Genomic DNA, 122,891 nt, shown 5'->3' on the forward strand with positions numbered 1-122,891 from the left:
TTAAACCCCTCCTTGAACTGTCACCTTATCGTGGTGGAGGGGTTTGATAATCAGAATAATCCTGGGAGCTATGTTGACCTGAGGAAGCTGACGAGTATCGGCAGGCCGGACTGCAGTATGCTCCTCAGGGGCAAGGCACCGGGGGTGGACGAGATCCGTTCTTAGTATCTCAAGTCTTTGGATGTTGTGGGGCTTTCGTGGTTGACATGCCTCTGCAGCATCATGGTGGTCGGGGACAGTACCTCTGGGGTGGTCCCTCTTTTCAAGAAGGGGGACCGGACGGTGTGTTCCAAAACAGGTGGATCACACAAAGTCTAACAGTGTGGTTTTCGTCCCCACCGTGGAACACTGGACCAGTTCTATACCCTCTCCAGGCAGCTGGAGGGTTCATGGGAGTTTGCCCAACCAATCCACATGTGCTTTATGGATTTGGAGAAGGTATTTGACTGTGTGTGCTGGGTGCTCTGGGAGTACGGGTCTGGGGCCCTCTGGCTTGCCCGCTTCAGGTTGGTGGAGAGTTCCTGTCTCAAGTGGAGGAGTTCAAGTATCTTGGGGTCTTGTTCACGAGTGAGGGGAGGATAGAACGGAACGGGAGATTGACAGACGGATTGAAGCAGCATCTGCAGTAATGCGGTCGAGGTACAGGTCTGTCTTGGTGAATAAGGAGCTGAGCTGGATGCTTTTGATTTACTGGTCAATCTATGTTTCTTACTCACACCTATGGTCATGAGCTGTACGACCCGAAACCTACATTGAGGTCCCCATGAAAAATCAAGCTTATAAATCATACATAATATTTTTTTATTTATTTGAAAGTGTAAAAATGCATAGTTTTCTGTGATGGGTTTGATGTGATACAGTTTGTACAGTATAGAATCCGTTACGCCTATGGGGAGTCCCTATAGTAAACCTGAGTATGTGTGTCACAGTGTGTGTGTGTGTGTGTTTACTGTACATCACGTTCTGATCTTTACTTCTTACATTAAATTTTGTTTCCACAAACCAATCCACCAGGAAAAGTATGTGCGCTCCAGTGCAGTGCCATCCATCCCTGCTAATTTTCACAATCCGCTGCGACACTGTGATGCTTACTGGTTTTCCTGTGTGCAGCTTTGAAGAAGGCAGAACTCCTCCCGGCTCTTCCTCGGTTTGCTCTCTACTGCCACTGTAATGTTCAAGAGGAGGGCAGTGCGAACAGGGTTCTGCATGCACTGACAAGTGCGTTTAACTCCCTTAAAATTCCTCTCGTAGAGATGCACGTTTATCCAGCGCCTAATCGGCGACATTTCTCAAATGTTGCACTCTACATTGTCTAGTTTTTCAGATCGGAATTTTCATTTTGACCCACCCTTCGTCTAAGACATGCAACTTTGGGAGAGCTTGGCAACCAGGTAGTGAACAGCTGTACAGCAGCATGCTGTTTCTGGCTAACAAAATTCCCTGGATCTTCGCCGAGTCAATCCACGGATACTTCGTTTGTGGATGTATATTCAGATGGTTTGATTGACGCATAAGTGGAAGGAATACGCAGAAAGGCGAGTGAGAATGGCTTCGAAAGAGCGACTGTACGAGCTGTGGATGTTATATTACACTAAGGTGAGTCATGGGCAGGCGAACGCGCCTGCCGCTCGACACCTGTTGCCCTCTGAGTTTAATGTTGACACAAACTTGGCAATGTCATTTAATATTGTGTCTCATCGTGCAGTAGTTATATGGCAAACATATTCGCCATAATTCATTGCGCCTTTGTGTTGGAACAGTTTCAGGAAGTGCGCCTGTGGTTATTTTTTGGGAAGGTTGCGCGTGCACGTACACAGTGAAAACATTTGAAGCTCACTTAATATTTCATTAGCTAGGCTATGTTGGTATGAAGCGATTGACAGTTGTGATGACAAGGACTGGTGATATTTTAGCAAAGCACGACAGTTCATCACTGATCAGTTTGATGTTACCAGTTATCCTGTACAGTTCTAGTGTTTACCTGTGTGAGCCAGGTAATGTCATTCTTCTTTCTCCAGGTAAGTTACGACAATGTAACCTAGTCTACTAAACACGTTTGTTTTTTTGTTTGTTTGTTTGCGGACAGACGACATGCGTTATAAAAAACGATCCCGGTCACACGGATCCGCAAAAACGTTTAAATCGCTGTATTATTCATGACAGGAGGCCAGTAGTCACGTTAAGCATGTAATACGCATGCGCGTGACGCCCCCTTTTTCACAAATTCGCGGTTTTGTAGTTTTCACGGTGATAATAACTTTGTAATAAAGTCAATAAAATAATAATTAAATCAACAGCAGTAATAAAAACAGTAATATATTAATTCATATTTTCATTTTAATTTTACATTGCCGCGGGAAGCCAACTTCAACTAAACTTGAATTATTTATTTATTGTTTAATTTATTTGGTAACGCTCTAGATTACAGCCCGGAAAGTACTTAAAGCGATTTTACAGTGTAACTTTTGATGTACCCTGTAATTAAAACAAAAAAGCCTATACTATTTGCAGTGTTGCGTGTAACTAATTACTAAGTAATTAGTTACTGTAATTTAATTACATTTCCCTTGAAAATGTAAAGTAAGGGATTACTCTTCATTTATCTGTAATTTAATTACAGTTACTTCTGATGTAATTGAGGTAAATACTGTGTATAGATCAATCCGATCTCACAGCGATTCGTATGCATTTTATGAGGTGTCTAAATATTACGATTGCACTCGTACAAATTCGTATGAATTATTGTAAAATATGTATGAAAAAAGTGTGAAATGTCATGAGATCAGACGTAAAACAATAGTAGGTTTAACATCAAAATGTATTGTCTGATGTTAAAAAGTATGTTTTTAAAATGTAATCTTCTCCTCCTTGGTAAGTTTAAGGATAATTCATGCAATTTTATAGTATTTATTTGAAAGAATTAAAAGAGATTCATGTCTATCCTTGTATTATTCAGATGGTTAAGATTGATATGAGATTTTAAAAGTAATTAGTAATTAAAAGTAATTAAATACTTTTTAGAGAGAGTAATTAGTACAGTAATCTAATTACACTGTTGAAGAGGTAATTAGTAACTAGTATTTTTTTTTGTCTTATAATAGTTACATGTTTGTATGTCTTTTTTTTAACACCAAGGACCATGTTGGAAATAAGTGTTTACACTTTATCATGTTATCCTTTGGATTATGGTTGTCTGTCCAATCCATAATAAATCAAATCAAATCAAAACTAGTAATTAATTACTTTTTTAGAGTAACTTACCCAACACTGACTATTTGGCAGTGTTCTTGCCAAATTGCACCCAAATGTCATATTGCTATATCATAATAGTAGAATAAGTACCCCTTAGTTCTATAGTACTTACAGTATAAATATGTTTTTTTTTTATTCTTTGTTGCCCTTTTATTCCGCAAACTTTACATATTGTTCTCTTATACATGCAGGCACTATAATTGCTGAAAGACAAGTTACGTTGTAAATTCATCACCCAGTACTTTTCCGGGCTGTAATCTAAAGCGTTAGCGTTTATTTAAATAAATAATTTTCTATGTTATTGCTGGGATGTTTTAGATTTATTTTTCAATTAGCTTTGTATGATTCGTTAACAGATCAAGTCGAATCTTTTCAGTGAATCAGTCAAACCGGGTTCTAACGATTTGTTCACAAACGATTGGGTCTTAACAATAGTTCACAAATCAGTTTTATCTTTAAGTATCTTTAAGTGGGCTCTGTACGAAGTTGCATACTCTTGAGTAGGCTAGTTACTTATTTTGATTAAGTAATTACTTTACGACCGCTGAAAAAAGGATGTTCTAGTATAGTTGCGACTCACTCCACCTCAGGTTCACTACTGCGCACTCTGGCACCAAATGACGTAACCGCTGCAAGATGTCAACTGTTATTTCATGGATAAAGATATCTGCCTATGGCTGGTCGATGTCTCTGCGATGTTAGGCTGACGTTCGGTGTTGGGCCAATGTCTGACAGACGTACAATAGTGTCTATAGTCTATAGGACTGAGCAGTATACTTTTTTACGGTTTAAAAAAGACGGTTTACAGACTCGTTGAATCTAAAATTGAATGTTTACGGTTTTGAGAGTTTACAGTTTTATCAGCAGTTCTATGACTTTGTTTTTCTAAATCATGGTTGCAACAAACTGAACTCGGGGGCCATGAAATTACTATGCAAACTATTAATAATAAAAGTTAATCAACAAAAAATAGATTTTCAACAGATAAAGTCCTACCATAAAAAAAATGTTATAGTTTAATCAACATCAATATTTGCACCCATGACTTATTTTCTGTGATATTTAGAATATGTAATAAAACAGGCCAGCATATCAGGGCATAAAAGAATCGCTGAATCATTTTTTAACTGGTTTATTGAACTTTTCTGGAAGGGCCCTTCTCTTCACTATGAATAAGAAATGGACATGCCCCAAAGAAGAATGGTTGGCAACACCCTCTGGCGGTATATACAAAGACCAAATTGCACCTCTGCATATGAGAGAGAGAGAGAGAGAGAGAGAGAGAGAGAGAGACAGAGAGAGAGAGAGAGCGAGAGAGAGAGAGAGAGAGAGAGAGAGAGAGAGAGAGAGAGAGAGAGAGAGAGAGAGAGAGAGAGAGAGAGAGAGAGAGAGAGAGAGAGAGAGAGAGAGAGAGAGAGAGAGAGAGAGAGAGAGAGAGAGAGGGATTATTTTATATTGTTAAAACAAGTTAGACATCCATGTATTCCATCTGCAACATGATCACTTTTTAGGGTCAGCAGCTGAAGTCAGCTGTAATGGCTCACTATTTGAAGTATTCTTTTTATGAATGGATACCATGGTAACCAAAACAGCAGGTGCAGGATACAAGAAGCACAGGGTCACTATAGTGAAATGTTGAGTAGTAGATCACTGTTTTAATTTGGTGCTTGCACTCTAAAATATTGTATTAGCAGATTGTATGGAATAGCTGCTGTATGAATTATGTATTAGTGTTCTAGTCTGGTCTTGCCATTGGCACAAAGTTGTCTAGATAGCTTGGAATGTTTCTTTAGAATCTCATTCATGGTATAATTCAAAAAAGGAACCCTTTGTCATTACATTCCCATTTATTAATAACTGCACAGCTTACAGAAATCCACACAAACCAGACATGCAAAGCAGTTGACATAAATGTGATTTACAATGGTAAAAGGTGAAGTGTATGTGATTTTTGTACACTGATGTTTATGGGTTGGTTCCCCCCGCATGATTCATATTCTATTTGAAACACCCATTTTAATGGCACTGCTTGAGACTGTCTGCTGAGATTCTATCTGGATAAGGGCGACTGGATAGTTGAAATCGGACATGTTTTTATCTGGGCTCATGAGGCTGTGCTCTATTTAAAATCCATTTAAACCTCTCCTCACCTCTTATGCAAGTCATTTGGCCATAGAATAAGTCCTGTGTCCTGTCCTCCCAGTTTAATGAGGTCTCATGGGAAGCTAGTAAATTTGGACTGACACAACAATGTTTGCCTCCTTTAAGATTTGTATCATTTGCAATTACAGGTTATATCAAAGTCTGGTTGTTAGTTTAAAATCATCATGACATGAATATTTACCCAATCTATTTTCTAAAAAAAAAATGTTTCAAAAGTTTTTTTTATTTTTTTTTTATTTTTTTTTTTATCAAAATAGCATACCTGGATCTTCTGATGAAAACCCCATCCCAGCAAGCTTGCTTTCTTCTGGCTTTAATTAGTGCAACAAACACATCTCAAGAGCCAATCAATAATTGATGTGTAGATCAAGTCGCCACCCTACTTTTTCCTCAATAATTTATTACTTTCAGATGTACATCACAATATGGAAGAAAAGATCTACTGTAACTATTGTATCGGATGTATTTAGTAATATCTTAATTCTGGCTCTGATCAATATGTCACTCATAACTGCCACCTAGTGCTGTGGATGTAGCATTACATGAAATCAAATGTTTGCTGCTATAGATATGTGCCATTTGCAGTCAGACATGAATGATTGATGCATTTAGTGAGGAAGTACAAAATTACAAAAAGGGTACCAAGATAGAGTGAGTCATGTGATCTTAAGATGGCTGCCCCCATGAGGTGACCCACTCCATGTAGAATAACACAGCTTTTATAGGCTGTTATGATGTGAGTCTTCACATGTGAGTCAGTGATTTCATAATACGAATGCATGTGGCTGCCTGACTTGACTTTAGAACTGAATACTCCTTCCCTATCAGAGACAGTTAATGTCATGTCATTCTGATGATCTTGCTGTATTGTAATGTGGTGGCAGCCTTTTTTTTAATTTGGCTTTTAGAGCAATGCTGCCTCTCTGTCAGACCACTTCCTCTTGAGAGTGCTGTTCAGAGGACAACACTGATGTGATAACCACTTCCCGTCATGGTTGCTGCTGCCATTTGTAACCTCCCAGAACAACCTGTTTTTGAGTTGACAAATTACATGGTACACATCATCACACCAGTTCAGTTCAGTTCAGCTGAAGCCCAATTGAGGAAGAGGTTTTGGAAAATAACACGCTTGTGTTTGTTTGTTGTGATTTTTGAGGGTTAACACTTTTCTATGAGCGTCTGATATTTGGAAGACCTTCATGGAGATGATGTACAAATGAGCTTGAGTTGGTTATCTGGATCAGTATTAGAAATAGTTTTCTAATTTCTACGATGGAAGAAACAGTCCCACAAAATTAACAAACATATTGTCATTTATAGCTTCCTTCCAATGTCTAACTTTGTGTGTTTGTGCGTGTGTGTGTGGAAACAAAAGGAGATTCTGGAGCTTCTGATTTCCACACAAGGAAAGTGAATGACAATTTATTTGCAAAGGTCAAAAATCTAAAACAAAACTGAAATTTTTCTGCATTGGTTGTTGCATGTCACATGACATAACCAATTTAGTTTTGCGTCAATGATTTCAAACATGGTGCGCATCTTAAGGGACGCATTTGTATCTGTTATAAAGAAGTTTGATGTTAATTGGCACTGGTTCTTTCCTGACAAGTTTTCATACAAGTGCAAAAAAAAATTCAGAAGAGTAGATTATCATAGATGAACAGTTTAAATCACCATCTTTGTGTGAAAAACAGAAGCGTCAAACAAAATATCATGTTGTTTTTCACAGAAGAAAAAAAAATTATACAGGGTTGAGATGAGGATGAGTAAATGATGATGAACATCACTGAATTTTCCAATTCTATGTTACCATCTGGATTCCCTCACAGTAACATCAATCAAATTCATATTACGTTATATTACAAAAAAAATGTCAATTTATTGGTTGCTTCTCACACATGTTCCTTCTAGGAGGAGTCTGACTTGACAGGTGTCTATGTTTTTACAGACTTGTTCTACCTGCTTGTTAATCTGAATAGATTTTAGTATATTGTCACAATAGGTTGAGAGTCCTTGTGTAGGCAGCGGTGAAAATACATCACCCACCTCAATTCTTTCAACTGCCGTTGTGTACCATTGTCAAGTACCAGTAAGTCAAGTTTTTGAGATTTACGTCACGTTTAAGACAAATGTTTGTGTACAGGTGGCACTATTTGATCTTACTCCTGTGTGAATGTCAGCGTTGTGCACGTGAGGCACTAAAAAGCATTTCCAGCTCTCGTTTTATCTATTCCTCACATTCCTGCAAGCAATGAGAAACGGCCCTCGGATTCCCCAGTGTGGTGGAGCCAACAAAGAGCGCAACTTCTTAAAAAAAATCTTAAAATGTTGTGCTGGATAGTTCAATACTTTAATAGACTTAAAATGATTCAACAGGGCTTTTCCTTTCCAGAGCAAAACGCCCAGAGAATTTAACATTCACTCTTAAAAATAAAAGTTCTTTATTGGCATCTATGGCTCCAAATCCATAACCCTAACCTTCTTTTAAAGAGTGTTGTGTAATCCAGGCCATATTGGATTGCCAGTTTTTTTCATCCAATATCATCAAAAAGGCACAGAAGCTGTCACTGGGGCAGTACCCTTTCAAAGGTACTCCTTTCTACCTAAATAGTGCATAATAATACCTCAAAGGTACATTGGGATCCAAAATTGTACATATTAGAACCTTTTTAAAGGGTAATTAATTTAATTTTCTTTTTAAAAAATGTTTTATCGTCACTTGACTAACCTTCCAAACAGTTTAAATGGTTTTAGCGTTCACAAAGTGCAGGCACATCACTTTGTTAAGGCCTAAGATCATAAAGACTGTACATTGCAGTTCACACTGCGTGCTTACTGTAAATTGCAGCAGTATTAGTAGCATATTAGATCTTTCTACAGATATGTTCATATATTCGGGCCGAGTATAACTGCCAATGTCCACTCTTGCTCACTAATATTTTTATCAACAGAAACAAGATCTTAGATGTGCTTCATCCCACAGCACCAAAATGATTTCCATCAGGGTCTGAGTATGTAACATTAAGCAGACATGAGAATGACTCTGCGCTGTCAAACCCAAACCCAATTTTACAACATGTACTTTGAACAACAGATTAATCAAAAAGATACTGAAAAAAGTTTGCTACTTCCTGATTTTGTAATGCGTTGTATGACCTTCACACATATTTTGTTTGAGTCATTGATACAGCCACTGGATGTGTACACAAGCAGACTGTCTGGATGAACCAGAAAGCTGTGATCTAAGCCTTGACTTCAGCCTTTTTGCATTGATGTGTCATAGTTTTTGTACAGTGGATTTGTTTTAATGTTTCAAGGCGTTCTTTATTACTCAACTGCCTGGTGTTTTATTGGGAGTCTATATGTACCTGCTTGTATTGCTCCAGACAGTAGTTTTTCCTGTGAACAATATTAAACAGGAGAGCAGGATTTGTAGTTCCCTTTCGAACGGTCACTTCGTATTTCGTTTCATTTCATTATTGCGTACTGGCTGAAACCCTGTGTGCCAACCCATGCATGATAGTCAAGCTGCCTGCACATTATGGTAAATCAGGGGTGTTTAAAAGCACTGATTCCCTGGCGGGCTCAGGACTGGTACCACAATTGACAAAACTTTCATAAAATCATGCAACATACTTGTCTGTGGACATCGTTCATTCCAAAACCGGTGCTGGATAAACGGCAAGCGGACATGCGACACTAGGCTGCGGTTGGATCAAAATTATTTACCACCGCTGTAATGGACAATTCCGCTTCCAACCTGTAGGGCGACCGCAGAGGAAACTTTACTTGGTGTTGCTTTTAAAATGTCGCCGCCACTGCATGGAAATAGCTTTTGCGCCACATTCTGCTTCGTAACTTTGCGAAACATTAGTATACCATAGTAAATTGCACATCTTTATTTAAAAAAGAAGGTTATATCGATTTAAACAGAACATGATGCTCAGATCTTGGGAATTATTATGGAGTGACATCATGGCATGCTGCTTTGGTAAAGATAGGACTTCAAACTCATCCAAACTCATCGCGATCATGATGCAGTGTTTTCTAACGTCATTTAAAAAACTTATACCAATGGAATCTGGATCTCAGGTATGGTCGGTTGTGTAGGGACGATGTGTGGATTGGACTGTCACTGGATCGATCGCTCAGATTGACAGTTCTTGATTTAACCTACCGTGTGTGCGCCATAGAATAGAAGCGCACAAGATAGAAGATCATCACTCATCAATCAGGATCTTATTACTTGTAACTTATGATATTATAAATGTTTTATGCTTCGAGGCATATACACTTGTGGTTTTTATGTTCACTAAAACATTTGATCATTTGTTTGGAGAGTGTTTTGGACTTTTGATAAAAAGGTTACCATGGTTCCAAATGTCATAACACAAAATTTGTCTCAGTTGACTTGATTGTGAACAAGCCCAAACATGATTTTATTACATATATACTTGTCATATACTTTTTTAATCATGTCAAGCATGAATAATAACAAAATAAATCAATAAATTGTATAACTTTTCTGAGGTTTTGGCAGCAGTAACAAGATCCTCCAAACCTGATCAAAATCTTTTCTTTCAAATTTGAAAGGTTTTATGTCAAATGAACCATGTACTTGATGATGCCTTGTTTTATTGATTGATTGATTGTAGAGTTATAAGCATAGACTGTAAGCCATTACATTTAAAGGGGTCATGAACTGGCATTTTACATTTTTTTATATTATTGTCTGAGGTCAACTTATGACTTTCGCTTGGTTTTTACATTCAAAAACATCAAAATGAATTAGTAATAGGCTATTTTCTATTTTCATTTTCATTCATTCATTCATTCATTCTACCATAGTTTTGAGTCTAGCTCAAAAACCCTCGGTATTTATGGGCGTCTCGCATTGAAGACGTAAACGCCCACTGCTGTGAGTGGATAACAGTTTTGCATATTATAATGAGTTTCAACTCATTCGCTTGAAGCGACTGTCTTCTTCCACAACCAGGCACTGCACAATATTTTGTAAATGGCATGTTTATTGCTCGGTAGCTGGACCGGTTTGTCATCAGGAGGTAGGCATCTATGTTATTTAGCTGCGTGTAGTGCGCAAATCGGTAGGTGGGGCTAACGGCCGTGTTGAAGTAGGTGTTGATCTTCTTCTGTGGGGGTGGTGTTTTATCCTCTTTGTCATCATAGTTCCCCACTTTGAAAAAGTCGTTTGCTGAGGCTGGTGTCAATAAAAGCTTTTATTGGACTAACAAGGACGTTTTCAGTTCTGAAACTTATAGGATATTCTTATAATATGATGACCTCTTAGATGACCTCTGTCAACCCAGATAGCAAACTGACATTGAATCAACGTGGAAATATGACATCGAAACAACGTTGATCTGACATTGTTTTGCTCATCGAATTAACGTTGAACCAACGTCAGATGCGTCATTCTTTCAAAACTAAGGGAAAATCAACTTGAAATCAACGCGTTGTTTCAACGTTATGAAAGCAAACCAATTTTCGATTTCATTTAGCTTTGAAGAATGCCGCGTCTGACGTTGGTTCAACGTTAATTCGATGAGCAAATCAACTTTGTTTCAATGTCATGAGAGACGTCGTTTCCACGTTGATTCAATGTCAGTTTGCTGTCTGGGAAATGCTTGAGGAAAATTTGATTTCTCAGTTCATCACCTGAGAGAGAGACAGTCAACAGAGAGGTTACATCACTTATATAATGTTTGGTATAATCGGTATCGGCCAATCATGATGACAAGAAATCAGTAGTCGGTATATCTGCTATGACTATTACAGCTATATAGTAGATATGCATACTTGTGAATGAATAACTATGGTTGGAGACAAACACTCTCGTCTCAAGTGTTTACAGACTTGAGTATAGTGGCCCTTAAGGCCTCATTATGCTTCTGCGTCAACTCCACGGCGTAGCTACGTCGTCACCACTACGGCGTCGTGGCCGTTTTATGCTTTTCCGTGAGGTTGTGGTGCATCGCGGTGCATTTCGCCGCCAGAACGCTAGGGGGGTTCGCGAATCTCTTTGGTTCCGTGCGCCGCGAGCGAAAGAGACAATGTTGTTGCAGCTGCCAGCTGGAGAGCTAATCGACGTTGAATAACAAGACGACACAAACTTTATCCCCACAGAATCAACACGGATGTCCAGGGCCCGTTCCACCCATAGACAGTAAAATAAAGGTTCCACCCGAGCTGCCATAACGATACCTGTTCGAAAAGTCTCCACATGGAACTGTGCTATGGCAGGATATAGTGTCCCGTGGCAGACTTGGTTAGTACTGTATTATCAATGATGTAACCGTGAACATTGTATTGAAAATAAACAACAAACTGTGTTTCAAAACGAACGTCGATTTATTGATTGATTGAAGTTTATTGCGAGCAAAAAAGAAAGAAAAGAATATAGACATATATTAACAATGAAATAAAAAACTGTTTATTTTTCGTTTAATTCTTTATTTACTTTCTTTATAAGAGTATTATAATTATCAGAACGAGGGTGCAAATGTTAAAAATAGCGCTAATAGCGGGAGGGGGAAATCGGAAAAGCTACACTCCTGAATTGATGTATAATCTGACCAATCAAAGCCCTTGTTGTCTGCGTCGCCTCGACGCGTAGTTACAAATTTTTGGAGGTGCACGTCGAGCTACGGCGGAGGGGTCGGAGAGGGGTTCGCGTCGACGGATAGGGGTCTGCGGGGGTACGCCGTCGATTCGACGCAGAAGCATAAAACAGGCTTTAGAAACAGCCGCTAATGATGAGGAATCTACATGGCTAAAACATGATAGCAATTATCATGATATATGCTAAACATGCTTGGAAAATAGCAATGTGATAATACATGTTAGCAATGTGTTAAAAACAATTGACACAAGTTACAACATTAAACACATACTTGTTCATTAAACACATTTGATTAAACATATTATACTGTGTGCAGAAGACACATTTTTGAATATGACTTTGGTTTTGTAAGTGATACTACATTTATTATATTATACCTAACTGAAACTAAGATCTCTAGGTGGTTAAAGAGATGTAGCAGGGAATTGAGAGCTGAGTGCATTTGTTGCTTTTAAAGTCTGGCCTTGATGCGTATACATGTTGAGACAATGTAACATTTAGCAAAAAGTTGACTTCTTAGTTTTATTATCTTATTTTTGTTTGGTACAATTTTTTCCACAAAACCAAAATCGTCAGGCCAGTTCAATAGAGGTGCAGTAACATGTTCAATGCTGCAGGGCAATCCACACTGCTTTCAAAAAACCCCAGGTGGAGGGATAAGTCCAGGCCGCTGCTGTCAAGGAGCTCCAGTACTTTCCGAGACTTCCCCATGGGACTGTTCAACTATATTTAACTCTCTTTGACTCATTTAACAGCTTCAATCAACTGGAAGAAGGCTAATCAGGAACAGTAATTCACTTTGTTCAATGGTATGTCATGAAGCAACTATTTACTCATTTTGATCCCCTATAACCTAATTAAGAGGAAGCGATTGTTTCCTTCTTTTAGGGTTATTTGTACATTAGTGGGTGAGGCTTGTGGCAGTTGGTGGTGGTTTGGAAGCCACATAGTAGCCGAGCCTACATGGTGCGACTGGTTGAGCCTTTTTAATTGGTCTACGTGTGCATTGAGTTAATTTGTCTTAAATAATCATGAAAACGGTTTGAATGTTAAAGTTTTTTTTAATGTTTTGCCTTATGAAAAGTCTTTTTCACATGTGTCCTGGGGCATGTGTTTACTGACATTGAGAATAATTAATAGAAACCGGGTGAAAAACTCTCTTTGTGTCCGCTGAGCAGCTGCAGGCGCCGAGAGCCGCAAGGAATCTCAAACAGAATGGCTCATCTGTGATTTGCCATCTTCAGAGAATACCACTGAACTCATTGTTCATACAGTGAATACCACTGAAAATATACCATTCAGGAACTGACCTGAATTAAACTAACTCTCCTTAAATCATCACAAGACAATTATCATATTTATGGAAAAGGGAAATGGATTAGTTTAGTTTCCATGAATAATGTACTCATTAAAGAGACCAATTTGATACAATAATGTCTTAACATGGAATTAATCTCGCATGAAAACCATTTCATTTTAAACTCATCAACTGTCTCCATCTTCCCCTTGAAATGGGGATTTTGGTCTGTTCCACCTCAGTGGTTTTGACTTTCTTGACTATATGAAAAAATCAAAATCACACAACGTCAAAGTTTCAACATCAAATGTGTTTTTATTACCAAAAATTCACCCTATAATATTAACTGCCATTGGCATATAACATACATTTAAATATAATGTTGTTGTTGTTGTTTTTTTACTATTAAGTGCCAAAAATAATAATCACACATCATCTAAAATGTATTTCTGCCAAATTTTTGTTTCCATATGCTGACTTTGTTGATTTGTTGTGTACCTTATTCATGAAACGTCAGAATTAGTTGAAGTTTCATGTAGAAAGCATTAAGTGTAGCTCATTTTTGTTGGCTGGTATGCCTTGTGTAGTAAGAGTGTCTTCCACATATGGATGTGAATATGAATTTACAATGGTTTCACAATAGTTTCAGTTCTGAGATCTGCATGAAACATTTTCATTTCCCATTATCAATTAAAATGATTTAGTATGTTGGATGTTGTTGTTATTTTTTGACGGTTAGTTTGAGAAAGTGCAATTTTAATTCTGTTGAAATGAAGCAACCCTGACGGATTATCTAGTCGAGTAACAGCAGACCACCAAACCTCTGTACATAAAAATAGTTATTCTCACATATTTTATCTGCCAGTGGAAAATAATATTAGGAACACTGCAAAACATTTTTCCCATTTTTTTATTTTATTTTATAACTGTTTATATTGAAATTGGATAAATTATTTGAGAATTAATGACTTATTGATATTATTGACTTATTGATCTAGCCTATATATATATATATATATATATATATATATCATAACACAGTTTAATGGGTTAATCCACAGACATACACAAATGCCAGGCAAAGGGACCTATATATTAAACTCTACTAGTTTTCTTCTTTTTTTTCATAAAAGTGTTCAAAATGGTCTTGCAAATTTGGTATTCTCAATAAATGAAATCTGTGTCAAGAACTAACTTCAAAAACTAATTTACTGGATATAATTGTGCCAGAGCTTAAAATGGAAAACTCATTAAGAGTGATGATATAAACAGTAGGCAACACTGGATCCACAGGGACAGACTGGCTATTCCCCCTGTTAAGTTCAGCACTTAGTTAGGATCAAGTGATCAATCGGCAGAGCGAGTCAATACCAGCTCAACTGCAGTTCCGTGTCATTGCTTTAAGAGTTTAATGTTAGGGTTCTCTTTCCATGCAGATGTCAATGTGTTGGTTTATGCATCAAGTCAAGGCATGCCATTTCCCCCTGACTATTGATTCATACCGATGACAGAATCAGTGATATATCATCACTCAATCTTCAGGTTTCCCTTCAGCTATTACTTGAAAGCCACACTAAATCTTTTTGACTTTTGTGGGATGAATGCATGCTATTACAGCAGTCAACCAGAGTCTGTGTTAGTCTTTGCCGAAATAAGAGATTTCTCTGTTGCACAACTGGGCTATCAACTCTGTCATATGGTTTGAGCGATTGTTCTGAAGAGACAGGATCATTTTATATGATGCACCGATTTAATTTAGGCTTTTATCACATGTAAACAATGGTCAACTGTGCAACAAGCAAGCTCCTGTTGAGTTTCCATTTACCTTTTTTGTTGTTACACGCGCTGATCAATGTTTATACAGTATGTTGATAATAAAACCCTAAATTAAATATGTTCAGTATATACATTGTTTATAAACGGCTTTAGAATGTCATGAGTGTTGAGTAAATGATTACAGAATAACCCTTTAAGTTGTTATTCACTGAAAATCTTGAAATCTGCCGTAATTATATGAATCAGATGTCTTTCAGTAACTCAATTGATCCAGTTTACTAAACCAATGTTTACCAAATCATTCAGATTTGCTCAAGAATCAGAGTGATCTTTTCTCAAGTTCAACTCTCATAGCAGTAGGGCTGGGTATCGTTTAAAACATTTTCGTTTAAAAAATTAAATGAAAATACCGATACCGATACCTTGATTTCGATACCGGTTCCTGAATGATACTTTTTTCGATACCAATTTTATGAAATCCATTTTAACAAGATTACATACACATTGCCTCAGAAAACCTTCGGTTTTATTTTTTGTTCTAATGCTCCTCCTTAGCCAGTGCATAAAGGAACATATATATTTTTTTTGATTTTGTGTTGTTGTACATTTCATATTTATCTCTTTGAGTACTGATTTAACGAGTTAACCCCTTAGGTATCGAAATCTGGTACCGAACAACAAGTCATTTTTCGATACTTTCGATAGTATCAAGGCAATTCGGTCGGTACCTAAAAAGTATCAAACTCGGTACCCAGCCCTACATAGCGGTTTGGTCGTAGCAACTAACGCCTCACTGGAGAGGAAGATTATCAGTGAATAACAACGTACATTTCAAACTGTTTTCAACCCAAAGCTGTAGTATGTTTACAGAAGACTTGGACTTTGGGGCATTAGTTTAATACATCACTATTATGAGACTTTTATGCTGAATCTGTTTTCGAAACTCTAAAAAGTTTCCCCATCCATAATTTCTCATTGTGTTCCTCTAATGAACGAAAGTCATCCAGGTTTTGAATAACATGAAAGAGAATAAATAAAGACAGAATTTCCCCTAAAAATGTTGTGAAAGGTTGCATCAGATACACCGTAGCTTACCGGTTGTCGTTCGTGGCAAGGTGATGCACGCTCTTCCAATATAGCTGTGGTAGCGGCAAAGAAGGAAGCGAACATGGTGACGATAAGACCAGCTGAGAGAAGACAGGAAATGTGGCTCAGTTAAAGTGACTTACCATTTCCTGGTTGCTTGACAGAAGTACAGACAGCAAGAGAGCAGAAAAGAGCAGAGAAGTGAGCCAGCGCGTCTAAACTGAGGCGTCATGATGGATTCTGATTGATACTGAGGATTACAAGTGGACACATTCTGGACGTTTTAGAAGCAACTTGGTGGGGGCTCAGCAGAGACTGGGGTAACAAGAGCCCCTCCACCGCACATCACCTGCCATGAGACATGGACTGGCCCCTAAATGAACAGCAATTGGTAAAGTTTCATTTTTTCCACCTTGAGCAGGTTTAATGTTATTTTACAGTTGCATTCTGCTGTAGTGCACATTGGTTTAGTATACCAGAAGCCCCTTGTGTTTTGTTATCAGAGTGTTTTATGAAGCTGTTTCATGAAACTTCCCCTATATGAGTGGGCGGATCAAGCCGCATCATTTAAGCTAAGCATAGCTCCTCGCTCTTTGACATTTTTTTTTCCACCAGACGCTTTCAAGTGACAGTCACATGTAATACTAAAATACTAATTGTTAGAGTTACGATTCTACTGCATTTGCCTATATTGCATTCAAGGTCTACATTCGATCAGTTCATGCATTCATTTGGAATTGAACCCAATGCTAGTGCCATGCTAGAGAAGTGATCTACAAAGACTGTCTTCAAAGCTGAGAAAAAGGGAATTCTAACAACAAAAAGATTTGGCAGACAATGAGAATTTCTTGGAGAGTAGGTTGCAATGGTGGCGACAATGAGATATATTTGTCAAGGAACTCAATAAAACTACATATAAATGTTTGCATATGGCAAATGTTGTGATGTTTTTAAATGATACCCTTTGGAGTACAACAGCTTGTCACTATGGCAGTACAACTTTGGGACAACGCTGTACCATCTACCCCTTAAAGGTGCTTTCATAGGCTACTATTAAAGTTTTAATGTGTATGTTTAATGTACTACTATGTACCTTTCATGGATAAATAAGGCACAAAGATGTCCCGTTGAGAGTGTAAAGACTTCAATCTTTTTATCAAACCATATTTAATCAGATTTACTCTTTTATATTTGCACAAATAGTCTAATGGGAGACATTACAAGTGCTACTTATTATGGTAAAAAACAAAACAAACAAAAAACATAGAAAGCATGCACATCCAAAAATATCTGAAATGCAGGTGCTTGACCTAAAAATGTATTTAAACAAATACAAAAACTCAGCACACTGTTGCTCTGAAAAAAATAAATAAATAAATGTATGTATTTATGTATATATATATATATATATTGGGCTCACCAAAATACATAATGTAACATTTCGAGCAACACAGTTCTTCATCTGACTAAAATGGCACTAACGAACACTACTTATTTTTTTTTGTCCTATTTACAAAAGCATGGGTGTCACTGCATTGATTGCATTAAGAATTCACAGTATCCACTGTTACATTGCAAAACTTTGCATACTTTGTAGTTTCCTGTTGTGTTAACACAAGGGTGTGCATGCTCTGATTTTGGAGATAGCGCCCAGTCATGCTTTAGTGAGACCTTGTGGTGCAAAGACTTATTACGCATGTGCAAAAGCAAAACTACATAATTTTGCCTATTTGGCGGTTTGCCTGAGAGAATATTGATTGATTTAGATCTTATCGAAACGCCAAATAAGCTGGTTGCGGGTTCACCTGACCCTGATGGGAGTTTTCACAAAGTATGAATTCAAAAACAGCTGGATGGAGCATAATGGACTGGAGAAGTGATTTTAAAAGTGCAACTTTTCAGTTTGGATTTGCAAAAGTGTGTGTTTCTTCGTAACCCATTCCTCTCACAATGGGACTGTCTTGTCAAAAGATGTCTCTCTTACTCTTTCCCTTTTTCTTTCTCTGTCTTTCAGAAAGATGTTGTTTACCTGCAGCAGTGGTTGGAGGCATTTGTGGCTTCTTTTGAGAAGATCATTGATGTGCAGTCGACGGAGCCTCGTCGGTGAGTCAGTTACACGCTGACCTATCAAAATGTCATAGACACAGGGAGTTGATCTGTAGGTGGTCAGGTCCAGATGGAACTCTGACTATGATGGTATTTAGCGCTCTATATTTGTTAAATTGCATTTAACGGTTGCTGAGTTTGAAAAAATCCATCTTTTGAAAACGTACCCATACACACCAGATCTGTGATCTAAAGATTAGCCCAGTGATGTAGTTCAGCAAGGGCTAGTAATTTAGAAAAAAAAAAATTGAGGCTGTCTGGATATATGTTAATGGATTGTGATGCAACGGCCTAAGAAACTTGCCGACTTTTTTAAAAAAGAGCAGATAAAACAAGGATGACCAAGGCTCATGTTCAATGACTTAATTAAAACAAACAGTACTTTGACTTTTTTGATATCCATCTATCAATCCTTCATCAAGAAGACAAAACAAAAAGCAAAATGAAATAAACAAAAAGCAAAAGCAACATTTTTTTTTTGTCTGCAGGCTGGAGGAATGGAGCGCCGATGTTCCGCTCCTGCCCAAGGAGGTACTGGTGTTCCTCAGCACCCAGCTGTGGCACAGTGCCCTCCACATGTCAGGGCAGGACAAGAACAGCACTGCTCCACACCCACTGCTCCTCATCAAGTTCTTCATCATCATCTGCAGGTCAGTTCCCACGGAGCAGATAGTGAACGCCATCATTCTCTTTGTGATAATGCCCCAGTGGCTCAAACCTCTGTCGATAAGCTTCTATCTTCGTACAGCAGGAATAACGCAAGGTAGCGGTTTATGCTAAATAGCTAAATATGCTAAATGCACGCATAAGTTCCGCATTTGATGCAAGGCTGCTCTTCAGTTTCTGGTTGGGGAGATTTAAAGCGGAGGAAAACCGAGGAAACAGGATTATGGCAGAGTCCCATCTGAAATGAAACTTTAAAGGTGTAGTTCACTTTAAAAAAAAAAACGTTTGCTGATAATTTACTCACCCCCGTGTCATCCAAGATGTCCACGTCTTTCTTTCTTCAGTCGAAAAGAAATTAAGATTTTTGATGAAAACAGTCTAGGATGTTCTGCATATAATGGACTTAAATGGGAACCAAATGGTTCAAGAGAGTTTCAGTGCAGCTTCAAAGGGCTTTAAACGACACCAGACGATGAACAACGGTCTTATCTAGGACCCTTTGAGTCATGACTCGAAAAAAGATTTGTTCATTTTGATGAACGAGTTTGAACAGGAGAGTCACGAACGCTCATAACAGAACAGAGCAAGGCGAGCATTTGTGCTTATAAAACTTAAACTTTTTTATTTATTGTTGAAATGACCGATCTTTCCGCTAGAGAAGACCCTTATTCATCGTCTGGTGTCGTTTAAAGCCCTTTGAAGCTGCACTGAAACTCTCATTTGGATCTTGAACCATTTGGTTCCCAATGAAGTCCATTATTTGGAGAAAATACTGGAATGTTTTCATCAAAAACCTTAATTTCTTTTCGACTGAAGAAAGAAAGACATGGAGATCTTGGATGACATGGAGGTGAGTCAATTATCAGCAAAAGTTTTTTTTTTTAAAAGTGAACTACTCCTTTAATATGTTTAGATGTATTTTATATATAGTAATGTTTATTTAATATAATAAACAAAGAAGCATAAACAAAATGAGGGGTGTCTGTTTTGTCTGTTTTTGTGACTAATGTTTCTTTAGTATAGCCATAGAGTATAAAAACCAATATAAATTCTCGGGATAGTACGATCGGCGGAAGTAATCCAGCATCCTTAAACCTTCACCCGAAATACCGCCGTGCATAGAGCCCATTGCAAATATTGTGTGGATCTTCCTTGAGTGTACAATAATACCAGTACTGATGTGAATCCTTGTGAAATCTCTTCCTGCAGGAATATGGAGAATATAGACTCTGAAAAGACCCCTGGCTTTGTGTTTGAGACAATCAAGCTCCTAAACTTCTGTTTGTCTCAGGTAAGAAGTCAAAAAGTCTGTGAAGTCTATTTCACTGTGGTTTACACCACTGCTGATAAATTATCTTTTTGTTTATTCTAAACATACCAGTGAAACTTTTGTCCACTTAATTGTATATTATGCAGCTATTGTTATTACTATACATGTGTTTACTGTGCTTGTATAGGTTTCTGAACTAACAGGTTGAATCAGAAAGCTTTGGGTGGAAGATCTCTTCTTTACTCAAAGGAGTGTTTGTGTGATAACAAGCTAGGTTTGTGTATTCACAAGACTCAGTCAAGCACGTGTATGTATGTTACAGCTGAAGAAGCAGCCAGATGATCAGAGCACTTTACAGTCGGTGGTACAACACGGCCTGCTGCTGTGCGAAAATCTCTTCGACCCTTATCAGACGTGGAGGAGACGGCAGGCAGGGTGAGTGTGTATGCTGTGTGTCTGTGAGCTAAGCAGGGTGTTAAACCACAATAGGAATGCGTAGGAGCCGTTGTGAGTGGCAAGCTCTGTTTCAGCTCCACTTGAACAGTTAATAACACACCCAGACCTCACCTCTCAGCTTCTTATGCTCAACTGTCTGAATTACACAAAGCATAAATTCCTCACAGCACCGATGCATCTCTTCAAACATCACTGTTCTAGCCATCCACTAAAGTGAAGTTCATGGAAATGTATAGTTTCAGCTCTACAAATGGATTGGATGTTAAAAGCTGACTGAACATAAATTGGATTTCATAAACAGTCACTGTTTTGGCCTCCATCAACAGTATAATTTGGTAATTGGCAGAAGAATTGTGTAGTCCCTTGTACTGTAGTAAATATTACAGTGTTACCACATTTTTATGGAAACAGCCATTATGGCAATAACATTCTGTAAAGTACCGTGGAATATGGAATTTATAAAATACCATGGTATTACAGCCTGAAAACATAATTGTACTGCTATTATTATTATTGAATAGTTTATTATTATTTAAAATAAACATAATTCATGTCAATTCCATGGTGTATAAGTAGATTAATGTACTTATACCACCAAAATACCATGGTATTACAACATTATTGTACTGCCATTTATTATTATTATTAAATAATGCATTCTTTTTTTGGTAGATTTATGCTTAAAACTAGAAAAAAGCCAGTTTTAATATTCTATGCTTCTGTAGATGATGTATCGCAGTGTCCTATAACTTATTGCTTGAGTAATAAGTAAGAATGTGTCAAGTTTTTCCACAAAAAGCTTTGATATGTGTTTTTCAGGGAGGAGGTCAGTATGCTGGAGAGAAGCAAGTATAAGTTCTCCCCTCTTGTTCTGCCAGAGGAGCTTCCTTTGCTCTTCCACGGTACGTCACCCACTCCTGCCTTTTGACACACTCTTTACCCCCATTTACTCGCTTCGTCACATCCTGAGAGATATCACACATACTGCCTCACAGGAGACAAAATGGCTTGCTGTTTGTAAAGAACTATTGAGTAATTAAGTCTATTGATGTAATGTACATGACAGATGAGACAGGGAAGAGAGAGAGGAATGGGATCAAGACGGTAGATTTAAATCAACACATATGAGAAGCAGGATTGTGTTGCAGCCTGCAGGCAATGGCCAAAACAAATAACATGATCCTGACAGTGTTACAAGCTTTGTCCAAGTGATTAAAAGCTCTGTGAAGCAACTTCCACACCTATATTGGTTTAGTAGGGTAGGCCAGCGACAGTGGGTCCAAGTGGCCTGTGCTCATGAGGTGAGGTAAACTAGCTTCTTGTGCTGAAAAGGTGTTTTTCACCAAAAGGCTTATCATCATTGTGGAATTGGTGTAATTTATTATATGAGGTCTGTTTGATTTTCTATTGGTCATTTGAACTCGCATATCAGTTTTTTGGTCCGCACTGTGGTACAATTCACTTAAAATTTTAAAAAAAAAACTCTAGGTTCACATTTTGGGGTTTTGTTTATTATTTTTTTTGCTTTTTGTTTGTTTTAGTTTTTTTTTGCTTTTTGTCTTTTCTTTGTTTTGTTTTGTTTTGTTTTGTTTTGCTTTGCTTTTCTTTGTTTTTTGTTCTTTTTTTGCTAACCAGTGTTGGTAGGTGGTTCCCATTATATGACATTTTTTTAAAGAAGAATTTTTTATTTTTATTTTAATTTTTCTTCCTTTTTTAAAGGAATAGTTCACAAAGAAATTAAAATTCTGTCAAACAATATTGACTTTAATCATGTGGACAAAATTTACACTGACATTTTTCTAAATATCTTTTGTGTTCCAGCAAAAAAAAAAAATGAATAGAGGTTTTGAAAGACATAAATCATAAGTCATAAATGATGACATAATTATTTTTTTTATTAACTTTCTCCATAACAAAATATGTTTTTGTGCCATACATTAAAATACTGACAATTGCACGAAAGATGCTCAGTTTTAAAGGTTTCATGACATGACTTTCAAGATCAAAGAAAATGTGATTGCATGTCTGTCAGTCACATTTGACGTTATGTTGAAAAGACTGACAAACGGGGTCTCACTTGGGAGCCCCAATCAACCCTCTTAGCCCCAATCAGAGAAGTGGGAGAAGAATAGAGTAAGTTTTATAGTTACCTAATACCTATACAATGTGTATCTTATAAGAATAAAACAAGTTGCCAATTTAAATAGTCTGTATGATGCACTGAACGTTCTAATCACACTGGTGTGATCGTACTCATCAAAGGGTTAAAGATGCCTTTCTGTCTACGTGTTTCTGGATGCAGTTGTTTCCTGTCTTCATCTGACAGCCACGATCACTGTGTCATACCTGGGGCAAGATACCCCTAGCAGTGAAAGCATGACCACGTTGACAGTGCGTTCCCAACTGTCCTTCCTCGCGAAGGCTGGAGTCCCATCTGATGTTACCCAGCACACTGCCTCTGCACAATGCACGCTATGGGCATAGTTAACACTCTGTGAGATCTGAGGGTTACAGTGGAAGCGGTTCCAGAGGGCCAGTCCCCACGGACGTCCCGCTCCTCTGCTGTGTCTTGTGCCGTCAAGCTGCCGAGTGATGGCGCAGATTTTTTCACAGGGGTTAGAGGGCGTGGTCTGGCAGTGAGCGACGCTATGCTTCTTCATCCCCAGGCCCCCCTTCCACATTTGCCACGAGCCAAGACATTGCGATTCAAGGATACATTGCCTCCGAGACCCTTGGAGTCAGGTAAGTGTCATACCACACTCGCAGTGGGATGCTGTGCTTCCCGGGTTCGGCCCCAGAACTCCCCCTCGCTGCCCCTCCGCCGATACATAGGTTGTCCCCTTGGCGCTGTTTGCACAGAGCCTGGTTAGTGTTTCCTAGCCTGTCCTTGGCTGGCTTTTGCGAACAATCAGACTCAGCTATGTGATTCAGTTCGCCAGGCGTCACCCCAGGTTCCATGGATCCCTGTCCTGTGTATGTTAATTCAGAAAGTTGCCTCCTCCTGGGCTTTGGCACGTGGCACTTCTTTGCCAGAGCATCTGCAGAGCTATCTTTACGAGATTCTACAATCTCCAGGTAGAGCTGGTTTATTCCGGTGTGTTGGGTACAAACAGCTAATGTGTGGGAAGGTTGGCTCTGTGTCTCGCTTACAGCACCATTCCCCTCTAAGCGGGAATACGAGGGCTTTCTTGGCCCTCTAGGTGAGTTCCCCTCTTGGCGAACCCTGGATTGAGTTTCCTCCGTTCATCCTCCGGGAGTCAGACTCCATGGAGTTGTCCGACACCAGGCTCAGTACTCGAGTGCATGCCCGCTCAGTCAGCCCCTGTACAGGGCTAGATGCCCCATATGTTGTGCTTCCCCCTTGGTAATCCCATATGTGTATACCTCAATGGTACAGTTTCCCAGTTGGTAAACCCGTGTCTTTCCCTGGGCAGATTTTGCTAGTTGTAGTAGTTCCATTCCTTTCTACGCAGGACCTACCTGGAGGTATTTCCACATTTTTCACTGCCCCACGAGTCAGTCTATATATGTTCCTCCCTACGGGTAGCAGGTGGCCTCCGTAGCGTCCCTCTCCATTGTACTAGGTACGCTTACCCAGCATTAATGAAACTCGTCATGGCTGAAAAAAAGCAAATGGGAATTAAAGACCAAAACACTCTTTCCGTGAAATAATATGTAAAAGGAACAGTCTCCATGGTAAGCCCTGTCCCTTCCATCCCATTGGCATTGATGACTAAAATTATAGGCTTACATGGGGCACTAATAATGTTACGACTTAATGGGATCAGTTGCCAAAAGGGCACAATACATCTTGCCAGCATCTGCATCTCCATCACTCATAACACAGTTCAGTGGTTGTGGGGCTTTCCATTTGGCCCCATTTGCCAATCTTTTCATCATAATGTTGAATGTGACTAAAAGATAGGGAACGTCTTATTCCCTGATGGAGAATGTTCCTCCTGCCACAACTCTGAATCACAGCTGAATGGCCGGGTTCTTCGTCTCAACTCCTCAGTTGATGCGTGCCGCCATCTCATATACCCAAATGTACAGGGAGTGGCTCAGCATGCAAATTCCATTCGCCATTTTCATTGGCCTTATTTCTAATACTCCCAAGTGAGACCTCATTTGTCAGTCTTTTTGACCGGACATGTGTCTTTGTAACGAGAGTTGTATCAGTAACCAAGATGTTCCTCATGTCATAACCTATTTAAGATTCTTCTTACTAAATGACTGGTTACACCCACAGACTACCTACAAGAGAGTGAACTAATCCCAGAGCCCCTCGTGGTGAGGCTGGTGCACCTACAGGGAGCCGTTATCAGTGGCTGCAAGGTAAATTCGACGATTTTGCCCTGTTTACATGATTTATCTTCTGAGGGGTTTCATAGGGACCTCTGATTTTGTGACCACATACCTTACTATATGAGTCTGTTACGTGCTGTGATTTGTGTGGTGTGTGTGTGTTTCAGAGGAACGGCCTTCTCTCCATCACCCCCCAGGCTGTGAAGGACCTCATGTCTGTGCTGCGTTCCTGGTGCCTCTGTCCTGCTTCATCCCCGCAAGAGCCCAGGGACCCTCGGCTGCTTAGAATGTCCCTGCGGTGCCTGACCACAATGATCCACCTTCTGCACTCCAGCAACCCATGCGATAGGCAGGTTGAGATCCGGACTGTACTGGAGAATTACTTCCAGCTGCTCAACTGGAACCGGCTACCAGAGAGCCAGCAGGGAGATATCCTGGCCTGGGAGGATAACCTCATTATCCTTCTCGAACATATGCTGAGTAAGAGAATATTTGCCATCACTCTTTTACTTTAAACATTTTTCATCATTTACTCACCCTAATGTCATTCCAAACCTGTGTGATTTTCTTCTGTGGAACACAAAGGAAGATAAAGATAAAGAATTGAACCCCATTGACTGCTTCTTTTGTGTTCTGCAGAATAGGGCTGTGCGATTAGTCGTAATTGATTTTCAATTTTCGATTTTGGCTTCCAACGATTATGAAAACAAGATAATTGTGGTAAAATGATTATTGTGCTGCTGCCGCATTCCGTACAGCGCACCTTTCTTTCCATCACATGAGTGTGCTTTCGCTCCTCCCTTAAAGCCCTAAAACTTAAAGTCCCCGTGAAATCAAAATTGAACCTATTTACTTTGTTAGCGCATATTACTAGTCTTGTGGTGAACAATTAATCCGTGCAAGTAAAAATATATTTAAAAAAATATTTTACCTTGGTAATCTTTAATCAAAATCTGAAAAGTTACTTCCGGTCTGGAACGGTTTCTCTTTCTGATGACGTAGGTTTCACAGCTTGGGTGGGGAAACGCTTAACCACTCCCCTCAAACCGTTAGTTTGCTATGAGCGAGAGATGGAGAGGAGGAGCGCTAGAGTAAAACCCTGCCCTCTGTTCAATTTTCCGTTTCGGTTGGAAATACGTCACAGCACTGGAGAAAAATCGTTTGCAACTTCCGTTTCACGGGGACTTCAACATACAAATTAGCAAAATATGTGTAGTCCACTGTTGCTAAACTGCGAGACGTGCTTGATATTAAAAAGTGTAATTAAAAGTGCATTAAGCCACAAAAGAGACACTTTTCTGTGTGCTCACTCTGCTTATCTGCGTTTGACTCCGATTCAAAGTATAATTTGAGCTTTAGGTGTGGGCCTAAACGGTCAAATACACACAAAAATGCCATTTTTAGCAAGTTTTCTCGTAAACCCAGTTGTTAATGTGTTAATTGAATGTGAACAGTTGGAATAAAACAGGATGTGTATCAATATATTGATTCCATGCAGCTCTTAAAGTGACAGCAGCCTAATAAACCTGCTGCTGTTTGTGTCGTTAATGATAATCAAACAACACAAGACATAGAAAATCACCAATGGATCTTGCTTGAATAACTTTAAGGGATACTCCACTTTTTTTTGGAAATCTGCTCATCCTCAGAGTTAAACTGTTCAGTTTTAGCTTTTTTTGAATCCATTCAGCCGATCTCCGGTTCTGGCGGTACCACTTTTAGCATAGCTTAGCATACATCATTGAAGTGCACAAGACCATTAGCATTTCTCCCAAAAAAATTACCAAAGTGTTTTTATATTTTTCCTATTTAAAACTTGACTCTTCTATAGTTACATCGTGCACTAAGACAGACAGAAAATGTAAAGTTGCGATTTTCTAGGCTGATATGACTAGGAACTATACTCTCATTCCTGCATAATAATCAGGAAACTTCACTGTCGTACCATGAGGGCCCCGTTTTAAAGGTATAATTCATCTATAAATGATTTCTGGCTTCTTTTACTCACCCTCATGAACGGCCTTCCAGGAAAAGATATTTTAAACACACCCCTTTCATTAAACAAATCTTTATATGTAATGCATTGGCTTGTTTGCTTTGTAAATGAGTTGTGTGTGTGTTTTATTTGCATTTATTAGGTTCTCAAGGTCTGTTTATGTTTTTAGTTTAGTTTATTCTGTGCAGCTTTCATGTTGCCTCTAGAACTTAATATCCTCTAGGTTTCTGTTGAAATTGTGGGTTAATTTATATTATTATTAATAAAATGTGAAAATAAAACTTTTCACTCTTTTTAAACACCTTCTCTTTCTTCACTAGTTCAATTATAATTAACATACATTTTTAAAACACAAATTATCAATTAATATAAGGTCATGAAACTGCATGCATTATAATTTAGAATAGTTTTATGTGGAGTATATGTAGTATGTATATATAGTGTTCAGCATGTAATGTGATATTACATCATGATGAAACATTTTGCATCGAGAAAAAAATCGTTGAGATTGTGTGTCAACTCAACAAAATTGTATCATACATGGCAAATTATATAGTGCTTCTGATTCTAAATATTTAACCCAGATCACAGATCTTTAACCCAGAACATTTATATTATGTTTGTGGTGAACTTCCCTCTCTTTTGGAGAAGTTCAGAGTAATTGTAGACAGTTCTCTGGAAACAATTTGAATAGAGAAGTTGAACCAATCAGAACAGCTGTTTGGCTACATTTAGTCTCTTTTCCACGAGTAATGCAGACGTCCGAGTGCTTGAACTGGCATAGTTTTATCTGTCTAGAGGGCAGAGGTCAAGAAGTCTGAATGTTCTTGTGTTTTTGCCCTGCAGATGCTATCCCAGAGATCCTGCAGTGTTCAGACCGGCCGGTGTTGCAGGCCATCTTTCTAACTAACAACTGTTTTGAGCACATCCTCCGCCTCATCCAGAACAGCAAGGTCAGAACGCTACCTACTTAAACCCTCTGAGATATCTGCAGCAGTGTTTCACAATACCAGCCCTGAGGATTCAAACCATTCTCATGGCTGACAATGGAAATGTGCCAACCTGCTGGTGTTTTTTCTGAAAGATAACAAGCAGACACCTGTCCTCGAATAAACTAATCTGAACCACAGATTTGCCATGGTTCCATACAGAGGTTGCTTTAACTGAAAGGTTTTCATCATTTATCCATTTTTAGAAATGGTTTATATAATTTTTATATAAGGTATTTCTAAGGTATGTTTTCCCTGCTTTGGAAAGTTTCCCACCAAAGGATGTCAGTAGGGATTTGAAGCTGTTCTTTCACATTTTGTGAGCAGAATAAAAACTGCAACACAGTTCTTGATAAGACAAACATGTCTCAGAAATACCATGATCAATGGCATTTCTTTTAGTCTATATCTATTAATTGATTCAAAAATACAATAAAGGTTTCATTTATGCGTATATTAGTTTGTACATTTGAACATGTTTTAGTTTCTGAATTAAAATTCACGGTTACACTTTATTTTAAGGTGTCTGTGTTACAGTGTAATTATACATTTAAGAACTGTGTAATAATAATAAAAAAATATATTGTTGGTTTAACTTAAAAAAAAAATAAGTAACTGGGTTGCCTTAATTTTAAGTTGATTCAAATGGAAAAAGTGAGTTAATACAATGATTTAATCATCAAAAACTCAAAATAATATGTTATCTGAACTAAATAAATTATTTAAGTTGATTTGACAAAAGAAAAAATGTTGTGATAACAAATCTCGAAAATATTTTTTTTACAGTGTACATGTAAATGGTAAATGGTATTAGTTACTACATGGACACTGTAAAATAAAGTGTTACCAAATAATGTCAAACTGTCCCAATATTAAAAGCCTCACATTTTTTTAAATTATTTTAATAAATACATATTTGAAAAATATGTCTGCCAAATCAAAGTCAGTTGATGCAATCATTATGCAAACATAACATATAGAGGAAATTATATCATAGAGTGAATCCCTGCAAACCCTAATGACTGTGTCAAGGTCAGTAGTCAATAGCTGAGGTACAGTAGTTATAACAGTCATGTGGTACAACTCACGAAAATATAATGATATTTATAATATAAAAACACACACAAAATCATGATATTTGCACAAAAATACTTTTCACTGTAAACTTTATTTAAAAATGTTTTTGCAATAAGGATTAAGATCATTTTACCACATTATCATTTTAAGTCATAAAATCGATATTTTTCTTAAATTGATATACGAAAATGGTATAGGTTTTTCAAACCAAAATTAATACAAATGTTGCAATTCTAGGAACTTGGAACAGGCATTTAAGCTAGATTTGTCATTGACCCATCAAGCTTTTCAAGCCATCACCACTATTTTACAGACAGATCAAAACTGACAGCATGACAAACCATTTTTATCCCAGTGCGTCAAAGTGACGAATACAAATTATTTGCAGTGCAGCCTCTGTTTCCGTCAGGTGATGAAATATAGGTGCTGGGTCACTGGTTTGAATGTGATCACAGTTGGTTTGGCTAAGCTGGGTGGTTTTTGAGTGTGTTGTAACTAGGCATTATATTGTGTAATGAGGATTGCAAAAAGCTTCTCTTTTTCATCTTTTTGAAAAATCTTTTTTCATAACCTTTTTTGGTTCTTTTTGCTTTATGTATCAGTAAGTTTCATTTCTGCTTGCTTATTGATCTCTGACTCACTTGTGTTCATGTGTTTGTTTGTGACGGTGCGTGTGTGAATGTGCGTCCGTCCTGCAGCTCTATCAGAGTAACAGGTTTATGGTGGAGTGTGAGGGCCAATGTGACCTCACTACACGTTTGCTCACAGAGGCTGAAGTGGAGCAGGTACTTTCCCTTCACCGCTGATCAGTGTGGCGTTCGTCAGCAGGAAACCCACCCTTCACTCGACTGACACAAACGCAGACAAACGCACAAATACACTGACAGAAAAACTGCTGATTGAGCAACCTTAGATTCTGCGTAACCTACCGTTCCACAAACAACGCAATACACATCTGTATGCATGCACACGTGTCTTTGCATTTGTCCGTTAGTTCACAGTTGACTTAAACGCAACAAAAGAAATGTGGAAAATTACATTATGCGCTTCTCATACATGGTACATTTGGTATTTGGATAAAATTACCAAACGAAATTTAAATTATTTAAATGTTTAGTTTAGATTTTAGTACTTTTGTCATTTTGATTAGCTTTTTTATATTTTTAAAAAGTTGTCATTTATTGATGAATTAGTTTTTGTATTTGAGTTTTAGTTTAGTTTATTTCAGTTAATTGTATTCAATTTAAACTCAATACAGTTTTTTTCACCTTTTGCATAGTTTTTTTCCCTAATATTTGTATTTTATTTTTAATAGTTTTAGTTTTAGTTAACAATAGTAACACTGTCGTATATAGATATGGTAATAATAGTAACATGAAATTGTAGCATTTGATACCATGGTACCATCTGAGTACTTTTTTAACGGTTAGTGGCATGTCAGTACACAGAGGGTGAGGATCCTGCTGATGGTGGTTTTGTGTGTGTGTGTGTGTGTGTGTGTGAGAGAGAGAGAGTATGTGTGAAGTTCTTTGGATGTATTATTGCAAGGCTGTGTCATGTTGTTTTGCAGTTTGCAGAGTGTTTCTAGATTTTTAGCATGTCTAGTCTGGCTGTGGTGCTGTGGGTGTAACATTTGGTGTGTGTTTCATTTGGTGGTCTTTGGTGGGATATTTGTGGTTAAGTGGTGGTAAATATTTCAAGGTTAAAGTGAGAAATCTGTTGCATGTTTTCAGAATTTATGAATTTATCCACCTTGCATACTTCTCTCTGAAACTTAAAAGAAACACAAAATGCCATTATGCTCATCAAGGATGCTGTTAAAACAGTCAAATTGGGACATAGTTATTCATTTAAAATAACTGTTTTTTATTTTAATATATTTTAAAATGTAATTTATTCCTATGATTACTCCAGTCTTCAGTATCACATTATCCTTCAGAAATAATTATAACATGCTTAGGGATGCACCGATATGAAAATTTTGGCCGATACCGATAACCGATAATTCTTTATATTTAAAAGCCGATAACCGATATATCGGCCGATAAACTTAAATCCAAATTTGTATCTAATTTTGAGAGCCTGATTACAAAAACAAAAGTCTCATAATTAAATCCACGTCCCAAGCACACAATTATAATGATGTTTTCATTATAGTGTTGTTTAGCCGATATGACAGATTTGCGTTGCACATGTTGTCCCGAACCAGATTTTCATTTTTTGAAGAGATTTCAATCATATTTGAAGAAATTCAAAAACATAAACAGTTCTCAACAAGTGTCTCAGCTGAAAAAAAAGAATACATTATTTATCGGTTTTAATATATCGGCCACATTTTCTTACCAGGCCGATACCGATATGCTGGCCGATATATCGTGCATCCCTATATGCTGATTTGGAGCTCAAGAAATATCTATTCTTATTGTTATCAATGTAAAAAACAGTTGTGCTGCTTCAATGTAATGCATCCTTGCTGAATAAAAGTATTAATTTCTTTTTTTATATAATCCTACTAATTCCATATTTTCGAACGGTAGTGTATGTCATTATTTACATTACTTAAATGTCATTCCAAACCCATATTCTGTTGTTTTTGTCCATGGAAACAAAAGGAGAAATTCTGAAGTATCTTTATGAAGTAAATCTGAAGTATCACGGCCTTGGTTTCTATAAATGGGGTTGGAAATACATTAGTATGCTTAAATAATGACAGAATATTTATTCTGAACTAATCATTTAACATAAGAGATTATAAGAAGATTGTGAACTAAATGGTGTGTGTATTTTGCGTGTGTGTTTGTGTAGGTCTGGGAAAAGGGCTCTGACTGCATCACAGTACACGCCATTCGAGTCCTCACCGCCATTATGAGCAACTCGCCCTCTGCCAAGGTATGACATGTCTCCATAGACTCATTTCTCACACCTCCTCTCCTCTCGTTCCTTATGTATGTTTCTCCTAAAGTCTCTGAAAGGTCATTTTAGAGACGCCGCTCATCTTATCAGCATGATAAGTCAAAGTGCTTGCGTGTGATAAATGTGCCCCTTATGCGCGTGGGTTTAATCTTATCAGCACATTTGATGTTGTGGTGCAGAACCAGGTCACCCGTGGTGACGTCATAACCTCCTATTTTTTTTTATGGTACTTCCAGGTCAAAAAGTGTCATAATCCCATGACCTATTTTTTGTTTATTTTTTCTCTTTAAATGTAATATATATATATGTGTGTGTGTGTGTATAACACCATCTTTGGAATACAAACATTATACTGCAGCACAATGAAGATTTATAACTTTTTGTTTTCTTAGTTTTTTCCGCATAGTTTAAATAAATAATCTTGGTGGCCTTGCATTGTGAAAGAAATTTACAGTGGACTGGACTTTTAAAGTAACATTCTATTGTTTTTATGATATTCTCACTTGGAAAACATTTTTACTTTATATAATACCTTTTGTGCTTTGGTTTATTTTGGGTAAATGGGTGAAAAAAACTCCCATTGTATATCTGTGCGTGTTCAATTGTAATGCAACTGGTTTTGTTTGGTTTGTCTTCCCAGGAGGTATTTAAGGAACGAATTGGCTACTCACAGTTGTTCGATGTGTTGAAAAGTCAAGGACAGCCCACCAAAAGACTCCTGCAGGAGCTGATGAACATGGTAAGTGAGAAGAGACAATATGATACAATATGCAATATGTTCAAATGAAACACCCTAAGCCCTTGATCACTTGGAATCCGCAATTATTATTTACATTGAGAATCTCTTTTATGCTCCATTCTATACGCCTGTGCGTATGCTTGGGCTGTTATATATATATATATATATATATATATATATATATATATATATATATATATATAATTTTTTATTTTTTTATTTTTTTTGAAAATATAAAGATTTACACAAATGAAAATAACAGTACAATAAACTATAACAGTCAGCTTAAGGTAGCTACAAGTGCTATTATGTGGTTAAAAAGTTCAAATTAACTCCAATATGATGCACTTAAGTTGTGTAGGGTAGGGGTAAATTAAGTGTGATCTGCTGTGACGTGTTGCATTGTGGTCTGTGGATCTGCCTGAAGTTTGCATATTGAGTAGACTCGTAGACTGAGTAGACTACTATCAAAGAGGGTGTGACATCAATTTCCTTACCTTTTCTCATTTTTTTACACATAATGTAAGAAAAAGTGCTTTTTAACCATATAATCAAAATAATGTACACTCACATGATATGAAGACTCCTATTAAAAGCAGTTTTAGTTTATAGATAGGGTCACCTCATGGGGATCTTGAGATCATGTGACTTGCCAAATTCCTTAAAGGTATAGCGGAGGATTTTCTTTTTCCGGGTGGGTAGTCTATACTATTGGTCCACCTAAGTGTCAATCATTCTGGTGATATGTTTACGTAAGGCCGTCGTAGGCTACGTGCTCATCCCTATGTAGTTTTCACTTTCATGTGTATTATGTCGGAGTTACGGTTTCAGCCATTCCTTTGAAAATGGCTGAGGGTCGAAAGAGAAAAAATGTTTACTAAGTGTATGATAAGAAGAGAAAGGCCGCAGAATATAGAAACAAGACCAGAGAGATTTTGGGTGAATATCACACGCTGGCGTGCGCTAAAAGCACAGGTTGGGCTTCTCACTGATGCCGCAGTCACGAAGATTCTACCAGACAGGTAAAGTTTGTCACGCTATTTGGAGAAATCCATTTAAAATCACTAGTAAAAGTTAATGCAAGCTACAATGCTAGCCCTGGCACGAGTCATGCACCGCATAGAAACGGTAAACATCTCAATTTGTCTAAAGTAGCCTTTTGTCCAAAATGGTAAATGGTATCACGCTGAAATATTCTAAAACCTTGTGTGTTTATTATTACACAAATGCAACAAGCTACTTCTCCATATGCAACTATGTATAAAAATAACGTATTAACAATGAGAGATATTAGGTTAAGGACCAACGTAATAGCACTGCTTATATGTTGCTATGTAACGTAATTGCGATTTGCAAAATAGTTTCCTCAGAACGTATTTCGTGTGATACAGGGTTGCACATATCATGTCTTGAGTCCTCGGTCACTCAATCGATCAGTATAATAAGTAAATAAAACACGGAAGGGCATTTGACATGTTGTCTTTTTTATGAATGTTTTTTAGTTAGTTTAGACTTTGCAACATAATTGTGCAAGGCGTATAGACGTTCCCTCTCGGGAGCAAGAGTGTTGTGTTTGTGCATGTGCATTTTTTTTTTAAAATTGGAGAGGGCGGGTCTTCTCTAAAATTCGGAAAGATCCTCCGCTATACCTTTAATATATGAATTGTCTAATTTTTTTGTAATAATTTATTAACTAATAATTATATTAAAAGCCTTCTGAAGAAATACAGTAGCAATTGTGTGAAGAACTGCACGAAAGTTGTCTCTGTAAAAGGTAATTTGATGTATGATGCGTGTTAGTGTTTAGGCTTCTTGTTATTTTACCTATATTTTACCTGTTAAGCGCATTGGTCAACTTCTGTTGTTGTTAAATGTTCTATATTAGGGTTTCTCAATCCCGGTCCTAGAGGACTCCCAACACTGCACATTTTGGATGGCTTTGACTCACATTTCAAAGAATGTTTCATATTCAAATATAACTGCTTCCATGCTATATAGTATGCGAAAAGCAATGTCAAATGAGTAGCATGTCTGCATACAAAGTATTCAAAAAATAGTAGATGAAAAATCTCATGTTTCTAACAAGATTCTGAAGTGTGCATCCAATGGACACTTTACTATCCCACTAGGCCACAAGAGAAGAGTCTTAGTTAGTATTCGAAGTAATTGTGGAGAACATGACGGATATTGAAGGTCACCAATCGTTTTTATAAGTACTATAATACTCTGTAAAATAACACTGAATTCATACTACACACATGCATACTTATAAAACGTCAAACAAGTTCTTCATCAGATGCAGTTTTTGAGATTATTTGGATTATTGGAGACACTGTGCTATAAAAAAAAAAACTTGTATCCTTACATAATGTTTTGCTTTTTCCTTCTTCTTTCTCTCAGGCTGTTGAAGGAGAGTATTCCCTGGCCATGCAGTTGGGCATCAGTAACGAACAGCCTTTGCTCCTGCTTCTACAGTGGTTGCCTGATCTGGGCTCTCGCTCTCTGCAGCTGCTGGTGTCCCAGTGGCTGGCGGCCGTGTGTCGAGGAACTCTGTCCTGCCGCACTGTAGCCGTCGAGGCAGGCTTAGTGGGCGCTCTGCTGGAGGTGCTTTCCGAACCCCCGGAGCGGCTTGACCGGCAGTGTGCGGACGCCCTCATGGGCTTGCTGCAAGACTTGGGATCTCTTTCTTTACGGCCCTGTGAACTGAAGAGTCTGCTGAAGCTCTTGCGGACTGAGCCCGGTGCACCTCCTCACCCGTACTGCGGGCGCGTTGTAAGAGTGCTCTCCGCCATGGCAGCCCGTGGAGAGGGTGGGTGCAGCGCCTTGCAGTATTTTGACCTTATGCCCCCTATGGCGGGTATTATGGTGCCAGCTATACAACGCTGGTCAGGGAGTGCGTTTGCTTTCCACGCCTGGCTGTGCCTCAACACAGACTTTCCTCCACCCCAGCACTACTACTCAGAATCCCACCTGACTAACCCGGATAATGCAGTTCGCATGGCCAAGGGACCGCGCAGGAAACAGCTTTACAGGTTTAAATTAAAATTATCTTTATAATGTTTTTTTTTGTTGTCTTTTTGATATATATATATATATATATGTATATGTGTGTGTGTTTAAACACTTCTTTTAAATTGTAATAATATTTCACAATATTTACTTTTTTTTACTGTATTTTTGATCAGATAATTATGTGAAAAAATTTGAAATATTATTTCAATTTAAAAAAAACTGTTTTCTATCTTAATAGATTTTAAAATGTTATTTATTACTGTGATGGAAAAGCTGAATTTGCAGTATTGCAATTCAGTCTTCAGTCCATCAGAAATCATTCTAATATGCTGATTTGCTGCTCAAGAAACATTTATTATTATCACAGTTGAAAATGGTTGGCTAATACAATTACGCAAATAGTTATTGAAATTGATTTAATTGCTAATTATGATAAATTATTTTAAAATAAATTCCGTTTTTAGGCATCACAACATTATTATGTACAACAATACATATTACTGTACCTTTGTCAATGTGTGTGTACACATGTATATCATGCATTTGCAGTATTTGATCATTTCAATTTGTCTGCATCAGTTATTTACAACTTAGGAATTTAACTATGACAACAATTTTACTTCTGAGGTTTGACATTGAAAAAGCACTCTTAGCACTCTCATGACCATAATTTGTTCACAATTATATGTTGCAAACAAAATCATAGCGAGTAAGCAGTGAATATTCAATATATTTCCCACAAAATGTTTTTACATATTGTGTTCCTGTATGAGTCTAGTACAATTGTACTAATCTATAGCAAGATTCTATACTAATCTGTGTATTTATACATTTTAAAGCTGCAATGTGTCCTGTGTGTAGTTTCTTCACAGCAAGTGGAACTGGCTTCGAAGCTTTTTTTACCACAGAAGAAGTTTTGGTGGTTGCAGTATGTACCAAAAAAGAATACATGGCCGTTTCCCTGCCAGAACACCCATTCAATGACTGTGCCTGGGTTAGTATAACTCACACACAGATTTACAATATATATGAAGAGAACACTGAGAACTTGTGTGAAACTATAAAAAATATTGCTCAAAATGGTTGCGGAAAGACAGTACCTTTGAGTTGTAAAAAAAAATATCTGTCACCTATTTGATAGAGCCATCACATGTATTGATGCTGCAGTATTAGCTTATTAGCTTTAGCTAACTTTATGATACCAATATCAAATTTTATTACTGAATCAATTGTCATAATATTGTTGAAAAACTGTTTTTCCCCATTTAAGTAGATAGGAGATTTGACTTGTATCCTACATAGATAACGTATCGGTTACCTAACGTAACCTCGGTTCTCTCTAGAAGAGGAAACGAGTATTGCGTAAATTAGCTTACGCTATGGGAAAGATTAATCTTTTCGAGATATTGAAGCCCAAAAATTATCCTTAATTTTTGTATTCATTGTCAACGCAGTGCAGCAGCTAGCAGACCTAGAGCAGGCTGTCTAGTGAGCTCATAGGCTGCTCTGCGGCAACTGCAGCAGCCTACCACTGAGCCCGGCGTGACGTCACGTCCAATGAAGGGACCTCCCCTTATCCAACAGCTATTGAAGGAAACTAAGCAACCGCGAGACCCCACACAATCGTGGGTCCAGATTTTTGACGGTGCAGATTTTTGACGGTGAAAACAGACCATTTAGACGTGTAAAGCTTTCTTGTAGAGGGAGCTCTAGACTTCGTAATCGTGTTCATCACTCCTTCTGTCAGGACAATGGGTATCCGCTGATCAACCATGTGTCCAGAGACCAGCACTCTGGATAAGGGATGCCAGATCGAGCCGCAAGCTTGAGAGAGGAGATCTGTCCTCACCAGAACCAGAATCGGCCGCGAGGAATCAGTTTGGTTCTCCCATCGCAGGGCTATAAGGACTACCGTGTGGTGCATTTCCCAAATTCGGGGCAGCGCGTCCTTATTCTTTGAAAAGAAAATTTGGCAGTGAGCATTCTCTTTTGACGCAAAGAGGTCGACTTCTGCTTTGCCGAAAAGGCGCCATAGTGACTGGACTGTGGAGCGGACTAGAACATGGTGGTCCTGTATGAACGGGAGGAAGCACTTCAGCGCATTCTCGACCGCTATCATTTCCAGATAGTTTATGTGAAGGAGCTTCTCTTTGTCTGACCACAGGTCAAGGACCGGTCTCCCCTCGAAGAGCCCCAACGCATCTGTCGAGATGACCTTTCGATACGAGACAGTCCCATCATCACGCCCGGGTGATACCTGTCGGCCGCTAACCAGAGCCGTAATGGAGCTCTGAGTCACTCTGATTCGTTCGCAGCCGGGGGCCCAAGCTCGGCAAGACGCTCGAGCGTTCAGCCAGCTTTGTAGTGGGCGCATGCGCAGTAAGCCCAGCTGGAGCACTGCAGCAGCTGAGGTCATACAGCCCAGCATCCTGTCTTCAGAGGAGCGATGCTGCCCTTCTGGAAAGACGCGGCCAGGCGTAGAACACGGGGCGCACGCTGTGTCGATTATCGAGCCGTCATAGCCACAGAGTCCAGTTCTATTCCTAGAAAGGAAATTGACTGGCTGGACAGTAATGAGCTCTTGGTTCAGTTGACCGTGAGACCCAGGCTTTCCAGATGATTGCACTTCGTGAATGTACGGGGTGCTAAAGACAGACCGAACGGCAGGACGGTGTATTGATATACCTGGCCATCGAATGCAAATCTCAAGAATGGCCTGTGACTTATCTGAATGAAGTATTATCAGAATCTGAAAACATTCAGATATTTTCAGGCATCTTTAAGATCGAGAGAGATAAACCAGGATTTTTCTGGTCATACGCATTTGAACGGTCTTTTCACAAGAACTTTGTTCAAATGTCTCCGATCTAAAATAGGTCTGAGTGCCCCGTCCTTCTTGGGTACGAGAAAATAACGGCTGTAAAAGCCTGACTCATTCGGAGAAGGAGGTACAGCACACCCATTTGCACAGCAGCTTCGCTATTTCTGCACGGAGTAGATATGCTACTTCTACATTCACTTTCGTCGTGGTCCGTGCTCGAAAGCGCGGAGGACCGCAATCCAACTGTAGCGAATAGTCCTGCCTTTTTGTGCTTAGCACCCATTCTGATACCCCTGGGATCGCTTCCCACGCCTTTATACGTGTAGCTAAGGGCAGAATGGCCTCTGGGTTCTGATCGCTGCACTGTGTGGGCTTGAGAAACTGAACAGGAGGTATGGGTGTGGCGCACACTGACAGCGGTGGCAGGCTGTTTCATATGTGACGTCCCAATTGCTATGAATGGGGAGCGTTTTGTCATCACTTTGTGATGCGCGAGCAGCGCCTTGGGCTGAGTGTTTATTAGTAAGCGTGAACGCTCGTGAGCGGACATGGGACTTACATTGACGCCACCTATTGCTTAGGATGGGGAACGTTTTGTAACAACTCCGAGATGCGTGAGCGGCGCCTGGGGTGAGGTGTTTTTTAGTAAGTGTGAGCGTTCATCAGCAGGTACGGGATTTACACTCATGTGACGCCCCTACCGCTTTGGATGGGGAGCGTTTTGTGACAACTCTGAGATGCGCGAGCAGCACCCGAGGCGAGGTGTGTCAGTAAGCGTGAGCGTTCATGAGCAGGCACATGATTTACATTCAAATGTGACGTCCTGGTCGCTTTGGATTGGGAACGTTTTGTGATAACTCGTGTGACGCGCGAGTGGCGTGTGTTAGTAAGCGTGAGCGCTTGTGAGCGGGCACGTACAGTAACTTACATTCATAACCAGACCGATATGAGGCTGTTATGGCCGTGTGACAGAGTGGGCAGAGAGTAGGCGTGAGCACAGAATTGTAGGCACATTTCCTACATTGAATACTCGAGCGGAATTTGCCCGCTTTATGAGAGTGGGCTCTGTGAGTGTGAGAGACACAGGGGGTATCATGCTTGTGTGTAGGGGTGAACACTGAGATGTGGGCACATTCTCTACACTTAGGACACCAGCGGCGTGAGCCAGATAACCAGACGTTATACCCTTTAGATTTCTCTGAGTCGCCGTAGAAGCGGCGGTTGTGTGCAGGCGAGCGGGTAGCATTACCGGCTCGCTGGCTGCCGAATATACCGCTGCAGTAACCTATTTCTAAGGGGACTGACAGGGCGAAACATTTCGACGGTTGAGTCCTGCCGTGGCTGAGCTGGATGCTGGGTAGCGCTTTGCGCAAGAGGCTGATTAGAGGGCGGAGTGACAGCTTTGTCGTTAAACACCTTGAGTCGAGCCTGCAGGGTCGACATCGGGAGTTCTTCGCAATGGACGCAGCTTCCCGACGAAGACTGAGGGCTGCGTGGTCTGGGCCCAGGCAGAGAACGCAGATCACATGGCGGTCTCCGGCGCTGGGCGGGGCTCGGCACGAGCCACAGGAAGTGCGAGACATTTTTAGAAAAACGTCTCGTGCTCTTTTAGAAAGGGTGGTGTCGCAGCGGCGAACACGCATAGAATAAAGCTCAGTAAAAAGGATACGTCGCCGGATAGCGTATCAGCGGATGGCTGGAGGCGGTGCAGATGGCCGGCTTCTTCAGGCACTGTCCTACGCCGGCTGTTCGCTCCTCAGACGGGGGCAGCGGCTTCTCTCAGAATCCAACGATGTGGAGAGCTTCGCTGAAGAGAGGAAAATCAGGGAGATAGCCTTCGAGCGCCGCTTATATACGCTAAGCCACACCCATTCTGGCGGGCTAAGACGTGATGAGGGCACGAGCGCCCTTCATTGGACACGACGTCAGGCCGGGCTCAGTGGTAGGAGTGCTGCAGTTGCCGCAGGGCAGCCAATGATCACCCTGCTCTAGGTCTGCTAGCTGCTGCACTGCGTTGACAATGAATACAAATATTATAATATTTTTTTTACTTCAATATCTCAAAGCTGAATCTCTCCCGTAGTGTAAGCTAACTTACGCAATACGAGAGAACCTCTCGTAAGAGAATAGCAGTTTTAGTTATTTTAGTATTTAAACTTAGAAAATATATTTTCAGTCATTTGCTAAGGCAACATTTATTTCAATTACAGAAAATTATTTTTCATAGTTTTAGTTAACAATAACAACACTGTAAAGTTCTCATTCTCAACCTTCTTTTCTCACCCTAGCACTCAGTCGCCATAGTTCACGTTCCTGGCCGTCGACCTTTTGGACAGAATGTGGTCACTGTTTATGTGGATGGAGAGCTCTGTAAAACAGCACCCTTGCGCTTTCCTTCTCTTAATGAGGTAAGTTTTATTGTTTGTGGTAGTTTTTTTTTTGTTTTTAATCACCAAGTTTTATTTTATTGGTCTTTTTGACTTTCAACGTTTTAGCCTTTCACTTCCTGCTGCATTGGGTCAGCTGGACACCGGACTACTACCACTATGACTACCTCTCCAACCTTGACCAACCCTTCCCACTCGCCCTCCGAGATGGCATTTGCAGCTCACACTGGGCCGCCTACCCTTGCACGCTCCCAGTCCTTCCCAGCATCCTTTGCAGCAGCCACAGGGGGGAGGCCAGGTTTGAGTCGTGACAGTTCCGTCCACACCATCCCTGCAGGGCTTCAGGACACGGCATGGGGTTCTCCTACATCACTGGGTGGTCTTTTAGCCACGGCGTTCATCTGCCATGAAGCTCTGCAGCCTGCTCAGGCACGAGCCTTGTTCACTGCAGGTATGAATGAGACATTCCTACCTATAAAGCGTTAATTCACAGCTCCAACCACAAAGAAACGAGTGTCAAATATGTCTGTCTCTGTTTCTCTCATTCTACTTTTCAGGACCCAATAACGTATCTCTTTTCAAAGCTGATGGTGAGCCGTCAGAAGTCAACAGTAAACTAGTGCTATACTATACCCCACAGGTAATTATCTTCTCATTGATACATACACCTGATTTGTATATTAAAAATGATAGTAATATAAAATAAATATAATATAAAGTTAGGTTCAAAAGTCTTAATTTATAAGATATATAACTAGCCTTATGTCTAAGAATTTCCCACATTCTTTTATCCTGTAGGCCTTTAAGAGTCAGATCTGCTTGGATCTGTCCCCGAATCATCTGTACGATGGCAGGTTGACTGGTCACAGAGTGGTCAACTGGGATGTCAAAGTATGTGTCTGTCAATGAGCTTTATTGTCTTTTAAGATCAGAATGATTTATCTTTTCCCAACACCAGTACGGCCTTTTGTGTGTACCAGAGTTTATGTGTATTCAACACCTTATGCTCACAGATCCCTGCAGGACAAGTAATTGCTAATTAGGTTGTATTAACTTGTATAATGTGTAGGATGTGCTGAGCTCAGTTGGTGGGATGGGGGCTCTCTTGCCCCTGTTGGAGCAGGTATGTTTACTGGATCAGGGCGAGACCGGTGGTCAGGAGACTTCAGATCTTATCGGGCCAGAGCTCACGTCCTCCAGGGGTCCTGCCGGCATGCTGCTGCCACTGGGGAAGTCATCTGGTCAGTTCTTTCTATCTATCTATCTATCTATCTATCTATCTATCTATCTATCTATCTATCTATCTATCTATCTATCTATCTATCTATCTATCTATCTGTCTGTCTGTCTGTCTGTCTGTCTGTCTGTCTGTCTGTCTGTCTGTCTGTCTGTCTGTCTGTCTGTCTGTCTGTCTGTCTGTCTGTCTGTCTGTCTGTCTGTCTGTCTGTCTGTCTGTCTGTCTGTCTGTCTGTCTGTCTGTCTGTCTGTCTGTCTGTCTGTCTGTCTGTCTGTCTGTCTATCTATCTATCTATCTGTCTATCTATCTATCTATCTATCTATCTATCTATCTATCTATCTATCTCTGTCTATCTGTCTGTCTGTCTGTGAAAACAAAAATTCTCATTGAAAAGAAAAAAATTAATACAGACTTAAGAGTTTTTTTTGCATCTGAAGTCTTCATATATATACATACTTACACATGTATGTATACTTACACATACATACTCACACACACTTCTCGAAAAATTAGAATATCATGCAAAATTTCATTCAACTTAAATGGTGAAACTAATATATTATATAGACTTGTTACATGCAAAGTGAGATACTTCAAGCCTTTATTTGTTATAATTTTGATGATTATGGCTTACAGCATATGAAAATCCCAAATTCAAAATTAGAATATTGTGAAAAGGGTTTCATAAGCTGTAAGCCATAATCATCAAAATTATAACAAATAAAGGCTTGAAGTATCTCACTTTGCATGCAAGGAGTCTATATAATATATTACTTTCAGCTTTTTAAGTTGAATTAATGAAATAAATGAACTTTTGCACAATATTTTAATTTTTCGAGTTTCATCTGTACATATGTGTGCGTATGTAGTATATGTATGTATGTATATATAGAACTTGGTAGTATTTTGTTGGAAAATAAACAAGTCATTGTTTTACAGTAATTGTAGAGGTAAATAAATTTTATTTTTTGTAATGCATATAAAAAATACATTTTATTACAGGAATTAGAACCTAGATGGGAATCACCATTGAGAATTACAAACAGTGAAAAGTTTTAATTCTCATTTAAATAATGTCACATTGAAAAAATATATTAAGGGTCCTTGTTTTACTTGTTTTAATGGAAGTCTGCAGCATGTCAGAATGAACCATTAACAGCTTGTTATGTTGCTCTTTAAGCTGCTTGGCACATTGATGATGTAAATTGTCTGTATTTGCAGTATGAGTCACCATTGATATTTTCTGAGCATGCTGTTTTTGATCTGCGTTAGTGATTCCTGTAGTTGTGTTTTCCGTGTGTATATGCCTGCGTAAGAGGCTGAAGGCAACATTGTTCTGTTATTAAACTTTATATTTCCTTTGGCTGTTAATTTCTCATGTAATGCGGCTGTTGCAGTTATTTGTCAATGTTGCACTTCACTGATATAAAATCAATTGCTGATGTTTTTTGTGTGTGTGTGTGTGTGTGTGTGTTAGAGGGCCGTTTAGAGAAGAACAGTGTGGCAGCGTTTTTGCTGATGATTAAGAACATGCTGCGCAACCACCCGGCCAATCAGGAGAGTCTGCTCCAGTGCCACGGGCCGCCCATCATCGGAGCCATGCTCGGCAAGGTACACACACACATACACGCTGGTCAATAGAGAGGGTGTCTGGAGGTCTAAGAGTGTCTTCAAGGCGTAGCATCCTGTTAGGAAACACTTGTGCTAACAATCTCATGATATTGCACAATACACACACAACCACAGTTTCACACGCTTTAAGGTTTTATCTGATGCCAGGAATCTTTCAAGAAATTACGAAGCAGTGTTTGAACGTCTGCCGTAAATGCATTCAAATCAAGAGTTCATGTGTGTAGCAAAACAGCACAATACAACTACTGTGTGACATTCAACATAATCATTATAAAGAAAAGCAGCATAGTTGATATTAGTATGTTAGTTTGATTAGAAGTTGATACTGTAAGTGAAAATGATACAGCATGCAATTAAACAGCAGCTGAAGTTGATAGAAACAGATGCTGATCTGCTGCAGAACATTAGGCTCAGCTGTGGCTTATATTGTTCCACAGAATTAAAAGTCGTATCTAATCGACATCGGATGTACTGTGACTTGACAGGCCTGTGAAGTCCTTTGAAGAGAGTTTCTTGAGTTTTCACTATCATTCAAAAGTTTGTGGTTTTAAATGTTTTTAACCAAGGTTGCATTTATTTGATCAAATATACAGTAAACGATTTAATATTGTAAAATATCATTACAATATTATTACCAAAAAAAACCTATTTTTTATATTTAATATATTTAAAATGCTAATTTATCCCTGTGATACTGTAGCTATGCTACATTTTCAACATCATTATTCTAGTTTTCAGTATCACGTGATTCTTAAGTAATCATTTCTAACATGCTGATTTTGTATTTAAGGAAAATGTATTATCATTATCAATAGCTATGTTTCCATCCAAAGTTCCGAATTTAACTTGGAATATTGCTTAAAATATTTGTGAATAAAGCACTGTTTCCTTCCCACGTGTTTAAGAGAAAAAAAATGGTAAATTCCTGGGAAATTGGTTCAAAATATCTGTAATAAAAGTGGAAGTTGCTGCAATCAGGGATAAATGACTTCGAGAGCACAGGCAAAATCCAATAAAGGCTGTCATGTTACGTATCTTGCATTCGGATGCTTGGTGTTTGGGAACACAATCATGCGAGGCAGTTTTGGGAGGCCGTTATGCCATTCTGACACTTTTTTGTCATTTGAGCTTATATGTTTTTTTTTTAATAAACATTTTTAGAATTTGTGAGCATCTTGGTGTTTCCATCCAGCATTTTTTCATGCTATATACCAAAATGTGCATTAAAAATAGGTGGATGTAAGCATAACTAAAGTTCAAAACAGTTGTGCTATATCATTTAAGTAAAAAAAAAAAAGTATAATGCAAAAAAAAAACATCTTAGCAAGCCTCCTCATACATATGTTAAGTAGGTAAAAAATAGTTTTCCTACCATCAGAGCACTCAATCAGCATATTAGAAATGATTTCTTAAGGATCATGTGACACTGAAGACTAATTATGTTGAAAATACAGCATAGCTATCACAGGAATAAATTAGCATTTTAAATATATTAAAATAATTTTTTTTAAGATTGAATTTAGACTCTATGCAACATATGTTTCTCGTGTTTCATTGAACCATAAACCAGATATTTTTAAATATTTGGATGCTTTTCTCTGCAAATATTGATATATGTAATGTGATACAGTAAATCATCATATCATTTAAAAGTGCCGCAAGCGATTTCTGAAAAACAATGTTGATATTTGAAATTGACGGCAAAACAAACACACCCCTCCCTTCATTGCTCAGCCCTAAAGCTCTTGCCTGATTGTTACCATTCTTCTTCCAGTTTTATTCCTCTGACCTCCTCTTTTGTAATGTCTCTCAGCCATCTCTCTTTCTACAGTCTTTCTACAAATCTCCCCCTTGCTCACTCTTTCTCCTCCCCCATCATAAGAGTACACGCCCCCTATTGATGATTGGCTATAAGAATGTTTTGGTGTTCTGCAGATCGGTCCAATCCACATTGGGGTTTTTTTCCCTCCCATTTAGGGACTGTTTACACCTGGCCACTTCATGCATTTTCTGTGATCGGATGGCTATCCGATCATGAAAAGACCAGGTGTAAATGCCCCCCGAAACGCATTCGAGACGGATTTGAATCCGATCTCTCAAACCACTTCAGAAGGTGGTCTGGGCCGAATTCCAGACGAAACTTGACAAGTGTAAATGCATCTGGTTCTTGAAACCACATATGTAAATGTTACTACTCCCAAAAATGCTAAAAATAAACGCGTGAGAGCGTGTTACAGGCTATATGTCATGTTATAGTCAGATATGACGACGCTACTGCGCTACTGCATCACCTCAGATGAGCAAGTGAAAGCCTATCAAGCCAACGTGCCGCATTCTATCGCAAATCAAAGTGAAAGTAAGTCGCAGACGATTAACACTACCATCTTCATTAAAAGTGACCTTACCAGTTCTGTTGCCGCTCTCTCCGTCTTTGCTGATTTTGAAATTAGTGAAGCTCATATCTGTTGCTTTCGGTGATGTGCACTTCATTAAATCCACATATAGCGTGGGAATCGAAGATCGGATTTATATCCGTTTTGCAAAAACACATTTATGTGACCAGGTGTAAATGGAATCGTTTTGATAAATTAGATAGCTGTCCGATCTGAGAAAACGCATGAAGTGGCCAGGTGTAAACAGATATAGAAACACACCAAACACACATCTAGCAAATATTCACAAAATTGTTTGTTAAGGTGTTGATTTCAATTTCTCAGAAATCACTTTAGTTCATTTGAATACAAATTGATGGATGGCTACGAACACTTTCTAATCGTATTTGTCTTTTCCAGGTCCCCAGCAGTATGATGGACATGAGTGTTCTGATGGCCTGTCAGTTCCTGCTCAAGCAGGTGTCCAACGAGGGCAACAACGCCCTCCTATCACAACTGTACCAGTACCTGCTCTTTGACTTCAGGATCTGGAGCCACAGCCACTTTGCTGTCTGTCTGGGTAAAAAAAAAACACATCAACAAACCACGACACATCACAATAGCATAAACCATTGTTTTTTAACTGTTTGGCATTAAATGCAAATAACAATCAGGTCCTAAAGGTATAGTTTACTTCTGTTATTATTTACCCGATTATGTCATTCCAAACCCCTTTCTCTGAATTTATGTTGCTTTGTAGGTCATGTGCAGTACCTAACCACTGTCATCAATGAAGGCAAGCTAAAAACGCGCAAGAGGTACGGTGTTCAATACATCCTGGACTCGATTCGGTCACACTACAGGTGCGTTCATATTTAAATTGTACTATTATGATTTTGGTGATAGATCCAAGTAAAAATGAAACATGTGATGCTGATGTAAGATGTTTATACTTTTTGGGGGGTCGACAGTGCGGAGAAGGACGGCAGTCCTCTGTCTGAAGAGAGGCGGACGGTGCAGATCTCTCTTTTCTCTCTGCTGAAGGACCTTCTGAAATCTCCCACTGCTGAGGAGCTGCACAGTGTACTAGCCTACGCTGCTATAGTGCAGGACGAACAACAGGTGAACCACACTAGCTCTGTTTTAAAGTGTACTGATCTGTTGCTGCCTTCAAAAGCAGTATATTAACTCCCATGGAAACTCATAAGAGACCGAAAAATAGCTGTTAGTAGTCAGACACTGGTAGGTTGACTCCCTGAAAAGAGTAAATGGTGTCTGTTTGTGTCAGATCATTGTTTATTTGAGTATCTCAACCAGCCTGACACATTAAATCGACCAATGGTGCTATTTTTGGGGCGGGACTATATTTGCTCAACCAATGGAATATATTTAACCCTAGAATGCATAATAATAATATATTGTTTGTAGATTTATTCAATAAAAAATAATAATAATTCTGTATTATTCAAGTATAAAAGTATTTCTCAGAAATGTCAATTTCATAGGATCAGGAAAATATAAAAATTTTGAACGACCACCACAGGTTTTTATAAAGAGGGTCAAACTGACCCATAAATAATTGCTTGGCATTCCATGGATTGCACATTTATCATTAATTAAAACTTAAACCATAGAAAACATTTCCATTATTTGAAATAAGTTAATATTAAATTAAATATGGAATATTTCAGCTAGTTGCCAAGGCAACATTTCTTATTTAAAGTTAAAGTACTAAAATTAATAACTAAAACTAAATAAACAAAAAAATATACATACCTATTTTTAAAAAAAACTTTTAAAAACTTTAATTAAAATTACAATAGAAAATATATAAAATAAAATCAAATTGAATATATTGAGGAAAACTGTCAATGTTACTATAATAACTCTGACACAACATTTAGCTTTGTCACTGTGAGTTTAATATTTTACTTTGGAAAAAGACATTACTGAACTTTACTGAACATTATAAGACAAATTCTTAAACTGTTATTACAGTGAAAAATACAAATAAAGATTTTTTTTCTTCATTTATTATTATAAAAAATATTCAGGTAGGAATAGAGCTTGCTTGACTGAAAATTCTCTCTCTCTGTCTATCTGTAGTTGATCAGTATTCTGGATGTGTTATACACTGTGTTGAGGAGTTCTCCTCATCCACGTGAGCAGACTGTGACGGTTCTTCTGGATCGAGGGGTGGAGCAGCTCTACTGTCAGATGCTCAAACACAACTATGGCGACGAGGCTCGTGAGAGATTATTCCGGGTGAAAACAAAATCATTTAAATCATCAAGATGAGATCAGTTTCTTTCATTGTGATATTAACACATCTCCTCTGCTATTCTGCAGGTCATGTATAAAGTCCTGAAGAGTGAGCGTGTACCTGAGCGCAATAAACTGCGCATCAAACTTAAGGACTCCAGTTACCTTGGGCTGGTCTGCTCCTTTGGAGACGTCCCCATCACCATGGCAACTGTGCGCTGTCTGTATGAGCAAGTGCTCGCCACAGGTAAACTGAAGAAAAGGTGGGCAGTAGTTTTCATCTTATGCTTCAGGTGTTGATTGGTCTGTTTTGTTGTCTGTTTTGTGCAGATCCCAATCCTAATTTTAGAGACCTGTTGGCAGTGGTGTATCTGTCCCATCGCGCCGACCTTAGTGTCCGACTAGATATTTGTCGCAAGGTGAGTGAATGCTGAAAATGAAAATTTAACTTTGGTTTTATTTGTAGTATCCATTGTTTGCCACAAATTAACCATGGTTTTGCTACACAAACGATGGTTTAACCATACTGTAGGAGTATTTGTTGTAAAACTGTGGTTATACAAATATTAATCAATCCACCGAAAGAAAAAAAAAATCCATGGAAACTACACTATTACAATAATATAAAACCATTGTTAATTTTTTTTAAGGGTATTCTAAGATGTAGATTTTTTTTTCTTTGTGTTTGTCAGTTAACCTTTGGTTAGCAAACTTGCTAGCCCTACCACCTTAGCATAGCGATAACTGGTTAAGAAAAGCTATTTTGATCATTTAGAACAATCTATCATAATAATAAGTACGTTCATGATCATGCATTACAAACCAAAATTGGATTGTGCTTTCAGTTAGCCTTTGTGGTTAACAAGCTTGCTAGCAGTTTTGCTTGTTTCCTTACCTTAATTGTTTAAGAAAGGTTATTTTGTTTAGCTAGAACAAAAAATCGCAATAAAAAGAAAAAAGCATAGTTACCATTTCAAAATTTGACTCACTCGGCAATTCATCTCATCAAGTTCACGCCGCCGAAGTAACTCAGGTATTTCACACGTTTTAATGGAAGATACATTCCATCTAACAATATAGATTTCCTTGCAAAATATAACACTGTGACAGGCTTAGTTTTGCAGTTTTAAATATGCACTATTTCTAAACTTACTCATCTAAATGCCTAATTACTATATGAATGAATGAACATTTCTGCCTTCATCTTTCATTCCCGTAGCTCTTCCACTTGATCTACTCTAATGAAGAGTATGTGAAGCAGCTCGCTCGTCAATCAGGCTGGCAGGATGTTCTCACCAAACTCTACGTCAAAGAATCGTACGAGTCTCGCGTTCGCAGTCAATCCAATCCTTTATCCAGCCCCACCACCTCGCTGGACCCTGTTCTTTCCAGACCCGTCTTCCATCGCGAGGACAGCGTAACGGAGGACAATCGGCAGAACGTCTACATCTCCCTCAATGCCCACCATGAAGAGGAGTATGAGGAGGAAGAAGGAGAAACTCAGGATGTGTCCGAGGGCTACTCTGACCTCTCCCAGTCTCCCCCGTCAACCAAACAACTCAGGAACGGTTCCCTCCACTTCAAGCCATTTGACTCTGGAGAACAAAGCAGTCGCTCGTCCTCCCTTTCCAACACCGTGGACATTCCATCATCGTCCCGCCTGCTAGAGGAAGAGGAAAGTGTGTATCAGCCTCTCTCGCCCTTCAGCTCGCCCTTTGAGTTGGAAATCCAAAAGGGACCTCAGACCCCTGTGGGTAGCCAGCCAGAGACCCCTTCTCCTCTGGAGCACAATAAGACCTTCCCAGGCATGAGACCACGCAAGAGCTCCAGTCTGTCCAACATTCTGGATGACACAAGCTATAGCACTGATCCACCTACAGACACCATCTCCAACACATCCAACCCACAGGTACATGCTGAACACCCTGGCGGTGTCCGAAATCACCCCCATACACTATTTAAAGGGATAGTTCACTTTGACATTAATATGTTTAGATATGTTTTAGCTTACCTCAAGGGCATCCAAGATGTATGTGTCTTTGTTTCCACAGTATTTTCAGTTTTGATATTTTTAGGTCAAACCGTTGTTGTCTGTAAGTCATATAATGCAGGTATATAAGGTCCACCTCAAAGAGCATGCACAGAGAAGTCCAAATTAAACATGATTTAATGACTCGTAAATGTATGTACACATTGACGGCCTAAGACACGAAACGAGCGGTTTGTGTGAGAAAATGAAGAGTATTTTTATTGTTTTTAGCTCATGAAACCACAGCCATGTCCAAGTTATCTGAGGGCGTGGACGCTTCGGTCTGTGCAAGTGCCGGAAGTGAAATCTTGCACGTGTACGGCACTTATTGTTTACACAGAGATTTCGGAAGCGTGACCTTTCACTGTGAAGATCTAAACATATTTAGATATACAGGAAATCGCTATGGAAGACGATATTGATAGATCAACAGACAACGATGAATTTTTTTTTCAAACGTTGAGATCATGGCGCTTCTGCAGACCGAAGTGCCCGCGGCCACGGTTGGACGTTGTTGTGGTTACAAGAGGTAAAAACGATATAAATACTGTTGGTTTTCTCACACAAACCGCTCGTTTCGTGTCTTAGGCCATCAGTGTGTACTTACATTTACGAGTCATTAAATCATGTTTAATTTGGACTTCGCTGTGCATGCTCTTCGAGGTGGACCCCATATACCTGCATTACTGTATATGACTGACAGACAAGAACGGTTTGACCCAAAAAATAACAAAATTGAAAATACTGTGGAAACAAAGACACCCACATCTCGGATGCCCTTGAGGTAAGCTAAAACATATCAAAAATTAATTTCAAAGTGAACTATCCCTTTAAGGGGAAAGCCATTTGTGCTGAAGTCCAAAATCATAGCGGACATTATCGAGGACACACATTCAATCCCACAGCTTCACACTGAATGAATATGGTATCTACAGCACATCCACTACACAAGTTGTCTTATTTGTCTTTTCAGTGGACTATATTAGTAAAATAATGTAAGAAATACAGGTTAACGGGGTAAATTTGGGATTTACACGCTGAAACAGGATAACAGACAATAAAGCAGGGCATAATTATAGACCAGATAAAAAGCAAAGTAAAAAGCATGATATAAGTAAACCTAGTTACTTTTTCAGTGTTTAAAATGTGCAAATAATAAAATAAAATACTTGGACTGAAACCCAATAATTAAAGGATGTACCAGAGTGTAGGGAGCAGGATATCATGGACACTTGACCATGCTGGAAAAAACAAGACTGGCCAGGCTTCAAGATCAGCTTAAACAAGCTAAGACCAGCACACAACCTAGGCTGGTGTAACCTGTTTTTTTAAGCCCTTTTGAAATGGGCAAATTGGTAACCATCTTGCATCCACCCAGAACTCCTCCAGCAACCTCATTATAATGTGCTAATATCCATTCAGAACACACATGAGTCAAACTATGTGATAATTTGATTACTCTGATAGCTAAAAACGTGCCTCTTTATCCCCCCATTAGGCTCCAGAGGAGGAGTTGTGTAATTTGCTGACAAACATCGTATTCTCTGTGCTGTGGAGTGGCACTGAGGGGTCTGAGGATGTGATGTGGAGAGAAAGGGGTCAGGTGTTCTCGGTCCTTACCAAACTTGGCTCGTCCTGCCAACTGGTGCGGCCACCTGACGACATCAAACGCAGGTCAGAAACATAGAACTTAAATGTTGCATTAACTGTAATGTCCCAGACTGATTGATGTTCAGACTGATTGCATTTTGAAGATTTAACCTTTTGAAACTGAATGAACTTTGAACAAAAAAACAAAGTATTTAAATTTTGCATCTGATACCTCAAGTTGTGTAGCTTGATGAGAGATGCGCCAAAGACGTTAAAGTTGCGATAAAACAGAAATAGATGTACATCACAATACAGATGAAATGATCTGTCACTAGTACAACAGATTAACAGAAATATAGAAGACAGACTTTTACAGTCCTGTTACCCATGTACATACTATGTACTTGTTGTAGTAATTACAATTACTGGGTAATAACTAGGTACTAACCGTGAACCTACCCCTAACCCTAACCCATGTACTTACCTTATATTAGCCACTGCTTTCTAGGTAACTTCTGTACTGTAAAAGGAAGCGGCACTCAAAATTCTGCCAGTATTTACTCACCCTCATGTTGTTCCAACCCCATAAGACTTTTGTTCACCTTCGGAACACAAATTAAGATATTTTTGATGAAATCTGATAATAAAATACTATGTATACTACTGGTTGCACAGAGATGGGTGTTTTTTTCGTTTTATACATTGTAAATCTTGTTTTAAAGAGGACCTGTTGTGCTTTTTTTACATTTTCACCTTTCTTTAGTGTGTAATGATGCTGTTTGAGCATCCAAAGCAAGTTGTTTTCTTTAGCAGTTAGCTCGATTGTAGTTTTTTTAGGAACGAATGTCACAATATTCCTCTTTATAATTATTACACAAAGAAGGGGATGAGGTTGCGTTAGTAGTGTGATAAAACTCATTGGCATTTCTGAAACAAGCTCGAAGCGGTTGACCAATCACAACACAATGGTCTACCCAGCCAATCAGAGCATATTGCTCTTTTTATGAGGAGTTTCATAGACACAAGAACTAAACTGGGAAGAGGCACAATACTGACCGAAGAAAGAGAAGAGAGAGAAGATTGGTGCTTGAAAAAACATGTTTTCAAGCATGAAAACCTGTTCTAGCTGACCTCAGAAACAAAATCAAGGCATATTATTGCCTCTTGCAAATGGCCCCTATTATAAGAATTGAAATCCAGGAGAGTTCAGAAGCTGAAGGGAGGTACCGTACATTAAAGCGTTTTCTAGATTCCTTTGGTTCATGTGAGGGCAGGGCGGGGATCTCTGGAGGGCAGAAGTTCTTTGCGCTACTGGGCTGTTGCTTTTTGTGGTGTGGCTTCAGCATTGCATCAGCATAGAGCTTGTTTTTACTTTAAGTCTTAGGGCGTGCCTGTCTGATGACTTATTCGAGAGAAATGATATTGTCTTTGTTTTGTGGCTGTGAATAACAAACATTATAAGCTGGTGGGGGTGGTACAGATGCCTCATGTGTGTTATGTGTGTTGTAGTCTGTTGGAGATGATGCTGGAGTCGTCTCTGTCAGATTTGAGGGACTCTCAGGGCGTGTCTCTGCACCATGTGCCTTCTTTGCTCCGCCTCCTCAGACTGCTCCAGGACTTCCTATTCGCCGAGGGCACTGACAATCAAACACTATGGAGTGAGAAGGTTAGAATTGATTTTATAACTCACAGACTCTCATACTCACAGTATGTTCACACTACACACATCCAATTTGGAAAATACAATAAAAACAATAATATAGTGAAATATTATTACAATGTATTATAACTTTTTATATATGTTAAAATTTATTCATTTGGCAAAGCTGAATTTTCAGCATCATTACTCCACTTTTCAGTGTCGCATGATCCACAATTTTGAAAATAGTTGGGCTGTTTAATATTTTTATGGAAACTGTGATTTTTTTTTTTTTTTTTTTGATTTTTGAATAGAAAGTTCAAAAGAACAGCATTTATTTGAAATATAAATAACATTGTAAATATAATTAAAAAAACAATGTCACTTTCAATCAATTTATTGCATCATCAGTGCTGATTAAAAGTATGAATTGCTTATATATATATATTAAAAATTTGATCCCAAAACTTTTGAACGTATAACACACAACTTGTAAGGATCTGGGTAGTGAGACAATATGAGCACATCATGCCACTCACATATAATCTCATATGTACTGTATAATCATATATGTGATATAAATAATTCATTTTAAGGAAACTTTCTTCTGGTGTTGCTTTTTTACTGTAAAGAATATGTTGATTTTTGAATGACCATAAGAGTGTGTCTGTATTCGTGGCAGATCTTTGAAGGGGTGGTAAATCTGCTGGACAGGCTGCAGGCGTGGCACACGACCCCAGGGTCAGCCGGGTCTGCTGAGCTCAAAGAGATGTCTCTGATTGGCCTGCGTATCATCACTGGATACATTCAGCAGCAGCAGAACCCACAGGTACACACATCTTACTAGATAAACCAGGGATTCCAGGGTTGTTTTATAAAATTCTTGTTCTTTGACATTTACATATGTGTTTTTATTAGCGGATTACGTGGGACGAACTGAATGATTATTATGACAGTGTCAAACAAAACTAAATAAAATAAATGATGGTGTTGAAATTTGTTATACTCCCTTTCTCAGGTGGAGTGTTAAAACTTACACACATTTTCCATGGTTATGTTCAGAATTATTAGAAATGCTTTTGGGCTTTAGAGCTTTTTTTTTCTTTTCTTTTTCTTTTTTTGTAAGTAGCTTTAGTTCATTCCAATGGAGAGCAGATGTCCGTATATGGAGATGTGCGGGGGTTTTTTATCGTTTTTCTCCAGACTTACTCAAACCCATCCCACACTCAAATTAGATCATATCAACTGACTGAGGATCTGAATTGCTGTGGGGCAGTTCAGGAAAACATGTGCTTCTTTCAGTCTGCTGTTCATGAACATGTTTGTTCCTTTCAGGTTGTCTTTTTATACAGCACTAAGCCTGTAAATATTTCCTTTAGTATAATGTTTCTTAATTTCAAAAAATTGGTTGTTTGTGAAAAGGTAAAAGGTATGATTTTAAAAAAAGCATAATAGGGACACTTTATTTTTGACCATAAGGCATTCATAGAATCAATCAATAATTGCATCGAAAAAAATAAATGAACAAGCATAGATGCATCCTTAAAATGGCTCAGCATATGAGCTCAGAGCTGCTGTGCTCACAGGAACTCTATAATAAGTATAGTCAACCAAGTGCCACTCACCGTGAAAGCTGTATTTCAGAAATAAACCTTTAGACAAACATAAGAGGCAAACGTGAGTAGATAAACAAGACTGACACAGGTGTGCACATTCATTTGGAGATTCATGCAGTTAAAATGTGATTTTAGATGCTGTGCATGTTCAGAAAGGAGTAATAGCTTATTGTGAACGGCATCTTGTGTACTATAAACTCCCTGTTGTTGTTTTAATATAAGATGGGATGCATTTTGCAGTGATAAGCACTTCAACTCGTAGTATGCTACATTGTCACTTTACTTTTTCGCATCGCTTGTTTTGTTTAAAGTGAATGGCATCCATGTCTTGGAAATAAAACCATAGTTGTGTCATCAATAATCAATTTGTATGAGTTTCTAAATTGCTGGAAGCCGATCAAATGATCAAGGCTGGCATTCTCTTGTTAACTCGTCAAACTTGACAAGTCAAATGCAAGGCATTGTGGGAAACAGTACCCTGCGCAGTAATACCTGTTAACAAAGGTCATCTCAGTATTTTATAAAAGTGCATTGTCACAACTTAGCTGTATACAAACGCACAAAGCTGACGGAATCAGGTTCAAAATGCTTTAATAATCCACACTGAAGATAATAAAAATGCAAACGAAACAACCGTAACAAAGACAAGACCGGACAACAAAAAAGAACAGAAACGCATAAACTTAGGGGCAATTTACATTACACTGTTTTCAACTAAAAATTGAAGATTTTGTATGCGTTTTGGTCATTCGTTTGGATGCCTGAAAACGCAAACTTTTGAAAACGGTCTCCATAAACAAAACCTGTGAAAACGATGACGCCATGCACATGCGTATTACATGTTTTCATGGCCACAGGTTAAAATAGTATAAAAAAAAATCAGTTGCCATAAAAAAACACTATTTCAGTAAAAAATGATTTCAGTCCAAATGATCTTTGGTATACTTCCCTTATGTAGGCCAGCTTTGCAGGTCATGCGTTCACACGGATCTCAACGAGACGAAATGGAGATTTTCTCTGTAAATCATCTGTGAATTTACATCTGGGCTTTTTTTTTATGCTGTGTAGGAGCCATGTGCCACTGTTAACAAGCAAGCACTGCTCTGTCTCTTGGCTGTTTTCATGGGGCTGAGGCCAATGATTGAGATGCAGTTTGACCAATGTCTGCATTACGTAAATGACTGACACACCAGTGGTGGCGTGCAAAAATGCACACAATGAATGGCGACTGTAGAACGCACTGAAACCCGGACATTTTTGGCAATCTAGAAATCCCGCCCAGACGCATTTTTTTTAGGTCCAAAAAGAGGACATGTTCGGGAAAAGAGGACGTATGGTCACCCTATGTATATAGCATAATATACTGTAGTATAGAATAGTATACAGAGCATAACATTAACAAATTATATTCTGTTGCAGTGTGTAATACGTTATTTTTCCATTGTAGTGTATATAGTAGATTTCACGCAGGTGCCATTTTGAAATCGAAAGCGAGGCTCTCGGTGGGAAGAATCCCGGAAGTACAGATAGACAACAATGTCTTGGACTACCAACCTGAAGCTGCTGCCACGATTTAAACTATTAGATGTTAATATCCAATATAGGATATGCATATAGTTCGTTCCTGCTTCTTTTTTTTATGTTCTGAATATATATTTAAAAAATGTATTTATAAATGTATAAATTTCACTGTATATAGTCTAAAGTATGAAAAAAATGTATGTACATTTTTAGAATAACAAATTTCTACATTAAACACAACAATTCGCCATCACATTCGCGACTCTCCTATGATTTAAAGCGACACTTCCGGTTTTCTTCCCACCGCAGCCATTTCAAAATGACGGCTGCATGAAATCAGCGTGTAGTGTAGTATAGAATATAGTGCAGGAATAATGCGTAATATGATTGTATGCCATTCTGATCATATTCAAAATACTTTCACAATACACATGTCAAAATAAAAGCCTAATGTTGACAGGAAAAAGGCAATTAACACAGACAACCCCAAAATCATGACAGTAACATGTAACATCTACAATTTTGTCTCCTTAGGTGTGTGAGATGGCACGTTTAAAGCTTCATAGCCTGCTGCAAACTGTGCTATGTCTGTCCTGGGAGGAGGTGTGTTTTCTGCTGGGTCGTCTTGGTGCACCACTTTGGCCAGCAAACTCTGGTTCAGACCCAGGCACCGAGATTTTGCTGAGCCCGCTGGTGCCCATCGTCCGAACGCTTTTGGACCAGCATGCGGAACGCACCACCCTTCAGAATCTGCTCCCCAACCTCCCCGCCACCAACGGCAGCCCCTCCTTCGCCCAGGACCTCCAGAACTACTGCAGCACTGCTGAGTGGCAGCAGTTCTTCCAGAACCACGTCAGTACAGCCACATCTTCCTCACACACACACACACACACACAGCCTAGCAGACACCCAGTTAGACTGTTTACCTTATGATAAGCTGGCAGCTTCTCTGTGTCAGTATATGTTACCACAAAACTTTTTTGTTTGACCTTTTTTGGATGCAGAACGACAAGAATAAGTCTCTCAGCCCTCATTCTCAGTCAAACACGAGATAAGCTCAGTTGTGAAGGATTAAAGCACTTTTTTAGGTTGATATAACCCATACCCTCTTTCACATTCATTACATTATATAATCACCTTTGATTCACCTAAAGCTGTTCGAGCTGTAGACTCCTCTCTCTAAAACAGTGAATAACTTACTCAGTGGACGTGTGTTTGTTTTAGCATGAGGGCACTTTGCCCTTAATCCGCTTCCATTGTAGTGATGAACTCTTTATTTAGACCCTTTTGTTCATCCAGTGCCAAAAAAAGATAGAAAAATTCAGATTTATTCGCCTCATCTCAGAAATCCAAAACAAACCATGCGTTTAAATGAAACAGACATCACGGCAGAGTGACCTAAAGGAGATTTATGAAGGCTGGAGTGTGACTGTGTGTGCTTATAAATCTACCCTGTTTGGACTGTTCATGTATACAAATCACACGGTATATTACTATGCCTTAAATCGGGACGTAAACCAGGTTTTACACTATTCCCAAATATATATATTATATATAGAGGTGAGGGGAGGTGAAGCGAGAGAGTAAAATGTTTGTTTTGATTGTCACATAAAACACATAAAAAAAACATAAAACACATAAAAATGTGTTGTGTTCATTAACTTTGTTTTTTGAAGGTCGATACAGTACAATACATTTTCAGTATGAATGAAGGAATCAAAATATCAACAACAGTAATATGATTGAAGATAATCAGTAGTCCTTATTATTATAATTATATTATTAATGTTTAAAATTTATTTTAAATATTTAGGTATTTTAATATTTGTAAATAAATTGTCTACATTTATAATAAATAAAATAAATAATAAATAAAATAATATTTTATTCATTTTATTGTATGCATTTTTATGTAATTATATGCAATTATATATATATATATATATATATATATATATATATATATATATATATATATATATTACGAATTTCTATTATTATTTAAAGTTATTTTATGCATTAATTTATTAATTTATTTATTAAATTAAATGTATTAATTTATTAAATGTATTAATTTATTAAATCATTTTAAATGAATTGTAAGCATTTATAATAAAATTAATTTTGATTTGAAGGATTAATTTGTACTATTATTATATTATGTTATATTATATTTTTTACCAAGCAATTCTACAAAAAATGAGATTTACACATTAATATATATTTCTGATGTGTGGTCACAGATGTGCCAGTATTACGTAGCTGCTTAACAGTAACTTCAAACATGGCTCATTCGATCAAATTTTAGTGCAGAAAATATCCATTTCAACTATGTGACGTGTTTTTCAAAATGTGTGCCTGTAGGTGGAGCCCACAATGCAGCAGTATGAGCTCGACACTTTTGGAAAGAGTCACGACCTGATGTCCAACTTTTGGAATTCCTGCTTTGATGACCTCATGAGCACTGCGCAGAAAAGAGACAAGGACCGTTCTGACTGCAAAGCAAAGTTTCAGGTGTCTGCTAACTCCAGTTATTCCAATACAGAGGGAATATGTTAGGCTGGTAAAGAGAGGATTGCTGGTTTGATCCATACATGGAGCAACCCTTCAGTGCTACTGCTTGGGATTGTTTATTACACATCCCAAAACACAAGTGGTTATTATAGATGCGTTAATAACATGGACTGTTTGTGCTCTTCTCTTTCCAGGAGCTCATCGTTGACCCGTACCTAAAACGAGTGCGCACCGAGAACAGCCGCTACCACGTTGTGCAGAAGATGATTAACGGCCAGCAGGGGATGGTGTGGAGGCACTGGAAATCACTGCGTAGATTACTGAGCAGTGAGAGAGGAGCATGGGCCCTCAGGTCTGCATGCGTCAAGCCTTTCTGATGCTTAGTGAATATGATGCATTGAAGTATTGTGTTATTTTATAGATATTTATGTATATATGTAGTATACACAGCAGTTCAGTCACTTCGCAGGCTGATCGGTCGATATCTTGTCCTTGTAACTGTTTTGGGGGGTTTCCCGTGCCGTCAGTCTTTCTTCTCCGTGTTCATAACAAGTTTAAGTCCTTTTGATTTAAAACTCTTCTCTACTGACTGACTCACTCACTGCTTCATGAAAGTTGCAGCGACTTTTTAAAATTTTGGTCGGGAAGTGTATACATTATACTTGGCTACTTTTTATATATATATGTGTGTGTGTGAAAGTAAAAGTGACATGCGAAGGGCAAGTATGGTTAACGTTACTCGGAATTTGTCCTCTGCATTTAACCCATCCAAGTTAGGAGCCGTTAGTAGTGAACACACACACACGGGCAGCCATTTTTACTGTGGCGCCCAGGGAGCGATTGTGGGTTAGGTGTCTTGCATAAAGGCACCTCAGTCATTTCCTGCCGGCATTGAGAATCGAACCCACAACCTTCGGGTTACCAGTCCCCACCGTACCGTAAACTGAGTTGAAGTGAGGTTCAGTTGTATACACTGATGCTGTATATCTACTGTAAGTATTATATTGTGGTGCGCGTGATGGACTGAGTGGAAGTGTTTGTGTTTCAGGGTTCAGCCAGAGGTGAGATGGAAACTGTCGAGTGCAGAGACGTACTCTAAAATGCGTCTGAAGCTGGTGCCAAACTACAACTTTGATTCTCACAGTGATGCCAGTGCACTGAGAGATAACATGGGTTAGTATCCCCGTAATCTGCTAAATGAGTTTTAATAAATGAATAAATGATACTGAATAAAACAGTAGGGAGTAATAGATCTCACAATGACTTTGATGTCATTGTACATGGCTATTGTGATTATTCTGTTGTTGTTGTTTTTTTGCCTTACTTACAAATACTTTAAAATCATCTTGAACTCTTTGTTATTTCAGTGATCATGTTTTTCTATGTTGAATTTCTGGGTTACACTTTATTTCGATAGCCACTTTAGACATTCTACTAATTATAAGTAACTTTTCAACTACATGTCAACTAACTCTCATTAGAGTATTAGTATATTGTAGTAAACTGTCTGTAGACTGTTAGGTGTTAGGGTTCGGTTTAGTAGAATATGTTTACTTGTAGTCACCAAGTTACTTATACTCAGTTGAATGTCTGTTGGGGGACCAACAAAATAAAGTGTTAGCAGATATTAAGCAGACAGTCTACTTATACTCTAATGACAGTTAGTTGACATGTAGTTGAAAAGTTACTTATAGTTAGTAGAATGTCTGAAGTGGACTGTGTTACCAATTTCTGGGCTGTTTTTCTTCTGCAGGAGCCGACAGCCCTCGCAGCTCGACCGAACCCCTCCCTCTTGCTGTTGCCAAGGAAGCCAAAGTTAGTGACATGGAGGACGACAAACTAGAAGATGAGGATTTTGTCTTCCTTGAAGAGTGAGTCTCCTAGAGTGTCCACTCTTTTGCTTTAAGGAAGTTATCTAAACCAAGAGATCTAATTAAACTGGTTGATGCCAAAGAACCACCAAATATGATGAACCCCTTGTAAGGAATTATCTTATAATATTTGAGGAACATATTTTTATCTATTAAAAAATTGGTATGTGAATAGCTTGTTTTCACGTGACGTCACGCAACTGCGTTGCCATGGCGCGAAACGCAGATGGAGGGCAGGAAGTGATTTCTATATTTAGGAAGCACTATAACACACTCAAAATGCCTATGTTTTGCGTCGTTTACGGTCGCTCAAATCGATCAAACCACGAGGAGTTTTTATCGTGTGCCAAAAGTTGTTGTTCATAAGGGGGGAAAATACAAGAAATTGACAGAAAACCACCGGGAAAAATGCCTTGCAAACCTACGTCTGCGGTCGGGAGGAGCCGAATGGGAAATGCCTGTGTGTGTGTGTGTGTGTGTGTGTGTGTGTGTGTGTGTGTGCAGTGATCACTTCGTCAAATGTGAGTTAATACATTATTTATGTGGCTTATAATTACATTATTCAGGTGTTTAAATACACTTATGTGGCTATTTGTGTAAACGTACCAGTTTCCGAACTTTGTAAAGTCAAAGTATGTCTGTAAGACGAGTTAGTTGCTGATATCTGCCTCGATGGCAGGCAAATCTCTCAATTCAGTTGAAAATCGGTCCTCTTCATAACGTAAGGATCACGTCCAACATATGTTTCGATTTTCTGTTTATATATTTCTCTTGTAATAGCGTCTAAAGTAGTACAGTACGGATTTTCCTCCATCTCGTCCATTGCGCTCTTCACTCCTTGCCCTCCATCTGCGTTCCGCGCGTCAACACAATCACGTGACTGCAAACCACCTATACAAATATAATAATAGCAATTGAATGAAAATAATATTTTAATAATTGAATTAATATCTTTTAGCATGTTACTTAACATTTTTAAAAATCAAATATTCCTTGAGTGGCTTAGAAACATCAGCAGCAATATGACACCCAGTTTTCCAAATATAGTTTATTCATGATGATAATGAGAATAAAAATCGTCTTCCACCGAGTTATAGTGTTATGCAGGGTGAACTCAAAAACAAGGGAGAGCTGGAACCAAATGCATTGAGTTTAATAATAGAATAAGCATAACAAATCCAACATGGAGAACAGAGTACCCAGGAACAGAGTTAGTCCAGCAAACATAACATCCATGTAGGACAAGACTCGACAAGGAACAATGGGGTTTTAAATGCACAAGAGGTAATTGGCAAACAAAACACTCCTGGGAACAATAAAAAAAACAAAACAAATAAAGTCCACACAACAGCAGTGGGAAATACAGGCTGGGATCACGATAAAGACGTTCCATCCATATTATGTGTACTTATCTGCGAATTATAATGTCTTCAGATGTGGCTCATCAAATCATGTTCCAGAACTAGTGCTTTTTTAGTATTTATAATCTTATAGGATTTATTAATATATACTTTATTTTTATGTATTTTCAGACTTTTTTTTTTTTTTTTTTTTACATTTTTCTATTTTCCTTATGTTCTTTTGTAATGTTTATTAGGTTTTTTTGTGTGTGTCTTTTTTTTTGTACATCATATTTACTACTACTGGTTATTTTAGTTTCAAATTTTCGTTGTCCAAAACAAAGCAGAATCAACTGTTGCACGTCTTGGTGTAGTTGTGTTTAGTTCCTGAACGAATCGGTGTCTTTGAATGAATCAATTGAGTAACGATTCAGCCTTTCTGGTACCTGGAAACAGCTTGGGGTTTTGTGACGGAGCGCATGTTAAGCAGGGTGTGTGTCATCATTCCTCAGGGCGGAGGAGGGTGAGGAGGAGAGCCAGAAGGAAAAGCTGGTGCTCTCAGAGGAGTGTGAGCTCATCACTATTGTTGCCGTGGTACCAGGTCGCCTGGAGGTCACAACACACCACCTGTACTTCTACGATGGCAGCAGTGAGAAAGAGGAGACAGAGGAAGGTGAGTTGCAGCTTGTGTCGGACCAGTTGATCAGTTTAATAGACGATTGCTGAATATAAGAAATCATTTATTTATTTTTATTACAATTCAAAAGTTTGGGGTATCACGGTTTCCGCAAGAATATTAAGCAGCATAAACTGAAATATAAATATCTTGAGCACCAAATCAACTATTGGAATAATTTCCGAATTAATCATGTGACACTGAAGACTGGAGTATTGATGTTAAAAAAAAACTATTTGCAGTATTTCTATTTTTACTGTATTTTAGATTAAATAAATGCAGTCTTGGTGAACATAAGAGACATCATTCAAAAAAAAAAATAATATTTATTATTTCAAACATTTGACCAGTAGTGTATTGGATAAGATATGATTCATGATTATAAATGCGTATGCTTTTGACGGTCCATCCAGGTATTGGGTTTGATTTCAAGAGGTCATTGTCACAGCTAAGGGAGGTTCACCTGAGGCGATACAACCTGCGGAGATCAGCACTAGAGCTGTTTTTCATTGACCAGGCACACTACTTCATCAACTTCAGGAAGGGGGTGAGGACACCTAGTAGATGGCAGCAAGCATTGGTGGCATTTGAGGTCTCTGTGTTTTTATATTTGTTTGGGTTTTCCCACAGGTGCGGAACAAAGTCTACTCCAGGATCCTGGGTCTCAGGCCGCCCAATCTGTTCTACTTTGGTTCTCGCTCTCCTCAGGAGCTCTTGAAAGCCTCCAACCTGACTCACGTACGCCTTATATAAAAGAATGCGCATAGCACAATTTTTTTCCATTTATGTGGGGAATCAAAAACTTTACACAAAGTTAAACACATTTTATTCTGATTAACACAAACTCCAGACACAATTGAGCCTTGGTGCTTATATGGGAGATAATGATTGGAAACGGTTCTGCATTGCGTTATAATCCCATCCCTCATAATCAACTGCCAATAAAAACCTGTTAAAAGGACCACACAAAAAAAAAGCTTCTAAATCAAACTGTTTATTTTCATTTTTGTTCCTTCTGCAGAGATGGATTTACAGAGAGATCTCCAATTTTGAATATCTGATGCAGCTCAACACCATTGCTGGTCGCACATACAATGATCTGTCCCAGTATCCAGTGGTGAGTTCTTACAGAGCCTAGCCTTTGTTTTGCTGTTTTCGTTTAGTCGAAATATTTGTTTTTGTTTCTTTTCATTTTGTTTCAATTTATTTTTTTGTTTTGTTGGTTTCGTTTAGTTTCATTTCAATGTGTTTTGTTTCTTTTCAATTGCTGTTGTTTTGTTTTTGTTTCATTTCAATTTGTTTTGTTTTATTTTGTCATTTTTGTTTAGTTTTTATTTGTATAGTTTTATTTGTTTAGTTTTCATTAATTTCTGCGTTGTTTTGTTATTTTCATTTAGTTTTTTTAAATTTTCTGTTTGATTTGTTCTATTTCTATTTTCTATTTATTTTCTTTTTTTTTTTTTTAGTTGTTTTTGTTAAATTTTTTGTTTTTGTTTTGTTTTCCAAACCGCTTGTCCTATGTTGTGTCGTGGATAAGTTGGAGCTTACCTACTTCTCAAGCTTAATTTTATTTATGCATTTTATTTATTTTTTAAAATATTTTATTTATTTTTTTCAATGTTTTTTTCACAATTTTACAAAATTTTAAATTAATTTTATTAACCCTAGATTTAATTTAAAACATTTAAATGGGTGGTAAATATGCATTTAAAATAATTTTGCGGAAAAATCTAAATGCTCAGGATTCTCGTGTCACTTTTCTTCATGTGCATGTGTGTATTCTCAGTTCCCCTGGGTGTTGTGTGACTACACATCTGCTGAATTGGATCTGGAAGACCAAGCGGTTTTCAGAGATCTGTCCAAACCCATTGGTGTTGTCAACTCTCGCCATGCACAGAACGTCAGGGAGAAGTGAGACAGTCTTGCAGTCCTTTTTGCATTATCAAACAATATGTGTATCACAAAACCAGTAGGATGGATAACAATACTTCTATAGCTACTATAACTATAGCTATAACATGATTTATAAATAGATTTCAATAAGGAAATAGTTTGATCTTTCATGAGGCAAAGCAATGTAATGTAGACTATTTTGTCTGTCAGCAGACTTGCTAACTGTCTTGTTGTTGTTTGAATAGGTATGAGAGTTTTGAGGACCCAACAGGCACTATCGATAAGTTCCATTATGGCACACACTACTCTAATGCTGCCGGCGTCATGCACTACATGATCCGCACAGAGCCCTTCACCTCATTACATATACAGCTCCAGAGCGGCAAGTAAGACACACACTCTCACACCCACACACACACACAAGTGCAGTCATACTACTGGGCAAAAGCTGCAAGCCAAGGGCAGAGGAGTCCAATCCTTTACCTGGACGACCAACATCCTGCAGAGTTTAACTCAAACACACCTGAACCAGCTAATCAAGGTCTTCAGGATTATTAGAAACTTCCAGGAAGGCCTGTTGGGGCAGGGTGGAGCTAAACTCTTCAGGACGTTGGCCCTTCAAGCAGTATTGGACACCCCTGCTCAAGGTTGTGCTTAATTTTGCTTCGGGCCGCATTTTAATTATTATTGTTTTATAGCTAAAGACATGTTCTCGAATGTATGCATTTAATCATTCTAAGTATTGTTACCTGAGGTACAAATTGAACTAAAATCTTAATAATATCATTAAAGAGGCCATATAATGACCTTGATTTTGTTTTTGGGTTATGATAGAATTCATCCTTGAATGTAAATATATATATATATATATATATATATATTCACATATGCTGCATTTTTTGCAGCATGTCTCTTATAGGTATGTCTGAAACGCTCCGTTTAGTTCAGATCTCTATGAAGCCCCTCCTTCCGGAAAAGTGCAATGAGCTCAGATTGGTCGGCTGGACCCAGAGGGATTGGTCAATGCCACAATGTCACGCCCTTACCATAACCACGCGTTTCAACACAGTACTAATGCCTAACTAATTAAACCAGGCCTCGCACCTTGTTAGTGCATGTACCAGGAGGAGATCATTTAAAGGCACACTATGCAGGAATTGTGTTTTTGTCAAACAGCGGCCCCTAGAGTACTTGTATTTAACGTTACTGTCGTAAATACCACTCACGTAGAGTTTGACTTGACGTGACATGTTACATAGTATACAATTTGTACAAATTCAATACAATTTTGTCGTTTAATGAGATTTAATATATGCTGTTAGTGGTGAGAATTTTCACTTGAATAAATACAAAGATCCATTCAACCCGAAAAAAGTCATATAGCCATTCAAAGAACTCCGAAGCTGTTCAGTTAAGTTAAAAAAAAACTGTATAGTTCCCTTTTAAATGAGGAATATTGTGACATGTATGTTCCCGGAAGAAAACTCAAGACATTTGTGGCATTTCAGGGATTTCAGAAAAAGTGCTTACATATATAGAGAGAGCAACTCCTTTTGGAGTGGACTTTGTAACTTTGCAGGGCTAAAGAAAGTTGAAAATGTAAAAAAAAAAAAAGAAAAAAAGAAAAAAGAAAAGAAACAAAAAGCATAATATCTCCTCTTTAAATGTTATTGATTATTTAAATTAGTTTGATGGTTTTGACACTCCAAAAATTATAAAACTATATATATATACAGGAATGTAGATCACCAACATCAAATTGTAAATGTTATAAATATTGTAAAAAAAAAAAAAATCCTGTTTGTTTGCACATCCTTGTACAACCACCACTAGGTTGCAGTATTGTTTACCTGATGGTTTTTTAAATAATCATGCACATTGTCATTTGTTTGGGCTGCTCTTATTTAAGTGATTCCGTGTGTGTGTGTGTGTGTGTGTGTGTGTTTAGGTTTGATTGTGCCGATAGGCAGTTTCATTCAGTAGCAGCAGCATGGCAGGCACGAATGGAGAGTCCAGCGGATGTGAAGGAGCTCATCCCAGAGTTCTTCTACTTCCCAGAGTTCCTGCAGAACTTGAACAGTAAGTGAGTCACTGATGAAAAGCACACTGCCACAGATATATGGTAAATGGACTTTAAATTGTATTATATCTTGTGTGCAGATTTTGATCTGGGATGCTTGCAAATGAATCAGGAAATGGTCAATGATGTGTTGCTTCCCCCGTGGGCATCTTCACGTGAAGACTTCATCAGGAAACACAGAAAAGCCTTGGTGTGGGAACTGACACAATGCACAACACACTCATTTCAAAGCACACACATATACCGTATATATGAAGAGTTCAGATGCAAAAGCCTCTAAATGCCATTTGAAATTTTCTTCTTTAATGATGATTTTTATCAAACTTGTATATTTAAGTTCAGTATTTTTACTTAAATTGCATTGAGGATTACCTATTAATTGTCATTTAAGTGAAATTACTGAACTTGAACATATAAGCTTTATAAAAATGATCATTTTAGAAGAAAATTTCAAATGGCACTTAGAGGCTTTTGCATCTGAACTCTTCATATGTATGTGTGTGCATGTATATGTGTGTTTATATTGTGTGTTTTTGAATATAATAAACATGTATTTGTATGTAATCACATCCAATTTAGACTGGAATTAACAATGGCAAAAATATATTTCTGCCGTGACGCTGCAGGATCAATGTCTCATTGGCTTTTAAAACATTTGTTCTTGATCTGACACACACTCTCCTTGTGTATATCTGTGTGTTTAAAGGAGTGTGAGTATGTGTCTGCTCACCTACATGAGTGGATAGATCTCATATTCGGGTTTAAACAGCGAGGACCTGAAGCAGTGGAGGCTCTTAATGTCTTCTACTACTGCACTTATGAGGGTAAGAGGCCTCTTATGAGTTTGTATTAGTTTGAACATGTTCCTGCATGGAAAATATGACCGATCGTTGTGTGTGTTTTGGCTGTCAGGTGCAGTAGATCTGGACGCCATAGCTAATGAGACCGAGCGCAAGGCCCTGGAAGGCATCATCAGCAACTTTGGTCAAACACCCTGTCAGCTTCTCAAGGTGGGATATATATATATATTACTATTTAATGCATTGAATTCACTTTAATTTCAGTTTTAGATGCTGTGCATTTCCATTTAGTATGTTCAGTGCTTTGACTTATTTCAGTTAGTTTTTCATCCAATATTGGTAACGCTTTACATTAAGGTTTCATTTATTAACTTTAGTTAATTGCATTAGTTAACATGAACTAACAATGAAAAATACTTCTAAACATTTATTAACCTCAATGTTCACATATTGTTTAGCATTGACTAATACATTATTAAACTCAAAAGTTGTATCTGTTAATACCTTGGGTCTAAAGGCATTTGTGTAATGTATTGTGGGTAAAAGTGAACCCTCTCTGTGTCATTCAGGAGCCTCATCCTCCCCGTTTGTCAGCAGAGAACGCATTCAGGCGGCAGGCCCGTCTGGACTTACTTCCCCCCAACCTTTTTGATCAGCTCAGTAAACTCCGATCTTTCAAGGAGGTAAGTCCAAATTTATCAGTGTTTTATTTCAACTGAATAATGTGCTGAAATGTCACATTTGAGTTTGATTTAAGGAGATTCTTTTGTGAAACTGATGTGATTGTTTTTGATGTTGTTTTCGTGGAGGTGGTGAGTGATGGGCTGCCATTAGTGCAAGCTTTGGTGCCCCGAAATCAAACCCGCTCCATTATCATCCCAGGTTCTGACATACTGGTAAGATTAGTTCACAGTTACTGTATGTTCACTTGTTGTACACTAATATTGAATTAGGAAGAACCAATTACTTAAAACAGGAATTTTTGGGTGCAAGTGGGTAGTGGTTCTCAAGCAAAGGGCCTGGGTCCATTAGGGGGCCTCGACAGACTTTCAGACGACTGAAAATGATGTAAAATAAGACAAAACAAGTGTGAATAGAAATGTATAATTCTCTGTAAAACCGCTTTGGAATGATTTGTACAAACAATTTGGAAATCAATTAGAAATGTTACAATAGAAACATTGCTCAATGACTTAACACAAAATACGTACTTTACAGATCATTTTGAAAACAATTTGTCTTTCTCACTCTTTATATTGTGTACATGGATTTTTATCACTTATCTATATATATAACATATGTATTTATAGATCAGTGGTCTATATACACTACCGTTTAAAATTTGGGGTTGGTACGATTTTTTGAAAAATCGTTTTTTGAGAGATTAAAAATACCATAAAAACAGTCATTTTGAGAAATTATTACTATTTAAAATAACGGTTTTCTATTTAAATGTAGATTAAAAACGTAATTTATTCCTGTGATGGCAAATCTGACTTCAGTCTTCACTGTCACATGATCCTTCAGAAATCATTCTAATATGCTGCTCAAGAAATATTTACTATTATCATCTGTTGAAAATTCTTTGATTAATAGAAATGTATTTGAATTTATTTGTTAGATTATTAAAGTGTTCATTTCTTTCAATCTTACTAACACCAAATATCTGAACGGTAGTATATTCTGCCTTTATATTTTAGTAAATTGGTTCATCGAGTTTGGGGGTCCCTGACATCAGTAAGTTTGTTACAAAGCAGACACCCTTTTGAATGGCTTTTGTCCTGTTTTTTAAGGTGACGGTGAGTGCTAACGGAATGATAGGCACTCATAGCTGGCTTCCCTACGACAAGAGCATAGCCAATTACTTCACCTTCACCAGAGACCCCTCTGTGAGCAACTCAAAGTAAGTTAACTATTCACTATAAACACATTATATAATCAAGTGCAGAGGCTTTTGATCAGTGATGTCATACGGTTTTAAAGGGATACTCCACTTTTTTTTGGAAATAGGCTAGTTTTACCACTCCCCCAGAGTTAAACAGTTGAGTTTTACCGTTTTCTAATCCATTCAGCCGATTTTTTGATATTTAGAAGAATATCAGTTGCAATATCAGTGGTAAAATTAGCCTATTTCCAAAAAATGTGGAGTATCCCTTTAAACACTAGGTTTTGTTTAGCTAGAAAGTAATATGTTTGGTGACAACGCTGGTCCTTGGACAAATAATCAAAAGCTTTATAGAAGCATATAAACAGCAGCTATTTGACTTCAAACTCTGGTGGTTTGGCTGCTTTCATCTCTATAATGTTCTTTAGACAAATTGAGTCGTTTGTAGTAAAATCTCATTTGCTTTGCCAAGCCTTTCTTGTTATTTATGAGTGGTTTGCTAACATGTGTCGAATCTGATACTTAAACACAACATTGATCTATTTGAAAATGTTCTCCCACTGTTCCTGCTGACAAGTTTAGTCCCGTTTGTTGGTACTGACCTTTTGTTTGATCTGTTTTTAGGACCCAGCGGTTCCTCAGTGGGCCGCTCTCCCCAGGGGTGGAAATGGGCTCCCAGGTGCTGGTGGTGTCCAGTGACGGGCGTCTGCTGTTCAGCGGGGGGCACTGGGACTGCAGCCTGCGGGTCACTATGTTAGGCAAGGCCAAGCTGGTGGGCAGGATCTGCCGTCACATAGGTGAGAGCCGTCTGTCCGAAATAGTACTCGGCCAAGACGCAGCTGTAGTCATTGGTTGTTCAGCTAAAACCTAAATGAAATGAGCTGCTGTCAGATACGGCAGAGTTGTTAATTGAATCTTTTGTTGCTGAAACTGAACTATTAATGATTAAAGCATTCATAATTTGGATGGTACAAACTGCTGATTTCATTATGCATTTGATTATGCGCATGTCATGATGACTAATTAACATGCATTTCTGTGGGATTTAGATGTAGTCACATGCCTGGCTTTGGATCTCTGTGGTATCTACCTCATCTCTGGCTCACGGGACACCACATGCATGGTGTGGCAGGTCCTACAGCAGGTTTGATAACACAAAATACTTGTACTTTAGTACCAAGTTAATACAAAAATATCAGAAGTACGCATTACGTAGTAACATGTACCGATTCAATTCGATACACATTTCTCTGTCTCATTGACAGACAGCTGCTTTTGAACACTTGTGCTCCCATGTAAAGGGAGCTCCCGTGCTTCCCGTGCTTCTTTTTTTTTTACTTCTTGGTCAAAATGTCCATCGGTTAATTTTAATCTAAAATACACTACTGTTTAAAAGTCAAGATATTAATATTTTTATTCAACAAGGACACATTAAATTGATCATAAGTTACAGTAAAGACATTTATAATGTAACCTAAAAAAATCAAGCTCTGTTTACATTATGTTTGTTTGTTTGTTTGTTTTTTTCTATTGCTCGTAATTTATCATTTTGTTACAAATTATTTACTTCAATAATTGAAGCAGTATTTGCTTAATTGATATAATTTAAGACTATATTCTTTTGTTTTATTTTATTTTTTTAATATTTATTTTAATTTTAACTTTTTAAATAAAACAGTATGTTTAGTAGCATATTTATTTTGCTGTTATCAAGATTTACTGATTTTCTTCAGTTTATGTCACTGATATGAGATACAGTACTGTTCAGAAGTTTGGGGTCAGTCAGATTTGTTTAATTATTAAATACATTATTAATGTATTTAATAAAATAATACCGCAAGGATGCATTAAAATATAGACATTTAAATGGATAATATCACAAAAGATTTCTATTCCAAATAAATGTTGTTTTTTGTTTTACTTTCTGTTCATTAAAAAATCCTGAAAACATTGTATCATGGTTACCACAAAAATATTAAGCACCACAAGTGATAATAATAAGAAATAGTTCTCGAGCACCAAATCAGCATATTAGAAGTATTTATGAAAGCATCATATGACACTGAAGACATGAGTCATGACTGCTGAAATTCACAGAAAAAAATGTAATTTTAAAAATATTACAAAAGAAACAGGTCATTCAAATGATCATAATATTTCACAATAATGCTTTTTACTGTATTTATACAGTATTTTTGATCAAATGCAGTGTAAAACACTCAAAAACACCTAAAAATGTAAATGACCTCAAACCTTTGAACTGTAGTGTTAATAATAATATTCCGAACTACAGCATGATTATATAATATAACTACTGATGATATTCTTTGATAGGGTGGTTTCTCTAGCGGTCTGTCTCCACGGCCCGTGCAGGTCCTCTGTGGACATGATCAAGAGGTCACATGTGTCGCCCTCAGCACTGAGTTGGATATGGCGCTCTCAGGGTCAAAGGTCAGTTTAAATCAAGCCATTTCTAAAATGTTCCTTCAGGGGTTGAATTTTATTGCATTGCCATTATACCAAGGTTGATGAGTTTCCTTTCACTTGTCTCACATTCAGGATGGCACAGTAATCATGCACAGTGTGCGTCGTGGACAGTACCTGCGGACACTGAGACCACCGTGTGAGAGCTGCGTTCCTGCCCCTGTGGCACACTTGGAGGTCGGCATGGAGGGGCACATAGTGGCACAGACTGTTATGGAGGGCCGCACGGCTGGAAAGGTACTGATTGACTGCAGACCACTAAAAACAGTTTATCAAAAGAAGCAAGTCGTTGCTGTCGGCCGGAAAACTTGTATCTTCATTTTGCGTCATTTTTATTTCCCCCCCATAAATCACTACTCTTTACGTCTGTCTGTGAGTGTTGCGAATCTAACCAACGATAGGTATTAAAAAGAGGTTGTGACCAAAGCTTGTAACTCCATTGGTTTCTCAAAATGTAAGTCAAACCTCATAACTCCGCCCCACCTCTATTGTGAATGAATGCCCCACACAGTTTGGAACGTCTCTGCTTGTTTGCAATGCAAGGGTTAATTAAGAACTGGTTCTTTCAATAGGTACAGCTTTCTCTTTACTCAAGAAAGACTATATATATATATATATATATATATGCAGTATATCTTCTCCAGTCCTTTTAGGCTAATGTTTTATGAATTCGAGGAGTGTAGAAGAGCATAATTAATAGCATTAATACATAGTGATGGCATAGTAAATTTGATTATTAGGAAATTGAATGAGGAAAAAAAAATGAAAATGGCTGGCAACAACTTCATATCACAGTTAAATTGATATTGATTCATTTTAATACTTTTGTTTTATAAGAACTAATTTAAGTAGTCTACATAAATTATATAAAGTAAAATAATTACTCCGGCATTAACCAATTCAAATTTATAGTTTTGGGAGAAAAGGTCTTGTAATTTTAAAAAGTTCAAATGGTAAATCTGATCAAATAATTAATGATGACTTTTTATATTAACACACTTCATGTATTTAATTGGTCTACTTTAATGTCAACTAATTTTAATAAAATTTTTACAATGGCTTGTCTTCCAAAAGTCCAAGGTTAAAGGCTAGTATTTTAGCTATCAAAATATTTTCGGGGGAAAAGGCAAACAAGCATACATTAATCGCTCAAATTTTGTTACAAACTATCTTTACAAATATTAAATGGACCATTCATATATTGATGTACCGATGACCTATAAAGTAGTTTGATTAAAAAAAGAAATCGAATGAGTATGATTCGCTAAATAAAATTGACGATACGTTTCGCTTAAGTTCTTCACATGTTTATCCGATCCAATTTGATTGGAGGCGCTGTCTCGAAAAACGAGGGGTCTGAGAATGTGGGACTCTAAGTGGGGGACGGTAGATGCAGGCTTTGAGACTCACAACAAGTGCAGCTTACATCACTTCAGAGTTCCTACTAGCGGTGCGAATGCAACCAGGAAACCATGCCAAGGGGAACCATTAGTTCTCGGGGAACCACCCTGGTGGCTAGTTCCCAGAACTAAGTTTCTAGAACTACCCGGTGCGAATAGTTATTGTAAGAGTGGAAATTAACACGTTATAAAAAAAGCAGATAAATAATAATAAAAAACATATATTGTTTTTATATGTAGGTCCATTAGTGCAGTGCGCCCCCTTGACTGTTACATTGATGGATTGTTTTTGCCTTTTGTGCCTGTAGGAGAAGTATGCACTGCATGTGTATTCTGTAAATGGCTCTCTCTTAGCATCTGAGACCTTGGATGAGAAGATTTCAGCTTTGCACCTGGTACCTGACTACCTCATCGTGGGCACACAACAGGGGAACCTTCACATTCGAGACTTGTACAGGTAAACACACCTCTAACAGTTATCGTTCAAAAGTTTGGGGTCTGTGTTTATTTTTTAATAGAAATGAATGCTTTTATTCAGCTAGGACACATTCAATTGACCAAATGTTATTGTAAAGATAACATTGTTACATGTTACATTGTTACATATTCTTTTACATTGTTACAAATCAATTTGTTTCAAATAAATAGTGTTCTTTTGAACTTTTTATTCATCAAAGAATCCTGAAAGTCACTGTTTCCACGTGATATTAAGAGGTTTTCAACAATAAATGTTTCTTGAGCAGTTCAGAGGTGCCATCACAGGACTACATTTATGTCTAACAACCCTAGTGTTACGATTTTTCCACCTCTGCCTCATTTTGAGCCACGAAAAACCCTGACATTGGTCCATAGTGTAGCAAGGTAGTTTTCAGAATTTTTTTTTTTTAAGCATTTAATAATTAGGCCTACATACATTTTAGGGGACCCCCCAAGAGTCCTAAGTCATTTCGAACCGTGAAAAAAATCCTACTGAGCCCAAACTTTTGACGGTAGTGTAGGCGTACAGCTGCCCAGCTTAGCACAACATGTTTGATCAAACATTTATTTATCTTTATTGTTGAAGAATTCTTAAATCCTTTGTGTCATCACATTAAATCTTCAGCAGCTGGGTCCATGTTTACTTCTCATTCCCAAGTCTCTCTTTCTGTGTGTAGCTTAAATCTGGCTGTGGCGCCCTTGGCCCTGAAGGTCCCTGTGCGCTGTGTGTCTGTCACGAAAGAGAGCAGTCATATCCTGGTGGGCCTAGAGGATGGCAAACTCATAGTGGTTGGAGCAGGAAAGCCAGAAGAGGTGAGTGAGTTTGAGAGGGTCTGTGTGTGGAAAGGTTTTTAGGCCATTAAGTTTTTACTGTCTGAAATAGAATGCATGCTACTCATTAAAGGAGTGACCAATGAAACTGTCACCTATATTCTGTCAGATTATAGTGTTAGTACATCAGCATAATGTACAGTTTACTATTACACTACAATTCAAATGTTTGCAGCTGGTATTATTTTTTTAAATGTTTCGTGCTCTTATGTGCAAAAAGCCTGCGTTGATTTGATTAAAACAGTAATACTGTGACATTGTTATCATTTAAACTAACTGGTTTCTATTTAAATGTATTTTAAAATTTATTCCTGTAATGGCAAAGTTAAATTTTCAGCATCATTACTTCAGTGCTCAGTGTCACATGATCCTTTCTGAAATCATTCTAATATGCTGATTTGCTGCTCAAGAAACATTTCCTGTTATTATCAATGGTTGTATTATTAATGAATAATATTTATTTATATATTTAATTATATTTATATTATATATAATTATATATAATTATATTATGTATTTAATTTATTTATATTTAATATTCAGTGTTTGCTAAAATGAATATTTTAAAAATATTTGTGTGGAAACAGTAATACATTTTTTCAGCATTATTTCATGAATAGAAAGGTCAAAAGAACAGCTTTTTTTAATTTATTTTAAATAACTAATTTTTTTTATCCATTTAATACGTTCTTGCTAAATAAAAGTATTCATTTCTTAAAAGAAAAAGAATCTTATGGACCCAAAGCGGTAGTGAACATTTTAAGTGTAAAAGTTTGTAAACTTTTGTAAATATAAAGTAAAAATTGTGTAAACCGTGTAAAACAAATAATATTTTGATTACAATTAGTTTTTATGGTGTACAAGAAAAAATTATTCGAAATGACGTCCCTAAAATGTAATATTATAAATTATTAGCTCATGTTAGTTCATAATATATGCACTGGTAAAATGAATCAGCAGAAGAATATTTCAACCTAATTGTCTTAATTCAGGTGCGATCAGGACAGTTTTCCCGGCGACTGTGGGGCTCCACACGCAGAATCTCCCAGGTGTCCTCAGGAGAGACCGAATACAACCCTGTTGAACCTCCTGGTAAATGAGCTCCTCGTGCCTTCGGCGAACCCTTTGCCTCCACCGTTCTCGCAGCACTCCAATCAGAGATTGGGAAGAAGAGAGCATAATGGGAACATCCAAAACATGCACTTTTTTTATGAAAAGGGAACATTCTTGTTGACAATGCAATGATTTATACTGCTTTTAACATTCCAAAGATTTTTGATCAGGCGAATCAGGCGGTGAACTTTTTGAGCGTTGGCGGCTGAGACTGAACTTTAACTTTTTAAAAAGCAGTATGTTCTGTCCTGTGAATCACAGACTGGTCTGGAGACCGAGGCACTGTGGCTCAGCGTCTCTGTCACTGAGTGACAAACCGTAATCACCTGAGCCGTATCTTCCTATGCTGATTTTTGCTTCTGCTTTGCTGATCACGGTCAGCACAGCAGCACTGGTACTCTATCTGACACTTGAAAAGCTTCGTATATTGAGCAATGTGTAATCTATGAATCAATCCAGATTTTTCCATGGGACAGGCACCAACAGAGATATTTTAGCTCTGTGTTTATATGTGTTTATAGGTGTGGGTGTTTGTATTACTTGCAGATACTTTGTATAATGCAATAATTATGTGACGCCTAAATTGGAACAAGATCATTTCACTCTTGTCCGACGATGTGTGACGATTTGAGCCCTATTGACACTTGATTCAGTACCACCAGTGCCTTAAAACAGGTAAACAATATAAATCTTCATAATTATGATTGATTGTGAAATTATATGTATTTAAAGGGATAGCTCACTCGAAAATTTAAATTTGTCATCACTGAGTCTCCCTCATGTCATTCCAGCCCTGTATGACTTTATTTCTCCTGCAGAACACAAAAGATATATAAATATATATATATATATTAGTGCTGTCAGTTGTTTAAAAAAAAATAATCAAAGTAATTAATCTAAAATTCAAACATTTTTCTGTAAGTTATCATGATTAATCGATTTTTTTTTTGTTTTGGGGGGCGGGGGGGGGGGGGGGGTAAAATTAGTAATTATAGCGATTCAACATCACAGTATAATTCAAAGCTATCTTTTAATCATTTAATAGGCTTAAAAAACGTACTTTTAATATTTTCATAAACACATTTTAATAAATGTCACATGTCGCCACACACAGAAACAAGTTTTTAGTTATTTATTAAAATACGAGGTTACATAATCCAAAAACAAGTTTGGCACCAGCATTTTACATACCAGTCATAATTCTTGATTACAATTTCTAACACAAACCGTTTTCCTGACGACTAAAAAGTCACAAAAAAATAAATAAAAGACAAGTAAAGAGTCAGTAGAGAAATTAGAACAAATAAACAAATTACATATATTGAAGAATCGTCTTTTGTACCAATTAAAGTCAATGGGGTCCAAAACAACATTGTATGGTCAAAAAAAGATTTACGAACAACATGATGGTGAGTAAATGATCACATGGTTTTAATTTAGGGGTGAACTATCACTTTATTTCATTGGGTCCTGCTGATAAAAATGATGATATTCTCCATAATCACACTGGGTAAAATCTTTCATATGTTATGTGTTATAAAAAAAGAAAGTGCCTTCCTGTCAGCGCACTGAGGGATTCACACAGCCATCACAAATATCCTCTTAAATGTCAGAGTGCACTTGTTTGTTCTTTCACTGTAGGGTAGCGTTTTCTAAAAATGGCCATAAATTGCACTTGATATGAAAAGCTTTTGGTTTCTTTTCATATTTACGATATGGTTTCAGAGCATCCTTGGATGCCGCTTAAATTCAAATGTTATCCACTTTTGAACTTCGCAAAGTGCCTCAACTGTGTTCTTCACTGTAATTATTAAACTATTTGTAATATGTGAAACATATGCCAGCTAGTCTTAATTGGCCTGTGAATGTGTCTGTTGGCTGGGGCCACAATTCTGTCTATGTTACCATTGGAATTCTTTTGTCTAGATGTTTTGGGGTTGTTTTTTCTCTTGACGCACTGAATACTTTGAAGGCTGTGCTGTATGAGTGGTGTCTGCGAGACACATGGGTATTCGGACACATCTTGCTGGCTTCTCTGGGATGGTTGCGTTCAGTCTTTTGCTCTGTACTGTATAGCAAAGTCAGCAGAGACAAAGGGACGCACCGAGCACAACGGCTAGCAGTTATACACACTGTTTAAAGGGTTTTTTTTTTTCAGATATTTACTCACATTTGTATTGTTCTAAACTCATATGAATTTCTTTCTTCAGTGGAATAAAATGTAGTGATTGCTCTTTTAGAACGACTGAGTTTTTCAAGCTTTAAATAGAACATAAAAGCACCAGAAAAGTTGTCCATACAACTTGCACACTATACAATATGTGTTGTGTTAACAACAAACTAATATGTAAGGTGTTAATAGCTGAAAATCTTTGCCTCTGGTGAGCTGTTAACTGCTGTGAGCCGTTAACACATGAGTGAGTTTGATTTACGTACCAGTCTTTCAGGCTTTGTAAACTGGATCGTTCACTGAAAAGTTTAAAGGGGTGGTAAAATGCCATTTTCAAGATGTAAAATAAATGTCTAATGTCCGCAGAGTGTGTGTGTGAAGTTTTAGCAAAAAATACCCCACAGATATTTTTATATAGCATGTTACAGTTGTCACTGTTTGAGGGTTTGCAAAAACGCACCGTTTTGTGCCTGGCCCTTTAAATGCAAATGAGCTGCTGCAGAGGGCGGGGTTTCAAGAGCTTGTGTGAGCAGAGAATGTCTAATTGAAGATAATTGGCACTGGTTGGTTACTTCCGGGTTCTGGACTGGCTGCAGTAACACGTCTCTGTCCATGCGGGGGCGCTCGCGGTCGAGTGCAGAATGAATGGGAGTCAATGGGGGTTCACCCCCATAAAACCACTTTTCTCAGGATGTAATTTTTTGTCGAGTAATTTGAAAGTTGCATTCAAGGGCTAAGATAATACACTCAGCTGAAAATTGCATTTTTAAGTTCACTTATCTGTTCTAAAAATCCGTTCAAAAATGTGATGACGTCACACAATAGCAGAATGCTAGCGTGTTCCGGCCAACAACGGCCTAACCTGTAAGAAATCAAAAGGACATAAGTACTCGTTCATTCGACTTTTGGCCTATAATCTATATTGAACTTGCGGAATCAACAATAAAATACAGTATATGTTAATTTAACGACAAGCAGGTGAAAGAGACACTTTTAGCCGTTTAGCCCCATAGACTCCCATTCATTCTGCTCTCGCCCGCGATAACATCCAGTGGAATTCTACTGGAACTACAACCAAGATGATACACAATGGGGCTAATAGGAAGTGCCAAGGCTCTCCGTTAGACGGGCTCTGGTGTGAGTTAGCAGCAAGGTGGTAATCCATCGACCAGAAGTTGAAGCCTTGCGGGAGCTGCCATCTTGTAGCAGAACTTCACTTGTGTTAGCATTTCCATTGACTCCCATTCATTTTGGCGTTACTTTGACAGTGAATAACTTTACATCTGAGGTGTTTGACGACCCCATTTGTCCTTTATTTATTTTTAAAGAAACACGACAATGTATAAAATGCTCCATTACCTTGTAACTTATATGTTATGGCCCCGTAGAAGCAGTTTTAGTGAAAGTAGGCTAACGATTGCGTCCCAAGCGACTCTCTGTCGCACAGTAGAGAGATTACCGTATGGACAGGTGGAGAAGCTCGCGGGCAATCGGGGAAACGTGGAGGAAAAATGACAAAATAATTAATCAGAATACCTAGCAAAAGTTTCTCCTGCTCCTAGCTCATGGACAGCTACTCACACTCGCCGCCTCTGCAAGTTTCAGAAGGGAATGATTCAGATTTCTCATGCCACAGCCACTAGAAGACAAACGGTTTGCTCACGTCACATCTACGTCGTCAAGCTCTGTTTGAGTCTGCGCGTCACAGACGGAAGTGCTAAAAAATCGCCAAAAACGGGCTTCACTTGTCTCAATGGAGTTCCAATGAGATGACTCTGTCCACTTCTTATACTGTATGGTTAGCAGATGTGACTTCCTCACACGCAGAAAATAACAGAAACTGTTCTCTCTGTAATGTTAAAACAGATTCAGTCAAAGATGGAGAGGCTCAGGAAGAAGTGGCAACATGTAGAATGCAACAGAACGTCTCTGAATGGATAGTTGATGGATTTATGTTGCTGATGTGGAGTTAACTATCTTCAATTAGGATATTCTGTCATGTAATCTATAAATCGCTCATATAGGAACTGTTGAGTGACTTTCTATTGCATGTGAAAAGCTATACAACAACTTTTCCTCTTCTCTACATGGACTGCGTGTTCCCGGGGGCGGGGTTAATGTACATTTAGGGTTGGTGATGTTACTAACCCGAGAGGAAGCTCGTGTAGTCACTACCAGCTGTTTGTTGTAGTCCTTTTCTTTAGAAGCAAATATCTTCCTTTGCTTTGTAACTTTGATAATGTTGTTTATGCTCAAACAGCAACATTTCACACTAACTTCATCTTCACACTAACTGAAATCATACTTTACCACCCCTTTAAACTCAAAAGAACAATTTGTTCATGTTACACTCAAAAGCATTGATGGTTTCATGAAGAATCTTTAACATCCATGGACCTTTCAATTCCAAGTAGGTTCTTGATGTTTAAAATGTTCTTTGCTAGAAAAAAAAAATGTTAGTTTGACACTCAAATTAAACGGTTCTTTGGGAAACAAAAAATATTTCTCAATGGCATTGCTGTGAAAATCCCCTTTTGCAGCTTTTAACATGAAGAGTGTAATTAGGATGAATTAAAATTCCACATTCAAAGCGACTATAATTTTTTATATGGCTTTTTTATGCTTCAGCCAACATTCATTATAACTGCATGAACGACTAGTAGTGAGTGACTAGAGCGACTTTTCAAAATCCTCTTTTTGTGTTTGACTAAAGAAAGAAAGTCATACAGGTTTGGAACTTCATAAGAGTGAATAAATGATTGCAACATAAATGAAACAGATTTTCATTTTCTTTCAGTGAATTGTTCCTTAAATACAATATATCACTATCATTCAGTTTAAACACTGCCACTGAAACGTTTACTATAAGATTGTGTAACTTAAGGGAGTTTTTTTTTTTTTAAGGGACGTGCATTATTTTTCTATATGAGAAACTGAAGCCATAAGAGTTTAAGTCCCATTTTTATGAAATCACTCCATGATTCTTTTTATGTATAGACTGTGATGTTGTCAAACTGGTTGAATTACATTCAAGCTTCATGTCTGTTCGAACAAATGATGGCTTCAAAAGAGACCATTCTCTGTTGAACACATGCCCATTTCTGCTTGAGTGAGTGATGTGTATTAGGGTTTGGGAATTCGTTTTTATGGTTATATTTTCTGTTTTCATTTTAATTTCCATTTAGTCTTTTGTCTTTTTAATAATTATTACTTTATTTTCATTTCAATTCAAATTAATGTTTATTTCGAGTATTTTTAATGCTTTTAGTTTTAGTTAACTATAAGAATGCAAACAATCTAATGTGATTTATTTTAATTTACTTCATAATAATAAAAAACATTTTACTTCATAAAAAGGAAATATAACTATTTTTTTCTCCTCAGTTTGACTCCTTTAAGATCTTAAAAAAGGTTATTTTCTTTTCTCAAATCAAGTCTCAGTTTGTCCTTTTACCTTTTAATCCCTCCTCCTGTCCTGACGTGTTAAACCCTATTAGAGTTGAAGAGGTCACAGTTACACCACATTTATCTGAGCCGGGAATCCTTTGATCTCTCAATGGGCCGAGCATCCTGTTGGCTGACCCATAAACACCCCAAGGGGTACGTTTGAGTGGACGGCAGGGGAGGAGGGGGGTAAGACTCTGGCATGGAGGGATGGAATGCGCCTCTTCCAGTCACTACATGCAGCGGGACAGAGAGGAGATGGGATGTGCTGGTTATGGTGGCAATTCTGCTCTGATGTGGGTGGAAAACAATGGGAGGAGGGCTTGACACCTTGCTCATAGTAGAACCAGGCATATCCCCTCCACCCCCAGAACAAGAGGTGGGGGAAGGGGTGTAGGTTAAAACGTCTTGACAATCACTTGTTGTCTGGGTAGTTCCTGAACCACAACAACCTGCAAACAACCACAAAGCCTCCCACCCCCTTATACTGTTTTTTGCGTTGTCAGGCCATGATCATCTTCCATCTTTTTGAAGTATTATTATTTCTTTGCTCTGATCTGCAAATTGACACTCTGGTAACAGGCTGCCAAAGTCTTCGCATCTTTGGAGAATTTATAGTCTTGGAATTTACAGTTCTCTGCTTCTCCGCGTCTGTTGACCATTATCCAGAGTCTAAAAACAAGTTAATGACTCAGGACTAACTGACATGGGTGTTGGCCCGATAGCTCTAAATATAACTATAATAATAACTATTAGCGCCCACACTGAGGACCATAACATTGTGTTTATTTTAAGCATGCTCTGCAGTTATGATGCCACATGTTTTTATCATTCATCAGCCAAAACAAATCGTTCTGAAAGCGATTGATTCCAACAATAGCATTCCTCTGTACCGTTATCTTACTCTTAAAGGGTCAGAGGTCACTCTTCTACCAAAACTAGACTCATGGATGACTGTTACTGGTCTGGAAGCCAGTGATTATAGTATAAAGTTATAAATATGGACATTTTCTTACAAAAACACATCGATTTGCTTCAAAAGGCCTTTATTAACACCCTGGAGCTGTATGGAGTACTTTTTTGGGCTTCAAAATAAGGTACCATTCACTCCCATTATAAAGCGTGGACTGGATGAGCCAGGATATTTTTAATATAATTCTGATTGTGATTGGCTGAAAGAAGAAAGTCATATCCATCTGGCTTGAGGGTGAGTACATTTTGGGATCATTTTGGGGTGAACTAACCCTTTAAGTATGCAATTTTTGGGTTGGTTTTTTTGTGATAAATTTGAACATCTGAACTGTTTACGTTTTGTCAGTCAATCATTGAGCGATTTCTAGGCATATTACCATGGTAGCCTAACCATATTTAATAATCTGATTTCTTCCTTATTTTTCAGAAGCTGGATCCAAAATTGCATACTAAGTAGCTACTACATTTGATGAGGAGTGTACTCAAAACATATGTTGTATAGTGTGATTGTGTGTAGTCTAAATGCAATCCCGACGTACTATATTCTCCATGTTGCCATTGACACATGACTTGCTTCACTGTCATGGGATATAGTTTCCATGGGTGCATCTCAATCAGCTCCCTAGTTCAATAGTCAGGGCACTGATCAGACAATCTGTCATTTTAAGAGCTGTCTCAATCGCAAAATCGTTCCAGTGCACTGAAACCTTTGCTCCATAAAAAGTCCCACAATGCACCGTGAAAACCAGCGAGCATTAATGGTCGGATGTTCTCTAACTGGAAATTCTGAAGAGTGAAACATAAATCGTGTGAGCCAACACTACACATAACTTTATTTCGCCATAATACATCGCTAGACAGTTAGCCTAGTGAATATAGTTAACATTTATAGCTGAAATGTTGTATGTGGAAATGTAACAATCAACGTATCATAATGTACTTTTAAATAAACAATTGATGTCAGCAAGATTTCTGTGCGGCTATTGTTCATAAATACCAGTAAAAAGTTGTACATTGAAGACGTTGAGCCCTCACTGTCCCAATGTGTAGTGAATGAGTCAGAGTCCTTACCACCAGTGCCCAAATTCGTGTAGCCTACACAATATACTGATTAACAACCTAGGGAGCTGATTGAGACGCAGCCTATCAGAATCTCTCTGGAAGCAGTAGGTCCTCCGAGTAGGTACTGTGTAGGCCTACTTACTGTCATATTCTGACAATGGGATAATCTTTTATTTGGACACCAAGTAATTGTAAAATGGGACCTCTGCAGTGAAGCTGTGACTTTGTTGTGCAAAATCACCCTTTTATGTTAAAACATACCTATATGAATATATGACAAAGAATATTCCAGTTAGCCTAGTAATTTATTTATTTTTTTTATGGGAAGTGACATGGTAATTTTTTATAGGCCTATTTGAGGGTTAATATCTAAATCTTAAAATTGACGTTATTTGTGACAAATTGTCGGGATAGAAAAAAAACAAGAATGATAATTCTCTGCAAACTGACGGGGCATCTTCAAAAAACATTTCGGACGTTAGTTCCCCAGTTCAGTCATTAAGACCTACCAGGAACGAAAGGAAAAGGCGAAACGAATAGGTGAAGAAATAACTGAACAGTGAACACCATTTCTTCTTTAGGCTACTTTACCCCCGCTTCAACTTGGTCATTCTTTGAAGCGCTTGATCATTGTATGCGAGGGAAGTCTCCATTTGTTGCTCTCTGAAGTCTCGAGACCCCATACTGAGTTTTACGGCGTTACTTAAAACCCCCTCAGACCTGAAAAGTCTGTTCTGTTGTTGTGTCTCTTTTTATCTCAAAGTCTTAACTGAAGCCTTCTTCTACTGAATAAAATGGGGGTTATCTGTGCAGGTACTTGTCCGTTCAGAATTTCAAAGTTGACAGTTAAGACAGAAAATATTAACACATTTTTTTAAAATACAAAAACAATATTTCAAAATATTTGTGCAACATCTCTGTGACCATATAAATGAGCACTATATGAGACAGAAGAAGAGTTTGAACCTGATCAACTTTTCTCCATCACGCGCCAGTCTGTCCAATCACAGAGAGCGCGTGCGTGTGAGGCTCTCTGTGCGCGCGTATATGGGGGTTTTATGTTCACCCCTTCAGTAAAAGCTATTTAGTCAACAGCTGACCGCGACCATAGCAGCAGTCGCGTGAAGGATCGGCGCTAACAAGCAGATTTGACTGCGGAGACAAAAGAAAGATGATGTTGTGAACTTTTAAAGCTTCCTACGAGGATTATCCGTATACTGTTACAGCGCTGTTCATTGGAAGTCTCGAAGAAAAAAAGACGGTTCATATGGAAGAGAGTACCAGATACTTTCAACAGCTGCTCTAACGTTATATGTCTTATGTTTATACTTTGTCGTTATGAACATTAGTGTGTTTTGAGCACAAGAGACTCGTTGCATTATTTATTTCCCAAACACTGAGGGAAAGTCCTGAAGATGATGAAGGAAGCGATGGCAGCACTTCAACTCTGTGTGTTTATTTTGGCCGTAAAGGTGAGTTATTCTGCACTATTTAAGACTTGAAAACTTGTAACTTTTTATTTAATTTCTGATGCATGGCTCTAAATAGTTTTTACTTTTCATATTTTCTTTTCTTTCTTTTTTTTCAATTATGGGAGCCCGGGGAGGGTAGGCTAACACTGTTTGCTATTATGTCTGTATTTAACGTTAACTGTTAACATGTTGTTGCGCGCCATCTAAAACTTGTTTTAGTATGCCCTTGTTTTTAAGCTACACGTTAAAGTAGTTTATAAATCTTATGGGCTAAAAATCGTATCCCTAAACTGTGTCAATTAATGTGAAGTACAAAAAGTGCCTGTTGTTACAACCTCTAAGTAACCCGGTTACGTTGTAACATCAAATTAAGGCTACTTGTTCAAACTAGCTCATTTCTTTGTTAACTTAATTTAAACAGAGGGGGAAAAAATCTAATTTAAAATAAATTCTGAAACAAATAGGAATAAAACTTTTTTTAATTGGAGCTAACAACAATTAAAAACGTATATTGACTGACTTTTCTGAACTTCAGAAAGTGTTACACATTAAACAAGAGAAACTGATTCAGATGACACTTTATTTAGTATTCATTAACATTTTCACAAGTCAGACATCCAATTTTACTTTTTTTTTTTTTTAGATCAAACTAGCAGGTTAAGAAAGCAAAAGACAGGAAAGCAACACCCCGTGTCTCTCTGGGACCTGAATAGCATAACTTTATTGTTTTTCTTTCACACATAGTGCAATATCCTGCAGTTGTTCTCAGTGGGTATAAAATGTTGAATATTTACCATCCAACTGGTAAGTTTTCCAAATGATAAATTATGTTCAAAGAAATACGCTGTGCAGATGTCAAAGCAGAGACAAATGGCCCTGTGATTTATCCCCTTTATCCGAACACCAAAATAAAAAAACTGCTGTTTCACTCTAAATTAAAACCGTTATCACATTACGCCTGATTCATTTGGGCTGACGTATTCAAAACCCAAACGATGAATGTTTTTTTGCTTGATGATTTTGCATCCTTTTCAGGTCAGTGGTAGTTAATGCATTAAATGCTTCTGGCCTGATCCAGATCCATGTCGTCTCCTGGTGTGTTCAAACATTCTGTGGAGGAGCCAGGGACAGGATCCCCCCATTGGTTGATAGGCAACCACAGCTTAAGATCTGCAGGGGCCCGGGATATCCGGAGCATTGTAATTATCATCATTTTCTCTCGGTCTGTGGAGAACGAGGGGGTATAAATCGCAGCTCAGTAATTTGACTTTCCATTTAGCCACATCACTTTACTTATTTCGGTGGGGGCCAGAATTGAGGTTTCCTCTTGAACTCACAAACTTTTTTTTTCTCTTGTTCCCTGCTCGTTTTGATAGAGAAATCTTTGTCAACTTCTTTACTTTTTGTCAAACTGACACTTTTGTAAATGATGTTGAAGTTGTGCAGACCCGAGGCTGTGTTTAGCCTGTTGTGAAATGGATCTTCTGCTACTGTTGGCTGCGGGAGATAAGATAGCGGTCAGTCTCAGTGGATGTCTGTGGTTGTATGTTTGGCCGGAAGGAGTGAGGGGTCAATCCCTGTTGCCTTTAGGGGCTCATAGCTCCTTTCATGTTCTCATAATTCAGACGGCTCTTTCCAAACTTGCTAATGGCAGCACAATGTGCTTATATATTATATCATAACAGCACTGGATTTAAAGGCATAGTCAACCCAAACAGATATTACTTACTTCACCTTCAAGTCATTCCAAATCAGTATGACTTTCTTTGTTCTGGAAAGAAGATATTTTAGAAAAACGTTGGTGTGGTTTCAATGAAAGTTAATGGGGTACGATGTTGTGTTTTTGACTCCACTGACTTTCATTGAATGGACAAGAATAGTTCTTTAAAACATCTTCTTTTTGTGTCCCACAGGTCATACAGGTTTAGAAGGACTATTAAATGTAATTGAATTAAAATGTTTGGGTGGACTACTATCCCTTTACAAAATACCCCATCATTCAGTGTGTGTGTGGCATTATGAACTTAAGTGTGGCATCCAGACTGACATTGACTCTTAGAAGAGGGAATGAAATGTTTGGGTAGATCAAAGATGTTTTGTGTGAAGTTGTTTCATTCGTATGCATTATCTCTCTGCATTGTGGAATCAGCACTGATGTGTCTGTATTCATGCCCACCCCCGTTCCCGATCCTCAGAGCACTACATTCCTGCTCTGCCCAAATGTTTATAGGTGTAGTGATATATCATTAGTCCCCACTTTGTACATTCTATTTAGTTAGACTTAAGCACAAATTATATGGTGAGATATTGTCATCATTGAGGATCGTAAGTTCCCCTCAGATTACTTTGTTTGGTTAGTATTACACACCACATTAGGAAAACTGTACATTCCAATGGTACTGCAAAGAAATCTCTAACTTTCCAAAAATAATGTATAGCCTAGGACCCCTCCCCCAAACGATTTTTCCAATTAGTTTTAATTCAAACAGAACCTGTCAAAGTTTAGGAAACGTGTATATATATATATATATATATATATATATATATATATATATATGTGTGTGTGTGTGTGTGTGTGTGTGTGTGTGTGTGTGTGTGTGTGTATAGACCATTTCACAACAAACAACACTGGTCCAGAAGCACTTCCTGTTTCAGTTTTTTAACACTACACTAAAAAAGCTGGGATAAAATACAACCAACAGAACATTTAAAACTCAATCAAAAAGTTAAACAAACATCTTTAAGATGTTTTCTTTACATGTGAAATAAAGAAAACAGTTACAAACTGAAACAGGAAGTGCTTCTGGACCAGTGTTGTTTACATCTTGTGAAATGGTCTATGTGTGTGTGTGTGTGTTTTTGAAAGAAGTCTCTTAGTCTTAGTTTCATAATGCCAAGGCTTCATTTGTTCATTCAAAAATACAGTAAAAACATCAATAATATTGTGAAATATTATTACAAATTAAAATAACTGTTTTCTTGTTGAATATATTTTCAAAGTAATTTATTCCTGTGACACGTTTAACAATACTGTATTTTTAAAGAAATAAATGTTGCCTTGGTGAGCATAAGAGACATCTTTTAAAAACAACAGTTTCCCAACTTTGGACAGGTACTATAGTTACTGTTCAAAAGTTTTGGGTTTGTAAGATTTTTCAATAATTCAGTCTCTTATGATTGTCAAGACTTTTTTGTTTGATATTTAAAAATTCTGAAATATTATTACAATTCAAATTAAATCTTTTAATTGAATATACACTACCGTTCAAATTGTTTTTTAAAGAAGTCTCTTATGCTTACCATGGCTGGATTTGATTAAAAAAAAAAAAATTATTAAATATTATTAAATATTATGACAAAAATGAATGTATTTTAAAACTGAGATGCAAAGCTTCAAAAAATCCAGATTTTTTTTTACATAACTATTTTCAACATTATAATTAGAGCCTGACCGATAAAGGATTTTGAAGGCCAATACCGATCGGATTTTTAAAATCCGATATTCCGATATATCGGCCGATATTTTATTTATTTATTTGAAACTGGACATGATGATCACAAATTTTGTCAAGCTTATTTGAGTTAAGAGAACTGATGGGGATGTTCTTTTATTGTTATTCAAGCAATGTATGTATCGTGACCAACTCAACGTGTTGCCAACAGGAACGGTGTAGAGTGCCCTCTGGTGGAAGAACTATACAACTCCAACACTCATGACATGGTTCATGCAGGTTTCGTCCCTTTTTAATTTAGTTTTGAAATATTCATTTATCGGCCATTTTAACTGCCGATACCGATAGTTTGGAAAATGCCTAATATCGGCCGATAATATCGGTCTGGCTCTAATTATAATAATAAAAAATGTTTTTCGAGCAGCAAAGCAGCGTATTTGAATGATTTCTGAAGGATCATGCGACACTGAAGTCTGAAGTAATGATACTGAAAATGTATCAGGATTAAATTACGTTTTATATATTCAAATTGAAAACTGTTCTTTTAAATTGTAATAGTTAACAATATTACTGGGGTGTTTAGTATTTTTAATCAAATAAAGGCAGCCTTGGTGAGCATAAGAGACAACTTTTAAAAAGATCGTACCGATCCCACACTTTTGAATGGCAATATATATATATATATATTAACATGTCATTTATTCCTGAGACGGCAAAGCTGAATTTTTTAGCATCATTACTCCAGTCCTCAGTGCCACATGATCCTTCATAAATCATCCTAATACACTGATTTGCTGCTCAAGAAACATTTCTGATTATTATCAATGTTGTTTGGCGGCGTAATATTGTTGTGGAAACTGATTCTTTCATGAATAGGATCAAAATGGCTGAATAAAAGTAATAATTTCTTTTTAAAAAAAACCCCACTAGAATCTTACTGACCCCAAACCTTTGAACGGAATATATATTTTATTTATTGACTTTATTTATTTATTACTTCAAATACCATGGACATCGAGGAGGCATTTCCGTAATATCAAAATGTGTGGTTCGACAATATGGGGTTTTGGTTAATCGCTACTCAGCTTTACATCTTTTTAAACTCTGCAAAGATCCTGGAGTTTCAACAATAGTCAAGTGTGACTGAAATGCGGAATAAAGGTGCTCTTTTTACTCCCAAAGTGAAGGTTGTTGCCCTGTGGGCTGCTGTGGACAAATGTGTATTAGTGTTTGAATGAGATTATAAGCTTGTGCGCTCGTTCAACAGGTTTACACACGCTCTCTTGTCCCAACAGAGATCAGAGAGAAGAAGAGCGAGACATCAGAGAGGCTGTGTGGGTTTTTGCTTTCCCTCTTTGGAGGCGCTTTACATGTTAGGCATCTGTTGGCTCTTGCCAGAACCCCAGGGGGCAGTTGGGAAGCAGAGGGGGTGTGTGAGGGGTAATTTTCCTAAACATATGCATGTTTAAGATGCCGCAGAACTGACCTCCGCTATCACACCTGCAGAGGTGCGGGAAGCATCAAAGTGTTTTCTCTTACCCAAACAGACGCACTCACACACATCACACCCTCCCCTGAGGTCTCGAGCTGCACCGCTGTCCTCGCCGCTGATGCCTCTGTTTGAACTGGGTGCAAACACACAATGCTCCATTCCCATGAACGAGGAGTCTTTTTAAACATCCCCTATTCGCGCTTCTTCCTGCCTCATCCTTAATAACATATTTTATAGCCTAGTTGTTTGATAGGGTGTGTTGTTACACTCAGTCACTAGTATTTACACCAGGGGCGGCTCGCCCATAGAGGGCGCTGGGGCGCCGCCCTCCCTCCGACCTGTCTGTCTGTTTTTTTAATATATATTATAATTTATCATTTTGAAAAATAATCTGTGTTAATTATATGCTAATAATGGTTTTACTTTGAAAAGTGTTTTGAACTCACCAGAATGATATTTGCATTCACTTTCGTTACTTTTATCATGTTGGTGTAGTAGTATAGCCAATAGGCTGTCTTCTCAGGGCGCCAGTTCGCTCAGCCCCACAGTGCTGGAATTTAAGCCAATGGTTCCCCGGTTGCTATGCAAAAAAGTTTATATTTCGCCAATCAGCGTCGTCAAGTTTTATGGTTTGGGGGCGCTGAAAATATCGCCCACAGTATCAGATTAGGGGAGTGCACCGTGCACGCGCACCACGGGACATTTTTTTACCTCAGATGAGAGCAGAATGGCAGCGCCAGTGACGTCGAGTGGAAATAATGTAAAGTTAGTCGTGGGAATTGACCTGTCTGTCTCTGTCACTCACTCACTCACACACACATAAACACTGTTTCACACACATTTGATATTAAAATACTTATAGGAATATTAATACCTGTGTGTTTGCTTTGTTTTTTGATGTTTTTAAGTTCTGAGCTAGATTACTGTGTTTCATACTAGCTAAAATCAACTTTCTTCTCATACTTGGGTGTTACCCTCAAGAATGTTGTCCCACCCTCTCTTTCAGAGCCTTTTCTCTCTCTCTTTCTCTAGTATCAACACATTGTTATCCATTATCCAATTGTCAATTTGTCAAAAATATGTAGTCTACAGCTGGGGATTGATTAAACTAGATTGTTGTATTACCTATTATTTTTTGTATTACCTATATTATAATTTATCAATATTATGCGTTTGCACTTTTTCTGTCAGCACACAGAGCATAATAAACATGCAACTTGTTCATTATCATTAACTGTAAAACTGTTATTATTATTATTCTATTATTTGACCATTGGTATTGACTGGTTTAAGTTATTTTATTGGTATAGGTAAGGGACCCCCAGACCCCCCTCTTATTCAGCCTACCCTCCAATATTTTTCACCAGCCGCCACTGATTTACACCCAAATTGGAGTGGTAAAGTGAAGTCACACAGACTCCTTAAAGGATTAGTTAACTTCAGAATTAAAATTTCCTGATATTTTCTGACACTTTGTCTGATTTCTGATACTTGATCTTCCAAAAAGATGGAAATGGATAAGTACTCTGAATGTTCCGATCCAATCTGACTTGCTGCCTGAATCATACACTGTTCCTTTGTTGGGCAGAGGAGAACTGAGTCTGTTTTTTCCCAAGGTTTTTTTTTTCCTCCATTCTGTCACCTGATGGAGTTTTGGTTCCTTTACTGTTGCCTTGGCTTTTGGCTTGCTTAGTTGGTGGACATTTAATATTCAACAACATTATTGATCTGCCTTAGTCAAGGTGGACAGTGACTCTGTTTTCTTCTAGAAACAAACTTGTTGTATTATTTTCATGCTATGACTGTGAAGCTGCTTTGATACAGTCTGTATTGTAAAAAGGTGTACCTTTATATAAATAAAGGTGACTTGATCATTTAGTCACCCCCACGTCATCCAAGATGTTCATGTCTTTCTTTCTTCAGTCAAAATGAAATTTTTTGAGGAAAACATTCCAGGATTTTTCTCCATATAGTGGACTTTAATGGTTATCAATGGTTAGAAGGTCCAAATTGCAGTTTCATTGCAGCTTTAAAGGACTATCCCAGCCGGGGAATAAGGGTCTTATCTAACGATCAGTCGATGACAATTAGCCGGGGACTGCAGCTGGAAATTAGCCGTAGAGGCTAAAGCTGCTCTTGTTATCAAAAGGGACAATCCACGTCATTATAAACTAAACTACTGTTCTAATATCTAAAATGCCAAAATTGTGTGTGTATATGTTTGTATTAGAAAACATAGCGCACCTTTCACATGTTCACATGAACTTCACTTTATAATCTTTTTTTTACCTATAATCTTTATAATCACCATTTATATTGTTTTTACAGTTTTGTATTTATTCCACACATTCTTTGAACATAATTGTCTGGTTGAAGATCAGTATATCTTCTTGTTTCTGCTCTGGAGACCTCCTCTGTAGAGAGACTGAGATAGTTCCAAAAAATAACTGTGTCCTAGGGTTGTCTAATGTCACTGAAAGCAAAATAATGCTATCATTCTTGAATTTGACATGTACTTGTGTGTTTTGCAGGTGGCTTTTGGCAAGGTCTGTATCAGTGAGCAGTTCACAAAAACAGGCGAATGTTGCAGTATGTGTCCTGCGGGCTCTGGCTTGGCAACCAACTGCGGCCAGGAAGACACCAAGTGTAAGCCGTGTAAAGATGGTGAGTGTTTTGAATAAATGCCTAAATGTGAGTATTGTTTTTTTTTTTTTTTTTTTTGGTTTTTTTTGCTTCATCTTGGGTCTGACAGAGAGTAACAATAGCATGTAGTACAGTGTAAGTAGTATAGATACCTATACCCTTGTGATGTAACAGTATTATTGTTGTTTTTTTTTCATATTCTTGATAAAAATCACTTAAAATCTCTCCCAGGTGTGTCGTTCTCGGACTCTGAGAGTCTTTCAGCCTGTCGACTGTGCGCCCGTTGCCCTTCTGGCATTCCTGAACTGGCCCGCTGCACGCCCACTCAGGATACCCAGTGTGACTGCGGTGAGGGTTTCTTCCTGTGGCGGGATGGTAACAGCACAAACTCGCTGTGCGCGCCCTGCAGCATGTGTGTGCATGGAAGTGGAGTGGCTCGGAAATGTGGTCCGCTGGGAAATACCGTTTGTGAGCGGTGTAAACCAGGGACTTACTCAAGGGAGAGGAGCGCCTGGAAACCCTGCGTGCCATGTTCTCGCTGTAGTGACGAAGAGGTGGAGATCAGATCCTGCCAGCCGGATTCTGACACTGTCTGTATGGGTGAGTGTTTTGTTCATTAAATTCTAGTTTTCCCCAAATCATGCAGCCCTTAAAACAGGGTGATTCAACCGTCCTGATATAATAATGAAGCCTTATTAAAAGGATGAAAACATAACCTTAAGTAATTTCCCTTTTTATATTTTATCATTTCTTAGGTAAAAAACTGTGAAACTGTCGTTAAAATATTATAAATATTTAAAAAAACATTTTTTGTAAACTGAGTCATGTCATATGATCAAAATACATAAAAGAAAATATATACTGTATATATCATAGAGCCTGCCCCTACAGACAATATCATATTAGCAAAAATGTAGATTATTTGACATTTTTATAACATGGCAAGGTAAGTTTATATATATATATATATATATATATATATATACATGGTATAAACCCATAATAACATGATGATATTTATAAATATAGAATTTATGATATTTTAATCAAAATATACAGTTTAGTTTGAAACAAATATAATATTGTATAAAAAAATTTTTTTACATTTTTTTTTAAATAATGATTAATGTGTGCACTCCCATGTATTCATTGTGTAAAAATACAACTTAGTATTTGACCCACCTGTTAGTAAACATGATTGTCAATCCAAAATACTGACTGTGTAAACGTAACCCGATATGCATGTGTGTCTTGGATGAAGTTTGTGCCAAGCTATATATAAAAACATTTATGCATGTGTGTGTGAGAGAGTGTATGGTTAGATTGTTAACATGTGGCTGACACCTGTGTTCAGTCAGAGACAAGCTTTTGAGAAAATTCAGCTTTCACTTTGACTTCAGATGTTCTGCTCATTCTTCAATGAGCTAAGCAACAATCCAGTCATGATCAGATTAAGAAGATAAACACGTCACATAGATTTTGTTTGACCAAATATTAAATTGTTTCGCATTTATTTATTTTTTTATAAACTGTTATTTAAAAAGTGGCATGTCCGCATTGGATTGCATGTTAAACTGTGGCCTGAGGTGTGTTAAATCGGTTTGGTGGTTAACCAGCTGGCTATTGGGTCGCATCCCACGCTGCTCTCTGTTCTCTGCAGGGTGGAGTGACCAGTTAGACCACTTGACCTGCTGAGGTCAGGGCAGCCACACAGAGCGTTTGATCCGCACAGGCAGCCTGTGGGGTGTGTGTGTGTGAGAGTGAGTGGACAGAAGAATGCATGCATCTGTGTGATAGTGTGTGGGGTGGCCTCGCCTGCACGATCTATTTCAGGATGCAGGACGGGAGACATGAATCCTCCTGACCATTCCACACTTTTCAACATTTCGATCTGGCATTTAGTCTGTCAGCTGTGCCTGCACACACTGATGATGTGTTAATCACTCACAGCAGATGTGTGTCAGATGTGAGTTTCACGTGAAGGCTAAAATGAGCATCTGCATTTTTTTACCATCTAGGCGATTGAATGCTCTAGGCCAGGGTGTAGGCCTAATTGAGAGCTTCAAATCTAACTATTGTGAGTCTGTGTTTCACTTGATTTATGAAGACCGCACAACTACTCATTTAGTTCAACTACCAGAGGAGTATGTATGAATTCATTTTTCAGATTATATCTATTCAGTATAGAATTTTGTCGAGGATTTCTGAAAAGCCTCGTCTCTTTCTCGTGAAGCCAATCTCGTGTCTCGTCTTGTGAGATAAGTGTCTCATCACACCCCTAATATAATATAGCCTATGTGTTTAAAAGTTTGGGGTCGGTAAGCTGTTTTGGAAAAAAGTCTCTTAGCTCATCAAGGCTGCTTTTTTAAATACAGTAATATAGTAAAACAGTGAAATATTATTGCGATTTAAAATAATATTTATTTATAAATATATTTTAAATGTAATTTATTTATCTAATGGCTGGATTTTCAGCATCATTACTTCAGTCTTTAGTGTCATGATCCTTCAGAAATCATTCTAATATGTTGATTTGCGGCTCAAGAAACATTTTTTATTATTAAAGGTGCTATATGTATTTTTTAGCGGCCTCTATCGGTGATGTTTCAGATTGCAACCAATTTTTACAAGAGCGCTGTGCTCTTGCGCGTGCTCGAACAAAAGACCGAGCACTCATGGTACCGGCCACACTGAGACTTTCAACACACCAGAGAAAGCATCACACAACATGCTGGAAACTCATGTAAACTCCCACTGCAACGTTACAATAATAGGCTACTTTTATTTGCTTGACGTTGAACTATGCCACTCCATGCTCGTACCATGATAACGTTACATTTGTGGTGTTATCTAGCATTAGGTATTTCACTAACTATTCGTGTATCTTTCACAATCACCAATGTCAACATAGGCGAATGTATATGATAACGAAAACGGTTAGTGAACTAGACTGAACAATTTCAGTGTAACAGTAAGATCGTAGGAAGTAACATTAGTGAAACTGAACGCGCCTGTAAATGTGTATTAGAAACAATATGATAGTAGTGGGATGAGTGACGTGTTATTAGACTCCATGTTGTTAGCTGCAGTGCCGTCGCATAGACTGTATATAAAAAGAGGCTCGGGAGCGCGCATGCACGTCACATCCGATAGATTTCGCAGAACATCCGACCCGGAGACTTCACATAGAAATAGGAATACTGGCCTTCAGAGGTAATAGCAAAACCCGACAAGTAGATCATTGTAATGTGTGATTACAACCCCTTCACACACATGCAATAAAAAAAGGATTCATTTTAGAAGAAAAGTTACATTTAGCACTTTTAATGTTGAAAACAGTTGTGCTGCTTAATATATATTTATTTGGAAACTGTGAAACTGTTTTTTTTTCCAGATTTTATTTTAAATTTTATCAATTTATGCATCCTTATAGAAAAAAATTGTTTATTTCTTTTTTTTAAATCTTTTGAACGGTAGTATATATAAAATTTACCGGTATTTCAATATCTCATTTGTATATGAAGAGTTCAGATGCAAAAGCCTCTAAATGCCATTTGAAATTTTCTTCTTTAATGATGATTTTTATCAAGCTTGTATATTTAAGTTCAGTAATTTCACTTAAATGGCAATGATAATTACCTATTAATTGTTATTTAAGTGAAATTACTGAACTTAAATATACAAGCTTGATAAAAATCATCATTAAAGAAGAAAATTTCAAATGGCATTTAGAGGCTTTTGCATCTGAACTCTTCATATATAAAGCCAGTTCAAAATGATTTATTGTGTTACATTTCTTTTTGCAGTAAAAGACCTCAGCATCCTGTCCCGGCCATCTGGTTCTGATGTGCCGCGGGAATTCCCCCGATGGCCGACTCTGAATGATGAAACCGAGAACAGGAGCAGCCCAGCACCAGGGTCCGGATCCCCTCGACTCACACCACAGGATCAAGGGGGCAACAACAACATCCTGGTCTACGTGTCTGTACTGGCCGCAGTGGTGCTCGGCCTCCTGCTCTACGTTGCCTACAAATGGTGAGGTCATACAGCGGTTTCAAGAAGAAAAACTATGCTTTACCAGATGATTTACTTACAAATTCATTCTACTTGTATATGTAAGATATAGAATACCATAATGTGTCTGTTGAGTGAAATATTATTCTTGTAGGTTTTACTGTATATAATAAGTGTGTGATTTGGGGTGTGTGTTCAGCTGGAAGTCATGTCAGCAGAAGCAGGCTCTGGTGAAAGCACGGGTTGGCGAGTTGAATAATGCCGGCGAAGGAGAGAAGTTACACAGCGACAGTGGCGTGTTCCTGGACTGTCAAAGCCTTCAGGAAAGCCAGCCCAGCAAAGGTATGAGAGAACCGCTTAAACACAGAGACATTGTCTAGGGCTGAGAATCCATACAGGTCTCCTGATTTGACTTGATTCTAGAAATAAAGACCGCAAACTCAAAACTATTTATTTTTAAGAACTGACTCGTCATTCGTTCTATTCATTTGTTGTTTTGAACGTCTAATAAGAATTATTTGTACTATTTATTCGTCTCTTTTTACTATTCATTAAAACAACCAACTTATACGAGTCCTTTGTACTATTCAATTATCTTTTTGAACTGTTCATTAAAGGAATAAGCTCCTAAGAGTCATTTGTTATATTCATTTGTCTTTGTGAGCCGTTAAAGTAACTGACTCGTAAGAGTTATTTGTTCTAATTATTTGTCTATTTGAACTGTTCATTAAAATAACTTTCATTTCTTCTATTTATTCATTTTATTATTAAAAGATCCAACTTATAAGACTCATTTCTTTTTGGGAATCATAAGACTTCAATGGTTGTGCGGTACGTTTTTTTTCTTTTTCTTTTAATAACAGGTTCATAAGACTTGTTCATATAAATAAATCACAAACATTGCACAATTTGTTTTTGATTCACTAAAAAGAATTGGTTCAAAAGAGTCATTTGTTGGACAGTTCGATTACACTGGTCATGGTGAATGTTTGTTTTAACATTTATTTGCATGTATTGTCACTCTTAGGCCCCGTTTACCGCTGGTATTAAGATGCGTTTTGGTCAAACGGATCACAAGTAGAAAAAGTGTCTGCTAAATGGCTGATTAGTAATTATCTGATGGCTTTCTCATGCTCTCGGCAGGCAGCAAACGGGACAGCAAACAGGACACGCGGCTTTATGTGAACCTGCCTCCCCACAGGCAGGAGGAGGTAGAGGGGCTTCTCGCAGAGGGGGGCAGTCGGAGCTGGAGGCAGCTGGCCGCCACGCTGGGTTACGAACAGGACCGCGTGGACGTCTTTGGACGGGGCCAGGACCCCATCCACACCCTCTTAACTGATTGGGCCCAACAGGAAGGGTCAACGTTGGGCCTGCTCTGCTCCGCTCTGGCTCGCATCGAGCGGCCGGACATCATCACCGCCCTCACCGCCACCTCTCAAGGAGTGTCAGTAGTCTGAATACTTGAATATGTTGCTTACGCCTTCGTGAAAGTGAAAGAGACACTAAAATAATAGAGGAAGAGCAAATGCCTTGCAGCGTGCACTAAGACTTTGAAGAGCAGGATTGGACATAATAAACATAACGTTTCACTTATGAATTTTGTTTCAACAGCTTGAGATGTTCCGCCACCTCAAAAGATTTTCTGCTCGAGACAGATGTTTCCTCCAGGATTCATGGGCAGTTTTAAGCTTAATAAGATCTTCTTTGTAGTGTCAAAACAAACTCTGTTTTCTCCGAGACATATTCGTGCTGAACAATTTCATTGTCAGTGTTTTTGGGTGGTTTTGGTTTCAGCTGTGGTTGGTATCAAAGAACACGGACATTTCTGAACATTTCTGCGGCCTCATGAATGGCAGTTTTCCATTTTTGTGGAATGGCATCATAGTAACAAAGAGAGCATCATGCTTGCGATTCAATCGTGCTTTTATATTTCAGTGCTTCTGTCATTCGAACAACGATCAACACCGAAGTATTCAGCTTGTATACTGTGGTTTGTCAAGGCCAATGTTACACTGTTTAGGTGTTTAATGGTTTCCAAAGAGGAAAACCACTAAATGGGCTGCACAAGGGAGTTTTATATTCGAAAATGTGTATATATACAGTAGGGTTGGGTATCGAGAATCGAGTATCGATTGGAACCGGGACTAACTTTTCGTTTTTCCCGGAGTCGTTCAAAAGTTAAAATTTCAATTCCTAGTTTCGATATTCATAGTCCGCTGAGCGGAAGAAGAAACTGCTGAACAACACCAGCGAAAAAGCATCTACCGGAAGTGTTGGCATAACCGCGCGAGTCAAACATGAGTAGCTTACGTCGGCGGTCCAAAGTGTGGCTTCACTTTTCTAAAAATTAACGAAATCTCGGCAAAATGCAAAATTTGTGACAAGTATTTGTGACAGAAGGAGTATTTCCTTCAGAAAGACCGTTGGTTAGCAAGGTTAGCTAAACTTTTTTGACCCTGCCTCTTAAAAGAATCGAAATCGAGAATCGTTAGGAACCGGAATCGAAACAAGGAATCGGAATCAGAATCGTTCAAATTCAAACGATACCCAACCCTAATATACAGTCAAGTTGCCTTAGCGAATGATCCTCTTTGATTTAGACAAAAGATGTCTCATTCACAATGTGCTTGGTTTGCACTTTAATCAACAATGCAACCTAAAAGCAAAGTTATGTTTTGTGTTTTATGTGAGAGAAAAACTCTGGTGCCTTTGACTTTTAACGCTCAGGTTTGTGCTTTGTTGGTTTTCTCTACCATGTATGTATTTTAGGGTCATTTCTGTGTGTTAGTGCTGAGACTTGATGGTTTCCGCGCTGAGAGGCTTTTTCATATTAATAACATCCATGTTATGTATCTATCGCGTATGTTTGTCCTTTTTTAATAATGAAATATTGATGTTTAGAGGTATCTTTGTATTTTTAAAGAAAATAAATAATACATTGTGTGAGCAAAGAAGTAGTATTGTATGACACTAATGATGTATATTGGTGTAGTGTTGCAGTGAAAACATGAACCTGGAATTATAGAAAATATATTTTTCTGCACCATTAACCCAAACAGTCAAATCTGGAGCCGCCAGGTCTGATTATCCTCTTGTTGATTTAATCGTAATACTACACACATCTCTTTGCCCTTCCTGTACATTTAAGCAACATGCTCTGAATAATAGTATTTCACTTTAAAACCATAGCAGAAGGTGAAGCTGTTTAGTTTTTTTTTTTTTTTTTTTTTAGTTAATTGCTCGAATTGGCAAAAGAGAGAGCTGCGTGTTATGTAAATCTTTTTGACAGCCAAAAGTTTGTTGTGTTAATGCCAACTCGACACCCAATCAAAAGCAGCAGTTTCTTGGCAGTCAGAATATCTGATGTAGTGACAAGCGTTCACAATAGACTGCTTTGTTTACATAATACGTGTTCTTGCCTGTACATCTTCCTGTGATTTATAACAAATGTCAGGATTGTAAGAGTGATTTAAACAGTGGGAACTCAAGTCACCGACCAATCATACAGATTGTTTCAAAGCAAAAAAATTGCAGTTTTGACAGAACCGGGCTAATTATGGTCATACTTTCTGGTTCTGGTAAGAACTCGAGCTGCTGCGTTTTGGACCAGCTGGAATATTTTTTTTTTTAAGTATACAGGGCAACCAGCCAGTAGAGCATTACAATAATCTAGCCTTGAGGTCATGAACGCATGAACTAACTGTTCCGAATTTTTCATTGAGAGCACATGTCGTAGTTTAGATATACTTTTAAGATGGAAGAATGTGCTTTTACAGATGCTAGAAACATGGTATCAAAGAGCACACCCAGGTTTCTAACTGACGACTGTACGCCATATACTGAACTTTTGATCGACATGACACCTCTTCGTTTACTGCAACAAACTGACAACAGTCAGATAAGTATGATTTGAATCATGCCAATGCAATTTCATAAATGCCAACATAATTTTCGAGTCTATTCAAAAGAATGTTGTGGTCAATCGAGTAACACTAATAGAGAGATACAGCCACGATTGGTTGATAACAGCAAATCATTTGTAACTCTAACGAGAACCACACACTTGATGGGGCACAGTTTATTTCCACAGTATGGAGAACAAAAAAGTATGGATTGTGAGTCAATGGGGCCCATCAACTGTTTGGTTACAAACATTCCTCAAAATATCTTCTTTTGTGTTCTGCAGGAGAAAGACATTCATACAGGTTTGGACTTCAGGGTGAGTAAATGACAGATTTTGTACAGAACATTTTTGGGTGAACTCTCCCTTTAAGGTAACAACTGCATGAAGTAAGCCTCCACAGAACTTAATTTGCCTATATGCTGATTTCACGCACCCGGCATTTTGAAATCGAAAGCGAGGCTTCGGTGGGAAGAACCCCGGAAGAACAGATAGACAACACTGCCTTGGACTACCAACCTGAAGCTGCTGCCACAATTTACACTATTGTATGTTAATATCCAATATAGGATATGTATAGTTCCTTCCTGCTACTTTTTTTTTAAGTTCTGAATTATATATATATATATATATATATAAATTTAATTTATAAATGAATTTCACTGTATATATAGTCTAAAGTATGAAAGAAATGTATGTACATTTTTTAGAATAACTAATTTCTACATTAAAGGGATAGTTCACTTTGAAATTAATTTTTGATATATTTTAGCTTACCTCAAGGGCATCCAAGACGTAGGTGTCTTTGTTTCCACAGTATTTTCAATTTTGGCATTTTTTGAAGATTTTGGAAGTTTTACCTTTCACTAAACATATTTTGATATATCGAAATCGTCTTCCATTGCGATTTCCCGTATATCTAACAATGCGTGACGTAGACGCGCGAGAGATCACTTCCGGCGTAACGTCTGGAGACGGTTCAGTTCGGTTCAGTTGGACATCTGATTCAGATTAGTTCGACGGCTGTTAACAAGAGGTAAAAATGTTCGTTTTCTCTCACAAACCGCTCATTTCGTGTCTTAGGCCATCAGTGTGTACTTACATTTACGAGTCATTAAATCATGTTTAATTTTGACTTCTCTGTGCATGCTCTTTGAGGTGAACCGATTGAGGACCCCCTTCACCTCCAGTGTATGACTGACAGACAACAACGGTTTGACCAAAAAATGTCGAAATTGAAAATACTGTGGAAACAAAGACACCTACATCATGGATGCCCTTGAGGTAAGCTAAAACATATCAAAAATTAATTTCAAAGTGAACTATCCCTTTAAACAGAACAAAACGCAATTGCATTTGTGACATTCGTTTCTTTTTTTGTAAGAAATTATTCCATTTTATTAAATTTCCATCCAATGACTTTAAAAAGACAATAAATTCCTCTGAGTAATTAAAGCTGCAAACAGCGATGAAAGGGCCCTCGCACCAGTGCTATTTCCACCCGGTGGCTTTAGGAAGACAGAGCACGTTGGGCAATGTGCTTTTGATTAGCCTAGTTAAATATAGGTGCAGTATGTCAATATCAGTTAAACGATGTCCTTTATTATGAGGATAATAGCATCCGTTATTTCTCAGATAAACCATGTTTCTAGCCAGATCTCAACGGCATATTTAATATGTTGGTAGAACTACATCGCACTGTTAAATATGTCACTTCTTGTTGCCAATAAGTGGCGCTATAACTATATTTTGGAATGTAGATGTTTTCAGACTAGGACACTTATAAAACATGTTAAATTTGGAGCACATTGGAAATTGCATGCTTAAGTTAGAACAACTTCCTTTTGCATACCCAGACAGCAAACTGACATTGAATCAACGTGGAAACGACGTCTCTCATGACATTGAAACAACGTTGATTTGCTCATCGAATTAACGTTGAACCAACGTCAGACGCGGCATTCTTCAAAGCTAAATGAAATCGAAAATTGGTTTGCTTTCATAACGTTGAAACAACGCGTTGATTTCAAGTTGATTTTCCGTTAGTTTTGAAAGAATGACGCGTCTGACGTTGGTTCAACGTTAATTCGATGAGCAAAACAATGTCAGATCAACGTTGTTTCGATGTCATATTTCCACGTTGATTCAATGTCAGTCTGCTATCTGGGATAGTATTGTTAGCACTTAGCTAAATGTTTGTTAGCATTCTATTATGTTGTTAGCATGTTTAGCATTTGGTGGCACTTTTTTATATGTTTATTAGGAGTCCATTATAGTGTTAAACATGTCACTTCCTGTTGCCCCTTGGTGGTGTTATTGCTGTAACTGAATATTCTCATATAGATGTGTTCAGGCCATGACTCTTAATGAACGTGTGAAGTTTGGGGCAGATTGGACATTCCATGCCATTCCATGAGTTACAACTACAGCTCGCTGCATCCTGCGGTGGATATCCAACCCGGCCCACATCCAAGTGTGACGTCAGAAGCCACGCCTATCCATGTGTGACGTCGGAATTAGCCTCGCCCATGTCCAAAGACGGCACGTGACTCAATTTGATGTGATTCGTGACGTGTACACATGCTCAAAATGCCGCTGCTTCCTGTCGGAATATGCTTATGGTTGTTATCATAGTAGTTATTGATTTATAATAAAGATGAGGTTATTTGTGTAGAGATGTGGCACTACAGATTATTGGTGCAGTTAAATTGTGACGCTTTGGCAGGCTTGGAATCGTCTAAATCACAAGCACTCCCTTAACAGCTGTATTAGACAATACGTTTGCATTGCTCACTGGTTTTGTAAGTTAATGACAAGTAAACAATGTACCTTAAAACGATATTTTTGTATTTTTCTTGTATTTCTGTTACAAATGGTAATCAATAATCATGGTTTTGCTATAATAAACATATAAGGGAGCATCTATACTTAAACTAAAATGAGTTTTTATCTCTTTCTTAATTATATGGGATCCAAACTGCACTTATAGTTATCCCTTCTAAAAAATAATTAAAAAAAACTTTTTTAAACATTTCTTTCTATGTGGTTATAGAAATATTGCATTTTGCATACAAATGAGTTTAACATGTTCAAATATATATTTCAGATTTAACACTAAACAGTTATGAAATGTTGGAGTTGTAGAGAGAGAGAAAGTCAAATTGAATATTCATGTTACTGACATCTAATTCCAGAGTCCAAATGTGTAAATGTAAAAGTAACAGCCAACAATTGAATGGTCTCCTTTCTTTCCTCAATTGTTTGTCAATTTGTCAGTTAAAATCTTCCACTTCACTGAAATAGTTATCAGAGAACAGTCACAGTTGTGTTACTGTAACAGAATTATCAGTAACAAAAGGGTGCACGGTGCATTGTGCAAAAATAATGAATAATCTACTCTGACCTGCAATGATAATCCAGAAAGGAAGACCTGCTCAGCCTCCTGTGAGGAGATATCCCAGCCAGGAGACAGACAGGGCATTTATGATTGCCTATGGAAAAAGTAAATATAAATGTACAATAATATATCTCATATTCTTTTTCAAGAATAAGATTTACAGGATGTAACGTCACACATTGCTTAGCAATGAGAAGAAACTCCTGTAACTTCAGTGCCCAACCCGTATCACGACAAGACGTGAAATAATCACGTTGGTCCACTTTGGAAAACGTGTAGATGTCACGGTTAGTTTAAACTCACAACCATAAATAGGGCTTTACTGCCCTCTTGTGTCAAATTATATTTCTATATTTATTTTTCCAACAAATAAAAACCAAACCCGGAATAAAAGCCCATCCAATACACCCTTTAACATGACCAAAATGCTTAATTAATTTTCAGAGTTGACTCATTCTCCTCTATACTGCGGGCGTTCTGATCTACGATCGCATCTCGCGATCATTCATTCAACTATTTTAAAAAGGCAGGATAAAGCACCAATCCACACTTTTTATTAGTCAAATTCATTTAAAAAAATGTAAACTCAAGTATAGAATATAAGTAGACAAAAATACTGTTGCTAATGAGAAGACAGACAAGACTGCTGCAGGTTATGTGTAATTTTATGGGTATTTTTTTATTGAGAGTTGTGTTATTGCAGTAAGATCTTCAAGTTTTTGTGATAGTTATGTGTGTTAATGTTAGATCAGATGTTCTTGGTTCATTTACTGCCTAATGTATAAATGTGTCTCTCACGTCATGGAGAGAGATGTGTAAGGCAATAGCGCCTTGCCTAAGTAGTTTGTATGTGTTCTATAATAAAAGAGGAAAAGTCAATTTTTTTCTTATTTGTTAATTCAAAAATTTCTCCACCTGTGGGAGGGAGCACTCTGGGTACCCCTTTTGTTTTTTTTTTCGGGCGAAAAATAAAGTTTCTCCAATCTTCTCAAAACTCTGGATTCTAATAGAGGGCCATGAGACTTAAACCTGAGTGCAAAAATGGAGGCTCTAGACCCTTCCAGAGCTGAGATATCGAAACTCAAAATTTCGACCCGAAAAAAAAAAAACGACAGTCTTACCCCTTACGTTTTTTTCAGTTTTTGGGCGAAAAATCAAGTTTCTCCAATCTTCTCAAAACTCTGGATTATGATAGAGGGCCGCGAGACTTTGACCTGAGCGCAAAAATGGAGGCTCTAGACCCTTCCAGAGCTGAGATATCGAAACTCAAAATTTCGACCCGAAAAAAAAACGACAGTGTTACCCCTTACGTTTTTTTCAGTTTTCGGGCGAAAAATCAAGTTTCTCCAATCTTCTCAAAACTCTGGATTATGATAGAGGGCCGCGAGACTTTGACCTGAGCGCAAAAAATGGAGGCTCTAGACCCTTCCAGAGCTGAGATATCGAAACTCAAAATTTCGACCCGAAAAAAAAACGACAGTGTTACCCCTTACGTTTTTTTCAGTTTTCGGGCGAAAAATCAAGTTTCTCCAATCTTCTCAAAACTCTGGATAATGATAGAGGGCCGCAAGACTTTGACCTGAGCGCAAAAATGGAGGCTCTAGACCCTTCCAGAGCTGAGATATTGAAACTCAAAATTTCGACCCGAAAAAAAAAACGACAGTGTTACCCCTTACGTTTTTTTCAGTTTTCGGGCGAAAAATCAAGTTTCTCCAATCTTCTCAAAACTCTGGATTATGATAGAGGGCCGCGAGACTTTGACCTGAGCGCAAAAATGGAGGCTCTAGACCCTTCCAGAGCTGAGATATCGAAACTCAAAATTTCGACCCGAAAAAAAAACGACAGTGTTACCCCTTACGTTTTTTTCAGTTTTCGGGCGAAAAATCAAGTTTCTCCAATCTTCTCAAAACTCTGGATTATGATAGAGGGCCGCGAGACTTTGACCTGAGCGCAAAAATGGAGGCTCTAGACCGTTCCAGAGCTGAGATATCGAAACTCAAAATTTCGACCCGAAAAAAAAACGACAGTGTTACTTACCCCTTACGTTTTTTTCAGTTTTCAGGCGAAAAATCAAGTTTCTCCAATCTTCTCAAAACTCTGGATTATGATAGAGGGCCGCGAGACTTTGACCTGAGCGCAAAAATGGAGGCTCTAGACCCTTCCAGAGCTGAGATATCGAAACTAAAAATTTCGACCCGAAAAAAACCGACAGTGTTACCCCTTACGTTTTTTTCAGTTTTCGGGCGAAAAATCAAGTTTCTCCAATCTTCTCAAAACTCTGGATTATGATAGAGGGCCGCGAGACTTTGACCTGAGCGCAAAAAATGGAGGCTCTAGACCCTTCCAGAGCTGAGATATCGAAACTCAAAATTTCGACTTGAAAAAAAAACGACAGTGTTACCCCTTACGTTTTTTTCAGTTTTCAGGCGAAAAATCAAGTTTCTCCAATCTTTTCAAAACTCTGGATAATGATAGAGGGCCGCAAGACTTTGACCTGAGCGCAAAAATGGAGGCTCTAGACCCTTCCAGAGCTGAGATATTGAAACTCAAAATTTTGACCCGAAAAAAAAAACGACAGTGTTACCCCTTACGTTTTTTTCATTTTTCGGGCGAAAAATCAAGTTTCTCCAATCTTCTCAAAACTCTGGATTATGATAGAGGGCCGCGAGACTTTGACCTGAGCGCAAAAATGGAGGCTCTAGACCCTTCCAGAGCTGAGATATCGAAACTCAAAATTTCGACCCGAAAAAAAACCGACAGTGTTACCCCTTACGTTTTTTTCAGTTTTCGGGCGAAAAATCAAGTTTCTCCAATCTTCTCAAAACTCTGGATTATGATAGAGGGCCGCGAGACTTTGACCTGAGCGCAAAAGTGGAGGCTCTAGACCCTTCCAGAGCTGAGATATCGAAACTCAAAATTTCGACCCGAAAAAAAAAAACGACAGTGTTACCCCTTACGTTTTTTTCAGTTTTCGGGCGAAAAATCAAGTTTCTCCAATCTTCTCAAAACTCTGGATTATGATAGAGGGCCGCGAGACTTTGACCTGAGCGCAAAAATGGAGGCTCTAGACCCTTCCAGAGCTGAGATATCGAAACTCAAAATTTCAACCCGAAAAAAAAACGACAGTGTTACCCCTTACGTTTTTTTCAGTTTTCGGGCGAAAAATCAAGTTTCTCCAATCTTCTCAAAACTCTATATTATGATAGAGGGCCATGAGACTTAAACCTGAGTGCAAAAATGGAGGCTCTAGACCCTTCCAGAGCTGAGATATCGAAACTCAAAATTTCGACCCGAAAAAAAAAAACGACAGTGGTACCCCTTTTGTTTTGTTTTTCGGGCGAAAAATAAAGTTTCTCCAATCTTCTCAAAACTCTGGATTCTAATAGAGGGCCATGAGACTTAAACCTGAGTGCAAAAATGGAGGCTCTAGACCCTTCCAGAGCTGAGATATCGAAACTCAAAATTTCGACCCGAAAAAAAATAAAACGACAGTGTTACCCCTTACGTTTTTTTCAGTTTTTGGGCGAAAAATCAAGTTTCTCCAATCTTCTCAAAACTCTGGATGATGATAGAGGGCCGCGAGACTTTGACCTGTGCGCAAAAATGGAGGCTCTAGACCCTTCCAGAGCTGAGATATCGAAACTCAAAATTTCGACCCGAAAAAAAAAAACGACAGTGTTACCCCTTACGTTTTTTTCAGTTTTCGGGCGAAAAATCAAGTTTCTCCAATCTTCTCAAAACTCTGGATTATGATAGAGGGCCGCGAGACTTTGACCTGAGCGCAAAAATGGAGGCTCTAGACCCTTCCAGAGCTGAGATATCGAAACTCAAAATTTCGACCCGAAAAAAAAAACGACAGTGTTACCCCTTACGTTTTTTTCAGTTTTCGGGCGAAAAATCAAGTTTCTCCAATCTTCTCAAAACTCTGGATAATGATAGAGGGCCGCAAGACTTTGACCTGAGCGCAAAAATGGAGGCTCTAGACCCTTCCAGAGCTGAGATATTGAAACTCAAAATTTCGACCCGAAAAAAAAAACGACAGTGTTACCCCTTACGTTTTTTATCAGTTCTCGGGCGAAAAATCAAGTTTCTCCAATCTTCTCAAAACTCTGGATTATGATAGAGGGCCGCGAGACTTTGACCTGAGCGCAAAAATGGAGGCTCTAGACCCTTCCAGAGCTGAGATATCGAAACTCAAAATTTCGACCCGAAAAAAAACCGACAGTGTTACCCCTTACGTTTTTTTCAGTTTTCGGGCGAAAAATCAAGTTTCTCCAATCTTCTCAAAACTCTGGATTATGATAGAGGGCCGCGAGACTTTGACCTGAGCGCAAAAATGGAGGCTCTAGACCCTTCCAGAGCTGAGATATCGAAACTCAAAATTTCGACCCGAAAAAAAAACGACAGTGTTACTTACCCCTTACGTTTTTTTCAATTTTCGGGCGAAAAATCAAGTTTCTCCAATCTTCTCAAAACTCTGGATTATGATAGAGGGCCGCGAGACTTTGACCTGAGCGCAAAAATGGAGGCTCTAGACCCTTCCAGAGCTGAGATATCGAAACTCAAAATTTCAACCCGAAAAAAAAAACGACAGTATTACCCCTTACGTTTTTTTCAGTTTTCGGGCGAAAAATCAAGTTTCTCCAATCTTCTCAAAACTCTGGATTATGATAGAGGGCCGCGAGACTTTGACCTGAGCGCAAAAATGGAAGCTCTAGACCCTTCCAGAGCTGAGATATCGAAACTCAAAATTTCGACCCGAAAAAAAAACGACAGTGTTACTTACCCCTTACGTTTTTTTCAATTTTCGGGCGAAAAATCAAGTTTCTCCAATCTTCTCAAAACTCTGGATTATGATAGAGGGCCGCGAGACTTTGACCTGAGCGCAAAAATGGAGGCTCTAGACCCTTCCAGAGCTGAGATATCGAAACTCAAAATTTCGACCCGAAAAAAAACCGACAGTGTTACCCCTTACGTTTTTTTCAGTTTTCGGGCGAAAAATCAAGTTTCTCCAATCTTCTCAAAACTCTGGATTATGATAGAGGGCCGCGAGACTTTGACCTGAGCGCAAAAATGGAGGCTCTAGACCCTTCCAGAGCTGAGATATCGAAACTCAAAATTTCGACCCGAAAAAAAAACGACAGTGTTACTTACCCCTTACGTTTTTTTCAATTTTCGGGCGAAAAATCAAGTTTCTCCAATCTTCTCAAAACTCTGGATTATGATAGAGGGCCGCGAGACTTTGACCTGAGCGCAAAAATGGAGGCTCTAGACCCTTCCAGAGCTGAGATATCGAAACTCAAAATTTCAACCCGAAAAAAAAAACGACAGTATTACCCCTTACGTTTTTTTCAGTTTTCGGGCGAAAAATCAAGTTTCTCCAATCTTCTCAAAACTCTGGATTATGATAGAGGGCCGCGAGACTTTGACCTGAGCGCAAAAATGGAGGCTCTAGACCCTTCCAGAGCTGAGATATCGAAACTCAAAATTTCGACCCGAAAAAAAAACGACAGTGTTACTTACCCCTTACGTTTTTTTCAATTTTCGGGCGAAAAATCAAGTTTCTCCAATCTTCTCAAAACTCTGGATTATGATAGAGGGCCGCGAGACTTTGACCTGAGCGCAAAAATGGAGGCTCTAGACCCTTCCAGAGCTGAGATATCGAAACTCAAAATTTCAACCCGAAAAAAAAACGACAGTATTACCCCTTACGTTTTTTTCAGTTTTCGGGCGAAAAATCAAGTTTCTCCAATCTTCTCAAAACTCTATATTATGATAGAGGGCCATGAGACTTAAACTTGAGTGCAAAAATGGAGGCTCTAGACCCTTCCAGAGCTGAGATATCGAAACTCAAAATTTCGACCCGAAAAAAAAAACGACATTGGTACGCCTTACGTTTTTTTCAGTTTTCGGGCGAAAAATCAAGTTTCTCCAATCTTCTCAAAACTCTGGATTATGATAGAGGGCCGCGAGACTTTGACCTGAGCGCAAAAATGGAGGCTCTAGACCCTTCCAGAGCTGAGATATCGAAACTAAAAATTTCGACCCGAAAAAAAACGACAGTGTTACCCCTTACGTTTTTTTCAGTTTTCGGGCGAAAAATCAAGTTTCTCCAATCTTCTCAAAACTCTGGATTATGATAGAGGGCCGCGAGACTTTGACCTGAGCGCAAAAAATGGAGGCTCTAGACCCTTCCAGAGCTGAGATATTGAAACTCAAAATTTTGACCCGAAAAAAAAAACGACAGTGTTACCCCTTACGTTTTTTTCAGTTTTCGGGCGAAAAATCAAGTTTCTCCAATCTTCTCAAAACTCTGGATTATGATAGAGGGCCGCGAGACTTTGACCTGAGCGCAAAAATGGAGGCTCTAGACCCTTCCAGAGCTGAGATATCGAAACTCAAAATTTCGACCCGAAAAAAAAACGACAGTGTTACCCCTTACGTTTTTTTCAGTTTTCGGGCGAAAAATCAAGTCTCTCCAATCTTCTCAAAACTCTGGATTATGATAGAGGGCCGCGAGACTTTGACCTGAGCGCAAAAATGGAGGCTCTAGACCCTTCCAGAGCTGAGATATCGAAACTCAAAATTTCAACCCGAAAAAAAAACGACAGTGTTACCCCTTACGTTTTTTTCAGTTTTCGGGCGAAAAATCAAGTTTCTCCAATCTTCTCAAAACTCTATATTATGATAGAGGGCCATGAGACTTAAACCTGAGTGCAAAAATGGAGGCTCTAGACCCTTCCAGAGCTGAGATATCGAAACTCAAAATTTCGACCCGAAAAAAAAAAAACGACAGTGGTACCCCTTTTGTTTTGTTTTTCGGGCGAAAAATAAAGTTTCTCCAATCTTCTCAAAACTCTGGATTCTAATAGAGGGCCATGAGACTTAAACCTGAGTGCAAAAATGGAGGCTCTAGACCCTTCCAGAGCTGAGATATCGAAACTCAAAATTTCGACCCGAAAAAAAAACGACAGTGTTACCCCTTACGTTTTTTTCAGTTTTCGGGCGAAAAATCAAGTTTCTCCAATCTTCTCAAAACTCTGGATAATGATAGAGGGCCGCAAGACTTTGACCTGAGCGCAAAAATGGAGGCTCTAGACCCTTCCAGAGCTGAGATATTGAAACTCAAAATTTTGACCCGAAAAAAAAAACGACAGTGTTACCCCTTACGTTTTTTTCAGTTTTCGGGCGAAAAATCAAGTTTCTCCAATCTTCTCAAAACTCTGGATTATGATAGAGGGCCGCGAGACTTTGACCTGAGCGCAAAAATGGAGGCTCTAGACCCTTCCAGAGCTGAGATATCGAAACTCAAAATTTCGACCCGAAAAAAAAACGACAGTGTTACCCCTTACGTTTTTTTCAGTTTTCGGGCGAAAAATCAAGTTTCTCCAATCTTCTCAAAACTCTGGATTATGATAGAGGGCCGCGAGACTTTGACCTGAGCGCAAAAATGGAGGCTCTAGACCCTTCCAGAGCTGAGATATCGAAACTCAAAATTTCGACCCGAAAAAAAAAACGACAGTGTTACCCCTTACGTTTTTTTCAGTTTTCGGGCGAAAAATCAAGTTTCTCCAATCTTCTCAAAACTCTGGATTATGATAGAGGGCCGCGAGACTTTGACCTGAGCGCAAAAAAAAGGAGGCTCTAGACCCTTCCAGAGCTGAGATATCGAAACTCAAAATTTCGACCCGAAAAAAAAACGACAGTGTTACCCCTTACGTTTTTTTTCAGTTTTCGGGCGAAAAATCAAGTTTCTCCAATCTTCTCAAAACTCTGGATAATGATAGAGGGCCGCAAGACTTTGACCTGAGCGCAAAAATGGAGGCTCTAGACCCTTCCAGAGCTGAGATATTGAAACTCAAAATTTCGACCCGAAAAAAAAAACGACAGTGTTACCCCTTACGTTTTTTTCAGTTTTCGGGCGAAAAATCAAGTTTCTCCAATCTTCTCAAAACTCTATATTATGATAGAGGGCCATGAGACTTAAACCTGAGTGCAAAAATGGAGGCTCTAGACCCTTCCAGAGCTGAGATATCGAAACTCAAAATTTCGACCCGAAAAAAAAAACGACATTGGTACGCCTTACGTTTTTTTCAGTTTTCGGGCGAAAAATAAAGTTTCTCCAATCTTCTCAAAACTCTGGATTATGATAGAGGGCCGCGAGACTTTGACCTGAGCGCAAAAATGGAGGCTCTAGACCCTTCCAGAGCTGAGATATCGAAACTCAAAATTTCGACCCGAAAAAAAAACGACAGTGTTACCCCTTACGTTTTTTTCAGTTTTCGGGCGAAAAATCAAGTTTCTCCAATCTTCTCAAAACTCTGGATTATGATAGAGGGCCGCGAGACTTTGACCTGAGCGCAAAAATGGAGGCTCTAGACCCTTCCAGAGCTGAGATATCGAAACTAAAAATTTCGACCCGAAAAAAAACGACAGTGTTACCCCTTACGTTTTTTTCAGTTTTCGGGCGAAAAATCAAGTTTCTCCAATCTTCTCAAAACTCTGGATTATGATAGAGGGCCGCGAGACTTTGACCTGAGCGCAAAAATGGAGGCTCTAGACCCTTCCAGAGCTGAGATATCGAAACTCAAAATTTCGACCCGAAAAAAAAAACGACAGTGTTACCCCTTACGTTTTTTTCAGTTTTCGGGCGAAAAATCAAGTTTCTCCAATCTTCTCAAAACTCTGGATTATGATAGAGGGCCGCGAGACTTTGACCTGAGCGCAAAAATGGAGGCTCTAGACCCTTCCAGAGCTGAGATATCGAAACTCAAAATTTCAACCCGAAAAAAAAAAAACGACAGTGTTACCCCTTACGTTTTTTTCAGTTTTCGGGCGAAAAATCAAGTTTCTCCAATCTTCTCAAAACTCTATATTATGATAGAGGGCCATGAGACTTAAACCTGAGTGCAAAAATGGAGGCTCTAGACCCTTCCAGAGCTGAGATATCGAAACTCAAAATTTCGACCCGAAAAAAAAAAATGACAGTGGTACCCCTTTCGTTTTTTTTTTTAGACGAAAAATGAAGTTTCTCCAATCCTCTCAAAACTCTGGATTCTGATAGAGGGCCATGAGACTTAAACCTGAGTGCAAAAATGGAGGCTCTAGACCTTTCCAGAGCTGAGATATCGAAACTCAAAATTTCGACCCGAAAAAAAAAAACGACAGTGGTACGTTTTTCGAAAGGGGTACAGTGGTACCCCTTTCGTTTTTTTTTTTCGGGCGAAAAATAAAGTTTCTCCAATCTTCTCAAAACTCTGGATTCTAATAGAGGGCCATGAGACTTAAACCTGAGTGCAAAAATGGAGGCTCTAGACCCTTCCAGAGCTAAGATATTGAAACTCAAAATTTCGACCCGAAAAAAAAAAAAACACAGTGGTACCCCTTTAGTTTTTTTTTTCGGGCGAAAAATAAAGTTTCTCCAATCTTCTCAAAACTCTGGATAATGATAGAGGGCCGCAAGACTTTGACCTGAGCGCAAAAATGGAGGCTCTAGACCCTTCCAGAGCTGAGATATTGAAACTCAAAATTTTGACCCGAAAAAAAAAACGACAGTGTTACCCCTTACGTTTTTTTCAGTTTTCGGGCGAAAAATCAAGTTTCTCCAATCTTCTCAAAACTCTGGATTATGATAGAGGGCCGCGAGACTTTCACCTGAGCGCAAAAATGGAGGCTCTAGACCCTTCCAGAGCTGAGATATCGAAACTCAAAATTTCGACCCGAAAAAAAAAACGACAGTGTTACCCCTTACGTTTTTTTCAGTTTTCGGGCGAAAAATCAAGTTTCTCCAATCTTCTCAAAACTCTGGATTATGATAGAGGGCCGCGAGACTTTGACCTGAGCGCAAAAATGGAGGCTCTAGACCCTTCCAGAGCTGAGATATCGAAACTCAAAATTTCAACCCGAAAAAAAAACGACAGTGTTACCCCTTACGTTTTTTTCAGTTTTCGGGCGAAAAATCAAGTTTCTCCAATCTTCTCAAAACTCTATATTATGATAGAGGGCCATGAGACTTAAACCTGAGTGCAAAAATGGAGGCTCTAGACCCTTCCAGAGCTGAGATAACGAAACTCAAAATTTCGACCCGAAAAAAAAAAATGACAGTGGCACCCCTTTCGTTTTTTTTTTTTAGACGAAAAATGAAGTTTCTCCAATCCTCTCAAAACTCTGGATTCTGATAGAGGGCAATGAGACTTAAACCTGAGTGCAAAAATGGAGGCTCTAGACCCTTCCAGAGCTGAGATATCGAAACTCAAAATTTCGACCCGAAAAAAAAAAACGACAGTGGTACGCCTTTCGTTTTATTTTTTCGGGCGAAAAATAAAGTTTCTCCAACCTTCTCAAAACTCTGGATTCTAATAGAGGGCCATGAGACTTAAACCTGAGTGCAAAAATGGGGGCTCTAGACCCTTCCAGAGCTGAGATATCGAAACTCAAAATTTCGACCCGAAAAAAAAACGACAGTGTTACCCCTTACGTTTTTTTCAGTTTTCGGGCGAAAAATAAAGTTTCTCCAATCTTCTCAAAACTCTGGATTATGATAGAGGGCCGCGAGACTTTGACCTGAGCGCAAAAATGGAGGCTCTAGACCCTTCCAGAGCTGAGATATCGAAACTCAAAATTTCGACCCGAAAAAAAAACGACAGTGTTACCCCTTACGTTTTTTTCAGTTTTCGGGCGAAAAATCAAGTTTCTCCAATCTTCTCAAAACTCTGGATTATGATAGAGGGCCGCGAGACTTTGACCTGAGCGCAAAAAAAAGGAGGCTCTAGACCCTTCCAGAGCTGAGATATCGAAACTCAAAATTTCGACCCGAAAAAAAAACGACAGTGTTACCCCTTACGTTTTTTTTCAGTTTTCGGGCGAAAAATCAAGTTTCTCCAATCTTCTCAAAACTCTGGATAATGATAGAGGGCCGCAAGACTTTGACCTGAGCGCAAAAATGGAGGCTCTAGACCCTTCCAGAGCTGAGATATTGAAACTCAAAATTTCGACCCGAAAAAAAAAACGACAGTGTTACCCCTTACGTTTTTTTCAGTTTTCGGGCGAAAAATCAAGTTTCTCCAATCTTCTCAAAACTCTATATTATGATAGAGGGCCATGAGACTTAAACCTGAGTGCAAAAATGGAGGCTCTAGACCCTTCCAGAGCTGAGATATCGAAACTCAAAATTTCGACCCGAAAAAAAAAACGACATTGGTACGCCTTACGGTTTTTTCAGTTTTCGGGCGAAAAATAAAGTTTCTCCAATCTTCTCAAAACTCTGGATTATGATAGAGGGCCGCGAGACTTTGACCTGAGCACAAAAATGGAGGCTCTAGACCCTTCCAGAGCTGAGATATCGAAACTCAAAATTTCGACCCGAAAAAAAAACGACAGTGTTACCCCTTACGTTTTTTTCAGTTTTCGGGCGAAAAATCAAGTTTCTCCAATCTTCTCAAAACTCTGGATTATGATAGAGGGCCGCGAGACTTTGACCTGAGCGCAAAAATGGAGGCTCTAGACCCTTCCAGAGCTGAGATATCGAAACTAAAAATTTCGACCCGAAAAAAAACGACAGTGTTACCCCTTACGTTTTTTTCAGTTTTCGGGCGAAAAATCAAGTTTCTCCAATCTTCTCAAAACTCTGGATTATGATAGAGGGCCGCGAGACTTTGACCTGAGCGCAAAAATGGAGGCTCTAGACCCTTCCAGAGCTGAGATATCGAAACTCAAAATTTCGACCCGAAAAAAAAAAACGACAGTGTTACCCCTTACGTTTTTTTCAGTTTTCGGGCGAAAAATCAAGTTTCTCCAATCTTCTCAAAACTCTGGATTATGATAGAGGGCCGCGAGACTTTGACCTGAGCGCAAAAATGGAGGCTCTAGACCCTTCCAGAGCTGAGATATCGAAACTCAAAATTTCAACCCGAAAAAAAAACACGACAGTGTTACCCCTTACGTTTTTTTCAGTTTTCGGGCGAAAAATCAAGTTTCTCCAATCTTCTCAAAACTCTATATTATGATAGAGGGCCATGAGACTTAAACCTGAGTGCAAAAATGGAGGCTCTAGACCCTTCCAGAGCTGAGATATCGAAACTCAAAATTTCGACCCGAAAAAAAAAAATGACAGTGGTACCCCTTTCGTTTTTTTTTTTAGACGAAAAATGAAGTTTCTCCAATCCTCTCAAAACTCTGGATTCTGATAGAGGGCCATGAGACTTAAACCTGAGTGCAAAAATGGAGGCTCTAGACCCTTCCAGAGCTGAGATATCGAAACTCAAAATTTCGACCCGAAAAAAAAAAACGACAGTGGTACGTTTTTCGAAAGGGGTACAGTGGTACCCCTTTCGTTTTTTTTTTCGGGCGAAAAATAAAGTTTCTCCAATCTTCTCAAAACTCTGGATTCTAATAGAGGGCCATGAGACTTAAACCTGAGTGCAAAAATGGAGGCTCTAGACCCTTCCAGAGCTAAGATATTGAAACTCAAAATTTCGACCCGAAAAAAAAAAAACACAGTGGTACCCCTTTAGTTTTTTTTTTCGGGCGAAAAATAAAGTTTCTCCAATCTTCTCAAAACTCTGGATAATGATAGAGGGCCGCAAGACTTTGACCTGAGCGCAAAAATGGAGGCTCTAGACCCTTCCAGAGCTGAGATATTGAAACTCAAAATTTTGACCCGAAAAAAAAAAGACAGTGTTACCCCTTACGTTTTTTTCAGTTTTCGGGCGAAAAATCAAGTTTCTCCAATCTTCTCAAAACTCTGGATTATGATAGAGGGCCGCGAGACTTTGACCTGAGCGCAAAAATGGAGGCTCTAGACCCTTCCAGAGCTGAGATATCGAAACTCAAAATTTCGACCCGAAAAAAAAAAACGACAGTGTTACCCCTTACGTTTTTTTCAGTTTTCGGGCGAAAAATCAAGTTTCTCCAATCTTCTCAAAACTCTGGATTATGATAGAGGGCCGCGAGACTTTGACCTGAGCGCAAAAATGGAGGCTCTAGACCCTTCCAGAGCTGAGATATCAAACTCAAAATTTCAACCCGAAAAAAAAACGACAGTGTTACCCCTTACGTTTTTTTCAGTTTTCGGGCGAAAAATCAAGTTTCTCCAATCTTCTCAAAACTCTATATTATGATAGAGGGCCATGAGACTTAAACCTGAGTGCAAAAATGGAGGCTCTAGACCCTTCCAGAGCTGAGATAACGAAACTCAAAATTTCGACCCGAAAAAAAAAAATGACAGTGGCACCCCTTTCGTTTTTTTTTTTTAGACGAAAAATGAAGTTTCTCCAATCCTCTCAAAACTCTGGATTCTGATAGAGGGCCATGAGACTTAAACCTGAGTGCAAAAATGGAGGCTCTAGACCCTTCCAGAGCTGAGATATCGAAACTCAAAATTTCGACCCGAAAAAAAAAAACGACAGTGGTACGCCTTTCGTTTTATTTTTTCGGGCGAAAAATAAAGTTTCTCCAACCTTCTCAAAACTCTGGATTCTAATAGAGGGCCATGAGACTTAAACCTGAGTGCAAAAATGGGGGCTCTAGACCCTTCCAGAGCTGAGATATCGAAACTCAAAATTTTGACCCAAAAAAAAACCGACAGTGGTACCCCTTTCGTTTTTTTTTTTTTTCGGGCGAAAAATAAAGTTTCTCCAATCTTCTCAAAACTCTGGATTCTAATAGAGGGCCATGAGACTTAAACCTGAGTGCAAAAATGGAGGCTCTAGACCCTTCCAGAGCTGAGATATCGAAACTCAAAATTTCGACCCCAAAAAAAAAACGACAGTGGTACCCCTTTCGTTTTTTTTTTTTTCGGGCGAAAAATGATGTTTCTCCAATCTTCTCAAAACTCTGGATTCTGATAGAGGGCCATGAGACTTAAACCTGACTGCAAAAATTGAGGCTCTAGACCCTTCCAGAGCTGAGATATCGAAACTCAAAATTTCGACCCAAAAAAAAAACGACAGTGGTACCCCTTTCGTTTTTTTTTTTCAGGCGAAAAATGAAGTTTCTCCAATCCTCTCAAACTCTGGATTCTAATAGAGGGCCATGAGACTTAAACCTGAGTGCAAAAATGGAGGCTCTAGACCCTTCCAGAGCTAAGATATTGAAACTCAAAATTTCAACTACAGCTCGCTGCATCCTGCGGTGGATATCCAACCCGGCCCACATCCAAGTGTGACGTAAGAAGCAACGCCCACCCACGTGTGACGTCAGAAACCACGCCCATCCATGTGTGACGTCGGAAGCCTCGCCCATGTCCAAAGACGGCACGTGACTCAATTTGATGTGATTCGTGACGTGTACACATGCTCAAAATGCCGCTGCTTCCTGTCGGAATATGTTTATGGTTGTTATCATAGTAGTTATTGATTTATAATAAAGATGAGGTTATTTGTGTAGAGATGTGGCACTACAGATTATTGGTGCAGTTAAATTGTGACGCTTTGGCAGGCTTGGAATCGTCTAAATCACAAGCACTCCCTTAACAGCTGTATTAGACAATACGTTTGCATTGCTCACTGGTTTTGTAAGTTAATGACAAGTAAACAATGTACCTTAAAACGATATTTTTGTATTTCTCTTGTATTTCTGTTACAAATGGTAATCAATAATCATGGTTTTGCTATAATAAACATATAAGGGAGCATCTATACTTAAACTAAAATGAGTTTTTATCTCTTTCTTAATTATATGGGATCCAAACTGCACTTATAGTTATCCCTTCTAAAAAATAATTAAAAAAAACTTTTTTAAACATTTCTTTCTATGTGGTTATAGAAATATTGCATTTTGCATACAAATGAGTTTAACATGTTCAAATATATATTTCAGATTTAACACTAAACAGTTATGAAATGTTGGAGTTGTAGAGAGAGAGAAAGTCAAATTGAATATTCATGTTACTGACATCTAATTCCAGAGTCCAAATGTGTAAATGTAAAAGTAACAGCCAACAATTGAATGGTCTCCTTTCTTTCCTCAATTGTTTGTCAATTTGTCAGTTAAAATCTTCCACTTCACTGAAATAGTTATCAGAGAACAGTCACAGTTGTGTTACTGTAACAGAATTATCAGTAACAAAAGGGTGCACGGTGCATTGTGCAAAAATAATGAATAATCTACTCTGACCTGCAATGATAATCCAGAAAGGAAGACCTGCTCAGCCTCCTGTGAGGAGATATCCCAGCCAGGAGACAGACAGGGCATTTATGATTGCCTATGGAAAAAGTAAATATAAATGTACAATAATATATCTCATATTCTTTTTCAAGAATAAGATTTACAGGATGTAACGTCACACATTGCTTAGCAATGAGAAGAAACTCCTGTAACTTCAGTGCCCAACCCGTATCACGACAAGACGTGAAATAATCACGTTGGTCCACTTTGGAAAACGTGTAGATGTCACGGTGAGTTTAATCTCAAAACCATAAATAGGGCTTTACTGCCCTCTTGTGTCAAATTATATTTCTATATTTATTTTTCCAACAAATAAAACCAAACCCGGAATAAAAGCCCATCCAATACACCCTTTAACATGACCAAAATGCTTAATTAATTTTCAGAGTTGACTCATTCTCCTCTATGCTGCGGGCGTTCTGATCTACGATCGCATCTCGCGATCATTCATTCAACTATTTTAAAAAGGCAGGATAAAGCACCAATCCACACTTTTTATTAGTCAAATTCATTTAAAAAAAAATGTAAACTCAAGTATAGAATATAAGTAGACAAAAATACTGTTGCTAATGAGAAGACAGACAAGACTGCTGCAGGTTATGTGTAATTTTATGGGTATTTTTTTATTGAGAGTTGTGTTATTGCAGTAAGATCTTCAAGTTTTTGTGATAGTTATGTGTGTTAATGTTAGATCAGATGTTCTTGGTTCATGTTACTGCCTAATGTATAAATGTGTCTCTCACGTCATGGAGAGAGATGTGTAAGGCAATAGCGCATTGCCTAAGTAGTTTGTATGTGTTCTATAATTAAAGAGGAAAAGTCAATTTTTTTCTTATTTGTTAATTCAAAAATTTCTCCACCTGTGGGAGGGAGCACTCTAGGTACCCCTTTCGTTTTTTTTTTCGGGCGAAAAATAAAGTTTCTCCAATCTTCTCAAAACTCTGGATTCTAATAGAGGGCCATGAGACTTAAACCTGAGTGCAAAAATGGAGGCTCTAGACCCTTCCAGAGCTGAGATATCGAAACTCAAAATTTCGACCCGAAAAAAAAAAACGACAGTCTTACCCCTTACGTTTTTTTTCAGTTTTTGGGCGAAAAATCAAGTTTCTCCAATCTTCTCAAAACTCTGGATTATGATAGAGGGCCGCGAGACTTTGACCTGAGCGCAAAAATGGAGGCTCTAGACCCTTCCAGAGCTGAGATATCGAAACTCAAAATTTCGACCCGAAAAAAAAAACGACAGTGTTACCCCTTACTTTTTTTTCAGTTTTCGCGCGAAAAATCAAGTTTCTCCAATCTTCTCAAAACTCTGGATTATGATAGAGGGCCGCGAGACTTTGACCTGAGCGCAAAAATGGAGGCTCTAGACCCTTCCAGAGCTGAGATATCGAAACTCAAAATTTCAACCCGAAAAAAAAAAACGACAGTGTTACCCCTTACGTTTTTTTCAGTTTTCGGGCGAAAAATCAAGTTTCTCCAATCTTCTCAAAACTCTATATTATGATAGAGGGCCATGAGACTTAAACCTGAGTGCAAAAATGGAGGCTCTAGACCCTTCCAGAGCTGAGATATCGAAACTCAAAATTTCGACCCGAAAAAAAAAAATGACAGTGGTACCCCTTTCGTTTTTTTTTTTAGACGAAAAATGAAGTTTCTCCAATCCTCTCAAAACTCTGGATTCTGATAGAGGGCCATGAGACTTAAACCTGAGTGCAAAAATGGAGGCTCTAGACCCTTCCAGAGCTGAGATATCGAAACTCAAAATTTCGACCCGAAAAAAAAAAACGACAGTGGTACGTTTTTCGAAAGGGGTACAGTGGTACCCCTTTCGTTTTTTTTTTCGGGCGAAAAATAAAGTTTCTCCAATCTTCTCAAAACTCTGGATTCTAATAGAGGGCCATGAGACTTAAACCTGAGTGCAAAAATGGAGGCTCTAGACCCTTCCAGAGCTAAGATATTGAAACTCAAAATTTCGACCCGAAAAAAAAACAAACACAGTGGTACCCCTTTAGTTTTTTTTTTCGGGCGAAAAATAAAGTTTCTCCAATCTTCTCAAAACTCTGGATAATGATAGAGGGCCGCAAGACTTTGACCTGAGCGCAAAAATGGAGGCTCTAGACCCTTCCAGAGCTGAGATATTGAAACTCAAAATTTTGACCCGAAAAAAAAAACGACAGTGTTACCCCTTACGTTTTTTTCAGTTTTCGGGCGAAAAATCAAGTTTCTCCAATCTTCTCAAAACTCTGGATTATGATAGAGGGCCGCGAGACTTTGACCTGAGCGCAAAAATGGAGGCTCTAGACCCTTCCAGAGCTGAGATATCGAAACTCAAAATTTCGACCCGAAAAAAAAAACGACAGTGTTACCCCTTACGTTTTTTTCAGTTTTCGGGCGAAAAATCAAGTTTCTCCAATCTTCTCAAAACTCTGGATTATGATAGAGGGCCGCGAGACTTTGACCTGAGCGCAAAAATGGAGGCTCTAGACCCTTCCAGAGCTGAGATATCGAAACTCAAAATTTCAACCCGAAAAAAAAACGACAGTGTTACCCCTTACGTTTTTTTCAGTTTTCGGGCGAAAAATCAAGTTTCTCCAATCTTCTCAAAACTCTATATTATGATAGAGGGCCATGAGACTTAAACCTGAGTGCAAAAATGGAGGCTCTAGACCCTTCCAGAGCTGAGATAACGAAACTCAAAATTTCGACCCGAAAAAAAAAATGACAGTGGCACCCCTTTCGTTTTTTTTTTTTAGACGAAAAATGAAGTTTCTCCAATCCTCTCAAAACTCTGGATTCTGATAGAGGGCCATGAGACTTAAACCTGAGAGCAAAAATGGAGGCTCTAGACCCTTCCAGAGCTGAGATATCGAAACTCAAAATTTCGACCCGAAAAAAAAAAACGACAGTGGTACGCCTTTCGTTTTATTTTTTCGGGCGAAAAATAAAGTTTCTCCAACCTTCTCAAAACTCTGGATTCTAATAGAGAGCCATGAGACTTAAACCTGAGTGCAAAAATGGGGGCTCTAGACCCTTCCAGAGCTGAGATATCGAAACTCAAAATTTCGACCGGAAAAAAAAACGACAGTGTTACCCCTTACGTTTTTTTCAGTTTTCGGGCGAAAAATAAAGTTTCTCCAATCTTCTCAAAACTCTGGATTATGATAGAGGGCCGCGAGACTTTGACCTGAGCGCAAAAATGGAGGCTCTAGACCCTTCCAGAGCTGAGATATCGAAACTCAAAATTTCGACCCGAAAAAAAAACGACAGTGTTACCCCTTACGTTTTTTTCAGTTTTCGGGCGAAAAATCAAGTTTCTCCAATCTTCTCAAAACTCTGGATTATGATAGAGGGCCGCGAGACTTTGACCTGAGCGCAAAAAAAAGGAGGCTCTAGACCCTTCCAGAGCTGAGATATCGAAACTCAAAATTTCGACCCGAAAAAAAAACGACAGTGTTACCCCTTACGTTTTTTTTCAGTTTTCGGGCGAAAAATCA

General features: G+C 38.3%; 2 protein-coding genes and 2 long non-coding RNA genes across 6 annotated transcripts; 2 read left to right on the forward strand and 2 right to left on the reverse strand.

Moving 5' to 3' along the window:
* Positions 1–1,171: 1,171 nt before the first annotated feature.
* Positions 1,172–78,455, forward strand: nbeal2 (neurobeachin-like 2). Of its 3 annotated transcripts, XM_089117562.1 has the most exons (56): positions 1,172–1,596; positions 16,379–16,605; positions 18,229–18,317; positions 18,809–18,970; positions 20,196–20,277; positions 20,579–20,691; positions 21,532–21,614; positions 24,962–25,047; positions 25,185–25,497; positions 27,860–27,966; positions 29,778–29,864; positions 31,885–31,968; positions 32,633–32,731; positions 35,132–35,763; positions 36,605–36,737; positions 40,853–40,972; positions 41,060–41,402; positions 41,509–41,591; positions 41,750–41,842; positions 42,021–42,192; positions 43,666–43,799; positions 46,613–46,772; positions 46,953–47,055; positions 47,164–47,314; positions 48,299–48,457; positions 48,542–48,701; positions 48,785–48,873; positions 49,674–50,363; positions 51,982–52,157; positions 53,583–53,739; positions 54,395–54,541; positions 57,384–57,701; positions 59,214–59,363; positions 59,558–59,715; positions 60,412–60,536; positions 61,117–61,234; positions 63,087–63,247; positions 63,664–63,797; positions 63,881–63,988; positions 64,272–64,367; positions 65,037–65,161; positions 65,389–65,529; positions 67,092–67,222; positions 67,304–67,413; positions 67,930–68,047; positions 68,136–68,233; positions 68,593–68,706; positions 68,833–68,919; positions 69,817–69,926; positions 70,533–70,705; positions 70,958–71,052; positions 72,243–72,359; positions 72,468–72,629; positions 74,101–74,249; positions 74,947–75,082; positions 76,093–78,455. In XM_089117562.1, the coding sequence occupies exons 2-56, from the start codon at positions 16,576–16,578 to the stop codon at positions 76,198–76,200; spliced, it is 8,379 nt and encodes a 2,792-aa protein (XP_088973688.1). In that variant the 5' UTR covers positions 1,172–1,596; positions 16,379–16,575; the 3' UTR covers positions 76,201–78,455. The 3 variants fall into 3 exon arrangements, with proteins under 3 accessions (XP_088973688.1, XP_088973687.1, XP_088973689.1); XM_089117561.1 differs by lacking the exon at positions 16,379–16,605; XM_089117563.1 differs by lacking the exons at positions 16,379–16,605; positions 29,778–29,864.
* A 6,452-nt stretch (positions 78,456–84,907) lies between these two features.
* Positions 84,908–99,888, forward strand: nradd (neurotrophin receptor associated death domain). Its single transcript, XM_039674628.2, has 6 exons — positions 84,908–85,333; positions 92,809–92,941; positions 93,152–93,520; positions 96,727–96,955; positions 97,134–97,276; positions 98,078–99,888. The coding sequence occupies exons 1-6, from the start codon at positions 85,277–85,279 to the stop codon at positions 98,389–98,391; spliced, it is 1,245 nt and encodes a 414-aa protein (XP_039530562.2). The 5' UTR covers positions 84,908–85,276; the 3' UTR covers positions 98,392–99,888.
* Positions 99,889–104,001: 4,113 nt separating this feature from the next.
* LOC148976985 (uncharacterized) lies at positions 104,002–104,369 on the reverse strand. Its single transcript, XR_016145857.1, has 2 exons — positions 104,239–104,369; positions 104,002–104,129 (listed from the first exon to the last, which is right to left on the reverse strand). It is a non-coding gene; the product is annotated as an uncharacterized LOC148976985 (long non-coding RNA).
* A 14,740-nt stretch (positions 104,370–119,109) lies between these two features.
* LOC148976986 (uncharacterized) lies at positions 119,110–119,477 on the reverse strand. The gene is made up of 2 exons (XR_016145858.1): positions 119,347–119,477; positions 119,110–119,237 (listed from the first exon to the last, which is right to left on the reverse strand). It is a non-coding gene; the product is annotated as an uncharacterized LOC148976986 (long non-coding RNA).
* Between the last annotated feature and the right edge of the window lie 3,414 nt (positions 119,478–122,891).

Source organism: Pimephales promelas, chromosome 12, assembly GCF_988280905.1.
Source record: "Pimephales promelas chromosome 12, fPimPro1.hap1.1, whole genome shotgun sequence".
NCBI lineage: Eukaryota > Metazoa > Chordata > Actinopteri > Cypriniformes > Leuciscidae > Pimephales > Pimephales promelas.

Excerpts from the sequence above, each read along its gene's own strand:
- nbeal2 (XM_089117561.1), top strand. The coding sequence starts at position 1,546 with ATGGCTTCGAAAGAGCGACTGTACGAGCTGTGGATGTTATATTACACT. Across the intron at positions 52,158-53,582 it reads CCTGACGACATCAAACGCAG|TCTGTTGGAGATGATGCTGG; the intron begins GTCAGAAACATA and ends TGTGTGTTGTAG. Across the intron at positions 71,053-72,242 it reads TGTGGCAGGTCCTACAGCAG|GGTGGTTTCTCTAGCGGTCT; the intron begins GTTTGATAACAC and ends ATTCTTTGATAG.
- nradd (XM_039674628.2), top strand. The coding sequence starts at position 85,277 with ATGATGAAGGAAGCGATGGCAGCACTTCAACTCTGTGTGTTTATTTTG. Across the intron at positions 85,334-92,808 it reads TGTTTATTTTGGCCGTAAAG|GTGGCTTTTGGCAAGGTCTG; the intron begins GTGAGTTATTCT and ends TGTGTTTTGCAG. Across the intron at positions 92,942-93,151 it reads GTGTAAGCCGTGTAAAGATG|GTGTGTCGTTCTCGGACTCT; the intron begins GTGAGTGTTTTG and ends AATCTCTCCCAG.